General features: G+C 44.0%; 2 protein-coding genes and 1 non-coding gene across 3 annotated transcripts; 1 reads left to right on the top strand and 2 right to left on the bottom strand.

The window, feature by feature from the left end:
- Positions 1–32,047: 32,047 nt before the first annotated feature.
- TRNAG-CCC lies at positions 32,048–32,120 on the bottom strand. Its single transcript has one exon. It is a non-coding gene; the product is annotated as a tRNA-Gly (tRNA).
- Positions 32,121–79,492: 47,372 nt separating this feature from the next.
- On the top strand, positions 79,493–93,173 carry MRPS22 (mitochondrial ribosomal protein S22). The gene is made up of 8 exons (XM_027544917.1): positions 79,493–79,687; positions 83,734–83,897; positions 84,967–85,131; positions 87,424–87,567; positions 87,871–87,954; positions 89,168–89,313; positions 91,726–91,834; positions 92,797–93,173. The coding sequence occupies exons 1-8, from the start codon at positions 79,513–79,515 to the stop codon at positions 92,890–92,892; spliced, it is 1,083 nt and encodes a 360-aa protein (XP_027400718.1). The 5' UTR covers positions 79,493–79,512; the 3' UTR covers positions 92,893–93,173.
- Positions 93,174–93,476: 303 nt separating this feature from the next.
- Positions 93,477–126,437, bottom strand: COPB2 (coatomer protein complex subunit beta 2). The gene is made up of 22 exons (XM_027544907.1): positions 126,310–126,437; positions 120,952–121,089; positions 115,385–115,471; positions 115,055–115,181; positions 113,700–113,848; positions 111,741–111,887; positions 110,700–110,799; positions 109,899–110,041; positions 109,455–109,654; positions 108,012–108,122; positions 105,927–106,015; positions 105,728–105,834; positions 104,300–104,443; positions 103,295–103,425; positions 102,830–103,037; positions 98,332–98,442; positions 97,125–97,339; positions 94,813–94,905; positions 94,547–94,727; positions 94,293–94,361; positions 94,079–94,150; positions 93,477–93,841 (listed from the first exon to the last, which is right to left on the bottom strand). Exons 1-22 carry the CDS (start codon positions 126,310–126,312, stop codon positions 93,746–93,748), a joined length of 2,721 nt encoding a protein of 906 aa, XP_027400708.1. The 5' UTR covers positions 126,313–126,437; the 3' UTR covers positions 93,477–93,745.
- Positions 126,438–139,443: the final 13,006 nt, after the last annotated feature.

Below are 139,443 nucleotides of genomic sequence, written 5' to 3'. Positions count from 1 at the left end.
CATGTGTAAAATAGATAACCAATGGTATTTGCTATATGACTCAGGGAACTCAAACTGGGGCTCTGTGACAGCTTAAAGGGGTGGGAGGGAGGGGACACATGTATATCTATGGCTGACTTATGTTGTTGTATGGCAGAGGCCAACACAATATTGTGAAACAATTTTCTTCAATTAAAAATAAATCATATAGAACAGACTTTTGGACTCTGTGGGAGAAGGTGAGAGTGGGATGATGTGAGAGAATAGCACTGAAACATGTATATTACCATATGTGAAATAGGTCACCAGTTCAAGTTCAGTGCATGAAACAGGGCACTCAAAGCTGATGCACTGGGACAACCCAGAGGGATGGGATGGGGAGGGAGATGGGAGGGGGGTTCAAGATGGGGGACACGTGTATACCCATGGCTGATTCATGTCAATGTATGGCAAAAACCACTACAATATTGTAAAGTAATTAGCCTCCAATTAAAGTAAATTAATTGAAAAAAAGCAGTGAAAGTCCCCCTAAATAAATAAACAAATAAATCAGATTGTAAATCTTTAAGGAAGAAAAAATTTAAGATTCTTCCTAATATGTTACATAGTAAGTGTGATCTGTGATATTCCAAGGGATGGGGATCAACTGTTTTAAGTCATTAATACATTAGCAGTAGTTTATTCATTCATTTCTATCAAGGGGAGGGAAAGAGCAACAATGAGAATTAAGTATCGGGGAGAGTTACTGAAAAGAAGAAAGAGAAGGGAAAGTGGTATTTTAGAAAAATATTTGCCAGCAGCCCAAATTTGCTTAAATCCATCTTTGAGACAGGGAATGTTTTATATTTTACCCAAAATGTCTGTGGAGGTCTCATTTCTGAAGCAGTGATGCCTTTTTTTTTTTTTTTTTTTGGCTGCTCTGTGGCTTGAGAGATCTTAGTTCCCCAACCAGGAATCAAACTTGTGCCCACTGCAGTGGAAGCATGGAGTCCTAACCACTGGACTGCCCGGGAGTCCCAATGATGCCTTAAATGTCCTGAACAACTTTTCAGATGAAAACAACAATATATCAGATAAAATGTTTTTAAAATTATACTACTGAGCTGGCAAGAAAGTAAGGAATCAGAGATTGAAACTGAATGAAGAGTGTGGACATAGGCATGGGGCACAGTGCTGGCTTTTGTTTCAGGATCTTAAGGCTCCCTGTTGATGCTGAGTGGGGAATGGGAGAATATAGGTAAATCCTAGGGCCTGCCCAAGTGGGCAGTTTAAAGAATCTCCATGTGGAGCGGGGCCCCAAAGGCTATACCATCAGTATAAGAGTAACCAGGAAATGAACTTCACTCCATAGAAGTGAGAGCAAGGACAACCTGGCCCTGTGCAGGTAGGAGAAAATACCCCTTTCTGGTAATTAAAAGCTGACTCTCACAACACATTCATGTGTAATCTGAAATCTTGAAGTAGAGAATCTAGTTTAAAATGGTCCTATGTTAATGCTTCCCACAAGTGACCAGCAAAAACAAAGACTGGTTCTCTCTGTAGGAGGCCAAATTCAGCCCAGGTTCAAAAATTTCTTGGTAGATTATAGTTCCCAGGAACATTTCAGTTCAAGTCAAGAAGTCCCAGAATCATACCAGGAAACAGGCACCCTGAATAGGAATCAGCAGGTACAGCAGACTGCAAAAGCAGACCTTCAAGGACTAAAGATACTAAAATGAGCAGATGTGAGAAATAACTATGCCTAATGAGTTTTAGGAGTGCAGGAGACACGGGTTCGATCCCTGGGTTGGGAAGATCCTCTAGAGAAGGAAATGGCAACCCACTCCCGTACTCTTGCTTGGAGAATCCCATGGAAGGAGGAGCCTGGTGGGCTACAGTCTATGGGGTCGCAAAGAGTCAGACACGACTGAGCGACTTCACTCACTCACTCACTCAGTGTGTTTTAAGCTATAAAAGAAAGGTTTGGAATATTACCACAGCACAGTTTTTTTGTTTGTTTTTGTTTTTTATTTATTTTTCCAATCACACTGTGCAGCACATGGGTCTTAGTCCCCCAACCAGGGATTGAACCCAGGCCCTTGGCAGTGAGAGTACAGAGTCTTAATCCCTGAACCATCAGGGAATTCCAAAGACATTATTTTTAGTGCAGATTTATAAAATATCAGAAAGAATTTCTAGGAAAAAATACGATAATCGAAGTGGAAAATTCAGTGGATGAATTTACAATAGACACAGAAGTAGACACAATAAAATTAGATACAGCTGAAGAGAAAATGAATGCACTGATAAGATAATTCTTAAGAAACAATCTAGTATGCAATCCAGACACAGAAATGGACAAGAGGAAAGCAAAGTTAAGAGACATAAAGTATAGGTGTGAAGAGCTCACATATTTCCATGGAGTTCCAAAAGGAGATAATTGTAGAAATAATAGGGCAATGGCAGTCTTCAAAGAAATAATGGCTGACATGTTCCAAGAATTGCTAAAAGACACCAAAACTCAGATCTAAGAAACACAAGAAATTTCAAACAAGTAATAATTCACAACCACATGTATTTTGGTAAAACTGCAGAACATCAAAGACGTTACTTTTAAGTATATATACATTTGTTATTGTTCCTATTGTTATATACTTATGTTAATGCACTCTTTTGTATAGATATTTCACAATAAAGGATTACCAGTGCCTTTGAGCTTCTGAAAACAAGCGATGTGACTAAACTGAGGTGGCTAAAAGATGTCTCTGAATTCAGTTTTGGAGCATCGAGGGCAGTGTAGTGTATGGCTGCTGCTAAGTCACTTCATTCGTGTCCGACTCTTCACGACCCCATAGATGGCAGCCCACCAGGCTCTTCCATCAATGGGATTTTTCAGGCAAGAGTACTGGAGTAGGTTGCCATTGCCTTCTCCAGCATATGACCCTAAATATTGGCTAAAACATAAGAAACTACTGGGTATTTTACAAGTTTTGCTCGACAAAAATGGCCATCTCTTACATTCCTGTTAGTGAATGCTCACCTTCTTGCTGACACATTACTGACTGGCTTTTCAGTGGGAAAATTACATACCTAAAGGCCAGTGTGCCCATGGACTCCAGTTCCCCCACCCCCACTTGTATTGTGACAGACAAATCACTGGAGGTCTCTGAGCTTCTGATTTTTCATCTGATTACAGGGCTCACAAGCCCTACCTACGCCCAGAGTGGATGATATTAGAGCAGGTGTGACTGGCAAGTGTGAACTGGTGAGGAAGTTCTTTCCACCTTGTGCTGCCCACTTCCGGGTCTCTCCACAGCTCCAGTGGGTTTGGGTGAGAATGTAACTCTTTATTTCCTCCTGTTTGGGGCCGGGTCCTAACTTGGGTGATGTCAGGCTCTCAGAGATGGCTCAGCTGTGCACCCACTGTGGGTAGCAGCCTGGAGGGGCATAGATCCCACTGCCGCCTGCCTGGCACCCCCTTTTTGCCACCCTGGAGGCTCATGGCCTCTGGTCCTGAGCCCCCAGGAGGCTGCTTCTAACAACCTGGTTGTGTGCCCCCAGGGCACCTCCCGCCTTGGTGGCCTGGAAACCAGGTGCTTCTAGACTCCTGTCTCCCTTCTGTCTCTTGCAAAGAAAAATTCCTGGCCTAAAGTAGCCCATTTCATCTGGAGGACAATGGCATTTTTTACAGAAAAATGGATGGAGAGTGCTCAGGGCCTAGTTGGAGGGCGTGTGAGAGGCCATATTCTCTTGGGAATGAGTCCATCTGGCTTGGCTCTGTCGGTGGGACAAGCACAACAGTAGTAGTGACAGCCTTGCTCGTCCTCTGCTGAGCCCTCTACAGTGCTAGGTGCTGCGCTGGGTGCAGTTAGCTCTCCCAGCAGTCCTAGGAGGGGGCATGGTTAGTATTCCCGTTTAGAGCTGCTACACTGAAGCTGAAGAGGGGTAAGAATCCACCCAGGTCAACGTAAGGAGCCAAGTGGGGATTTGAATTGAAATTCCACACTTTCTTCGCTGGTGGTCGGGAGGGCGTTTATTTTACAATGAATGAAAGGAAAACGACAGTGTAGCATTTTACCAATTTGAGGATACCCATGTCATTTTAACATCTCTGAAATCATGATGTATCCTGTAATCTGTAGTTCATTATGGTTTAATTGGGAGCATTTTTTGGTTTTTATTTTCTTGGTGAATAAAAATGGTGCATTTAATCATCAATGATACCTTAGATTCAATGTAACTAATATATACATTTTTTTTCTTTTCATAAAAGTGGGATTGTTGAGTAACCTGTTTATTTCCCCCAATCTTGAGATGTGATTGACATACAAGATTGTAATAGTTTAAGGTATATAGCATAATCATTTGGTGTATATATGACAAAATGATCACCATAATAAGTTTAGTTAGTATCCTTTACCTCACATAGTTATAGACTGTTTTCTTATAATGAGAACTTTTCCTATATACTCTCAACAACCTTCAACTATAAATATAGTGTTGTTAACCATAGTCACCATGCTGTTCATTACATTCCTAGAATTTAATCTCATTATTGGAAGTTTGTACCTTTGGGCATATTTATCCATTTCCCTCCAACCCCTGCCTCTGTCTTCTTTTTCTATGAGTTCAATTTTTTATTTTTTAGATTATGCATATAAATGAAATCACACAGTATTTGTTCTTCTCTGAGGTACTTCACTTAGCATATTTCCCTCCAGGTCCATCTGTGTTGTCACAGGACTTCTTCCTTTATGTGGCTGAGTAATACTCCACTGTGTGTTTACTGCATTGTCTTTATCCAGTCATCTGTTGATGGACGCTTAGGTTGCTTCGGTGTCTTGCCTATTATAAATAATGCTGTAGAGAACGCTGCAGAAATCTCTTTGGGATAGTGATTTTGTTGTCTTTGATATATACCTAAAAGAAGAATTGCTGGATTATATGGTAGTTCTACTTTAAATTTTTTTGAGGAAACTTCACACTTTTCCATTGGGACCACATTTGTATATCTTCTTTGGAAAAATGCCTTTTCACTTCCTTTGGTCATTTTTAATTATAATTGAATGTTTTGTTTTTGTGTTTTTTATTTAAAATTTTTTTCATCTATTTTTTTGCTCTTGAATTGTATAAGGTTCTTTTATATTAGCCTCTTATAGATGGTTTCCTTTGCTCTGCAGAAGCTTTTTAGCTTGATGTAGTGCCACTTGTTTAATTTTGCTTCTATTGCCATTTCTTTTGGTGTCAGATCCAAAAAATCATTACCAAGACCAATATCCAGGACCTTACGCCTTTTTTCTTTTGTGAGTTTTGTGGTTTAGACCTTACATTCAAGTCTTTAAACCATTTGGAGTTGATTTTTGCATGTCATATAAGATGGTGTCCAGTTTTATTCTTTTGCATGTGGCTATCCTGTGTTCCCAGAACCACTTATTGCAGAGGCTGTCCTTTCCCCAGTCTACATTCCTGGCTCCTTTGTTGTAAATAAACTGACAATATATGGATGGTTTTATTTCTCAGTTCATTATTCTGTTTCATTGATCTATTTGTCTGTTTTTATGCCAATGCCATACTATTTTGATTCCTGTAGCTTTGTAATGCAGTTTGAAATCAGGAAAGGTCATTCCTCCAACTTTGGTCATCTTTCTCAAGATTGCTTTGGCTGTTTGGGGTCTTTGAGGTTCCATACAAATTTTAGGATTGTTCTGTTTCTGTGAAAAATGCCATTGGAAATTTGATAGGGATTGCATTTAATCTGTAGATTGTTTGGAGTAGTATGGAAATTTTAACTATTAATTCTTCCATTCCATGAGCATGCAATATTTTTGCATTTATTTGTATCTTTAGTTTATTTCATCACTGCCTTATAATTTTCATGGAACATACCTTTTACTTCCTTGGTTAAATTTATTCCTAGGTATTTGATTATTTTAAGCAATTCTAAGTTAGTTTGTTTTCTTAATTGATCAGATCAGATCAAATCAGTTGCTCAGTCGTGTCCGACTCTTTGCAACCCCATGAATCGCAGCACGCCAGGCCTCCCTGTCCATCACCAACTCCTGGAGTTCACTCAGACTCATGTCCATCGAGTCAGTGATGCCATCCAGCCATCTCATCCTCTGTCGTCCCTGTCTCCTCTTGCCCCAAATCCCTCCCAGCATCAGAGTCTTTTCCAATGAGTCAACTCTTCACATGAGGTGGCCAAAGTACTGGAGTTTCAGCTTTAGCATCGTTCCTTCCAAAGAAATCCAGGGCTGATCTCCTTTAGAATGGACTGGTTGGATCTCCTTGATTGATAGTTCATTGTTAATGTGTCAAAGTACAAGTGATTTTTGTATATTCATTTTGTATCTTGCAATGTTAATGAATTCATGTATTCTTAATATTTCTAACAGATTGCATCTTTATAGAGTTTTCTATATATGTCATCTGCAAATAGAGACAGTTTTACTTCTTCCTTTCCAATTTGGATGTCTTTTATTTATTTACTTTTCTTGCCTGATTACTCTTGCTAGAAATTCCTGACTAGAGTGAATAAATCTGGTGAGAGTGGACATCTGTGTCTGGTTCCTGATCTTAAAGGAAAAGCTCTTGGCTTTAATACGATGTTAGCTGTGGGCTTGTCATACCTGGCACTTATTAAGTTGTGATATTTTCCCTCTGTACCCAGTTTGGTGAGAGTGTTTTTTAATCATGAATAGATGTTGAATTTGTCAGGTGCTTTCTCTGCATCTGTTGAGATGGCTGTATGATTTTCAGCCTTCATTTTTTCTATGTGGTATATCACATTGATTGATTTGCAGATGTGGCCTATCCTTGCAGCCTTGGAATGCATCCCATTTGATCGTGGTGTATGATCCTTTTAGTGTGTTGTTAAATTCCGTTTGCTAGTGTTTTTATTGAGGATTTTTACATCTATCTTTCTCAGGGATATTGGCCTGTAATTCTTTTTTCTTGTAGTGTCCTTGTCTGGTTTTGGTATCAGGGAAATGTTGGCCTCGTAAAATAAGTTTGGAAATATTCCCTCCTCCTCTATTTTTTTGGAAGAGTTTGAGAAGGATTGGTATTAATTGTTCTTTAAATGGTAGAATTCAGCAGTGAAGCCATCTGGTCCTAGACTTTTGTTTGTTGGAAGGTTTTTGATTATTGATTTAATCTCTTACTAGTAATTGGTCTGTCCAGATTTTCTATTTCTTCATGATTCTGTCTTGGTAGTTTGTATGTTTCTAGGAATTTATCAGTTTCTTCTACATTGTTCAATTTGTGGCTTATAATTGTTTATAGTAGTCTCTTATGATCCTCTGTTTTGGGTATGTGTCAGTTGCAATGTCTCCTCTTAAAGTTTTGATTTTATTTGAGTCCTCTCTTATTTTTTTCTTGGTGAGTCAATTAAAGGTCTGTTTTGCATTTTTTCACAAAATTAGCTCTCAGTTTCATTGATCTTTTGTGTTGCTTTTTGCATCTCCATTTTATTTATTTCTGCTCTTATCTTTGTTATGTCCTTCCTTTTCCGAAGTTTAATCAAATCTCTACTTAATTTTAACCACTGCTCAGTCCTACCTTTCTGGCCAGGGAGTGAAGGGATACTTATTTGTCAAAGACATATTTATCTTTAAGAAAAATCAGAAAGACTTTTGTTAAAATTGAGTTATCTGTGTTGATTTATAAACCTTAGAGAATACCAGAGAGTATGAGAAGGTCATAGAAACACTCCCTTTGCTTCACTGTAGGGGGCACAGCTGGGGGCCCAGTCCTGGAAGGTTGGAGGACAGGACAGGGTCCACCAGTGTGAGACATGAGAGGATGCCCACAGATGTCCAGAGTCCTGTGCATGATGGGTTGTCTGAGTGTGGTCTTCCGCCAGGCTGTTGCAGAGGAGGATGTGGTTTGGAGTAGACTGGCAGCCAGAAACAAGCATGGCTTTGAGAGGTGAGGGTTAGCAGGGTGATGAGGGGAAAGGGGAGAGAGGTGGGGCAGGGGACGCGGAAAGATGCCAGAGGTGGTACGAGGGAGCATCTGTGATTTTGCTGGGCCCCACATGGGTGAGAGCAGGGCGGGCAGATCTGGAGATATCCTGAGTCAGAACAAGAAGGACATGGAGTGACCACATGTACTTGGTGAGCTGAGACCGGTGGCACCAGCAGTCACAGCATGGCCAGAGGCCAGTGAACAAGGACTAGATAAGGAACCTCCAGGGCCAGTAGCAGCCTTCAAGAGAGGCAGCTGGTGGGTGGAGCTTTCACACACACCCCTCCCCCACTGCCCCCGAGGACAGAGAAGGAAGAGAGGGAGAGGACTGCTAGGCTGACCAAGAATTGGAGCTAGAAAGTCCCACAGAGACTGAGTCTCCTGTGAAATGGCTGGATGACTGCTTACCAGCAATGAACTCAGGGGTCAAGAGCCAAATTAGATTGTAAGACCAAGAAAGGCACCACTTTGTCCCCTAGGGTCTGGGTGTGTAAATCCACACTTTCCTCTGCAATATGTTTAGTTTAGCTCTACTCTGTAGCAGGTCTCCTCCTGCTACAGGTGGGAAGTGAGGTACAGGGGGTGACATTGCCTCTCCAAGGCCACAGCTGGGCTGGGGCTTCAGCTCCCATCTGTCTGACTCCCCAAGTCCCCATCTGATCTCTAGGTCTCACTGTCTGTGGCCTGCTGTTTGGGGATGCTGGGGTGATATATCAGCTGCATCCCCAACATACAGATCCCAACATACGAACCCAGATAAGCACCCCTAGCCACGCAGGAGGCCTGATTGCCCAGCTGCTCAGCACCACGCCCTGTGGACAGAGCTGGAATTCATGTCTCCAAAGGAAGCCGGTCTGCCCAGGTCCTGTCCTCTGCTCTTAGCACAGCACTGAGCAGTGATCGGAGGATATTTCTAGAGTCTGCCCCAAGGCCAGGCCCCCTGCACAGAGCACCAGAATGACCTGTCATCTGAAGGCCTGAAAACGTGGTGGAGAAATCGTGATGAGTCCATCACGGAAGATGATGCAAATCCCCCGGCCTTTGGTGCAGACATCTCCAGCCGAAAGATACCACCTCCAGATGTGGTACCCTCTAAAAATAGCAGGTGGAGTCATCTCCCCTGGCTAATTGTTCTAAGTGGGCCCTCAGCACCATCTGGAAGTGGGTCTTGTCAGTGTACCAGGACGTCACCCCAATTATCTGCACGCCGGCTCTTCACCGCCAGCCCCACAACAGAGGGGCGGCAGCTGTCTCCACTCACCCCACCCCTCACCCCACGGCAGCCTCCGACATGCCCCATGGGCCCTGCCAGAGGAAGCCATTCACCCTGGAGGAAGATCCTGGGAGCCTCCTGGAGGCAAGATCCTGGCAGAACATGGCAGTTGCCCTCTCTGGGCCTGCAGGAAGACAGCCAGAATGGGTGAGGATAGGGGCCATCTCTCTTTTCTTCACTGGGGGAGATTCAGGCCAGGTCATGCCACTGGCAGATGCTGGCATGCTGAGTGTGCGGCATCCGCTCTGGATGGCTTTCCTGCCAGGAGCTCTGGCAGCCAGGACAGGAGATGTGCCTGTGGGCCCGCCTCTCCCCTGGGTTGTGGGCCTCTTAAGGGAAGTGCCTGGTACAGGCAGGTGTGGGACAGGCTCTCAGCTTGGCTTCTCGACTCAGTTGATCCAGGACTTTGGATGGGGCCTCTGAGCCAATTTACTGGTCTCCCTCCTCTGTCCACTGGTCAGTTCTGAGGAGTGAGAGATAGCAGAGTCCTCAGAAGGCGCCTGATTCATGATAAAGTGCCGGCTAGGCTCCTCTGTCCATGGGATTTCCCAGGCAAGAGTACTGGAGTGGGTTGCCATTTCCAACTCCAGGGGGTCTTCCTGACCCAGGGACTGAACCTCGTCTCCTGCATTGGCAGGTGATTCTGTACCACTGAGCCCCCTGGGAAGCCCTGAGGCACTTGTGGATATGTGTAAGTACAGAGAAAAGCCCTGGAAGGCGCTGCAGCGTCTGATGACAGCGGTTACCCCTGGAGGGGGCGAGGACTTGGCCGGGTGTGTGTCGTATGCTTTGTGCTGGGCTGTACAGTTTGTAGTTTGTTTTAAATAATGTTGGTTCACACTCTCATGGCAAAAAGCACACTCCCACTCCCACCTCAGGACCCCTGGCCCCTACTCCCATCTCGGCTTATCTGAACCCTGGGTGTCTCTCTGTCTAAGCTGGGCTCCCATTCCAGCTTCCCAGCTTGCCGGTAGGGCAGACCTGGGCAGGACACCTCCCTGAACCTGCTTTCTCACTTGAAAGTGGGAACAGTGGTGGTGATAAGCTCTCCTCACTGGCTCACCTTGGACGTGATAGTCACGCGTGGGCTTTGCGAGCAGCCAGAGGTCCAGGGCTTCCATGTAGCTGCCAAGGACAGTGCCAGCCCTGTCAATGCGTAGGCTGCAGGATGAGCCAGCGCCTGAGGAAGCTGCTCTGTTGCCACTCAACCATAGCAAAGGCTAGTGGGAGCACTGAGGCTCCATTCCCAGCTGCTCTCTGACCAAGCCACGTTGGGCCCCACGCAGCCTTTGTGTGAAAGGGGACAGCAGCGCCTACCTTGGCAACAGGGTCCCAGGGTTAAGCACAATAACCTGTGCACACAAAGTTATCAGCCCATGGTTGGGCCCCACTCCCTCCCCACTGATACTTGGGGGGCAGCCCTGTTTCTTGTGGTGGCCCCACCAAGCCCAGAGTCCTTGTCAGCCCCTGGCATGCCCCCAGCCGTAGCCAAGCATGTTAGATTTCGGTGTGTGTGCGGGCAGTTAACACTAGAATGGTCCCCCACCCTACCAGCTGTGCCCTGCTCTGGTGTAGGATGGAACTCACAGGCCTTCACCCCACTCACGTGCTCCTGAGGGGCACCCCTGTAACAGAAGAACATAGATGGGGCCTGGGCTATGGACATAGCCACAGCAGCGCAGGGCATTGTGGCACACTGGGGAAGGACAGATGCCTGAAACCCGGGAGGGCAGTGGGTGGAGCAGGCGGCTCCATGCCATCTAAAGGGCAGCGCCTGCCCTGGACACCTGGGTCCACCTGGACTCTGTTCTACTCCCACCTGGCTGTGTTTCCTCCACCAAGTTGCTCCTGGGTCCAGGCAAGTGTCAGTCCAGCTCTGAGCACATGTTTCTGTTGAGTGGGGATGCAGGAGATCAGGCCAGAACAAATGCAGTTCAGACTCAGATGGGGGTTGGGTGGGAGTGGGATCGGCGGGGTCCAGGCTCCCCCTCAGGTTGCCTTGCAGAAGGGTGTCCAGCGTGGCCTGGACTGCTGAAAGGGCTCCTGCAGGAAGGGGTGCAGAACAAGCCCAGCCCACCTCCCCCCGCCCCACCTCACCTCCCCCGGAGCTCTGGGCAGCTTCCCCCAACACACATTTTCTGGCCGATTTGTTTCTTGGTTTATCTTTGACCTCCACTGCAAACCAGGCTCCCTCTGACAAGGCTTTGAAGTCAAGTGCCTGAGTCTCCCCCTCCAGGGCTGGGCCAGGCCCAGCTGGACACAGGCTGAGTGTGGGGTAGAGGTTGGGGTGCACGTGGCTGGAGGCAGGAGCAGGCAAGGCCCCAGCATATGGGCGGTAGAGGTCATGGTGGGTGGCGCAAGGCTGGTGCTTGCAGGATAGGAGCAGGTATGGTGACCACAGTGCTGGGATCAAGTGCAGGGCCCAGTGATGAGTGTTTGTGGGCAAAGCCATAAAACGCTGACACAAGGCAGGTGTCGGACCTGCTGCCCAAGTGGCATGTACATCTTCACCAGGGCTTCTTAACCTTGAGCAGTCATCAGATCACCTGGAGGGCTCATTAAAATATCACTGGGCCCCATCCTAAGCATCTAAATTATAGGTCTGTGGTGGGACCCATAATTTGCATTTCTGACTAGTTCCCACGCGATGCCATTGGTCTGGGGCTTACACTTTAAAACCACTGCCTGAAGTCCTTTTGCTCTCCACCCTCTGGGGCACAGGAAGAGCTGGGCTGCGTACACTAAAGGAAGTGAAGGGGGCTCACACTGATCCAATCAGGGTTGAATCTAGGAGTACTATAGTGACATCTGAGCTTTTACTGGGTCCCAGTCACTTTACCTACATTAATTTACTGAAATTTAAATTTTGGCCTACTGCATGGCTTGCGGGATCAGTTCCCCAACCAGGGACTGAACTCTGGCCGGAGTTTGAACCTTGGCCCCTTGCAGTGAAAACCCTGAGTCCTAACCTCTAGGCTACCAGGGAACTCTCTCTTATTGAAATCTTACAAGGACTTTGCCGAATGGGATTATCACTCCCATTTTAAAGAAGGATACACTGAGACAGGGTGGTGGTCACACCCTGGCCAGTAGCAGAACTAGGACTTGAATGCAGGCAGTCTGGCCCCGGAGGCTGTGTGCTGGGCTACCATACTCCCGGACGCCTCAGGATACTCAAGTAAGTGGCCAGCAACCATGGGATTAGTTCAGAGCCTGTTCATGGAAGGGTCAAGATAGACCTGGGCATGCCCGGGGCAGGGCCACCTCTGCCCCCTGATGCTGCTGATCCAGGCCAGGGCCTCCCAAAAGCCAGCTGAACTATAGGAGGAGAGGGTGAGAGGTGAGGAGCCAAGAGGTCCTGGTTACCATCCTAACTGCTGCAGGCCTGCTGGGCTATGCTGACAGCCTCTGCCACTCTCTCGGCAGCCTTTGCTTTTGTGAAATGAGGAGCTGGAGAGGCTTCGTCCTGCTCTGGGACCTAAAGGGGCTGCACTAGCCACCTTGGGCTGGGCAGGCCTCTTGACACCTAGGTCTCTTCCTGAAGCCCATGTCTACTCCACCCATGCTCAGAGGCACAGGCCTTAGAAGGAAATAGTGATGGCTGATCCCTGTGGATATATGGTAGAAACCAATACAATATTGTAATTATCCTTCAATTAAAATAAATGAATTTTTTTAAAAAAAGAAGGAAGTGGAGGCTGAGGCTTGGTCTCGACTTTCATAGAATGCATGGCTGGGCCCTGTAGGGTGGAGGGGCGGTGTGCCCCTGAGGGAACACCCCTCTGAGGAGCAGGACTGAGCCCCTGTGTTGGCTCAGTTCAATCCGATAGCATCAAGAGCACTAAGATGTTGGCTTAGCTCCTTCCAATTTTTTTTTTTCCTTTCAAAGCTGTTTCTGAACCTCCTTAGCCTATATTTTATTTTTCAGTTGAAAGAGTTCCTCCTGCCTCCTCCAATCTACTTGGCTGTATAATTCCTGGGCTGAACATATTCTCAGTGATCTGAACATGTATATGTGTTTCTGTGACGGTGGGCACATGTGGGTGACTGTGTGCTGTCACGTGTGTGCCCGGGTGTACCCAGGCCCTGGAACACACGCATGGGCGCCTGAGCGTGTGCTGCTGGGCCCCGCTTCCTGAATGGGCGCTGACCCTTAACTGTGAACAGATGGGCCTTGTGGGGTCAGGCGGGGATCGCAGCTGTTTGCCAGAAGGCGGCCAGCTCTGGGGGCCCAGAATGGAGCCTGGAGCACCTTGACCCAGCAGAGGAACACCTTACCCTGGGTGCTGCCTCTCCCAGCCGTGCTCCTGAGCAGCCTGTGGGGGAGACAAGGCCGCCAAGCTGTTTATCAGGCCCTTTGAAACGGTCGGCGGCTGGCGGCCAGGCCAGCGGGGGAAGCAGTGCCTTCTGGGCCTGACTTGGCGGTGACCCGGCCCCTCGCTCCTCGTGTTCCTCTCTGGCTAGTCAGCATCCTAGCCCAAAGAAGCAGTTGCCTGAGAAAGGAGGTCTCCTCTTCCCCATTCACTCCCAATCTTATTGGGGCAGGAACAACCCCTGGAAGGTGGTAAGGGGGGAGGAGGAGAAGGGCAGACAGGGGCCTCTGCATCCCTGGGCAGATGTGGGAGAGAGGAAAAGATGGTCTTCCAGAGGCCTGGCTTTGTCTGCTCCCCTCTGTGGTTATAGAGTAGCCCTGACCTCCCTCTTAGCCCAAGAAAGACTCCTAAGACAAGTCAGTAAATGACAGAGGACAGGAGAACACCCACTAGAACATCCCCTGTGTGAGCCCACCCTTCCATGCCCACCCCCTAGCAGAGTCCATGACACATAAGGCCTGTAGGCCCTTAAAAAAAATGTATGTTGACTATTTAATGAGTATTGTTGAGTGAAGAGGGAAAAGAGCTGGAAGCTTGGGAGGTATGGGTTGGTGGAGAAAAAGAAGATGAAGAAGCAGCAGCCAGAGAAATGCCAAAGGGAGAAAAGGAGAGCCTAGCTGGCTGTGAGGTTCTACTGGGAGCTCAGTGATGGAGAGGGGGAGAGAGAAGAGAGCAAGGAGGCAGCCAGCCCTTGAGCAAAGAGGACCGGGCTGGTGGAGGGGTGGTGGATTTGCAAGTTCCCCAGCTACAAATGGGCACCTCGGAAACCCAGGCCAGCCCCACCGCCACCCCAGTGGGAGCGTCATCAAGGTCATCGCCTGGCCAGCAGGCTTTATCTCCACTTTCCTCTCCTGTGGGTATGGTGGGAATTACAAGGCCGGTCTGGAAGTCTGGATTCTTTGTTGAGGCGGGGCGGGGTGGGGCGGGGAGGGGCGGGGAGCAGGGAGGTGGAGGGTGGGGGAGGTGAGGGAAGGTACAGGTTCCTCCTCCGTGGTTTCAGAGAAATAAGTCAAACTTGGCAGGGCAGTGGGGAGTGGGGTGGAGGGGTCATCTGGATGTGAAGGCCAAGCCTGCTCTTAGAAAGGCAGGGCTGTCCTGAGCAAAGTGTCCCTTCATTATGTCACCCTGTCATTGTCACCCCATGTTTGCCTTGCGGAGTCCTCTCCTGCTACAGAAACTGCATCTGAGAGAGGCTGAGAGGTTCTTGGTGGGGGGAGGGACATAGACGAAGAAGGAAGGGACCCAGATGTGTCTAATGGCAGAGCCCTGGGGTCAGGGCAGGGCAGGAAGGCTTCTTGGAGGAGGTGAAATGTAATCAGACGTCAGGGACAGTAAATTGCATTATCTGTAGGAAGCGGCTGGAGAGAAGAAACTCTGTGTGTTTAGTGAAGAGGGATGTACTGTCTTGGGCTACCACGCCTGCCACCCTGCATTAGGCCGTCCTCAGGGCCCCCTGCATGGAGCAGGGGAAATTAGAGCATAATCAGTGCAATTTCAAGGCAGCAGCCCCTTCCAGCAGCCAGCGGCCATGCCTGTTAACCAGCCCACAGCCCCACTGGCCTGATACCACAAGCAAATGGCTCCTAATGGGGACCAGACCTCCTCCCACCTGCCTGCCTGTGTGTCTGCATGCCTGTATGTGGGGCTCAGAGCCTTGCCACTGGACCCCTGTCCTGCTTGCAGTCCCTGGGCCCCTGCTGGGTAGGCTGTGGGGGGCGGTGTGGGGTGCTGGGGGAGGGGTGGGAGCCCTACAGGGGGCCTCTACTCCACGGAAGCAGGGCAGCACCCCCTGTGGGGTGGGCATAGCAGGAGCCTGGTGCAGCCCTAGGCAGCTACAGCCAGGCCATCAGGCTGTTCCAAGCCCCACATCTTGTTCTCCCTACCAGAGGGCCTGGGAATTCTTTGTCTGCTCTTTTGTCCAGGGGAGCCAGGGAAGCTGGGTGCTGGGACTGTTGGAGAGTCTGCAGGGTGTGTTGCTCCCCTTCAATTCTTCCTTTCAAACCCCATTCCCCTAGCCTTGACATGGGCCCTTATCACCACTCACCTAGGATTCTAGGACTCACTCCTCACCATCTTCTTGCTTCTAATCACCCCACCTCCCTGCCCCCCTCCACCTTGCTGCTGCTGCTGGGAGATTTTCTTTTCTTTTTAAAAATATTTATTTCTTTGGCTGCGCCTGATATTAGTGGCAGCACATGGAATCTTCGATCTGCATTGTGGTACGCAGGATCTTTTAGTTCATGGCACGTGGGATCTTTAATTGTTGCATGTGGGATCTAGTTCCCTGACCAAAGATTGAACTCGGGCCCGCTGCACGGGGAGCACAGAGTCTTAGCCACTGCGTCACCAAGGAAGTTCCATGGAAGATTTTCTACATCACATCCAATGGCATGCCTTCCCTGCTTTACAATCTTCAGTGACTCCTTGCTGCCTTCAGGGTGAATGACAAAGTTCTGAACTGAGAGGGCCCCCTCTGGGTCGCAGTCCTGCCCACTTCACAAGCCCCTTCTCTTGAATGAACTAGGGGAAGACGAGAAAGATGTTCACCTCTGGAACAAAATTTAAGAGAGCATCCATAAGCCCAATAATCAAGATAAATAATGTTTTAGTGCCATCTTTTTTAGAATCAAAATTGATGCAAAAAAATCCATGATAAATGAAATTTTGAACAAAGACATGGACAGGGCCAGGATTAGAGGGGAGTAAGGGAAATCGTACAAGGGCAGGGTTGGATCCTATCTATTTAGTCTTCACTTGCCTCACCCGAGTGCTGGCCACGTGTCCGGATGTGCCCACCTCATCCTGCATCAGCCAACTGAGCCCAGGGAGCCGCTTACAATCCTCCAAGCGCCCCAGGCCTTTGCAGTGCTGTTCCCTCTTCTCAGAAGTCTCTTCTTCTTCTGTCTCTGTTCTCACCTGGATCCTAAAACTCAGCTGCGGCAGCCCGTCTCTTATCCCCAGGCCAGGTCAGGAGGCTTTTGTGGTCTGCAGCTCTCCCCTTTCCATCTCCACTTCCAGTCACTGTTACCTTGGTTCCTTTAGAGTAGAATCCTGACTCAGTTCATCTCCATTTCTTTAAAGCCCACCATGGGGCCTGACACAGATGGGCTTCCATCATCTTTGGCTGGCTGACTGATAAACTGAATGGACAAATTAAAGAGTAACAGGGCTATGGGTCCTATTCTCTTTCAACTAACATTTTAGTGACCAAAGCAGACAAACCCCTTGAGGTTCCTCTGACTCAGATGGGTCCACATGCTACCAGCATCAGAGAGTAAATATTGTAACACTGTGGTCCAGTGAAGAGATTCCAGCAATCTCTGAAACTCTTGGCAATGGAATTTGATCTATACTTTTAAAGACACTGTATGTGTGTGTGCACGTGCGTGCGTGCACGTCTATGTGCGTGAATAAAGCTCTTCAACTTTCTCTAAAAGATAACATAGGAAGAGGGAGGTTGTGCAGGCCAGGCCTCTCCAAATAAGGCGAAACCCAAACTCTCCTTTATTTTTAGCAGTGCTTTTCCCAACTGCAAGAAGGCATAATTCCGTGAACCAGCCTTGCAAAAATCCACCAACTTCCAGAAAAGTTTCAACAACCCATGAAGGTTCCCATGTGTGTGAAAACCCGATGACCCTTTTAGGGAAGGGCCCCCAGACAAAGCCTGAAACCTGAGCTGGGGCCCAGTTGCCTCTTCTCCAGGACAAGTCCCCAGCCAGACTGGACAGCTCGGCCCCAGAGCAAGGCCAACCTGCACAGTCTACCGGTCCTCAGCCTCCTGGAGAAACTCAGCTCAAAATGTCCCTGATACTCAGTGCAGTGGCCATCAGCACATCCTCAAAAAGTCACATCCCCTGGAAAATCTGACTAAACAGTAAGAAAAATAGCGACAGTCAGCTAACTTCATAGAGACTCACTGAGAGCCGAGCCCAAAGCAGATGAACTGGAAGAAGAGACGTTTAAAGTCCCTCACCATCATCGTCTTCCTCTCTCTAAGCTGAGTCAGGTTCCTTTTAACCTACGCAGCAGCCACCGTAGACTGGATGGCAGGAGGCAGATGCCTGGGCCCTCCGCTCCTCAAGTCAGGAGCTCTCAGTGTCCGTCAACTCATCTGGAAAATGGGGATAACATCAGGATGAGCTAATCAAGGCAAAAGCCAGAAAGCCCGCTGCCTCACCATTTCTGTTTCCAATAGGATTTTTATGGCCTCCAAGATGGTGTCTCCTTGTAATCTTTCTCGGCAACAGGCTCATTTTTCTCCTCAAATTCCTCTGCGTTTGGCTCAGGACAATCTGTTTTTCCTACATTTGTCAAGTTGCTCGAAATTCCTAATGCTCATTCATGTTCTTTCCAAGGATTAGCAGAGCACCCCTTGCTCATCTTTCATCACACTCCCTCCGCACGCAGGGTAGAAATTATATGTGAGTAGAGGCCTGGCTATCGATGCCCATAAAATGGAGATTTTGGCGAGACTTGCTTGCATGGGTCAGAGCGGGAATGAGGCCGAAAATCGGGCTTGAACATCTTTAATGATGTGCAGAAAGAGAGGGGCCTCGGCCCGCGCAGGCAGATGTGCACAGCTGTTGGTGGAGAAGCCCCTAATACCGCGACCAGCATGGAGTAACGGATACCCTCAAATGCTTCCTAGTGGAGTTAAGAATTTTTTGTTGATCGTGCCTTTGAACTAAGGTCATTTAAGTATACAACAGATGTTCCTCTGAGGGAAACAGACTTATAAAGTCAGGAACACAGAAGGGACCTAATGGTTTACAGGGGGTGGCGCATTAAGTTCATAGCAGTTTAACTCCTTTCAATGTTAAACAAAACAATGATGCAATTTTATGCACAATAAAAAACTGTCAAAACAATCATCCTGGCCAGTGGAGGTCCTTTCAGTCATTCTTCTTCTAAAGATAAACCGAGGGCACAAGTGACGGGTAGTTCTGACTTGTCCGTGTGGTTGAAGCAGTGGTATGGCCTAGGCAGTTCAAGGCTGAATCACCAGGATGGTGGAAGACTGAAGCTCGGGAGCAGAGGGAGGGAGCAGGTGGAAAGTAAGAAGGAAATGCATGGTCTGGGTGGCTTACCAGCCAGGTTAGGTTTCAACAGGTGAAATTGGCAGACACCTGGTAAGTGAGATGGGTAGAGAGCTGGGCAAATCCCACCACCCAATAAGCCCCTCCACCATCTGCCTCCTCATGTCCCATTCAGCATTGAGACCTGTATCAGACCATAACCTTTTTTTGAGTGTCAGGCACTTTGGTTGGGGGTCAGCACTGCCCCATTCAGAGTCCCCTGTGGAAATGTGGTTCTCGGTGGGAGGAATCCTGGAACAGGGCATAAGAGGTCTGGATTTGAAATCAGGGGGTTCAGAGTCTGAATCCATGCCCCTGGCATTTGTTAGATATATGATCTTGGATAAGTCATATAACCTTTATTTCACCATTTGTAAAATGAAGGTGGTCATACATCATGAGATTATTAGCAGACTTGAGTGGAAGGATGGGTGAAAATCCCCAGGAATGTTCTTGGCACAGAGTTAAGTGTTTTGCCTCCTTTCTTCAGGGAAGTACAAAGCAGCATTCCTGTCATCAGGGAGCTTATGGTCTAGATAAGCAAACTTCACGTGCACAAAAGACAAGTGATTCTCCAGGCATTAACCAAGCGGTGGCTTAGAAAAGCCATGAATGGTTAGGTGCTCCAGAAGCCGATCAGAGGTGGGTTGCTTGGGCCTTCTGATCACAGATGGGTCCCTGGCCTTGAGTTGGGGCTAGAGGACTTTGGAAAGGCAAAGAGAATGTGTTCCCATCAGGCAGACCCTAGAGGGCAGAGCTACACTGGATCTATTGAAGGCATGTTGGAGGCCCACCAAGGGGCAGCCAGGCCAGCAGGTGACTGGTGGGAATCAAGGTTGCCAGGGAGGTGGGGTACAGATTGCACAGGGCCTTCAGTACCAAGCTTAGCTTTTATGGAGCTGCAGGGACTACTGTAACTCTTTGAACTAATGAACACTGATAACTTTCTTTTCCAAGATTTGTCCTGTCTGTGAATGAGTAAAGCCTAGCACACTCCCACCTCCTGTCCCCTAGCAGACATTGCTAGTCAATCTCAGCTGGGAGGCAACCTGGAAGCTGTTATAATATTCTGTGTATGTGGGGATGAAGGTGTGTTCACGGTGGGTTCGTCCAGTCATTTGAGAGTGTGTATCTCTCTGCTTTTTGTTGTAAGGCAGATGGGAAGAAAGGGCTCACTGTGAGTGTACGGTGATCATCTTTGCTGCTCCTGGGATCAGATCCCAGGTCTGGAACCTTCTAGCCAGTTTCCTGGCTGGCCTGTATTCACTGTCCCAAGCAGTCTCTGGCGCCCCCTGTTGGATCCCAGATAAGAGTGCCGCTATGGCTGGAGTGCTGCTGTGACCCACGGGGAGCAGAGAGGGGCTGGACTGGCAGGCCAGCCAGGCTCTCTGGGCCTGAGGCTCTGCAGTGAGCAGTGAGCTGTGGTTTCCCATCTGCACCCTCTTTGGCAGCCATGCACGTCTCAAATGCATGAGTGTTTGGGCAGGAGCTCGGCAGGCGTGGCTCACTCTGAAAGGGGGATGGAATTCTCCTTAACTGACAAACCATGTAAATCTTTCAGGACTTTCTAAAGTTACCAAGGTGCCAGAAATAGAAGGCAAGTCTGCTTCACATTGTTGTAATTTCCTTCTTGATTTGCATGTAGAGTGCCTTTTGATCCATGGAGACAGACGCTCCCGGAGCCAACTCCTGCCTCTGTAGGAAGGGAGAAGCGTGAAGGCCACTGGAGGGTAGAGGCCACTCTCTAGCTGGCCAGGGCTCCTGGCGTCTGGGAGGGCCCCCCTTCACCCTAATGGCCACTGGAAGGGCAGGACGGGTTTGTTCTGCCTACCCGGAGCAGCCAGAGCAGTCGGGAGAAGAGGGAACGTCTGGTTTCATGCCTTCCTGATATGCATGTGGAGCCTTGTTCCACCATGCCTCCACCTTACAGTCAGTGTCACTCCCCCGGGACAGCCTCCTCTGTGGTCTCCCTGCCTCGTTTCTGGTCTCCTCTCTCTCCCTGCAATGTTCCCTACAGAGCCAGGGTGATCTTTTGGAGACAGTGCCAGTGAGAGCAGACAGGTTTGGCAACTCTTCTAACGGGTGTGCACACGTCAACCCGGTGGAGGGGGGTGGGGGTAGCATCACGCCCATTTTACAGATAAGGAAATAGACTCACAGAATGCTTGATAGCTCAGTGGAGACTACGAAGCTTCCAGTGGCAGAGCCAGACCAGATCCAGCTTTTCTGGATCTCAGTCCCTGCGGTTACCCACATTGCCACATTGGCTCTACTGATGCCACAACTCTGCTTAAAACTGATCGTCATCCAGCCCGGCATTTTGCATGATGTACTCTGCATATAAGTTAAATAAGCAGGGTGACAATATACAGCCTTGATATACTCCTTTCCCTATTTAGAACCAGTCTGTTGTTCCATGTCCAGTTCTAACTGTTGCTTCTTGACCTGCATACAGATTTCTCAGGGGCAGGTAAGGTGGTCTGGTATTCCCATCTCTTTAAGAATTTTCCAGTTTGTTGTGTCACTGACCACACAGTAAAAGGCTTTAGTGTAGTCAATGAGGCAGAAGTAAATGTTTTTTTCTGGAATTCTCTTGCTTTTTTTATGATCCAGTGGATGTTAGAAATTTGATCTCTGGTTCCTCTGCCTTTTCTAAATCCAGCTTGTCTGGAAGTTCTCAGTTAATACACTGATGAAGCCTGGCTTAGAGAATTTTGAGTGTTACTTTGCTAGCATGTGAAATTAGTTCAATTGTGTGGTAGTTTGATCATTCTTCAGCGCAGAATTTCTTTGGGGTTGGAATGAAAACGGACCTTTTCCAGTCCTGTGGCCACAAATGTGCTGGCATATTGAGTGCAGCACTTTCACAGCATCATATTTTAGGATTTGAAGTATCTCAGCTGGAATTCCATCACCTCCACTAGCTTTATTTGTTGTGATGCTTCCTAAAGTCCACTTGACCGAATTCCAGGATGTCTGGCTCTAGGTGAGTGATCACACCATCATGGGTATCTGGGTCATTAAGAGCTTGGTTTGTATAGTTCTTCTGCATATTCTTGCCACCTCTTCTTAATATCTTCTGCTTCTATTAGGTCCATACCATTTCTGGGACATATTGGGTCAGCCAAAAAGTTCATTCACGTTTTTCTGATACGTTGTATAGAGAAATCTGAGCAAATTTTTTGACCAACCCATACTTAAAATGGGGAAGTGTTTGCTTCCTCATTTGGCTTGTGACTTGTGACTTGAAATTCACATTTGACTTGTGTGCATGGGTGCCGCTAAGTCTGGCAGCTCTGGCTTGTTCTCTTCTGTTCTTGCACTTGCTAAGCATCTGCACTTTGAGGCCTCTGCTGCCCTTTCCCCTCTCTCTGAAGCGTACTTCCCCGCTCCACCTGGCTGGCTCCTCCTCGTGCTTTCACAATGAAGCTTGGGTATCACCTCCTCAGGAGGCCTTCCCTGACCCCCAGTCTAAAGCAGGCTCCCTGTTATTCTCCCTCGGAGCATCCTCCTTGGCCCTGCGTTTGGAATTAGACATACAGCCTCCATCAAGCCTTTGTCGGCACTAAGCTGAGAGCTGCCCCAGGGAAGGGACTGATGGTCAGCATCAGCAGCAGCCAGGCCCTTACTATATTATGTCAATACACATCCACGCGTTTACCCATGCTGGTCTCTCCTCCTGGAGGCCCTCTCTCTTCCCTAACCCTCTTCTTCGTTTAACTCCTACAGTCCTTTCTGTTTGCTTAATGCACTGTTGTACAGGAGCTTATTGGCTGAGGTTGCACTGTGTGAGTTCTGAGTTCTTGCCCTCACGGAGCTCCGGTGCGTGAAGGAAACACGTGGGAACAGGGAGCTCAGTGCAGAGTGCCACATGCATGGTTGGTGCCAGAAGAGAGTGCCCCCCCAAAGACTCCTGCACCTGCTGCCCTCACTCTTTCCCTGAGAAGAGCAGTCCTCCGGGCCCCATCCCCGGAGAGCTTTGTATAGACTTTGACCACAGGGAGTCTTGCAGCGACTCCCTGCCCCGTGACTGCTCGAGGGGAGGGCCCTGCTGCCCCTCTCCGCATCCCTAGGTCCTCTCACGCGGCCCGAATCACTGTGCCTGTGTTTATACCTTGGAATGCTATGCGCTGCAAGCAGCACAGTCTGACTCACATACTTTAGTCAGTAGGAAACGTCTTGTTTCCCACGGCAGGAAGGCTAGAGGCAGGGGGGACAGGTCCCGCAGCTCAGTGATGGTATCAGGGGCTCAGGTCTCCTGTCCCTCTGCTCTGCTGTCCTCCGTACAGGTGCCAGGGTGAGGGCCGTTCCCTGAATTCACAAGGTGCTCCCCGGTAGCACTTGTGTGTGTGTTCCAGTCTGTTTTCACCCTGCAGGAGGGTGAGAGAGTCAGTTCCCCAACCATACCACATGTGTCCCTATCTTCAGTCTCATGGGGACAGTGGCCCCCATGGACAGGTGCCAGGCACAAGTGGCCGATTCTTATTAGCTTAGGGCAGAGGTTTCCAGGGCTTCTCTGGTGGTTCAGACAGTAAAGAATCTGTCTACAATGCGCGAGACCTGGGTTCGATCCCTGGGTTGGGAAGATCCCCTCGAGGAGGGCATGGCAACCCACTCCAGTATTCTTGCCTGGAGAATCCCCATGGACAGAGGAGCCTGGTGGGCTACAGTCCATGGGGTTGCAGAGTCGGACATGACTGAGTGACTAAGCACAGCAGAGCACAGAGGTTTCCAGACTTTCTCAATTATAGCACCTGTAGTGCCTCAGTAGTTTTCCGTGGCATCTTCAACCAACCAACCAAACAAACAAAACAATAAATAGGGACTTGCCTGGCGGTCCAGTGGTTAAGACTCCGAGCTTCCATTGCAGCCGTCATGGGTGTGAACCCTGGTGGGAGAGCTAAGATCCCACATGCCATGGGTTTGGCCAAAAATTTTTTTTAAAAATTAAGAAATACCAAACAGTTTTCCTTATTAATTAGGTATGAACAATTTAATAAGTATTTATGGCCTAGCAACTCAGTAGCCATTTGAAAAGTAAACTGAAAAAAAGTCTTTTTATGTCATTTCTAATTAACTGCAACTATTTTTGTTGTTTTTTTCAAACTTTAAACTTTTTGTTTTGTATTCAGCCAATTAACAGTGTTGTGGTAGTTTTCAGGTGAACAGTGAAGGGATTCATCCATATATATACGTGAATCCATTCTCCCCTGAACCCCTTTCCCATCCAGGCTGCCACATAATATTGAACAGAATTCCATGTGCCGTACAGTAGGTCCTTTTGGCTAATTAACCACAACTATTTACTAGTAAGTTGTGTGTGCCTGATGGGCACTGCATACCTTCTCAATCTAGGCGTTAGATTGGACCCCACATCCTGTTTTCCTATTTATATAGATTTCTTGTGGTACTTTTTATGATGGCAATCACTGAGAACCGGGCTTTACAAGGTATGGTGTTATTGCTGTGAAAACTGTGAAGTGCCTTGAGCTAGCAGTTCTCATGATTCTCTCAGACATCACTGCATTTCCCTTAAAAATATCAGTTATCACTTGGTGCTGGAGTGAATTCACTGCTCCTCCTTTAGGGGCCTTGGTGCATGGTTTGGGAACCACTGGCTTAGACTAATGATCGTGCCTTGATGGAGCCAGACATGAGGGAGATGGAGACTTGACCAAAACCAGGGTTCTCTTAGCAAAGAGAAAGAGAGAGAGAGAGAGTGGCACCTCCCTAGGTAACAGGGCCCATTGAAGTGGACATTAATGGCTGTTGCCTAAATGTTGAGTTTCCAGCCAGCGAGAAAGAAGATACCTCCTAGCAGCTACTTTCTGATGTTCCCCACTAAGAAACAGAGTTTGCCACAGAAACTTAATTCCTGTGACATAGAATCATTTCACTTGATTTATGCTGCCAACTTGAACACATCCACTGCTTCCAGGGTTCTTGTTCCCTTTTGTGACAGGCTGGTGAAGCCACAAGCCCTGCTCAGGAAAAGGAGGCGTGGGAGACTTGTGTTCACATGTTGTTTGACCCCTGATTCACTTTGTCCCGTCAGGCACCTTTTCTGACTGCTCTCAACCTCAGTTTCCCATTGGAATCTGTAAAATGCGGAGGGTCACTCCCACCCACGCTCCCCCATGAGGACATCCTGTCCTGGAAGCAGCATTCCTGTTGCTGCTGAGCAGGACACCCATTGGCTCAAACCATGACGCCTTCCCCTGAGAGCATGAGCCACCCTGATCCAGCCACCCAGTCACCCGGAAGGCCCTGGCTGCGCCCCGTGGCTGGATGCTGGGCTTGTGGCTGGACCCTGGCGATAAAGCACGTTTCTGATCCTGGCTCTTTCTCTCCATCCCCAGCCCACAGAGAGGATTCTGTTCCCATCTCGCTGCCACCTTCCACCACCTAGGTTTAAGGATCTAGCTTCCAACTCGCTGAAGCCCCCGGGAGATGCCTGCAGGCCACGTCAGCCAGGTTCTTCCCAAGCCCCCAGGTACAGTTCCTCTCATCTGCTCGACCAGGCTTATCAGAGCCTGGTGTCCTTGTTCCCCAGAGAGTGAGTTCAGTCTCTTTCCGGAGATTATGTTCCCAAGCCTCCTGGCGGCCTAGGCCTTGATAACCACCTGGTGTAGCGGCCTTCAACTCCCCTCCCAGGGAAGCATCGTGTTTCAGAGCCCAAGGGGCGCAGCGCAGCCAGACCTCTGGTCAGACCAAGATGGGGATGACAGCTGCTAGGTTACCATGCTGCTGTGGGCTGGGAGCACTGACCCTCTCCTGACTGCTCATATCAACCACAGAGGACCCCTCTGGTTGTGTTCATGTCTGCAAATGCAATAGCATCAAACCTTTTCTGTTGTATTTCCTCTCTGCCAGGCACTGTTCTTATTTTCCCAATATGAAATTTTTCAGTATATAATTACGTTCAACCATCATAATACCTTGAGAGGTAATTTAATTTCCTTCCCTCCCATTTTACAGAATATAGGATCGAGGCTTTTACTAAATAATTTACCTAAGAGCATGCCGCTGGCAAGTGGTGAAAGCTGGGACATGAGCCAAGGCCAATGGACAGCCCAGTCAGGACTCTTGACTCCTGTACTTCCAGCCTGTGCCCCTGGCCGGGGGCCTTGGGGATGATCCAGTTCAGGTGCCCTTTGTGACCTGTGAAAACCCGAGGCCTGAGTTCCCAGCTCACCGGTGACAGAGGGGTTCTGGAACTGCTATTCTAATCTCCTGGGCCAAGAACGCTTTCCAAACATGTTTCAGTTCAGTTTAGTCACTCAGTTGTGTCTGACTCTTTGCAACCCCATGAATTGCAACACGCCAGGCCTCCCTGTCCATCACCAACTCCCGGAGTTTACCCAAACTCACGTCCATCGAGTTGGTGATGCCATCCAGCCACCTCATCCTCTGTCGTCCCCTTCTCCTCTTGCCCCCAATCCCTCCCAGCATCAGGGTCTTTTCCAATGAGTCAACTCTTTGCATGAGGTAGCCAAAGTATTGGAGTTTCAGCTTAAACATCAGTCCTTCCAATGAACACCCAGGACTGATCTCCTTTAGGATGGACTGGTTGGATTTCCTTGCAGTCCAAGGGACTCTCAATAGTCTTCCCAACACCACAGTTCAAAAGTATCAATTCTTTGGTGCTCAGCTTTCTTTATAGTCCAACTCTCACACCCATACATGACCACTGGAAAAACCATAGCCTTGACTAGATGGACCTTTGTTGACAAAGTAATATCTCTGCTTTTGAATATGCTATCTAGGTTGGTCATAACTTTCCTTCCAAGGAGTAAGCATCTTTTAATTTCATGTCTTCAATCACCATCTGCAGTGATTTTGGAGCCCCCAAAAATAAAGTCTGACACTGTTTCCGCTGTTTCCTCATCTATTTCCCATGAAGTGATGGGGACCAGATGCCATGATCTTAGTTTTCTGAAATTTGAGCTTTAAGCCAACTTTTTCACACTCCTCTTTCACTTTCATCAAGAGGCTCTTTAGTTCTTCACTTTCTGCCATAAGGGTGGTGTCATCTACACATCTGAGGTTATTGATATTTCTCCTGGAAATCTTGATTCCAGCTTGTGCTTCTTCCAGCATTTCAATCATCTTGTACTCTGCATAGAAGTTAAATAAGCAGGGTGACAATATACAGCCTTGATGTACTCCTTTTCCTATTTGGAACCAGTCTGTTGTTCCATGTCCAGTTCTAACTGTTGCTTCCTGACCTGCATACAGGTTTCTCAAGAGGCAGGTCAGGCGGTCTGGTATTCCCATCTCTTTCAGAATTTTCCACAGTTTATTGTGATCCACACAGTCAAAGGCTTTTGCATAGTCAATAAAGCACAGTTTTTTTTTTATGTGGGGGGAAGGTGGCCTTTGGGGGTATGGGAGAAAGGAGGCTATTTAGGGTTTAGACATCCCAGAATTGATAGTGGAGGCAAGATGACGGGTTCAGAGCAGCAAGGTCTGTGGTCGGGGGTCCTGGGTCACTGGCACCAGGCACAGTGTGTTGAAGGCTCTGCTTATCAAGTGTAAACTGAGAGGCGATTGGGCGACTGAGACCAAGAGCCCTAAAAATATCCTCACACCTTGCCCAACAGTGCCACTTCTAGGAATCTATCCCAGGGAAACATTTTGGAATGCAGGCAGAGCTTTCCATGTCATTGCTTTTGCAATACCACAAACCGAGTGAACAAAGCTTACATGAGGGGAATGTCCATACACACCCTGGTCAGCCCAGTGAGGGAAGACCATGCAGCCTCTAAAAATGGTGTTTACAAAGAGAGTTTGGTGAGATGAGGGAAATCTTGCTGATATAAGGTGAAGCCCAAGGGTGCAGGAAAGGGGAACTAGGTATAGAAGAGCAGAATGAGAAATACTTAGGATTTCAATTGTGTTTTTAAAAAAGAACAGGGGGGTTAAAGACTGGAAGGGAAAATCCCATAATGGTGTTTGCCTCTCTCTGCACTTTTCTGATTACATAATTTTCTACAGATTTAGCTCTACTTGTATAGTTGATTAAAAAAAAAAAAGCAATGAATCAACCAGCCGCAACAGTGAACAGAAGTGAACATTCTGGGGTTGGTGCCTGTCCAGGCTGGGAGGATGGGGCAGCCCCAAGCCCTCTCTACTCTCACAGGCCCAGGGAGGGGAGGAGTAAGGAGCAGTCATGGGTGCCCAGGCACTGAACTGACCTGGAAGACTCTGCCCTGGTGTGGGGGCATGGGGCTGTGCTTCAGCCCACCCTCACTGGAGAGAGCTATGTGTGTAGAGGAGTAGGGGTGTAGAGTGCTACTTTTCTGGTGGGTACTTTTGCACATAGCCAGCCGAGCCCACTTTGCCAGTTACTCAGGGAGGGCCTAGACCCTCCAGGCCTCCGAGTTGACTCCCAAGGAAGGAGCAGGCCCACCAAAAGCATGTCTCTGCTGGCCAAGAGTTATCCTTCTCCTTGTCCCTTCTGCAAAGCCAGATAAAGTCCGTGTCACCCAGAAAGTGCTGTGCTGAATAGGTGGGAGAAAGCAAAGCCACCAGGCTAGAAGTGGTCTGAGTTCAGGTCTGGGGTTGTGATCCATTGGGATGGCTGGAGAGTTGGGAGAAGCCTCCTGCATGCATGGTCCAGGATGCTTGGCCGGGTCCAGAGCACCAGGCTTTGGCAGGTCCATCAAATCCAGGCTATATCCCCAACACAGACACCCACCTCTTGGGGGGCTGAGGGTCCCACTACTTGCACCCCAGGCAGGCTGCTGGCTTAGGGAGTGAGTGGACAGAAGTTGCACACAGGAGACTGTGATCCCCAGCTGGGCGGGCTCCAGAGGGGCTGGACTGCATCAGCAATGATGGTAGCACCTTTCTGTTGAGTGCTTATCTTGTCATCGTGGGTCCTTTCCCAAGAACCACTCAGATGTACACACAGATGTTGGTAGGATGGGCAGTTGGAGCCCACTTGGGACCTGCCCCAGCCCTTGGCCTGCCCCCTGGGGAAATTTACCATGAGCAGTGGGGCAAGGCAGAGAGGAGAGCCCCAGGTGCAGAGCAAGACCCCAAGAGTCAGTGGAGAAGCAATAGCCACCATGTGGCGGGGGTGGGGGTGGGGTTGATGGTGGGCTCCATGGGGTGGAAACCTGACCTCTGCATGGTCCTCTTCTGGTGCAGTGATTCCCTGTTCAGCTCACTCCCGAGCCCCCTTCCCGCTTACCCACAGACACGTGGGGCAGAGTTGTACCCCTGGCACTAGCTGGGCAGATGTGCACACAGGCCTGTCTGTCACCCTGCTCACCCTGGCTGCCTTGGTGCCCACCCCCCGGGAGCAGTCTCAGGTTTCCTTGGCTGGATCTCATCGCCACTTCTGCCTCTCCATGGTGGCTGGACCGGCCTCGCTAAGCTATGCTTGGCATGTGTGTGGTCACAGGGGACAGTTATGGAGTTACTTGGCTCTGGTTGCTTTGGTTTTGTGTTTTGTTTGTTTGTTACTGTTTCTTCATAATGCTTAGATCACAGGGAGATGTGGTTATGCAGAAACAGTAAGGAATGTTGGCTGTGAAAGGCATGAAGACTCTTGGGGCAACACAGACTCTCAGTGCAGTGTATTTTGGTCCTTCCACATCTTTTATAACAGTGCAACTGCTACTTATTGAGTGCTCCCTGTGTGCACGGCCCCTTCAATGGCCCTACAAAATAGATATTAATATTTTTCATTCATTCCACAACTCTTGAATGAGTTACTACCATGTGCCAGGCATTCATTTTTTTTAGATTTATTTATTTTTGACTGTGCTGCATCTTTGCTGCTTTGCTCAGGCTTTCTCTAGTTGCCAAAGGCTGCGTCTACTCTTCGTTGTGGTGTGTGGGCTTCTCATTGGTGGCTTCTCTCGTTGCATGGGCTCAGCAGTTGTGGCACATGGGCTTAGTTGCTCCAACGCGTGTGAAATCTTCCTGGGCCAGGGATTGAACCCACATCTGCATTGCCAGGATTCTTATCCACTGCACCACCAGGGAAGTTTGTAAAATATTTATTTATTCATTTAGACTGTGCTGGGTCTCAGTTGTCACACCCAGGATCTTCCACCTTTGGGATTTTCAACACGTGGGACTTTTCTTTTATAGTTGTGGCTTGTAATCTCTTAGTTTCGGCATGTGTACATAGTTCTCTGACCAGGATCGGACCCGGGCCCCCTGCATTGGGAGCGCAGAGTATCAGCCACTGGACCACCAGGGAAGTCCCATGCCAGGCTTTCTTATTGCCCCTGTTCTAAGTTGCAGCAATGGAGGCTTAGAGAGGTTAAGAACTTACCTTAGGACTCAAAGCAAGGAGTGATGAGAGGGGATGGAGGACGGGTAGAAGTGGATCCAGATCCCACTTCTTAGGGAAGACTGTTGTGTGTGTCATGCCAACAAGTTTGGGGGTTACTAAGATCATGGCATCTGGTCCCATCACTTCATGGGAAATAGATGGGGAAACAGTGTCAGAATTTATTTTTTTGGGCTCCAAAATCACTGTAGATGGTGATTGCAGCCATGAAATTAAAAGACGCTTACTCCTTGGAAGGAAAGTTATGACCAACCTAGATAGCATATTCAAAAGCAGAGACGCTACTTTGCCAACAAAGGTCCGTCTAGTCAAGGCTATGGTTTTTCCAGTGGTCATGTATGGATGTGAAAGTTGGACTGTGAAGAAGGCTGAGCGCCGAAGAATTGATGCTTTTGAACTGTGGTGTTGGAGAAGACTATTGAGAGTCCCATGGACTGCAAGGAGATCCAACCAGTCCATTCTGAAGGCGATCAGCCCTGGGATTTCTTTGGAAGGAATGATGCTAAAGCTGAAACTCTAATACTTTGGCCACCTCATGCGAAGAGTTGACTCATTGGAAAAGACTCTGATGCTGGGAGGGATTGGGGGCAGGAGGAAAAGGGAACGACAGAGGATGAGATGGCTAGATGGCATCACGGACTTGATGGACATGAGTTTGAGTAAACTCCGGGAGTTGGTGATGGAAAGGGAGGCCTGGCGTGCTGCAATTCATGGGGTCGCAAAGAGTCGGACACGACTGAGTGACTGAACTGAACTGAACTGAGAGTGGGGCCCTCAGAAACATGGCTTAGAATGTGTGTAGTGTGTGTGTGTGTGTGTGTGTGAGCATGCGATGATTAGTTGAGAGGAGGCCTGGGTCTGGAAGGGACAGGAACCCTGGCTCTATCAGATGATCCTAGTTCATTTTACAGATGCCCCAGACTTTCATTCAACAAAGCAAATGCAAAAGGGAGAGCTGAGAACATTAGAGCAGCTGAGGCTAAATTTGGGATGTTGGAATTTGTGTTACCAGATTTGACTTTCTTAAAAGCTCCCTCTAAAGCTCAGATTAATCCCTGCCCCCTCCCCGCAGTTCAGTCCAGGGTTCTAGTGGACACTTTCCATGTGCTTGGGGCTGGGCTGGCTGTTCCTGTTGGGGAGAGAGCAGGGCAGGTGTGGTCCCTGCACTGAGGGAGATAAGGTTCAGGCAGAGGTGACAAGATCAGCACCTGTTTCTATATGTTGTGAGCTGGGGTACTCACAGGTAACTCCCAGAGAAGGTGGCACCTGAGTAGGTAGGGACTGGAAGCCCTTCCTCTCCCACCGGGGAAATAACCCCTGGCCCGGCTTTCTCGTGGAATGTTTGTGCTCCTCCAGTTCCTACTTAGGGCATTTAAGAGGTGGTCTCACATAGTGGTCATATCACTAAGAGATCAGCCTCCAGATCAGAGAGCTTGGGTTTGTAGCCCTGGCTTGGCCACCCCTCAGTGCTATGGCCTTAGGCATGTTGTTTAAGGTCGGCCTCTGACTCTTCTCAGCTGTTGAAAGGAAAGGATGAGCGTTTCTGTTTCTTTCACTGTCGTGAGGTCAAAGTGAGATGCAACCCTCACAATCTCCAGTGTCCCTCTGGCTCAGATTCTGTGCAGTCATGTGCAAGCAAGCTCGGTCCAAGAGCCGAAAGTCACTGTGAAAAGTATCTCAGTCTCCACTCTCTCTCTTCAAGAATGTCACAGGAGATCTGTTCCATAGCTCACCAGAAAGGTCCTCAAAGTTGCTTTCCTCTTCCCCTCAACCCTCCCAGTAGCCTGCTCCTCCCTCACCAAAGGCTTTTCTGTTCTTTCCCACTGGTTACCATCATAGTATGGCGGGTGGAGGGAGTCTCTGATGACCATGCGTGAGTCACATTTGCCCTATTACAGAAACAGTGCTTGCAAAGCACTAGAGCCTGGCCTTATTTTAAATATCAAATATTTTATTTGTTCCAGGTTTCTGATGGGTTAAGAATATGTCCAAGTATATGTGTATGTATATTTTTTTATATTTATTTATTTGGCTATGCTGCATCTTAATTGCCCCATATGAACTCTTAGTTGTGGCATGTGGGATCTAGTTCCCTGACCAGGGATCAGACCTGGGCCCTCTGCATTGGGAGTGCAGAGTCTTAGCCACTGGACCATCAGGGAAGTCCCCTAAGAAAATATTTTTTAACCAGCTCACACGATGGAACTGCTGGGTGATTGTTGGGAGGGATCTTGCCTACATTCCCTAGTCACCTACAGCCCAAAAAACAAAGATCTGGCCAAATCTTTCCCCAGAGGCGTTACACTAGGGAACCTTGATCCCATATTTGTTTCAATATGCCTCTTAAGGAAAATAGCATCAGAAGTATCATTGATGAGAGCTGTGGTGTGGTATCAACCTTCCCGCAGAAAGCAAGACAGCAGGTTTAGTTATGATACAGTGATTGTAATTATAGAGTTAGGATTTCAAAGAAAACAAGGTGTTGTTGTTGTTGAGATGCCAAGTCATGTCTGACTCTTTGCGACTCCAATAACTGTAGCCCTCCAGGCTGCTCTGTCTATGGGATTTTCCAGGCAAGAATACTGGTCGGCTGCCATTTCCTTCTTCAGAGCCTGACCTTTTAAGGTCTCAGTGTGTTCTGTTATTAGTAAGAAAAGCTGAGGAAGCACACAGTAATAAAAATTCAAGCTCAATAATGTTGCCCTTCTGTTTGAAATTCTTCTGTGCTTCTGATCTCACTTAAGAGTAAAATCCAAAGTTCACCGTGGCCTGTATTATAGAACTTTGTATAATTGTCTAACTCCCCTCCTTTAACTCATGCTGTGTCCTATATCACTTATTCTATTATTCAATTTTTTTCTTCAACATAGCAAACTTATTCCTGCTTCAGGACCTGTGTACTTCACACTTTTCCTTTGCCTCTTTGAATAGCTTCATCTTGTTCCTTTAGATCTTACTATGAATGTTACTTTCTAAAGTAGTCAACCCCACTCCACTTCCTCTGTCACCATCAGAATACTGGTTACCTCTAGGAAGATGAGAACAGAGAGTGCCTAGAAAGGTGAATAAGAGAGAAAAACAAAAATTCAAGTTCAGAAAATACAATCAACTTGTACAAGTAACACTTTTTATCCTAAGAATATTAAGTAACAGAGACAGTTATCAAAACCTTGAAGACCTTGCAAAGGAAATTTTCTCCTAGTATTTTAGTTTTATAGACCTGCTTCCTGAAACCCTGTCTGTGGATCAGCAAGGAAATCACATCCCTTCCACCCCCGGCAGCCTCACCAATCCTCTTCTCCATGGCCCTGTTCCCTGAAGCCACAGTGACTGAGACTCTAGGACAAGTCTGAGAACTCGGAACTGGGAAGGGATTTCATGGCCTCTTAGCTTCCAGAATGAAAGAAGGGGCTGTGACTTGCCCTGAGGCTTGTCAGAGTTGGTTGGCATCTTAACTGAGCGTTGCGTGAGGACAGAGAAGAGATGTGAAGTGCAGAACAAGAGTCATTCATTCATTCCTTTCACTCATTCATTTACTCACCAGGCCTTCATTTAGCACCTGCTGGACACTGATTACTGCAAATTGTATTTTCCAAACATGGCCACACCTCAGTGTTTATCCTACCCCACGAGCTTTCCCTACAGTGTGACTATTTCTCCTTCCACCAAGAAGTGTTTATTCCCCTTGACTCTGGATACATATGTGAGGCCATATTCATCAACAGAATAGTGATGCTATATGGCTTCCAATTTTAGGTCATAGAAATGATATAGTTTCTTCCTGTCTGTCTCTGTCTCCCTCTCCTGGGATGCTGGTCCTTGGCACTTAGACATCATATTGAGAGAAAGCCCAAGCTACATGGAAGCGCCCAGCTGGTTCTCACCAGCCATGGTGAATGATCTTTTGACAGTTCCAGACCCAAGCTGAGGCCCCAAATTCTGTGGACAAGATGTCCTTGTTGTGCTAAATTTCTCACTTCTGGAAACCTGCAAACTGACCCATAACCGTTGTTTTGAGTCACTAAGTTTGGGGATAGTTTGTTATGTAGCACTAGATAGCTAATACATAGTTCCTGACCCTGCAGAGAGGAAGCTGACCCCAGAGAGGAAGAGCTCTCAGGGTCTCTGGAGAGACCTCCAAGTAACCAGACAATGAGTCTGCTGTTAGATAAGGCTGGACAGAGGGAAGCATGGAGGAACTACCTTGGGGACAGCGAGGGTGGGAGTTCAGAGGAGCATTGTGGAAGAGATGATACTTTATCTTGGTCTGGAAGGGCAAGTAAGAGTTCTCTAGGGGGAGGATGGAAGGTAGGGAAGAGTGTTGGGAGTGGGCCCTCCAGGGAGAGCCTGGACTAGGGCCCGAGTCCCTGGGACATGGATGTTGGGGAGTTGCCTGGCTTTGCTCACTTGGCACGTGAGCGACAGATCCCTCTAGGAACTGGCCATCGTGTAGGGCCTCACACCTGGCAGAGCCCCTGGCATGTGCCCTGGACAAATGAAATCAAGACTGAAGACTCTGAAACCCTGTTGGCAGCCTTGTTCTGGGCTCAGGCAGGGTGTGAGGCCATGGCCCCACAGACAGTCGTGAGTGTTTCCAGAAAGCACCCTTCCTCTGGGGGCTGATCCAGCCTCTGAAGGGACTGGAAACCAGCAGTGGTGAGGAAGGTCGGCAGCCACAGCCAGTGCAGTTGGCCAGTCCTGGGAAGCCCCCAGTTGGCCCCCTACTCAGAGGGAAAGAGTGTTTTTAATGTGAATCACAGCGGCGTCAGTGCCTGTAGGTTGAGGCTGAATTGCTGGGGCAGAGGGACCAGCATGTGACTCCCTTCACATGCCCTCTTTGTGGGCAGGTCATACTGTGTGAACCTCCCTTCTCTGAACATAGCTTCTCCCTGTTGTACTTGGGTCTTGACCTGGGTTCCTCCTTACACTGGCAATGGCCTTCCTGCCATTTTCACCTAATCCCTGGCTTTCCAGTTGGCATGAGTGGTAAAGAACCTGCCTGCCAATGCAGGAGACATAAGAGACGTGGGCTCGACCCCTGGATTGGGAAGATCCCTTGGAGAAGGGCATGGCAACCCACTCCAGTATTCTTGCCTAGAGAATTCCATGGACAGAGAAGCCTGGCAGGCTACAGTCCACGGAATCGTGAAGAGTCAGACATGATTGAAGTGATTTAGCATGCATTCTCTGGGAAGAACTCAGAGACACCCTGATCTCCTCCAGACTCCACAGCCCCCTCCATCACAGCCCTGACAGGAGATGATGCTCTGGCCTGTTTACCCATGTGCCTCCCCGGCTAGGCTTAGAACAGGGGGATATCAGGGTCGCAGAGCTGGTGCGTCTCTGTGTATGGGTGTCCTGCCTTGTGGTTTAAGTCTGCATCTGCAGGTCTATATGCCTGTGTCTGACCGTGACTGAGCACCCGTGTGTGTCTCATCCTGGCTGTGTCCATCTGTCTTTTGTGACTGCGTGCCTGTGCATTGCCTGTCTGTGTGGGATGCTCCTTCTGGGCTGAGAGCAGGGGGTGGAGAGAGTCACCCCCCCGTCACGAAACATGCAGCTATGTCTGTCACCTGCCAGCCTCCAGGACAGCTAGCCCAGCCCAGCAGGATGCTCTGGGCCCTCCCTCCCAAGTTCCACGTTGTGGCACAGTCACGGCTGGTGGCACTGCCCTCCCTCCAGCTGTGGCCCCCCTGCCTGGGCGGTCTGCGTGTGGATGTGGCCAGCATCTTGGGTCTCCTCACTGCTCAGTAAGGAATGGATTATAATTGCCAGGCAGGCTGCATCTGCAACTAACTTGAGGGAATAATTGTTGAGCAAGTTGAAAGAAAAAAAAAACTATAGCAAGAACTTCAATCCAGCCAGTCATCCGTGTCATTAAATTAGGCTAATCTAAATCCTCAGAGCCTAATTTAGCAGCCTCCAAAGTCGACCGAAGGCTTACCCTACAAGGCTCTCTGCGGTTGCCATCGCAAAGTCTCTGCAGAGGTGAGCTTTGGGAGAATGGTGGCCAGTGACCTTGCAGCTGAGGCCACGCGGAGCCCGTGATGGACACCAGCCACCCCTCGGGGACCGGGCTGTGCAGGAGGGGGCTGAGCTGAGAGGCAGGCCCATGTGCTGCCCTTACTTGGCATCAGTCACCCAGCCGCCCCCCATCACCTGTCCTCACCCAGCTCCCAGAGGCTGTTAGATACACTGACCCAGGGGAAGCCTGAATTTCCTCCAAGTTGCCTTCCTGTTGCTCCTCCAAGCCATGTCTTGTTGACACCAGCCAGCAGATAAATGGAAGAAAGAATGAGAGATGACTCTGTGTTATAAAAGCAACTTTTGTGAGGACTATAAATTCTTGCGCCCATTCAGATGCTTAGTGACTCATTAATTCAACCCTCCCTCCCCTCCTGCATTTGTTCTTTTCTTAGATTCCTCATTCCTGCAGTCTCTCTTTGATTTATTCATTCATCCTCTGGCCCCTTCTTTTTTCCTCCCTCCCTCTCATCCCTTGCTTTGGGGAATTGCCTGGGAGATGCTCATCCCAGTGGCTGCCCGGAAATGAGGAAGATCTTGGGACCCACTGCCCTGTTCAATACCCAAGCCACCCTAGACTGGTTCCTCTCCCTTTCTCCTTGCCTCTGGCTCCCCCACTGGAGCACTGTTTCCTCTCTGCGTCCCTCTCTGCTCCAGAGAGGGCGTGGGAGCTGATGGTGGCCTGGTGGGCAGGCCTTTGCCAGGGGCACTCAGGAGGAAAGGCGCTGAACTGACCTGATAAATGAACCAACAGGGGTGTGTGGCCCGGCCCCCCTCCCTCTTTGATCAAAACCCTCCGAACCCCTGATGACATCCCATGGCGTATTCTTCTATTAATCAGAAAAGCCTTGACAGATGTAAGCAATTTGTCTTTGGAAAGAACCAGAGGCGGGCAAGGGGAGGGAGCCTGCTCCAACCCCATCCGCATGGAGAAGATGCTGAGGGGGCGTCTCGAAATGGGGGCTGAATTCATGCATACTAAGGAGGCTGGAGAAAGGAGACCCAGGCAGATCAGAAAGAGAAGCGTTTTCATTTCAAAGCATATTTTCTTCCTTGATTGAATAGGACCCCCCCACTACCACCCCCAAACCACGGATGCTGGAATGAGGCTGGGATCCAGGGGTTAATCCCACCCAGACCCCTTCAGGGCTCAGATGCTTGAAGCCACAGGGACTTGGCGGGTGGGGTTCAGGTGTAGATTCTCTGACAAAACAGCAGTCAGCGCTCTCAGAATGCCCTGTGGCCGCGTCAGTTCTTGCCTCCTGACAGTGGTGAAGCTCAGCTTAAGACCACCACCAAACATCTCATGAACCCGCCCTGTGGCAGGTCTGGAGTGGCCATCAGATGCAGAGAGGAAATAATGTCTACTTGCCAACCCCCCAGTCTAGACCACCAGGCAGATAAACAACTCAGGAAGGAGTGGGCAAGGGAGGGGGTGTACCAGGTCAGTGTGGATACAGAGAGGGGTCACCAACTCAGCAAGAGGAGACATTTCCCAAAGGAGGAGACAGGATCCAGGTCTTTGAGGATGAGTTGATGTGCTCACATGAGAAGGGTCTTCCCTTCTTTGTTGGTTTGGAGAACTTCTATTCATCCATCAAAGCCCAAACTGGGCCTCCTCCTCCATTAGCTTCTTTTCTTCACTAATTTTTGAGATCAGTGCCTGGTTCATCTCTGTGTCCCAGGACCTAGCCCAGGGCCTGACACAGAGTAGCAGCAAATGGAGTAAAAACACTCCCCTCTGGTGCAAAGAGTCAGACATGACTGAGCAACTGAACTGAACTGGTGTTTGTGGAAAGGAGTTACAGATGGTGGGAACAGCATCAGCAAAGGCATGGGGTATGTAGAGAACTACAGCCTGTGTTTGTATCACCAGGGTTCTGTCTAAATGGGGAAACTAAAAACAGAACTGCATTTCTTGGTATTTCACTGGGATATCTGGCACTATACAAAGGCAGCCTAAAGATCTGATTGTAACGAAAGAATAGATACGGTCTTATCCTTATTGTGGTTTAAAAAAAAAAAAAAAAAGTGCTCCATGAGTTTAGATGCTTCCAGCACAGATTTTAAAACTTGCTCTTGCAAATTTCAGAGACGAGAGCTACAGCCAATGTTTTGATCATTTTCCTCCTTCCCCTTCCAATAAACACCTAACATACTTTGCCAAGCTTTCTGTGGTTGGGATTTACAGATCTGTGACTCACCCGAGTGAGCCAGGGAACATGAAAAGATGTCGCTGGGGAGAAATATGCAGGGAAGGATGGGAGAGGTCAGCGCCTCCACCAAGCAGGACAGACTCCCACAGCTTTTCCTAATAAACAAGTTTCCAGGGCCCTTTGAATTCTTCCGGAGAGGAGTAGAACGTTAGCGTTCACATGGAGGGGAGGCACACCACGGACAGTGACCACGTGGGGCCCGATCCTCAGAGCGGGGGTTAAATCCCGGGCGGGAAGCAGAACCGGGAGCTGGGCTGGTACTGGAGTGGTGGCTACTGAAAACCATCACTGAGCACCTGCTGTTTGCCTGTCCCATCAAGGAGGTGAATTGCTTTGTCTAAGGTCAGGTGGCCAGTAAGTGGGGAGCTGGGATCCTGACCAGGTTTGTGGGTCTCAGGGTCCGTTGTTCCGGATTCCCCTGTGATGTGGGTAGTGTTGGGCCTTTCAGTAGGACTGTGCCCTGCGGCCTGGGACCTTGTCACACTCCCAGATGTGCTCACTGAAACCAAGGCCTCAGACCAGTTTCAAAGGAGTTTGGGGTAAGAGGATTTTAAACAGGATTCCCTCCGGGCTTAGAACATCCTCTGAAAGCCCTTCAACCCGCAGGACAAACCCTTTGCCAAACAGGACTGTGTGTGTAAATTCCATTTCCCATACCTGCATGGTACTAGCTTCTGACCTCTTTGCAAGCGGTGTCAGTATCTAGGCCCTCCACACAGCCCTTGTTGGCTCCTCTGGCCTTCATTTATTTCCTGTTCTTGGAGGGCCTGATTCTGATAGTAAAAAGCTGTTCTGCTCGTTGATTGCTCGCCATATGCCTGCTGTGTGCTCGGTATTTTATACACATTATCTGGATTGAGTCTTGCAGCCCTGCTCAGAGGTGGGTCCTCGTGTCTTCAGAGCTCAGAGGCGGCGGTGGTGGAAACTCAGGGAGGGTGAATAACGTGCTGGAGGCCACATGACTAGGAAGTGAAATGGATATGATCTGAACCCTCCTGTGTATGGCAAGGAGCCAGTATCCCTCACCTCTACGCTGTTCTGAGCTAAGCCACCCACACGGCCAGCTCTCATTCTCCTGGCGTGAGGGGACTGGCCTCTTCATCTCCGGATGCCACTTAAATACATTTCCCCCTGTGTGTTTGAGGCATCTTAGTGTGGGCAGTCCCCAGCCCATGGGTTCCAGAAGGTCACTCCGTGCACGAGAGAGCCAGTGGTCATGTGCATCTGTGTACATGTACGAGAGCATGTGTGCATGTGGCTGTATGCCCATGCTGGTGGGGAGAGACGGGAGACGAGAGCAGGGAGGCAAGTCAGAGGAGCTGAGGGTGCTGGGCACAACAGAACTCTGGGTGACGAGACAGGCCGAGTGTTCCCAGAGTGCCCTGCTGTTCCCCACAAGGGACAAAGAGCAAGCAGGGGCATCCCAGCAGGGTGCAGAGGGCCTGGAGGTCTGGGGACAGCAATGCCTCCATGAGAGAGATGTGCGTGTGTGCTCTTTCACCAAGTCATGTCCATGGGATTCTCCATGAACACAAATACTGGAGTGGGTTGCCATTTCTTCCTCCAGGCGATTTTTCCAACCTAGGGATCAAACCCATGTCTCCTGCATTGGCAGGCAGATTCTTTACCATTGAGCCACCTGCAAAGCCGAGAGAGAGAGTGTCTTCTGTGATATACCTGTCATGACTGCTTGCAGCCTGGCACAGCCTTGCTCATAGGGAGAAAAGGACAAGGACCTGCCTCAGTGATATGGTGTGAAGAGATACAGTAATAACTGCCATTAGCTGAGTTCTTACTCTGTGCTGTATGTGTGATGTGTGTGAACATTTGTAATCCTCAGACCTTTGGGAGAGATACAGCAGAAGTGAGGAAACCAGCCTAGAGAGGTGAAGAAGCTTGCCAAGGCCACACAGCAGAGAGATGAATATGGAAGCATGAATCAGGACAAGGGTGGGTCTGCCTCCCAAGGATTGGAGGTGCAGCCCTCCTGAGTGACGCAAGGTCAACTGATTGAAAGCCTAGAGGAGACTTCCCTGGCGGTCCAGTGGCTAGAATTCCACCCTCCCAATACAAGGGGCCTAGGTTTGATCCCTGGTTAAGAAACTAGATTCCTCATGCTGCAGCTAAAGGAAAAAAAAGCCCAGGGGATTGATTTTAAAGGGCCATGAGGAGGTCTTTTTACTCAAAATCAAAGGATCAGGCCTTAGCTACAAGGCATTAGGGCCACTGCAGTGCAAACCTGTGGCTGCCAGGGCTAAGCTGGGAGGGACATCCAGAGTCTCTGATGGAGGAGGGCTTGTGTTTTCCCATGATTGTCATAGAGTCCATGTCAGCGATGTTGACAGAATGTCAGAGACCTTTGGATCTGAGTCTTGGAGGTTTAGGTAGAGACTCATCAGGGAGACCCCAGGGCAAGGGCATGTTCTCAGCAAACTCATCCTGCCTCTGAGTCATTGAGCATGCCAACCAAGGATTACCACCCTTCAGGGCTAAGCTTCAGGCCCTCCTCCTCCAGGAAGTTTTTCTTGTCTAGTTCAGCCATGTTGATCACACCCTCAGGGCAAATACGCAAATGGTGGACGGTCTCCTTTGCCTCCTCTAGAGGAATTTGGAGTTGTTCACAAGCTCCCACTGAGATATGTGGGCGGTTGGGGGTGGGGGGGCAGCCAGAGGGTTGCCATGGTGAGGGTCAAAGTGACCCCAGAGGAGAGACCACGATGGGAAGGTTGAGCTGGGGCCACACGTGGCTGAGACACAGGCTCACAGCATCACTGAGAACTGGACCAGGGGCTGAGGTAGGGAATCCCAGCAGGCACTGATGATGCTGAAGGAAAAACCATGAGTTCTGAGCCCGAAGCACCATCAGAAGAAGACAGCAGTACATAGAGGGAACAATTCCGGGCCTTATGTCTCTCTTTCCTGAGGACCCTCCCTCCACTAAAGGAGGACACAAGCTTTCTCCTACTCTTAGAAGCTGATTTAGGAAGAAAAAGAGAGATAAAGACTATATACTGAGAGACTGTGATTCCTCTCATTGTTAAACTCAGTCACCTATGTTTCCCTCCACTATCCTGCTAGAGGAAATCTATTACAGAAAATATAAAAGTCTCACTTTGGGGTTATAGGCAGTGTGTACCATGTAAACACAAAGCAAGATTATCTCATGTTTGGTCATAAATGTATGCTTCAGGCATAGTATCTCACATATAAAGTTGCTTTTCTTCTCTCAGAGAACTCACCGTTTATTATTTTTAATCATTTTATCATTTTAAATGCCCAGAAGTAGGTCTCTGAGGACAGGTATCCCCCACATCCTTCTCCCTTCAAGTGGGAGAAGGGTGTGCTATGCTCCCTGTTCTCCCATTCTGATTACTGTATGTTCTCCAGCGTGCTTCCTTTCTTCAGTGGCAGAGAGTGGAGGGAGGGCAAGGATGGGTTGCCTCATAGAGGCATAGGGATGTGCCTCATAGAGAGGGTGTGCGGCCACTGGAGTACACACTGCGGCAAGGACTGCCAGATTAGAGCTCCGTAGATGGCCTAAAGCGATATTTGCTATCTTATCTTTTGGCTGAAGTAACAACTTAACTTCAGAAAAGGCAATGGCACCCCACTCCAGGACTCTTGCCTGGAAAATCCCATGGACAGAGGAGCCTGGTAGGCTGCAGTCCATGGGGTCGCTGAGAGTTGGACACGACTGAGTGACTTCCCTTTCACTTTTCACTTTCATGCATTGGAGAAGGAAATGGCAACCCACTCCAGTGTTCTTGCCTTGAGAATCCCAGGGACAAGGGAGTCTGGTAGGCTGCCGTCTATGGGGTTGCACAGAGTCGGACACTACTGAAGCGACTTAGCAGAGCAGCAACAACTTAAGGGTGACCTAGAAAATGTTGATACTTAACAGGAAGACTGAAGAAACAGGTATTCAAAGTCGTTTCAGTAGCTTTAAGATGTCATCAAGCAAGAAGGCTCTGTCTAGCTTTCTATTTCCTTGTCCTCAGCACGTTATTAACATTTTTGTCCCCATATGCATGTTGCCTCACAGTCACAAGATCACTGCTACAACTCCAGACATCACATTCTCATTCAACTTTATTTAAGTCTAGCTCATGTGCCTCTCTTTTCTGGTAAGGAAACTTCTTCCAGAAGCTTGACCAGAGATGGCTTTATGTGCCCACTCCTCAGACCGATTTCTGCATCCACTTTTCTTAAGATTAGGACATCTATTGTCAGCTAATCAGGGATCTATTAGCAGGGAGAAAGGTTGGGCCGGGAAACCAGCAGTATTTGCTAGTGGTTCAAGTGAGATGAAACAAGGAGAGGGAGCCAGAAAAGGAAGCTTCACATAGCAAATGCTCAGTGACAACAAAGAGGGTTTAGAGTGGGTCCGTGCTAACTGCAGTTAGATGGTGGTGGTGGTGGTGATTATGGGGTAGAGATGAAACTCCAAGTTGTGGAACACTCACTATGTGTCACACTTGATCCTTACCAAGTGGTCCATGCTTAATCTTGAAACAGTCCCATTTATTTACAATGAATTGAGGCTCATTCCCATGTGTTGTCAGATGGAGGAACTGAGGTCACTTTTACAGCACTCTGGGTGCTGATGTGGGTAGTTGGGAGCATTTCAAAACAGCTACTGTATATAGATTTCCTTATTCCATTTTCCATCACATACCCATGGGATATTTAATAAGTCTCCCCTGTTAGACTCATCAAACGACCTTGCATTCTAGGATATGGTAGAGAACAAGAGAGATGGGGTCCCTGCTCTCGTGGAGCTACATTCTAGTAGGAAGTCTGTGAGATCATTCAGAAAGCAATCAGTAGGAAAGATATCATGGCCTTTGCATTGAGTTGGAGCTACCAGGAGTGCCTGGGGAGAGAGCTTTGTGTATAGGGGTTGGTCTTTTGTTCACTCGCTAAGTCATGTCTGACTCTTTGCAACCCTGTGGACTGCTGCACACCAGGCTTCCCTGTCCGTCACTATCTCCTGGAGTTTGGTCAAACTCATGTCCATTGAGTCAGTGATGCCATCCAACCATCTCATCCTCTGTCGCCCCCTTCTCCTCCTCCCCTCAGTCTTTCCCAGCATCACCGTCTTTTCTAATGAGTCGGCTCTCTGCATTAGGTGGCCAAAGTATTGGAGCTTCAGCTTCAGCATCAGTATTCATCATAATGAATATTCAGGACTGATTTCCTTTAGGGTTGACTGGTTTGATCTCCTTGCAGACCAAGGGACGCTCAAGAGTTCTCTAACACCATAGTTCAAACTCATCAGTTCTTTAGTGCTCAGCCTTCTTTATGGTCCACCTCTCACATCTATACATGACTATTGGAAAAACCATAGCTTCGACTATTTGGACCTTTGTTGATAAAGTGATGTCTCTGCCTTTTTAATATGCTGTCTAGATTTGTCACAGCTTTATTCCAAGGATCAAGCATCTTTTAATTTTGTGGCTGCAGTCAAGTCACTCTCCGCAGTGATTTTGGAGCCCAAGAAAATAAAATCTGACACTGTTTCCACTTTTTCTCATCTATTTGCCATGAAGTGATGGGACCATGATCTTAGTTTTTGAATGTTGTGTTTTAGGCCAGCCTTTCACTCTCCTCTTTCACCCTCATCAAGAGGCTTTAAGAGCACTTTCTGCCATTAAAGTGATATCATCTGCATATCTGAGGTTCTTAATATTTCTTCTGGCAATCTTGATTCCAACCTGTGGTTCATCTGGCCCAGCATTTCACATGATGTACTCTGCATATAAGTTAAATAAGCAGGGTGACAGTATAACTGGAGGAGATGGCATTTGGGGCTGAAACTTTAATGATGAGATGGCATAGCCTTATGATGATCTGGAGAAAGAGAATTCCAGACAATAGAGCTGGCCCCAGGGGTTGTAGTTTGCATTTGAAAAAATTAAAGAAAATCACCCTGGCCAGAACCCACCTGGGCAGGGACTGGAGTGTCTTGGAGAAGAGTCTGGATTTTTTTCTTGGGTGAAATGAGATGCAGGAGAGCATCTTTGGGAGGAAGATGCATGGTCTGACGTATGCTTTTAGCTGGGTACCACTGTGCACAGAACTCCCCTTTTCTGTGGTGACATGGGCCCTCCTGGTTCTGTGGGCATTGATCATGACTCTCCAGGAGGACTGCAGGTTCTTGGAGATAAGAACTGAACCTGCCTCCTCCTGCAGCCGCCCGAAGTCATTGGGAGTGAACCAGCAACAGAGATGCCAAGTGTCAGGAACAGTAGGCCTTGAGAGTTCTGTCTTCACCTGGAGGGACCCGAGGAGCAGTGATCTTAGGTAGAAAGGGGAACACAAGGCAACTGCTCCTAGGATGCTGGGTCCATTTCACACAAGAAACAGGCTTATGGGAGGACATCTTGCCTCCCTTGGGGATGTTTCTCCAGGTTGGTGGGGGTTCCTCTCCACCCAGCCTCCCGAATCTAGCCTGGGAGCAGCCCTGGGTCTCATTAGGAGAAAGCTGTCAGATGATCTCAGCGTCCGGAGGGTCGTTGCTCCGATGAGCTCTGATAGGTAGCAGACGTGTGTGCCGGGGGTGACCCGGCGAGCAGCTACCCCCCAGGCCCCCACCCGCCAGCCAGGGGGCTTCCCCCGCCCCCGCAAGGTGCTCTCAGAACTCGGCTCTGACTGCACGAAACATGAGGCCGTCCCCCTTAATCAGAGCTGACTTGTGGGAAAATTAAACACAGAAGGACACGCCAGCTCCAGGGAAGGTTCCTTCCTTGCCTTCCTGGAGGCCCGGCCTTGCTCTGAGCGCCGTCATGGGAGCAGCTGACCCTGCTGTCAGCCGGAGAGCCGTGACCCCAAGGTGGCATTGCCTCTCAATGATGTGTTCCTATTGACAGGAACAGGGGGACTAATAACAGAAAAAGAAGGGGGTGAAATCTCTTTGTCTGCAATATTTTGCCTGCTGTCCAAGTCCTTGTGGCTGGATATCATTGATTTTCAGAAGTACAGAGTTGAAATCTCATTAAGTTTTTCCAGGTGTGTCAGTAACAAGTTATCTAAGTCCTTCCAAAGCCATTAGAAGAAATGCAAGTTCTGCTTAAGGCAGATGATGAAGGAGAATCGGGGGACCAGCTCAAAGGGACTGGCCATGGGGACAGTTTCAGGAGGTTGAACCCTGGGACGGGGAGACTAAGAAAGGCTGGGACCCGATTCCAGTGTTGCTGTTTGGACTGGAAGACAGGCCCAGAATCTTCTCTCTTGAGCCACTTTGAACTTGCACACAGGCAACAGGGCCAGGGGTCTTCTTCATGCATCCTGATTTGTCCAGAGAGCCCTTTGAAGGCTGTATGCGGTGGGCTTCCTCTCCACTTAAAAAGACCCCTTCTCTTGAGGATTTAAAGCATATGCTTGGCCGAGGCTGTCAGAATGCATCATAGAGATGGTCCCAAACCAACTGCTGAGCACCCCCCGGTCCTGATCAAAGTGGAGGCGGCAGACGTCCCCTGCCTGTGGGTGCTGGAGCGGAAAGGGGGAGGAGCCAGCCAGGGCTGCAGGCTTACAGCCCCTAGTTGTGGTGGGGAGAGGAACGGCCAGGAGCTGCTGACCAGGTAGGCACCTGGATGGGCCCTCTGCTCAAGGTGTCTGAGATGGGTCAGTGACTCTTGTCCAGAACTGGACCACAGCAGCTTAGGCTGGGCCAGGGAATTCATCTGGTCTGTGGCTGGCAGGGCTGAATGGTGTGGAACCGTGGACAAGGGGGCAACTGCAGGGCTAGGTGAGAAATTGGAAAGCATTTATACCTGGTGTTTAGACCCAGGAGGTGGGCAGAGGACCAACAGAGGCCCTGGAAGTCCTAAATCTGAAGGTAGCTCTAATTACCACAGTGCCCTTGCGTGAGCATCAGCCATACACCTGGCGCTGCACCAGCTGTGACACCTGGCCTCCCACCAGGCCACACATACCAGTGTCCCCTAGTGTGACACATCACAAGGAGGAGCAGAGACGCTGAGTGCCGTGCCCACCTTCATGCGGCCAGCTTGCAGCAGAGTTAGGATTTGAGGCCAAGGCTGTTGCGCCCAAAGTTGGGGCCCCTCACTTGAGTCTTCACAGATCAGACCACATGTGGGTTCATTAGAGAGATGTGGTGGTGTCAGAGGGCCTGAGAGCTTGGGGTTCGGGGCTCGCAGTGGAGGCTGGCTCAGAGGCCGCCATATGTGCAGCTCAGCAGCTGCACGGCTGTGTGGATCAGAAGGGAAGGGGTGGAGCAAGTGGGTGGCGGGGGTGGGGGGCTGTCCTGCCAGTGACCACCCAGGCTGGATCTGCCTGCAGATGCCTGGTAGAGCAGCCCATACTCCCCATCTTACAGCTCTTCCGTCCACCTTAGATTCTAGGGTGCGACCCCACCCTCTGGAAACTTCTGAGAATAAAGGACTCACAGAGGTGGAGGGAGTGGTGGCTTGCTTGCAGCTGTTACAACAGAGAGGCTAGTCTCAGGAGAAAACTGCAAATAAAGATTTCATCAGGGCCCCTAACAGCCTTGCCTCAGGAAGACTTCAGCTGAAGAGGGTGCCGTGTCTTGGGGAGCTAGGTTGCCCAGCTCTGTGCTTTCTGCTTTTCTGGCTCCCCACTCCCATCAGTAGTGGCCTTGCACTCCAGCAGCGACTGCTGGTTCCTTGTCTGTGTCCTCCACAGGCCCAGACACAGGCCTTGTGTCCCTTAAGGTCTGGGTCCCAACCCCAGAGGCCCCTCCTCCAAGTATCTAGATCTTTATAACCCCAAAGTCTCATCTTTGTTTCCCCAGCCCTGGGGGTTATTACCAATATTGAGCATTTTTTTCATGTGCTTCTTTGCCATTCCTATATTTTCCTTGCAGTGTCTGTCGAAATCCACTGCCTATTTTTAGAAATTGGATTGCTTTCTTGTTATTGAGTTGCAGGAGTTCTTTACACATCCCTGCTGTTACTACTTCTGTGATATCTCAGTATTTCCTTTTGCCTTTTCAGTTCTGCAGTTCCTGGTTAACAATGCTTATGTTAAATTGGCTCTGTCAAAAAGATGTTTTTCATCTCTCTCTCTTTTTTTTTTTTTTTGGCCACTTTATTTATTTTTTTAATTGAAGGATAATTACTTCACAGAGTTTTGTTGTTTTCCGTCAAACATCAATAAAAATCAGCCATAGGTACACCCATGTCCCTCCCTCCTGAGCCTCCCTCCCATCTCCCTCCCCATCACACCCTTCTAGATTGTCAAAGAGCCCCTGTTTGGGTTCCCTGAGTCATACAGGCACAGTCCCATTGGCTGTCTATTTGACATATGGTAATATAAGTTTCCATGTTACTCTCTCCATACATCTCACCCTCTCCCTCGTCCCCTCCACTGTGTCCTTAAGTTTGTTCTCTGTGTCTGTTTCTCCATTGCGGTCCTGAAAACAATTTTATCAGTACCATCTTTCTAGATTCCATAAATATGAGTCAGTATATGATATTTCTATTTCCCTTTCTGACGTACTTCACTCTGTATAATAGGCTCTAGGTTCGTCCACTTCATTAGAATTGACTCAAACATGTTCCTTTTTTATGACTGAGTACTATTCCATTGTATATATGTACCACAGCTTCTTTATTCATTCATCTTGCTTCCATGTTCTGGCTATTGTAAACAGTGCTGCAATGAACACTGGGATACATGTGTCTTTTTCAATTTTGGTTTCCTCAGGGTATATGCCGAGTAGTGGGATTGCTGGATGGACATGCCCACTCGTACTTCAGTGTCTGCATCTGCCCACTGGAGACAATGACCCCACACGCAGGTGGTCATGAGGGTTTAGGAAGGAGATGCCTGTGAAGGGTGTCGTGGACCAAAGCCTACCGCCCAAGGAGGACTTGGTCTGGGTGCTGCAGCCTTGGCACCTGAGGGCCCCCAGTGTAGCACTTTGTGTCTGTTTTAAGCTGAAGGAAGAAGCAGAGTGCTCTCTTGGGTTCCTCTCATCTGACAAGGAGGCCGTTTTTCCAGCCAGGCAGTCCTGTGAGAACTGATGGGATGAGAGACCTGGGCATGTGTGTCTCCACCTTGGAGTAGAGCACGGCTGAGAGAAACCCACCTTCTTACCCAGGCCAAAGTCATGTTTAAGAAGAGACTCAACGAAAAATCAAAAACTTCTGACCTTCAAATGCATTGATAAGAGGCCAGAAAGCAAACTAGATGGGGAGCAACAAACTCACTAATAAGTATACAAAAAAAGAAATGAGCAAGAGATTTGAATAGATACCTCACAAAAGAAGATATCTAAATAGCCAGCAGGCACATGGAAAGATGCTGTATATCATTAGTCATAGAGAAATTAAAATTCAATCACAGTGAGATATCACTGCACCCCCTCCCCACCACCTGGTTAGGAAGCCTAAAGTTAAAAAGACTGACCATACCAAGTGTTGGTGAGGCTGTGGAACAACTGGAATGCTCCTGCTTTGCTGGTGGTCTGCAAAAAGATACAGCCACTTTAGCAGACGGTTTGACAGTTTCTTATAAAGTTTAACAACACTTACAAAATGATCCAGCAATCCTACTCACAGGGATTTACCTGAGAGAAATGAAATTATCTGTCTCTCATGTATGCAAATGTTCATAGAAGCTTTATTCACAATAGTAAAAATCTAAAAACAACCTCCTCTGAAGAAGGGCATGGCAATCCACTCCACATTCTTGCCTGGAGAATCCCATGGACAGAGGAGCCTGGTAGGCTACAGTCCATAGGTTGCACAGAGTTGGACACAACTGAAGCAACTTAGTGTACACACAATAACAACCTCAGATCAGTTCAGTTCAGTCGCTCACTCATGCCCGACTCTTTGCGGCCCCATGAATTGCAGCATGTCAGGCCTCCCTGTCCATCACCAACTCTTGGAGTTCACTCAAACTCATGTGCGTCGAGTCGGTGATGCCATCCAGCCATCTCATCCTCTGTCGTCCCCTTCTCCTCCTGCCCCCAATCCCTCCCAGCATCAGGGTCTTTTCCAATGAGTCAACTCTTCTCATGAGGTGGCCAAAGTATTGGAGTTTCAGTCTCAGCATCAGTCCTTCCAATGAATACCCAGGACTGATCTCCTTTAGGATGGACTGGTTGGATTTCCTTGCAGTCCAAAGGACTCTTAAGAGTCTTCTCCAACACCACAGTTCAAAAGCATCAATTCTTCGGCACTCAGCTTTCTTCACAGTCCAACTCTCATATCCATACATGACCACTGGAAAAACCATAGCCTTGACTAGACAGACCTTTGTTGGCAGAGTAATATTTCTGCTTTTTAATATGCTATCTAGGTTGGTCATAACTTTCCTTCCAAGGAGTAAGTGTCTTTTAATTTCATGACTGCAGCCACCATCTGCAGTGATTTAGGAGCCCCCCAAAATAAAGTCTGACACTGTTTCCCCATCTATTTGCCATGAAGTGATGGGATCAGATGCCATGATCTTAGTTTTCTGAATGTTGAGCTTTAAGCCAACTTTTTCACTCTCCTCTTTCACTTTCATCAAGATGCTTTTTAATTCCTCTTCACTTTCTGCCATAAGTGTGGTGTCATCTGCATATCTGAGGTTATTGATATTTCTCCCGGAAATCTTGATTCCAGCTTGTGCTTCTTCCAGCCCAGCATTTCTCACGATATACTCTGCATATAAGTTAAATAAGCAGGGTGACAATATACAGCCTTGACGTACTCCTTTTCCTATTTGGAACCAGTCTGTTGTTCCATGTCCAGTTCTAACTGTTGCTTCCTGACCTGCATATAGGTTTCTCAAGAGGCAGGTCAGGTGGTCTGGTATTCCCATCTCTTTCAGAATTTTCCACAGTTTATTGTGATCCACACAGTCAAAGGCTTTGGCATAGTCAATAAAGCAGAAATAGATGTTTTTCTGGAACTCTCTTTCTTTTTCCTCAGTGGCCATCAACAGGTGAAGGAATAAATTGTGCCATATTAGTACATGGGATACCAATCAGGAATGACACTGACGAACAGCTGGTATACACGGTAACATGGATAAATCTCAAAATAATGCAGAGGGAAAGAAATCAGACACAGGAAATTACACAGTGTATTCTTCCATTTATGAATCTCTAAAAAAGATGAATCTAATTTTTGAAATGATAGAAGGCAGATCATCAATTGCTTAGAGCCAAAGTGGAAGTGAGCATCACTGGGAACAGGCACAGAGTACTTTAAAGTGATGATAATGTTCTGTATGTTGATCATGGCCACGGTTACATGGGTATATAAATGGATATACATTATTATCACAATGTATTACTTAGCATGGATGAGATAATTTTATTGTGTCTCAATTATACCTTTAGAAAGCTGATTTTAAAGATATCACTCAGACTCGAAACAGAGTCTTCCCAAGATCTACATATGAGGCAGAGACCCATCACCAGAGTCCCCAAGTAGAGCTCCTCACACCCCTGTACTGGATATCTCTGGGTACTGTCTTCCCCATCCAGGAGGCTGACTAGAATGAGCTGCATGGACATACCCTTGCCAGTTGTCTTCCTATTAGATTTGGCCAATGCCAGGCACCAGCAGAAGATTGAAAGGAGGAGGAAGGTTAGTGGGAGTATTTATTTCTTTGGCAGATCCTGTAGGGTTGCTGCATGCTATGGGTACCTTTGGACTTAGGTCACAGGTTCCTCAAGGCAGTCTTGTCTGGACTATTCTCCCTTCCAAGTTCTGGTGACCATTCAATACTCCCACTTTCAGAGTCTGCACTGTCTCTGTGGTGGCCCTACACCTGTGCATGATGTTTGATGTTCGAATGGTCTGTTGGAATGGTCCATTCAAATCATCTTAATTTGAGTGTTCCATATCTTGCCTGCTGGGATCTTGACTAATAGAACACAAGATTTTTTTAGTAAAAACAAAACAGAGGCTCTGACACCGGCTAGAGTCTGGGGAGCAGGTGAAGGTGGTGGAAGCAGAACCAGGGGGCCCTAAATTTCCGATTAATGTGTGATCTCATGCCACCACCCATTGGAGTTGGTTCCCAGTCTTCTTCCAAAGTCTTGGCTCAGGCTTGGAGCCAAACTCCTTCCTTGGTTCCTTAATGGGGCTGCTACTGCTACTGCTAAGTCACTTCAGTCGTGTCCGACTCTGTGCGACCCCATAGACGGCAGCCCACCAAGCTCCTCCGTCCCTGGGATTCTCCAGGCAAGAACACTGGAGTGGGTTGCCATTTCCTTCTCCAATGCATGAGAGTGAAAAGTGAAAGTGAAGTCGCTCAGTCGTATCCAAATCTTAGTGACCCCATGAACTGCAGCCTACCAGGCTCCTCCATCCATGGGATTTTCCAGGCAAGAGTACTTGAGTGGGGTGCCATTGCCTTCTCTGTTAATGGGGCTAGTGGTTTTTAAATTAGTAAAAGGGACATTAGCAGGAAAACAGGCAGACACAAGAGGCCTGACTATGGCAGTTGACACAGAGCAGGTTGGTGGAGCCCAAAACAGCCATCACCTGTGTGCTACTCAGTATGGCGGCAGTGGTTCCCAGCTGCCAGTCATGGCTTCCACTTAACAGCTGCTACTTGGGCCCTTGAAGTTAGTCTGGCCATCTGTGTTGTTGTTGTTCAGTTGCTAAGTTGTGTCCAACTCTTTGTGACCCCACGGACTGCAGCACACCAGGCTTCTCTGTCCTTCACTATCTCCCAGAGTTTGCTCACATTGGTGATGCTGTCTAACCATCTCATCCTCTAACCATCTCATCCTCTGCTGCCCTCTTCTCCTTTTACCTTCAATCTTTCCCAGTATCAGGATCTTCTTCAATGACCTAGCCTTCTTACCTACGTTATTTCATCTTTTTCTCTGCCAACACTATAACTAAATCACCTCTTTTTCTATTTTTTATACAGGATGAAACTGAATTTCAACAAAATCAAGTAGCTTGCCCAAGGTCATCACACTTATAACTGGCAAGCGCAGATTCAAACCCAGGTCTGAGTCTGAATTCCAGTACACTTTACTGCTGCCTTCCTCACTAATCTTGGGTTGTAAACATTCAGACCTTGTCTGGGGGAATCCAAGCACCACAAAGATCTACTTCCTCACAGCCCCCCAAATGCCTTGATGAAGCCCAGGAAACCCAGACCCTCCTGAGCAGAGAGAAGGCAGCTGGTTGGCCATCTGTCCACCAGGGCCCCGTTTCCCCTGCTGTACCCCACAGTGCAGTGGGGCCTGGAGAACCCACCTCATTGGGCAGGGCGCTCATCCTCAGCATGGGGAGCCCCTCTGTGTACTGGTTTTTTGGAGGAGTGTTGAGGACACATGTCAGACTGCCTAGGTCTTCGAAATGCTTTCCAAAGGGTATCCCAGCAACAGTACTGGTCCCTGGCCTCCTGTTTCACCTGGACAACAAGACTGACCTCATCTCATGGGCCTCCCCACTCATCCTGCGAGTGCCCAACTGCATGCTCTGGAATTATTCTTGGCTTGTATAAACCATTGTTGTAGTGTTAGTCACTCAGTCGTGTCTGACTCTCTGCGACCCCATGGACTGTAGCCTGCCAGGCTCCTCTGTCCATGAAATTGTCCAGTCTAGCCTACTGGAGTGGGTTGCCATTTCCTACTCCAGGGTATCTCCCTGACCTGGGAATTGGACCTAAGTCTTCTGTGGCTGCCCTTGTGGCTCAGACGGTAGAGTCTGCCTGCAATGTGGGAGACCCAGGTTCTATCCCTCGGTCGGGAAGATCCCCTGGAGAAGGAAATGGCAACCCACTCCAGTACTCTTGCCTGGAATATCCCATGGATGGGGGAGCCTTGCAATCTACAGCCCCTGGGGTTGCAAAGAGTCGGACATAACTGAGCAACTTCACTTTACTTCTGCATTGCAGGCAGATTGTTTACAGGAAGTGCTTCTTTTAAAGGTATAAACCATTACGTAGAGTTTATGAACATGTTAGTCACTTAGTATCCCAAAGAAAAGCAATGCTAAAGAATGTTCAAACTACCACACAATTGTATTCTTCTCACAAGCTAGCAAAGTAATGCTCAAAATTCTCCAAGCCAGGCTTCAATAGTACGTGAACGGTGAACTTCCAGATGTTCAAGCTGGATTTAGAAAAGCCAGAGGAGCCAGAGATGAAATTTCCAACATCCGCTGGATCATCAAAAAAGCAAGAGTTCCAGAAAAATATCTGCTTCTGCTTTATTGACTATGTCAAAGCATTTGACTGTGTGGATCACAACAAACTGGAAAATTCTTAAAAAGATGGGAATACCAGACCACCTGACCAGACTCCTGAGAAATCTGTATGCAGGTCAAGAAGCAACAGTTAGAACTGTATATGGAACAATAGACTGGTTCCAAATAGGAAAAGGAGAATGTCAAGGCTGTATATTGTCACCCTGCTTATTTAACTTATATGCAGAGTACATCATGCAAAATGTCGGGCTGGGTTAAGCACAAACTGGAATCAAGATTGCCAGGAGAAATATCAATCACCTCAGATATGTAGATGACACCACCCTTACGGCAGAAAGTGAAGAAGAACTAAAGAACCTCTTGATGAAAGTGAAAGAGGAAAGTGAAAAAGTTGGCTTAAAGCTCAACATTCAGAAAACTAAGATCATGGCATCTGGTCCCATCACTTCATGGCATATAGATGGGGAAACAATGGAAACAGTGACAGACTATTTTTCGGGGCTCCAAAATCCCTGCAGATGGTGACTGCAGCCATGAAACTAAAAGACACTTGCTCCTTTGAAGAAAACCTATGACCAACCGAGACAGCATAGTAAAAAGGAGTGACAGTACTTTGCCAACAAAGGTCCATCTAGTCAAAGCTATGGTTTTTCCAATAGTCATGTATGGGTGTGAGAGTTGAACTATAAAGAAAGCTGAGCGCCAAAGAATTGATGCTTTTGAACTGTGGTGTTGGAGAAGACTTTTGAGACTCTCTTGGACTGCAAGGAGATCCAACCAGTCAATCCTAAAGGAAATCAGTCCTAAATATTCATTGGAAGGACTAATGCTGAAGCTGAAATTCCAATACTTTGGCCACCTGATGTGAAAAACCGATTCACTGGAAAAGATCCTGATGCTGGGAAAGATAGAAGGCAGGAGGAGAAAGGGACGACAGAGGATAAGGTGGTTCAATGGCAGCACTAAGTCCATGGACATGAGTTTGAGTAAACTCCAGGAGTTGGTGATAGACAGGGAAACCTGGCGTGCTGTGGTCCATGGAGTTGCAAAGAGTCGGACACGACTGAGTGACTGAACTGAACTGAGTGTCTGACTCTTTGTGAGCCCATGGGCTATAGCCCATCAGGCTCCTCTGTTCATGGGATTTCCCAGGCAAGAATACTGGGGTGGGTTGCCATGTCCTCCTCCAGGGGATCTTCCCGATCCAGGGATCAAACTCACATCTCTTAAGTCTCCTGTGTTGGCAGACATGTTCTTTACCACTAGTGCCACCTGGGTTATATATAAAATGACCACCCTTGTACATTTCCAGGATTTTAGAATCCTAGGTGAGCCCCCTTTTCCCCCACCGCCACCCTGGTCCCCTGGATCAGGGTGTCTCCAGAGCAGAAAGGTGAGATTTGGGCAGGATAATTCTATGGGGATGTGTGTATGGGGGGACGGGCTGTCCTGCACATCCTATGTTTAGCAGCATCTCTGACTGGTAGCACAGTCCCCCGTCCCGCACAAAGTTCAAATACTTCTCTGGGCAGGTGAGGGCAAATTCACCCCAGTGCAAAAGCTCTGCCCTGGAGGAAGCTACCATTCTGACTAGTGATAGTCACAGCTTCGGTGTGTAGGGTTGTAACACCCATGTGTGCAGCCTTGAAACAACATGGTTTTGTTTTGCTTGTGCTAAAATCTGGTTGAAATGGAATCATGCGTATCCCGTTTTATGTCTGTGTCTGTGAGGTTCGTTCCTGCTACTGCATGAGGTTGTTATCTCCTGTGCATTTTCATAGCTGTGCAGCCTTCCATCATGTGACCCTGCCACACGTGACTAGTGCTGATGGCGCTGGTGGGTGTTTGGATCTCAGGCTATGGTGCACTGTGCAGCCAGGAGAGGCCTGATGCAGCCGTCTTGGTGCACAGACCTGGGAGTGGAATTTCTCCTGCAGTCCTGGGAATGGGCATTTCCAGTGGTTTTTGCATAGTTTTAAACTAGCCTCTCACTGGCAAGGTGTGAGCATTCCTATTGCTCCCCACCTTTACTAGCATTTGTGATGGCCAACTTTAACAGTTTTGTCAACTGATCGAGGCATATGTAGCTTCTCTATTATTCTGCACACCCATGGGTCTGTGCACCGTTGGGAGCCTCACCATCCTCCTGACACTATCCTGAGGGACCCAAGCCTCCCTCCATCCTGGTTCTTCCCACATGCATTGCATCTGCCTCATTTCCGTCCCTCTCTCTTGCTGGGGCCTGGAGGTCCCGCCACAGCAGTGACGTGTCCTTCGCCTCCGTGTGTGCCCCAGTCCCACCAGAAGTTTGTGTGTTGGGTGAATGAGTGAACAGTTCTGGAGGATAGTCCATGTGTGTGGAGATGCTGCAGCCCAGTGGGGGTAAGCACGGGCCAGGGCTCCTAACCCTTCACCCTGCCCTTTCTAGTGGATACTTGGCCCCAACTTCAGGAGACTTGAGAGACTCTGGTTTGATCCCTGGGTCAGGAAGATCCCCTGGAGGAGGAAATGGCAACCCACTCCAGTATTCTTGCCTGGAGAATCCCATGGACAGAGGAGCCTAGTGGGCTACCATTCATAGGGTTGCAGAGTCAGACATGACTGAAATGACTTGGCACAGCACAGCACTTGGGGCTGAGAGAACAGAAACAGGAGACCCCGAATCCTCCTTCTTGTCATCATCCTTTACTGACCCCCATTCCAGATATACTTTGTCCTGAAAGCCACTTGGGTCCCACAGGGAAGCGGCAGAGAGCCCCATCTCCACCTCGGGCACCTGCCCTGCTTCCCTAAGGTGACTGAATTTCTGAAAGGGGAGGGAAGGGAATAGTCTTGGTGGTGTGACCGAGGCAGTGTCCCCTGAGTTTGTCTGTTTCTCTGCTGCATGTGTGGGACAACAATGGTGACCAGGTTCCCATCATAAGTGAGGGTGTCCAGTGCAGTGTGGGGAAGGCAGACAGATGGGCACTGGGGATACAGAAGCCGGCAAAGCTGATGGCCTGGACTCCTTGAGAGTGTGAAGACTGATAAGGGGAGGTGAGTGAGAGCCTTGCCTCAAATGGAACACTTGGGGGGCTGCCAGTAGGCCAGCCTGGCATGGTGGAGGGCAGAGTGAACAGGTGGAAGTGGCAACTAGCCTGCTGTGTGCCCCTGGGGGCCTGGCTCCACCCTAGGTGCTTTGCTGTCATCGTCTTCTTTTCCTGTCTTAAAGATGAGCTCGGGCTAGCAGCTTCCCATTGTATCGATGAGGACTCTGAAGCTGAGACAGAAGCACCCTGCCCACAGTCTCTACTTCCACAGCAGAGCACACGCTCCAGCCAGGGCTGTAGAATGGACCCAGGAGCCTCTCACTGCATCACACACTCCATGAAAGTCACACTAAGTCACTTCAGTCGTGTCCGACTCTGTGCGACTCCAGAGACGGCAGCCCACCAGGCTTCCCCGTCCCTGGGGTTCTCCAGGCAAGAACACTGGAGTGGGTTGAAAGTCAAAGTCACAGCAAACCCAAGGTAGATTGAGCCCAGTGGGCAGGACTCAGAGCAGAAAATGACTTCAGCCTCCACGAACCCAAGGAGCCTCTCCAGTGGGTGGGGACGAAGGAGACACGAGAGCAGAGGACAGCAGGGGTTAGAAGGGCAGGAGAGCCCTTTAGAGAACAAGAGATTCCACTGCAGTGGGGGTAGCTGTGGTTGCAGGAAGGAGGCCTTAGGAATTTCAAGATAAAAGGCCATTTTGGTTACCAAAGTTAACTGTCCACCCTCTTTTCAGAATACCTCCCAGCATGTACTTTCAAAGCATTTACAGTTCGAAGCACTTTCACCCAGGTTGACCCCAGTAAAGTCTCCCAAGGGACTAGAGTTGCCAAATAAAATACAGGAACGTTTGAATTTCAGGTACACATCAAATAATTTGTTTAGTGTTAGTATGTCTCAGGTATTGCATGGGACATGCTTGTACTGAAAGATTATATGTTCATTATCTGAAATTCACATTGATCTGGGTATCCTTGATTTGCATTTGCTAAACCTGGCAGCCCTACTGAGGTGGCCTGAGCAGGTATCACACCCACTTTATTCACAAAAGAAAGCAGCACAGAGAAGTTGTGTGGGGCACGGCTAGCACTGGCACCATTCACCCTGATTCCAAACCCAGGCCTTTCCCCTCCATACAGCTGCCACCTCAGGGAGCTAACTGCCAAGTGGAGTCGCAACCTGACATCTGGGGCATGTGTCAAACCACAACAGAGCCCGTCTCCCCTTTCATCAAGTGCGGAGGGGGGTGCTGCTGGAGCCCTTGGAGGGAGGGACAGCTCTCACTTCAAAGGCCTCCTCATGGAGAACTCCAGCCACCACCTTCCAGGTTTGCTTTTGGCTTCATTTCTTGGACTCACTTGGCTCCAGGGACTGAGGTTTTACTTCTCTGCAGTGAGAAGATACTGCTGCTTTTTTCCACTGGAAAACATAAATACTACCTTCACTAAATGGTGCATTGCACTTTTCCAAATTATTTTACATCTACTGATTAATCCCCACGATGACCCCATGAAGTGCCTTTGTGTGCTGTCGTCCCCATATTACAGACGGGAAAATTGAGCACAGGGCTTGTAGGGGGCTGTCCCGTGCACACAGAGGCTTCTCTGCCTCGTTTCTGGTCTTGCCTGCCTCCCTTGGGGAGGGAAAGTCACATGACACAGGGAGTTGCTCCCAGAGCTCAGAACCTAAATCTCAGTAAGCCAGAACCCACCTAACCAACTCTTCCATCATCCTGAGTCTGCCACCTTCCTCTGTCTTCTCCATGAAGGAGACAGGCCCAGGATGCACAGAAAGAAACTCAGATTTGAGGTTTCCTCCAGGGAGGTAGCTCTCAAATACATCCTCAGGCCAGCCCAGCCCCTCCTCCTGTGGTCAGAGTTGCTGAGGTTCAGAGTTAACATTCAAGGGACATTTTACCCAAAGCCATCAACAGTGATGGGAATGCTGGTCTTTCAGAAAAATTGTCAGCCACGGGCTGGGAAAGGCAAGCGATTTCAGGTGCCTCCTTTGGCTCCCCAGGGGAAGAGCCCACTGCCCCAGACCTCTGGCCAGCCAAGGTCTCGTGGCCAGCAGTTCCAAGGCTCAGCGATAAGGCTGCTGCAGAGGAGATACCAAGGAAGGCCGTCCCGCCACACTGCGCAGGACGGGCCAGTGGCTGCAGTGCCTTCTTCTGGTAGGTGGCAGAAGAGGTGACACCCAGGGGTGTTGGCACATCACGTGGCCCTGTGGTTTGTATGGCTTTCCCTCAGGGCAGAAATAGCCCAATTTCATCAAGTGTATGTGTGTGTGGTGTGTGTGTGTTGGGGTGCACTGTCATGGGTTCCATAACCAGCCTGTCTCCTGAGACAACCCAGACAGGCCTCAGCTGGGCTCCCTGCCTTGCTGGGACGTGGGGCTGAAGCCTTAGAGATACTGTCCGTGAGTCAGTGCAGATGGGAACATGTGCGTGAACAGCCCTGGGTCATCTGTCAAGGGCTGCCTAGCGCATCCCGGCCAGTCCTGCCCCCCAGAGACAGAGAAGCCCAGCAAGCCTCAACTCTCAAGCTCGTTTCCGTAGTCAGGAAAGGTTAGAGGAGGGACAGTGTTTCCAAAATCACAATTAAGAAAAGAGTAAAAGCCCACCGATCACCATAGCCTCCAGGCCGCCTTCCCATCCCTCACTCCACTGCTGTCAGACGGCTCTTTCCAAGGGCTGCCCTTCATGGGTTGATGTTCTCTGATGGTTCAGATTCAGCAGCCAGGCACTCAGGCCCCATCTCAGGCTCTGTCCTCCCCTTCCAGCCTATGGACCAGGCCCCACTCACCATACACATTGCAATCCCCCTGCTCCTGGGGACTCACCCCCAGCCCCTTCATCCTGACTGCCTGGCTCAAGACCCACCTCTCCCTTCCACCCTCCTGTGGCCTCCCCGGCCCTCAGCTGCCCTCACCAGCCATTTTGTTCACGTCTCAGTGCTGTCCAAATTCATTACTGTTTTGTGATAACCACATCACATAGGTGTCCGGAGTTTCCCAGCAGACGGAGCAGTCCAGGAGACACACTCATTCCTCACTGCAGCCCTCCAGCACAGGGTTTCCTCTCCCCATTCTGCACAGGAGCCTCAGAGGAGTCGTCATGCTGACTGATTGTAAATGACCCGCTTTGCAGAGGTTGCACTTGCTGCCAGGGCTGATGTTCCCCAACCCCCACTCTCTCTGTTAACCCACACTGAAAGCTCCACAGCCAAGCCTTGTGGGTGGAAGCAGGGTTCCTTGATGCCAGGTGGGAGGAGGTGGCCCTCTGGCTCCTCAGAACAGACCCTTTTAGAAACGCAAGTCTCCCCAAAGACAGGGTTGCAGAAATTAATCACCAAGCCTCCAGAATTAGAAAGAGGGTTCTTATGCCTGGATGTGGCCTTTGGGCATTTAGGAAGTAGACGTGCCTCTGGCTTTTCCAGAACCGCTGCTCCTGTCTGCTCCCACTGTCTCCTCCATCCTCAGAGACCTCATGTCTCTCCGGGAAGGAGGGAGGGTGGCAGAGTCTCTGCCCGCAGGACCGGTGGAAAAGGAACAAAGAAGCTGCATGAAAAAGGAAGACGTGAGCTGTATCATTCCGAGAGAAGCGAAACAGGGAGAGGGGCCGCCCTGGCTTCCCAGAGGACCAGGTGGGAAAGGATTCCTCCAGGGCTGTGCCGCCTGGGAAGACCAATCGCCCGGGGCCTGGATCCCGACAGCAGTCCCACAGCGCCACCTAGTGTCTTCCCGGGATAACGTGCATCCCGTCATCCTCCAGAGCTGGGCCCTGGACCGGAACCCAGAGCACCTCCTACCGGCCAGATGAAAATCTGGTTATCCACAAACGAATGAAGAGCACTAGAAATGGCATGTATGGGTATGTGTGTATATATCTATATATTCTTACTGCTTAAATATATTTAAAAGATAATTGTTGGGAGTGAAAAATGGTATAGACACTCTAAGAGAGTTTGGTAGTTTGTTATTAAACTAAATATATTCTCACCACACTATCCAGCAATCATGTTCCTAGGTATTTACCTAAGTAGTTGAAGTTTATGTCCACACAAAAATGTGGATATGAATGTTAATATGGGAATCCTTGATTGGAAGCAATTAAGATGTCTTTAGGGCTTCCCTCGGAGAAGGCGATGGCACCCCACTCCAGTACTCTTGCCTGGAAAATCCCATAGATGGAGGAGCCTGGTGGGCTGCAGTCCATGGGGTTGCGGAGAGTCGGACATGACTGAGCGACTTCACTTTCACTTTTCACTTTCATGCATTAGAGAAGGAAATGGCAACCCACTCCAGTGTTCTTGCCTGGAGAATCCCAGGGACGGGGGAGCCTGGTGGGCTGCCATCTATGGGGTCCCACAGAGTCGGACACGACTGAGGTGACTTAGCAGCAGCAGCAGCAGCAGCAGCAGCAGGGCTTCCCCGGTGGCTTAGAGGGTAAAGTGACTTCATTTCACTAAGATGTCTTTAAATAGGTGAATGGATAAACAAAACTATGGTGCATCCAGGCAATAGAATTTTTTCAGTGGCAAGAAATGAGCTATCAAACCACAGAAAGACATGGAGGGATGTTAAATGAATGTTGCTAAGTGAAAGAAGCCAGTCTAAAAAAGCTCTATACTTTATGATTCCGACTATGGGACACTGTGAAAAACGCATTGTGTGTTAAGGGTTAGGGGGAGGAGGAGGAGAGGTGGATCAGTGAAACTATCCTAAATGATGCTGTCATGGTGGGTGTGTAACATGCATTTGTCAAAACCCGTAGAATTTTCAATTCAAAGTGTGAGCCTTAAACTATGAGCATTACTTTTAAAAAATGTATCAAGATTGGTTCATTAATGGTAACATATGCAAAATGTTAATAATAGGGGAAACTGGTGGTGGGAGTCCAGAGAGGGTATATGGGAATTCTGTACTTTTTAGTACAGTTTTTCTATAAACCTAAAAATGCTTTCAAAACTAAAGTATTAAAATATAAAGAAAAATAGTAACCATGCATTATATGGAAAATATATATAGATATATACATAAAATATATGCTGCTGCTGCTAAGTCGCTTCAGTCGTGTCCGACTCTGTGTGACCCCATAGACGGCAGCCCACCAGGCTCCCCAGGCCTTGGGATTCTCCAGGCGAGAACACTGGAGTGGGTTGCCATAATAGCATAAATACTGGAGGGGAGAAAACAAATAATTCTGAGGTAACATCACACGAATGTGCTGTGTAATAGATTTATACTATCCTAAAACGATTACTAAAATAAAAATATGATAAGCCAACAAGGTATATAAAGTGGATCATTAAAAAATTATTACTTTGGAAAAAAGCAGAAAAGAAAGATCATGAACAGTTTAGACAAATAAAACCTAACAGATTTCTGGTTCAGTGTGTAAGGGGTTTGGAAGTCATTACTCTATCCTAATAATTAAAAGGCCGAACAAACTGAAAATCAACAGATCTTCTTAGGTATGTCAGAGAAGTGAGGTTACAGGGCAAACTGCTACCCCCAAATTGGAGAGACAGGTGGATACATACATAGAATCACAACTTCTGTAGGAACCAGCACAGAAGTCAGAAAAATGGCTGGAGGTTCAGTGTGGACAAGCATGAGGGTTAAAAACTCTAGGTGGACAGAATCATAGGGTGACCTTCAGACTTCTGTGAGTTTTACCTCCAGAAGTTGGACCAGGTTCTTGTTACGAGTCCAAGCTCATACTGCTCGCCATGAATCAAGAGACGGGGTGTTGGGACAAGGAATAGTGAGTTTTTCAGGAAACCCAGCAGATTGACAAGGTGGTAGACTCGTGCCCCACTGAACCATCTTACCTGAGTTAGAATTCAGGTTTGCTTTGTACTAAAATGGGAGGGGTGTGGCTGGTTGTTGCAGACTCCTTGATGTCAGCCAGACTCAGAGAGGGTGTGACAATCCTTTGTTCTTGCAGATGTCCACGTAGATCTGTTCATGGTGTTCATGTAAATTTCCAACAAGAAAAATGTTATCCTCAGACCTGCAACTTTTTATCTCTGTATGAATGAGAAGTGTTATTCTTTTAAAGGTCAATCCTGGAGGGTGGAGCCTTGAGAAGGGACTATCCTATGTGTTTCAGGCTATAATCAACCTTCCTTTACAAAGGTGCAGAAACGGCAGACTAAGCCCAGGCAAGACAGCACAAAGGTAGGTGCTAATGAAATAGATCTGATATGGAGTCAGAGTTGTTCTCTGTTACATTTTCACAATAAATATCAGAGAAAAATCCCCACCTGCTTCCTTCAGGGGTATGGGGAAAGTAACCATTTTGAAATCTACCAGAACACTGTGTTCTTTAGTTTTTCACATTTAATTTATTTGTTTCTTTATGGTTGCACTGGGTCTTCATTCCTGTATTTGGCCTTTCTGTGGCCTTTCTATGGTAAGTGGGAGCTACTCTCTGGTTGCAGTGCATGAGCTTCTCATTGTGGTGGCTTCTTTTGTTGCTGGGCACGGATTCTAGGGCATATGGGCTATGATTGTTGTGATGCATGGGCTTAGTTACCCTTGGCCCCCTGCATTGGCAGACATATTCTTAACCACTGAACCACTAGGGAATCCCATTGTTTTCATTATGAGGCCTGAGCTCAAGAGAAACTATTTTGTCAGAACCTAACCACATTCTAAAGGAGATCAGTCCTGGATGTTCTTTGGAAGGAATGATGCTAAAGCTGAAACTCCAGTACTTTGGCCACCTCATGCGAAGAGTTGACTCATTGGAAAAGACTCTGATGCTGGGAGGGATTGGGGGCAGGAGGAGAAGAGGATGACAGAGGATGAGATGGCTGGATGGCATCACCGACTCGATGCACATGAGTTTGAGTGAATTCCAGGAGTTGGTGATGGACAGGGAGGCCTGGCGTGCTGTAATTCATGGGGTCACAAAGAGTCGGACACAACTGAGCAACTGAACTGAACTGAACCTGCTAGGGTTTTATCAGAGCCTAGATGATCTGGGGGAGGGAAAATACGGAACTCTGCTTCCTGCTAGCCATCCTGCCACACCTAACAGTGTAGAGGAGAAACTGCTAAGTACATGTAAAGTTCACAGAGGCACAGGCTCACTTAGAGACCAATCCCTAATCACAGGACTCTAGAACACTTCCTCTCCCTCCACACCTCACCACCACAGTACTAAAGGCCTATTTACAACAATTCATTTTACTCAGTGTATTATGTCTATCAAGAAAAAATGACAAAACATGCTAAAGAGGAAAAAAGTTTGATGAGCCAATACATGCATCAGAACCAGAATCAGATAGAGCAGAAATGTTGGAACTATTAGAAGAGGAATTTAAAACAACAATGATTAACACATTGAGGTCTCTGATAGATAAGTAGGCAGCATGAAAGAATAAATTGGCAATGTAGGGAGAGAGATGGAAATTCTAAAAAAAAGTCAAAAAGAAATACCAGAGATCAAAAATCTGTGACAAAAATGAAGAATACCTTTGATGACTAAGTAGACTGGATTTATCATGGCTGAGGAAAGAGTCTCTACCCTTGAGAATATGTCAATAGAAACTTGCAGAATGGAAAAGTAAGGAGAAAAGGGAGACTGAAAAAAAAAAAAAAAACAGACTATCACAGAACTATGGAGAAACTACAAGTCATGTAATGTACGTGTCACAGGAATACCAGAAGGACAAGAAAAAGAAAGGAGTACAAGAAATATGTGAAACAATAACGACTGAGCGTTTCTCCCAAATTAATGTCACACCAAACCACAGATCCAAGAAGCTCATAAAACACCCAGCAGGATAAATTCCAACAATTAACACTGAAGTGTTTCATACACAAACTGCAGAAACTGAATACAAAGTCTTGAATGAAGCCAGAGGAAAAACACCTTACCAATGGAAAAGCAAAGATAAGAATTACAGCAGACTTCTCCTCAGAAACCATGCAAACAAACAAACAGTGCAGTGACATATTTGTGTTAAGAGGAAAAGAAAAATGCAAAAATCTAGAATTTTGTATCCTCAAAAATTATCCTTCAAAAATGAAGGCAAATAAGGACTTTTTCAGAAAAACAAAAATTGAGGGAATTTGTTGCCAGTAGACTTACCTTGCAAGAAATGTTAAAAGAAGTTCTTTAGAGAAGTAAAATGAATTAAGTCAGAAGCTTCAGTTCAGTTCAGTTCAGTCCCTCAGTCATGTCTGACTCTTTGCGACCCCGTGAATCGCAGCACACCAGGCTTCCCTGTCTATCACCAACTCCCGGAGTTCACTCAAACTCACGTCCATTGAGTCGGTGATGCCATCCAGCCATTTCATCCTCTGTTGTCCCCTTCTCCTCCTGCCCCCAATCCCTCCCAGTATCAGAGTCTTTTCCAATGAGTCAACTCTTCGCATGAGGTGGCCAAAGTACTGGAGTTTCAGCTTTAGCATCATTCCTTCCAAAGAACACCCAAGTCTGATCTTTAGAATGGACTGGTTGGATCTCCTTGCAGTCCAAGGGACTCTCAAGAGTCTTCTCCAACACCACACTTCAAAAGCATCAATTCTTCGGCACTCAGCTTTCTTCACAGTCCAACTCTCACATCCATACATGACCACAGGAAAAACCATAGCCTTGACTAGACGGACCTTTGTTGGCAAAGTAATATCTCTGCTTTTGAATATGCTATCTAGGTTGGTCATAACTTTCCTTCCAAGGAGTAAGCGTCTTTTAATTTCATGGCTGCAATCACCATCTGCAGTGATTTTGGAGCCCCCCAAAATAAAGTCTGACGCTGTTTCCACTGTTTCCCCATCTATTTCCCATGAAGTGATGGGACCAGATGCCATGATCTTCGTTTTCTGAATGTTGAGCTTTAAGCCAACTTTTTCACTCTCCTCTTTCACTTTCATCAAGTGGCTTTTTAGTTCCTCTTCACTTTCTGCCATAAGGGTGGTGTCATCTGCATATCTGAGGTTATTGGTATTTCTCCCGGCAATCTTGATAGATCTGCATAAAGAAAGGAAGAGCATTGGAGAAAGAGTAAGTGAAGGTAAAAGAAAATCTTTCCTTTTTCTTATTCTTAATTGATCTAACAGATGACAGTTTGTTCAAAATAAAGCAACAATATAGTAGATTAATGTATAAGTGAAGTGAATGATGGCTGTGATACAAAGGATGGGAAGAAATACCTTTGTTACTATAATGTACTCACACTACCCATGAAGTTGTGTGGTGTTATTTTAAAGTGGATTTAGATTAGTTGTAACTATATATTGCAAACTCTAAGGCAGCCACTATGAAAAGAAATATAACTTGTACCCTTAGAAAGAAAATGGAAACACATAATGTTCAATTAAAATCATTAAAGGCAGAAAAAGACTGGAAGGCAAAAATAGGAACAAAGAACAAGGGCAACAAATAGAAAATAGTAAAAAATGTGGTTGGTATTAATCCAGCATTATCAATAAATGCTTTAAATGGCAATGGTTTAAATATACTAAATGAAGACAGAGATGGTCAGAGTAGATTAAAAAGCAAGACACAACTACATGTAGCCTATAAGAAACCCCTCTTTATATTGTATATAAAGACACATATAGATTAAAAGTATGGAGAAAGATACACTTTGCTGCTGCTGCTGCTGCTGCTGCTGCTGCATTGCTTCAGTCATGTCCGACTCTTTGTGACTCTATGGACTGTAGCCCACCAGGTTCCTCTGTCCATGGGATTCTCCAGGCGAGGATGCTTAAGTGGGTTGCTGTACCCTCCTGCAGGGGATCTTCCCGACTCAGGGAATGAACTCATGTCTCTTATGTCACCTGCATTAGCAGGCAGGTTCTTTACAACTAGTGCCACCTGGGAACCCCACACCTTGTTAACACTAATCAAAAGACAGTGAGAATAGTTATATTTCAGACAGAGCAGAATTTAGAGCAAGAAAAGTTATCAGGGATAAAAAAGGGTATGGCATATGATAAAGGGGCCAGTTCTCCAAGAAGTCATGATAATCCTTAGTGTGTGTGTGTCAAAACGTGTGAAACAAAACATAGAACTGCAAGAAAAAAATAGGATGAATCCACTGTTATAGTTGGAGAATTCAGTACCCCTTTAACAAAATGGACAGATCCAGTAAGGACATAGTTGTACTCAAAAGCACCATCCGTCAACTGGCTATAGTTGACATCTGTTGACTACTTCCTCCAACAATAGTAGGATACACATTCTTCTCAAGCTCACATGGAACATTCACCAAAATAGATCACATTCTGGGCCATAGAACACACCTTAACACACTTAAAAGAATAGAAATCATACAATGCCTACTCTCAGGTCACCATGGAATTGAACTAGAAGTTAAAAACAAAAAGATAATCAAATGTACACTGCATATTTACTAAGATGGACTGTATTCTGGGACAAAATACAAGTCTCAATAAATTTAAAAAGTTTCAAGTCATACAAAATATATTCTATGACCATAATAGAATTAAATTAGAAATTAATAACAGGCAAATATCTGGAAAAATACCAAATATAGAGCAGCCAAGTAACATACTAGTAAATAACCCATGATTAAAGAAGAAGTTTTAAAAAGAAAAATTTTAAGTTATTTTGATTTGAATTATAAAGAAAACAACATATAAAAATTTACGGGATGTTGACAAAGCAATTCTTAAGAGGAAACTTATAGCATGAAATGCTTATATTGGAGAAAAAGAAAGATCTCAAAACAACCTCAGTTTCCACCTTAAGAAACTAGAAAAAGAAGCAGAATAAAGAGAGTAAACAGAAAATCAACACAGAAATCAATATAAAACAGAAGAACAATAGCAAAACAAAACAAGAACCAAAAACTGGATCTTTGAGAAATCAAAGTTGATAAACTTCTGGTTAGACTGATTAGAAATAAAAGAGAATATACAAATTACTAATATCAGGAATAAGAGAAGGAATATCATTATAGAATATATAGATAATAAAAGTTTACCAGTAATACTGTGGACAGTATTTACTAATAAATTTGAAAACTGACATGAAATGGACCAATTCCTTGAAAGATACAAACTAGCAAAGCTCACTCAAAAAAAATAAATATAAAAGCTACCTGAATAACCCTATATCTACTAAAGAAATTAAAATTTTGTTTAAAAAACCTTCCCTCACTGTAAACTCCAGGCCCAGATGGCTTAATTGGTGAATTCTACCAAACATTTAAAGGAGAAACGATACAAATTCTACACAAACACTTCCAGAAAAATGAAGAGACTAAAAGGTTTCTTCATTGTGAGATGTATGGATGGCATCACTGACTCAATGGACATGAGTTTGAATAAACTCCAGGAGTTGGTGATAGACAGGGAGGCCTGGCGTGCTGCAGTCCATGGGGTCTCAAAGAGTCAGACACAACTGAGCAACTGAACTGAACTGAAAAGGTTTCTCAACTCATTCTAGGCAGCTAGCATTACTCTCACACTAATACTAAAATCAGACAAACACTTCAAGAAAAGGTAACAATGGACTCCTATCTTCATGAACATAAACTAAAAATTGTTAAAGTTTTATTAAATCAATCCAACAATATTTATGGAAGTATGGTACATTCTTATCAAATGGGTTTATTCCAGGAATACAGGGTTGGTTTAACATACAAAAATCAATCAGTGTAATTCACTGTATTAAACTATATAAATAAAGTCCCATGATCATCTCAACAGGTTTGAAAAAAATTTATAGGAGTCCAGTATTCATTCCTGAAATAAATTTCCAGCTGCCTGGAAATAGAAGAGAATTTCTACAAACTGACAAAGGACATATATGAAAAACTACTGCTACCATCACACTTAATATAAAAGATAGAATGCTTCCCCTCAAAGATCAATGGAATGAGATAAGGATGTTAGCTCTCGCTACTGATATTTGACATCGTAGTAGTGGTTCTAGCAAGTGCAATCAAGTAAGAAAAGGGAAAAATGGCCTCCAGATTGTAAAAGAAGAATTAAAGCTATCTTTATTTACAGACAATGTAAAGCACCTGATGGAATTTACAGACAACCTAGTAGAACTAAAAAAGTGAGTTGAGCAGGTTTTCAGGATATTATATACAAAAATCAATAGTATCTCTATAGACTAGCAACACTGACAAATCAAAATGAAAATAACATTTATAAATAACATCAAATATATAAACCCTAAGGATATGTCTAATGCTATATTTTAGCAATCCTTATGCTATATTTTAAAAATTAACCCAAAATGGGCCATAGACCTAAACATGAAATATAAAACTATGAACCTTCTAAAAGAAAACATTGTGACCTTGGGTTAGTCAAAGCATAACCCATAAAAGAACACAGTGATAAATTTAAAATTTCTCTTTACAAGATATTGTTAAAGGCAAGCCACAAAGTGGGAGAAAATATTTGCAAACATTTTAAATATAGGACTCGTATCAAGAATATATAAGAATTCCTGAAATTCAGTAAGGAAACAAATAACCCAACTTTAAAAATAGGCATAAGATTTGAATAGACAAATTATCAAAAAAGATACATGAATAGCAAATATGCACATTAACATACAGACACTACTATATATGGGCTTCCCAGGTGACTCAGTGGTAAAGAATCCACCTGCTAATACAGGAGATGCAGGTTTGATCCCTGGGTTGGGAAGATCCCCTGGAGAAGGAAATGGCAACCCACTCCAGTATTCTTGCCTGGGAAATCCCATGGAAAAAGGAGTCTGGCTGGTTACAGTCCATGGGGTCACAAAGAGTCAGACATGACTTAGCAACTATACAACAACTACTACTATATATAAGATAATCAACAAGGTACTACTGCATAGCACAGCGAACTCTATCCAATATTCTACATAAGAGTTCATAGGCATTTTATTTGTAATAATCAGAGAAAAACACCCCCAAAGTTCCTCAACAGGTGAATGGATAGCAAATTGTGGTACATCCATATAATGGAATATTATTCAACAATAAAAAGGAATATGCTGACATGATAACATGTATGAAGCTTAAAATAATTATGCTGAATGCAAAAATCCAAAAAAAGAATTCGTGCTTATGATTATAATCTGGAGCTTATAGAACTCTAAAAAATGCAAACCAGTCTGTAGAGAAAGAAATCTTGGTTGCCTGGGGGAAGGTGTTGTACAGGAAGAATGGGAGGAAGAAATGGGCTGATGGACATGTTCATTATCTTGAATGTGGTGATGGTTATGTGGCATGTACATACATAGGTGAAAACTTATCAGATCATAAGCTTATTTGTGTGTAGTTTCAGTTCAGTTCAGTCACTCAGTCGTGTCCGACTCTTTGTGACCCCATGAATCACAGCACGCCAGGCCTCCCTGTCTATCACCAACTCCTGGAGTTCACTCAAACTCATGTCCATTGAGTCAGTGATGCCATCCAGCCATCTCATCCTCTGTCATCCCCTTCTCCTCCTGCCCCCAATCCCTCCCAGCCTCAGGGTCTTTTCCAATGAGTCGACTCTTCACATGAAGTGGCCAAAGTATTGGAGTTTCAGCTTAAACATCAGTCCTTCCAATGAACACCCAGGACTGATCTCCTTTAGGATGGACTGATTGGATCTCCTTGCAGTCCAAGGGACTCTCAAGAGTCTTCTCCAACACCACAGTTCAAAAGCATCAATTCTTTGGTGCTCAGATTTCTTCAGAGTCCAACTCTCACATCCATACATGATCAATGGAAAAACCATAGCCTTGACTAGACGGACCTTTGTTGGCAAAGTAATATCTCTGCTTTTGAATATGCTATCTAGGTTGGTCATAACTTTCCTTCCAAGGAGTAAGCGTCTTTTAATTTCATGGCTGCAATCACCATCTGCGGTGGTTTTGGAGCCCCCAAAAATAAAGTCTGACACTGTTTCCACTGTTTCCCCATCTATTTCCCATGAAGTGATGGGACCAGATGCCATGATCTTCGTTTTCTGAATGTTGAGCTTTAAGCCAACTTTTTCACTTTCCTCTTTCACTTTCATCAAGTGGCTTTTTAGTTCCTCTTCACTGTCTGCCATAAGTGTGGTGTCATCTGCATATCTGAAGTGATTGATATTTCTCCCAGAAATCTTGATTCCAGCTTGTGCTTCTTCCAACCCAGCCTTTCTCATGATGTACTCTGCATAGAAGTTAAATAAGCAGGGTGACAATATACAGCCTTGATGTACTCCTTTTCCTATTGGGAACCAGTCTGTTGTTTCATGTCCAGTTCTAACTGTTGCTTCCTGACCTGCATACAGGTTTCTCAAGAGGCAGGTCAGGTGGTCTGGTATTCCCATCTCTTTGAGAATTTTCCACAGTTTGTTGTGATCCACACAGTCAAAGGCTTTGGCATAGTCAATAAAGCAGAACTAGATGTTTTTCTGGAACTCTCTTGCTTTTTCCATGATCCAGCAGATGTTGGCAATTTGATCTCTGGTTTCTCTGCCTTTTCTAAAACCAGCTTGAACATCTGGAAGTTCATGGTTCAGGTACTGTTGAAGCCTGGCTTGGAGAATTTTGAGCATTACTTTACTAGCGTGTGAGATGACTGCAATTGTGTGGTAGTTTGAGCATTCTTTGGCATTGCCTTTCTTTGGGATTGGAATAAAAACTGACCTTTTCCAGTCCTGTGGCCACTGCTAAGTTTTTCAAATTTGCTGGCATATTGAGTGTAGCACTTTCACAGCATCATCTTTCAGGATTTGAAATAGCTCAACTGTGTGTAGTTTATTGTACACCAATTATTCCTGAATAAGCCTATTTAATTGTTTATTTTTTAAAAACAACAGGGCACGTGTATACCTGTGGCAGATTCATGTTGATATATGGCAAAACCAATACAATATTGTAAAGTTAAAAATAAAAAATAAAAACAAAACAAAGAAATTACAGAGATAATAATAAGGGGAATAGTGAAAAATAGCTACATTAATTTTTTAATTTATTATTATTTTTTTGGCCACACCATGTGGCTTGTGGAATGTTAGTTCCCTGACCAGGGATTGAACCCAGGTCCATGGCAATGAAAGCACCAAGTCCTAACCACTGGACTGCCAGGGAATCTCTATATTAAAAATTTTAATAATAATTTAAACAGTATTTGCATTGTCAAAGGTAATATTTTGAAAACTTTGACTTTTAATTTTATTGAATAGTGAATTGCTATCTTTTCTTCGTATTTACAAAACATTTAAAATTTTAGATTTATGAACACCAATTAGAATGACTGTTTGAGTGAATATTTTGGCTTATATATTATGTATTTTCTTCCAATTATCTTTGAGTACAGAGCTGCTCTAGTGTGTTCTTCATTTATGAATCATATCAAGTAAATTTTCATGCACAAACATTCCTAAAAACAAAACAAAACAACAGGGCAAGTCCACTGGAAATTGTTAAGGTCAAAGATATGTGTATTCTTTTCTCATATGTTCCATGGAACCCTATGCCAGGCCTGGGTGTGCAGAAAGCCGTTGACAATCACTTAATTACCTTCATCTCTGCAACATGTACCAGCACAGAAAAAAAAACTCATTGAATGGGGATTGTTACTTGTGCCACTTGGCTGAGTGGAAATTGTGATTTACTGACGTAGCCAAAGTCACGGTGGATGAGGGGAATTGGTGTGGTCACTCATTTCTCTGGACTTCTAGTTCAAGTCCGTTCATTTACATCTGAAATGTTTGCAGCCCTGGGTGGGTTTTAAAGAGACAAAACACATGCCACACAGCCAGGGAACAAAATGGCAAGAGGCAAGAATGATGATGATGGTGGAGGAGATGATAGTCATAGCAGTAATATTATCTACCACTTGCTGGGCACTGACTATGTGCCAGGGCTGTATTGTTCCATGGCTGTTAACCCTCTCCCTGGGCCTATGAGGAAGCTGTTCTCCTCCCAGCTTGGAGAGGAGGAAGCCAAGGTGGTGAATAGCAAGGGCTCATATAGCTAGTAAATTGTAGGGTTAGAATTTGAACCCATATCTGTCTGATTCCAAATCTCTAATCGTTAAACTGCCCCATTCCAGGCCAGCATAGGTGTTTGAACCCATGTATGAATTCCAGTTGAGCTGTTTAAAATCCTAAAAGATGATGCTGTGAAAGTGCTGCACTCAATATGCTAGCAAATTTGGAGAACTCAGCAGTGGCCGCAGGACTGGAAAAGGTCAGTTTTCATTCCAATCCCAAAGAAAGGCAATGCCAAAGAATGTTCAAACTACCACACCTTGCAGTCATCTCACATGCTAGCAAGGCAATGCTCAAAATTCTCCACGCCAGGCTTCAACAGTACGTGAACTTTCAGATGTTCAAGCTGGGTTTAGAAAAGCCAGAGGAACCAGAGATCAAATTGCCAACATCCATTGGATCATCAAAAAAGCAAGAGAGTTCCAGGAAAAAAACATCTACTTTTGCTTTATTAACTATTCCAAAGCCTTTCACTATGTGGATCACAACAAACTATGGAAAATTCTTAAAGAGATGGGAATACCAGACCAACTGACCTGACGCCTGAGAAATCTGTATGCAGGTCAAGAAGCAACAGTTACAACCAGACATGGAACAACAGACTGGTTCCAAACTGGGAAAGGAATACGTCACGGCTGTATATTGTCACCCTGCTTATTTGACTTATATGCAGAGTACGTCATGTGAAATGCTGGGCTGGATGAAGTACAAGCTGGAATCAAAATTTCCAGGAGAAATATCAATAACTTCAGATACACAGAGGACACCACCCTTATGGCAAAAAGTGAAGAGGAACTAAAGAGCCTCTTGATGAAAGAGAAAGAGGAGAGTGAAAAAGTTGGCTTAAAACACAACATTCAGAAAACTAAGATCATGGCATCCAGCCCCATCACTTCATGGCAAATAGATGGGAAAACAATGGAAACAGTGACAGACTTTACTGGGGGGGGGGGAACCTCCAAAATCACTGCAGATGATGACTGCAGCCATGAAAGTAAAAGACACTTGCTCCTTGGAAGAAAAGCTATGACCAACCTAGATAGCGTATTAAAAAGCAGAGGCATTACTTTGCCAACAAAGGTCTGTCTAGTCAAAGCTATGGTTTTTCCAGTAGTCATGTATGGATGTGAGAGTTGTACTATAAAGAAAGCTGAGCGCCAAAAAAATGATGCTTTTGAACTGTGGTGTTGGAGAAGACTCTTGAGAGTCTCTTGGACTGCAAGGAGATCCAACCAGTCAATCCTAAAGGAAATCAGTTGTAAATATTCATTGGAAGGACTGATGCTGAAGTTGAAACTCCAATACTTTGTCCACCTGATGTGAAGAACTGATTCATTGGAAAAGACCCCGGTGCTGGGAAAGATTGAAGGCAGGAGAAGGGGATGACGGACGATGACGTGGTTGGATGGCATCACCGACTCGAGGGACATGAGTTTGAGTAAGCTCCAGGAGTTGGTGATGGACAGGGAAGCCTGGTGTGCTACAGTCAATGGGGTTGGAAAAAGTTGGACAGGGCTGAGCAACTGAACTGAACTGAACCGAATGTGCATCAGTGCATACACAAGACCACCCAAATGCACGCACGTTCAAAATAACATATACATACATGCATGTATACACATATTTGAACACGCACTTTCACACCAATTGGCCACCCTGACATACACATATGCACAAACACATGCCCCCTGAAGACAGACAAACATGCACATAAACATTTGTGTGACACATATAGCCAAACACACACACACACTGCATGTGCACATACACACAGGCACACACTAAGGCCGTCCTAAGACCATACATTCTGCCCTATCTGGCTTTCCATTAGTAGCAGCCAATGCTTCTCCCATTCTGGGCCCCAAGCATCTTGAGGACACTGCAGTCCTGAGTCTGAAGTGAAATAATGCTCAGGTCCTGATCTGGGAACTGCATGCAAGTCAGGACAATCAGATGCATCACATTTTCCCATGAAAGAAATCTCTGATGGGCTTATTAACCTTTGAAAATATCAGCTCTCAGTCCGAAAGACTTCCTGAGTCCAGATCGAACTGAAAAATAACCTTGTGACAGACCACCCGGTTCTGAGCTGATGGGAATTACTTTCAACCCAGGCCAGCATATCCCTCAGACAAAATGTTCCACATACCAAACCTGACAGCAGCCAGCTCTCGCGAGTAGGAGAGCCAAGTGTCTGCTATCATAGATCATATCCACTGTGGCTGTGACAGGCGGTGATCCTCTGGGCCTGCATCATGATGGGGCTCCAGAATGGCAGGAAGGAGCTGGCCTAAGTGCCTTTGATATCCATGTCCTTGTGCCATAGGACAGAGAGTCTGCCTGTCATCACAGACAGATGTAGCCTTGGCTTTGGGCAATCATTTTCTGTTTTGAGTGTTCAGTTTGGGGTATAATTGTAGTTCAGTAGGTGCTGTCGGAAGAAAAGAGACAGAGTGTCATGTGGAAAATTGAGGATCAACAGATAATTCCAGGGTTGGAAGAACTGACTCATCCACCCCATCATCTTGTGGGGGAGGACAGTCTCCCCGCCTGCTCTCTTTTGGGCCATGTCAGTCTTTATTATTTCTGCAACTGTCAGTGTTTTTTCCTCACCCTACTAAACACACGTGAAGCAGAGCTTTTCTATTGTAACGGCTGCCAGGGACCACAAAGTTTATAGCCTTGTCTCTAAATCGGGTGGCCCTAGGCAAGACCCTTAACTCTGCAGAATCTCAGCTTATGTATAGAAGATGGGAATATCAGTATCTGCCTTGTCTACTTCATCAGTCTGCTATGAGGACACACAGGACTAATGAGAAATCTGTGCTCTGAGTGAGTGGGAAGGTGGTCTGAGTGAGTGCTCTGAGTGAGTGGGAAGGTGCTTTGTCAGGTCTGATAACATCCTTACCATTGCTTATGGTTCTTCTGCTCAGGTACAGCCTTGCACAGGCTTCCAGGCACATCTTAAGTATTTTCCGTTTTCCTCCGGAACTAGCAGAAATAGTTTCCTGGCTTCCAGATCTTGATTCCTTTCTAGCACTGCTTCAGACCCTCCCACTACTTGGTGGACTGGGTGGATTCAAGTTCTAGCATCAGAGCCTTGTGCACAGCCCCCACCAGCTCCTCAGACTTTTCACTCCTGCAGCTCCCAATACAACCCTGCCTTTTCTCAGCCAATGACTTTGCTTTCCACTGCTCAGAGAAGAGAGGCTGAGAATCAGGAAGGCCCTCTGATTCTCCACTCAAAACCTATCCACACTCCACCATCTTTACCTCCCTGCCTCCTGGTACAAAGGCCCCATCCCATCAATGGCCATTGTCCCCACTTAGACCTTATTTGCTGCAGCTTCTTTGGGAACCTCCCATCATCATGTACCTCTTCTCACTTTACTCTTTTCCTTGCTAATGGTTCCTTCTCAGTGCACAGAGGGGCTTTGGCCTTGGAATTTGTGTGTGGGGGAAACTTTTGGAGATTTGGACCTTGAACAGGAGCAGGGGAAAACATTCTGGGTGAGGATAAAAATGGGGGCACATGTGGCCCTTAGGGACAACTTCAAAGATAGGGTTTTGAAGATTATGTGTAAGTTGCAAGGGTGTTGCTGAAGATTGAAAGGGTTCTTGGATTGTCCAAACTGTTACCCTTCTCCCTCAGTCTCTGTCATCCATCTCTCTGACATCTATCCTCACACCCTTATCTTGAAGAATTCTAAAAGACCAGGGCAAAATCCTAGTCCCTTTAGAGAAATAATGAAAAGTTCAGACCTTGTAAAATCACAATTGAATAATTGAAACATCACTACATTTTTGCTTGACAAATAATAGGACTCATTCTTGCTCCACAGAGCTGGTGATCCCTCTCCCATATTTTACCTGATGAATCCTACTGCTAGATGCAGCCACGTTGTCTTGGAACTGTCAGAGGATCAACTTCCCGTTTCCAGGTAAACAGAGCCCCATCAGGGCAATCCACTTCTCTCACCAGGAACTTAAATTTGGTGGGAAGCATGTAGAGTCATCCCTCAAGATCCACAGAGGGCTGGTTCTGGGACTCTCTCAGACACCAAAATACAAGGATGCTCTAGTCTCTTACATAAAATGGCATACTGTTTGCTTATAATATACACACACTCTCACAGTTTAAATCATCTCTATATTACTTACAATACCCAATACAATGTAAATCCTATATTGTTGTTGTTGTGTATTGTGCTAAGTTGTGTCCAACTCTTTGTGACCCCATGGACTGCAGCACACCAGGCTTCCCTGTCCTTCACTATCTTCCAGAGTTTGCTCAAATTCATGTCCACTGAATTGGTAGTGCCATCCAACCGTCTCATCTTCTGTCACCCCCTTCTCCTTCTGCCCTCAATCTTTTCCAGCATCAGAGTCTTTTCCAATGAGTTGACTCTTCGCATCAGGTGGCCAAAGTATTGGGGTTTCAGCTTCAGCATCAGTCCTTCCAATGAATATTCAGGGTTGATTTCCTGTGGAATTGACTGGTTGGATCTCCTTGCTGTCCAAAGCTATATAAATAGTTGTAAATACAATGTAAATGATATGTAAATATTTGCTGACATATGGCAGATTCAAGCTTTGCTTTATGGAACTTTTAAAAACGTTGTTTCTTTTAATATTTTCGACATACAGTTGGTTGAACCTGTGGATTTGTAATTCAGAGGGCCAACTGAGTTGGAATCAAGTAATTCTGACATCCTGAAGCAGTTTCTCTTAAGTTCTTGCCTTTGGGGACGTTGGAGCCTCCATCCTTCAAGTCTTTCTTGAGGCTTGGCTGTTCGGCTTTCTCTTTAACTCTGTGAGATATTAAGCATCCTTCCCATCACTTCTGTCTCTGTTTTGTAAGAAAGATTTCTGTCACTTGTAACCAGAGAATCTTAACTGATAACCATATAATGCTGTAAAGCTTTCCCTGTGAAGATCTTCAGAAAGCCACCACCTTGCTGCCACATGACCTTCTTGCTTCTTGCGTCCCCTTTGGAAAAACTAGGCATTAGATCCTGAATGTACTTTGTCCTCAGAGTCTGTAAGAAAAGTACTATCATCATACCCAGTTTTCAGGTGAGAGACTGAGGCTCTGAAAGATGTGGGCATCTGCCCAAGGTTACAGCTGAAATTAAGAATCTTGGTAATCCATCAGTAATTTAGTGTAGCCCAAGAAAAGGAGGTTAATACAGGAAGGTGGGAGCATCTCTGGGCAAGATAGCACACCCCTCCCTTCCTCTCTTTCTCAAGCACCCTAGTTTGCCATTTATGTTCCTGATCCCTTTTCCTGCCTTTCTCTGTAGACTGGCATTCTCTCTGCTTGTTGATTAGTGAGCATATTGCTGGAAAAGTCTGCTCCAAACCTTTCTGAACAGTTACCCATTTTAAGCTTCTGCCATCAACTATGTTTCCGAGTTTGAAATATTGAGATAAAATCTGCTTGGTGCCTGCACAGCTGGGGTCAGCTGAAAATGTTCTTCCTCCTGAAAGGATATTTATTTCCCAGTTCCTGTAACCTATGAATGTTATATGGAAACAGGATCTTTGCAAAAATGATTAAGCATTTGAAGATGGAGAGATTATCCTGGATTATCTGGGTGGGCCCTAAATGCAATCATATGTATAACCTTACAGAGTGAGGTAAAATTCAGTTGGACACAGAACAGAAGGTGCAGTGAAGCAGAGATTATAGTGATGCAGCCATAAACCAAGGAGTGTTTGCAGTCACAAGAATCTGGGAGACAGGTTTTCCCTTGGAGCCTCTGAAAGGGGCACAGCTCTGCTAATACTTTGACCTAGCTGAGTGATACTGATTTTAGATGACTGGTATCCAGAACTGTGAGAGGATTTCTGTTGTTATAAGTAACCAAATTTGTCATAATTTGCTACAGAAGCTATAGGGAACTAATGCAACATCCAACGAGTCATTTCTCCTGCATTAGGTGTCCACTCATTGTCCAATCAGTTTTATCTAGGAGGATGTTAATAAGACAAACACAACCACAGAAGCCTATCTTCTGGGAAAGTAGGTGGTATATTCTCAGAGAAAGGACACGGCTGGGAGACACTTGTGTGCATCCCACTAGCACTCCCTGACACCTTTTATCTTGTAGGTGTGAGAGGAAGTGTTGGGACATATTGGGCAGCAGTCATGCCTGAATGCAGCACCAAGCCTAGGGCTCTCTCTTTCCCTGCCCAAATAGGGTATGAGTTCATAAACAGAGCTCTTAACTGGGCAATGATGAGGTCAGGTTAGAAGATGAGTTTATTTGTCTAGCGAATTCAAATAGTCGTTTACTTAATGCCTCTTTTTAGTCAGATGTTGGGAATAAGTTAGCACGGGCACCAGGCTAGGGGAGGATAAAACCTGCACATCCTGGACAACTGGGAAGAACATAACAGGATCCTCTAATCGTTCATTTAGTCATTTATTCAACAAATGTTTCCTGTGTGCATATGTACCAGGCTGGGTGATCTTATAACACAATATATAATGTCATTGATTTCATGGCATGAGAAAAATAAGCAAGCAGATAAATGAGCAAAATAATTGAGCACAAATTGAGAAAAGAGCTGCAAAAGAGACTTAAGATTCTGAGACAGAAAAAGGTGTGTGAGTTGAAGGGGAATGATAGGTGCCATGGCAATCGGGGTCTGGAATCAGGTGTTATTTGGCAACCCATTCCAGTGTTCTTGCCTGGAGAATCCCAGCGGCGGGGAAGTCTGGTGGGCTGCCGTCTATGGGGTCGCACAGAGTCGGACACGACTGAAGCGACTTAGCAGTAGCAGTAGCAGCAGTGGGGCGGGGTGGGGGCGGGGGTTGGGGGCGTGAGACTTTTGAATGGAAAAGTAGGATGCTGAGGCAGTTGGATTTAAACCTGGGGCTGGGAGAAAAGGTTTGGGCAGGAAGTGGGAATTTGTTATTTAGAGCCATGGAAACGAAGGCAAGGTCCAGAAAAAAGGTCATATAAACACCTTTTACGTGTGAACGAGCTGTGTACAAGAAACAATCTATTGTTTTATAAACAAGTTTATTGTTTTATAAATAGGAATTGCGTCGCTTCCTCCTTCTCCTTCATCCAGACTACATTTCCCAGGGTGCCGCGCGAACCGCGTGAGACCCAGAATCTTTCTCAGCCGTTTCCGGCGTAAGTGGCCCGGATAATGATGGCGACCCTCAGAGTGTCTTTATCGCTGTGGAATCTCCATGCAGGTTCTCGGGGTGCCGGGCGAGTCTATTTCCGGGCCCGCGCTCGGCCGCGGCCCGGCGACCTGTTCCAGCCTCTGCCCGGGGTCTGCGGGGCGGGAACGCCATGCCGTGGGCTCTGTTCCGAGGCCGGTGAGTGACCTGCTAGGCGTCCCCTGGAGCGTTCTTCTGGGAGATCTAGAGCCTTTCAGATGACGAGACCCACGCGGGGGCCCCAGTTCTTCCCTTGGCGCGCCCTTAGACCCAGGCGGCTGTATCCTGTCGGACGTCACCCGCGTTTGTTGATTCGTTCCCTTGCCTAAGCAGCACTGCTTGAGCTCCGCTCTTCGTAGAGCACCAAGCTAAGTTTAGGGGTTAAGGGGGACTAAGACTGACATCGGTTTTTGCTTGAGGGAAGTCGTGGTCCAGTGGGAAGAGGCAGTGCAGTGTGACCTGGACTGTGATTGGGGATGGAGAGGAGTGAGTGAATAATAGTCGCTCAGTCGTGTCCGACTATATCCGCCCGAATGGACTGTAGCCTGCCAGGCTCCTATGTCCGTGGAATTATCCAGGCAAGGATACTGGAGTGGGTTGCCATTTCCTTCTCCAATGGAGAGAAGAGTGGCGCTTAAACTAGGCTGGAAGGGCAGGGGAGGTTTCCTAGAAAATGTGACCACAGTTGAAACTTGGTTAATCGTGTTGAGAAAACCAAGAAACATTTCAAGTGCAGGAAACAGCGTAAGCAAAAGTCCAGAAATGAGACTGAACCCAGGTAGTTTGGGAACCCATTGTGGAGGCAGGAGAAATGAGATGGGAGAGGGAGTGGAATTAAATATCTGTTTTGGATGCATTACATTTGAAATTTGAAATGCCTTTGAAATTCCAGTGGAGTTGTCAGATATGCAGTTACATATAAGGTGAGAAACATTGGAGTAAAAATGTTAACAGAAGCTGGGGGAATGGGTGAGGTGGTCTGAGGTGAGAGGTGGTGCTGAGCGCTATTGTGTGTCAGTCACTGTAAGAGACCTTGGGTGCCAGAGACCAGTACAAGACAGGGCTGTTGCCTTGGGAGAGCACAAAGTCTACTGGGGACACAGTTTCAATTATTAGTTGGCTGTATATACATGAGTTTATTTCTGCACTCTATTCTCTTGGTCTGTGTGTCTTTTTTTATGCCAGGACCATACTGTTTTGATTTCATGTTAATGGCTTGAAGTCTGGAAGTGTGATGCCTCCTGCTTTGTTCTTCTTAGGATTGGTTTGGCAATCACATGGTCTCTTGTGATTTCGATTCCATAAAGATTTGTCAATTGTTTTTTTCCACTTCTGTAAAAAATGCTGTTGAACTCTCAGTAGGGGTTGCATTGAATCTGTAGATAGCTTTGGGTAGTATGGACATTTTAATGATATTAATTCTCTAATCCATGAACACAGAGTACCTGCCCACTTATTATACGTTTGATTTCTTTCATCAACGTTTTGTGGTTTTCAGCAACGCAATCTTTCACCTCCTTGGTTAAATTTAGTACTAAGTATTATAATGTTTTTGATACTTTATTACTTTTTCAGGTAATTTGTTGTTAGTGTATAGAAATGGTATTGGTTTTGGGATATTCATTTTGTATCTTGCAACTTTGCTGAATTTGTTGATCTCATAGTTTATTGATGGAGTCTTTAGGATTTTTATAGATAACATCATTTTGTCTGCAGAGAGAGACAATTTTACTCCATTTCAATTCTGATGCCTTTTATTTCTTTTTCTTGGCTGAGTACTCAGACTAGAACTTCCAGTACTGGGTTGTATAAGGAGTGGTGAGAGTGGGCAACCCTGTCTTGTTTCTGTTCTTAGAGAAAAGACTTTCAACCTTTCCTGATTGAGTATGTTAGCAGTGTGTTTGTCATTTATGGTCTTTATTGTGTTGAGGTGTGTTCCTTTTTACCTGATTTGTTAGAAATTTAAAATCATTAATTTTGTCACGTGCTTGTTTGCATCTATCAAAGAAATCTTTTTCCTTCTTTCTATGAATATGTTTCATAATGATTGGTTTGAGTATGTTGAGCCGTATTTGCATCCCAAATCTTCTTTGATCATGGTGAACGATCTTTTTAACGTTCTGCTGAATCAGTTTGCTAGTATTTTATTGAGAATTTTTGCATCTGTATTCATCAGGGATATTGGCCTGTAGATTTCTGTTAGTATCCTTTATTGATTTCAGTATCAGGATAATGCTGGCCTTATAAAATGAGTTTGGGAGTGCTTCCTGCTCTTCAGTTTTTTGGAAGAGTTTGAGAAGGATTGGCATTAATTTGTCTTTAAATGTTTGATAAGTCTCCTGTGAAACCATCTGGTCCTGAGCCTGTTTTCACTGGAGGATTTTTTATTATGGATTCAGTCTTCTTGGTAGTAATTGGTCTGCTTTGATTTTCTATTACTTCCTGATTTAGTCTTGGTAGATTGTATGTTTCTAAGAATTTTTCCACTTCTTCTAGGTTGTCCAATTTGCTGGCATATTGTTACTCATAGTAGCCCTTTATGATCCTTTGTAATTTTGTAGTATCAGTTGTAATGTCTTTTTTAGTTATAATTTTGTTAGTTTGGGTCCTCTTTTTCCCTTGGTCTAGCTAAAAGTTTGTCAGTTTTGTTTATGTTTTCAAAGAACCACCTCTTTATTTTGTTACTCTTTTCTGTTGTTTGGATTACATATTTAATAAATGACTGTGATTGATCTGTGGAGAATGGTCAGAATGGAGGCAAGGAGACAGGTTAGAAGGCTGAGGCAAGAGATAGGATGGCCTTGACTAGGGTAGTGGCAGTGGGAAATAGAGAGTTAAAGAATGATTTATAAGATGTAACAGGCAATTGATTTGTGTCAGTGTCCTCTTGTAAAAATGGGACTAATCATAGTATTTACGGGGTTGTTATGAGGATTAAATGTACCAAGTATGTAAAAGTATTAGTCAGTACTGGCACATAGTAAATATCTAACAGATGTTAGCTGTTAACATTACCATTTTTATTATTGATGCTGTTGGCTAGATGTGGAGGGTAGTGGGGAAGTCAAGAATGACTGTAGGTTTCTGGCCCACGTGACCTATTGGATGGTGCTAAGGATAGGAGGAAAAGCAGGTTTGTGATAGAAGAGAAGTTACGAGTTCTGCTTTGGCAGTATGACGTACATGCGAGATGTCCGTTGGGTAGTTGGATGGAAGATGATCTGGCTGGAGATTCAGCTTTTAGAGTTTCTAGGTAGTTAATAGTTACAGAAGGTTAGGAGATAATCCATCAAGAATGTGAGAAGGGAGAGAAAAATGTAGTTCAGAATCCTGTGGGACACCAGCATTTATAGGGCCAGCAGAGGACGAGGTGGTTGGGACGAATGGCTTCCCCCACTCCAATGGCAGTGGAGGCTGGGCAAAGGGATAGGCATACTAGGGCGGGCAGAGCTGAGATCTGCGTCTCCGCTCCTGTCCAGCTTTCTTCCATAACATCACATGGCCTTTTCAGTATCGTGTCCAGTGATCCAGGCCTCTCTTTCCTATGGAACCCCTCAGCCTAGAATTTCCTTCCCTTTTTTTCTCTGCCCTATTCAGGGTCCCCGGGAAGCATTCTTTGACTCTACCATGCCTTTCTCTGCTCCCAGGCTAAGTTTAGTTTCAGTCTCTGTTATCATACAACCCCCTGTACCTCCCTTGTATGTAGCACTTACTCTGAGGAACATGATGGTAAATTGAAATTGATCTAGGTTCTAGAATCAGATAAACTTTGGTTTAAATCCTGGGTATATCATTTAATAGCTAATTGTCTTTGGCAAGCCTCCAGTATCCTCATATACAAAACTGGGATATCAGTACATACTTTGTGGCTTGGTGTAAGCCTTCCTGAAAATGTGTGTAACTCCTGTCAAGTAGGAAACAATTCTTTGGTTGGCAGTAACCGTTATTGTCATTAATATTGCATTAACTACTTTTATCCTGTTGCTTCCTTCACTAGACTTTGAGTGCCTTTTTGGCAGAAACTGTATCTTGATCATCGTGAATGCCCAGTAAATTTTAAATGAATGAATGAGTCTTGTAGGTATTAGCATTGTGCATACTGAGGTAGACATGGTGTTAATCATTTTTATCATTGACTTTTTCCATTTAGATGTCTTGTTGTCTTGTCATTTTTGCCATCTTATTTACTAAAATTTATTTAACAGAATCTGGTAGCCCAAAGATCAAGAAACCTACTTTTATGGATGAGGAAGTCCAAAGCATACTCATCAAGATGACAGGCTTGGATTTACTGAAGATTTTTAAGCCAGCAGTACAAGAAACGAAACCACCAACTTACAAGCTAATGACCCAGGCACAGTTGGAAGAGGTATGTGAATGTAGGAATATTGGTAGAATATCTTTCTTTAAAAGATTAAACAAAATTTTCAGGGTCCCTCCAGATTTGAGGGGGAGTTCCAGGCACAGAACTGAGAAAAGAAACTTGTGCAGTCTGGCAGAGAGGAGTAGGGAAGATTGCCAGAATTAGACAGACTGCACATATGGGTCAGGTCTGGCTATCAGGCGGAACCACCTCTGCTCCAAAACCAGCCTAGCATCCTTCCTCTGTTCTCCTTGCTCCAGCCTCCTTCCTGCAGAAACATTGGTTGTGAGCTGCTTTAAGGCTGAGGCTTGGTGAGATTGTGAGATCCTTCTGAACAGTATTCTGTTCCAGGCAGGTGTCCTCCTGCAGTCATGGGTATTGAGTGCTTTGTGGAAAACCCTTTCATGTATGAATATGTGAAATATTGTTGCTTTTCTTTCAACTCAAAAATCATTGAGAGCCATAGCAGAGTTCAAATACCCCAAAGTATATAGCACATGAAGAGTGAAAGGCCCCTTTCATCTCTCAGAGAACCACTGTTAGCAGTATGGCATGGAGCACTGTGCTCAGTGGTTAAGGGCATGGGCTCTGGAGTTAAATTGCCTGGGTTCAAATTGTAGTGCTGCAGCTTGTTAGCAATTTACTTAACATTTGTGTGCCTCTATTTTCTTTCTCATAAAATGACCTCTATAAATAGTAACGCTTGGCTCATATGGGTAGTTGTGGCATTAAAGGAGCCAGATGCACTCAGAGTATTTGAGCAACATCTGGAACATAGTAAGCACCCAGTAAGTGAAATCCTCTGTCCTGTTTTGGGTGGCTCTTGTGGCCTGGCTCTGTCTCAGAGCCTCCCTTTTCTGTTTTTGAGAGTGGTTGAGCCTGTGACGGATGTTCTCATCACAGAGACAAAGGCCAGGGCCCAGGAGCCCAAGTTTGGCTTTTCACTCACTTATTTGTACCTACAGGTTCTGTCTGAAGTCTTTAGCACTTTTCTTTATTAGTATCTGCTTTTGTCAGATGATCCTTTTGGTCTGTAACTTTGTGGCTTTCCCTAAGATATATTTTATTTCATTAGGCTACAAGACAGGCGATTGAGGCAGCTAAAGTCAGATTAAAAATGCCACCAGTTCTGGAAGAGCGAACACCAATAAATGATGTGTTAGCTGAAGATAAGATTTTGGAAGGAACCGAAACAGCCAAATATGTGTTTACTGATATATCGTACAGCATACCACATCGGGTAAGTATATGTCTAATCACAAAATGATTCTGCCCAAGCTAGATTGACTTCAAAAAGCTCAAGCTTTTTGAGAAGATGGAATGCTTGCTGATGCTCCCAAAGCTCAGACTTCTCAAAGGATTTTCACTTTTCAGAATTTGCAGTAAAAATACCCCACTTGCCCAGATAATTTTTAGGTACCACTTCATCTGCTGTAGTTTTTATTGTCTAGCTCCTCTTCACTTGATTGGCAGTTCCAAAAGAACACTCTAGCACTTATAGAATAAAATACATTAGTTTTGTGTTTGAGCCTTTTCAAGTAATGAGTGAAAAGAGTAATTTGCATTTTAGCCCACAAACTGCAGTAGAATATTTAATAGTGATAGGGTTGAAAAAAGGGCCACCCCATGCTAATCTTTTTATCATATTGATTATGGTTAGAAGACGCGATGTGAGCAGTGTCCATGTCTGTATGTCAGTCACCTGTATATCTGACATAATGAATGGGATCAGAGTTTCATTTTATTAGAATTTTTGCTTTGAAGTATTTTAATATACGTTTGCAGTGCTGTGAAGGCTGGTTATGGGAGCATTCTATAACCTGAAAGGGAGAAAGGAACTTGGAATTCAAATTGCCAAAATCCGTTTGAGGAACAATTGTGTTACTTTACCATCTATTTTATTTTTTTCTGTTTGCAGTGCTTGATGAAAGGTTTAATTATATTATGCTTAAAACACATTCAGAGACTTATTAAAGTTCTGAAGAGTTGAGAGTCACTACCATCTGGTTAAACATTAATCAGATGTGTAGCATTTATCAGCTGTGTGCAAAACTCTGTGTAAGTCCTTCTGGGTTTTGTAAAGAATTATAATCCAGTTCCTGACCTTTTCTAGTTCTGAAACAAAGTTAACAGTATCTATGAGGTGTCAAGAATGCTGCCTGTGCTAAATTAGATTGCCAGTTGAGTGGTACAGACAGTGAGTGGAATTCACCCAGTAGGTGAAGGAAGCATCGTTTGGCCTGGGATGATCTTTAATTTTGCCCTCAACACCTTGGTTGCGGTCACCGTACTTGTTTATCCAAACATTCATCAGAGCAATAGTTCTTTAATTTTTCTTCTGAGATGAGCTCTCGGAGCTTATTTGTCGCAGAAATGCTACAGTTTAAAATTTTAGATGTTAAGTTGAAACTCTGTAGTTTGAAACCTATGCTTTAGCTGGATCATCTTGCTAGAGTAGCTGTAGAAATTCTCTCTGTGGGGTGGGGTGGGGTGGGCTCCCCTAGTTTTCCCTCGGCGTTGGAACTACCCGACAACCTGGATGAATCTTGAGTCCGAGACGTCTGTTGTACGTGCTGAGCCCCAGAGTCAAAGACTTTCCAATGCTTTTCTCTTCACTCCCTTTCTCTTTTGAACGTGTATAATCAAGTCAAAATTAGACAATGCTTTTCCCTGGCCATTCCAATTTATAGAAGAAACCCTTAGGAGAACAGGAATGTTATTTGTGTAAGGAGTCCATGTAAATACATAAATAAAACAAGAATTTCCTTAGGAAAAAAAAAAAAAAAGAGACCAGAGGCAGGTGCACCAGTCTCTCTGACACATTTGTCTCTTGCCAGAATGAGGACTCGCAGAGGTGTGGAAGTAAGATTCCACATTCTTGGGTTTGTTCCATTTATCCTTGTCACTTTAAATATGGACCATAAAATAGTCAAGTCTTATCTGGGTGAGACTTTAGGATAAGAAAACAATTTAAAAAGGTTTATAGCACTTCTTTTTTCTGAAATGGATTTAGATGAATCTCAAATCAACTTTTTTTAGTTGAATCATTTTATGCATTCAACTCACTTTACCACTGTAGTTCATATTTAGTAAATACTTTCATTAGATTTTTGATCGTCAGAGGCACTGCAGTGATTAGTGAACTGAACTGAACTGAAAGTTTCTTAGTTGTGTCTGACTCTTTGCGACCCCATGGACTATACAGTTCATGGAATTCTCTAGGACAGAATACTGGAGTGGGTAGCCTATCCCTTCTCCGGGGGATCTTCTCAACCCAGGAATCAAACCGGGGTCTCCTGCATTGCAGGCGGATTCTTTACCAACTGAGCTATCAGGGATGATTAGTGAAGGAAGTATCAAATCTCACCAAATCTGAGGTTTAAAATTATTATTGAAATCATACACGATTGCATTTTGTTTGCCCGTTGCATTTTATATTGTTGATTGCAAACTATTCTTATAATGGTGCTTAGTGGGACACTGGAACTAAAAATCAGCCCTCACAAACTCATCCTTGTGTTTTCTATTTCAGGAGCGTTTTATTGTTGTCAGAGAACCAAGTGGCACGCTACGCAAAGCCTCTTGGGAAGAACGGGACCGCATGATTCAAATTTATTTCCCCAAAGAAGGCCGTAGAGTTTTAACACCAGTAATTTTTAGGGAAGAAAATCTTCAGGTAAGATGACTTTGGGGTCATAGAGGCGGTGGTGATTTCTTTGTTGAACCTGTTGGCTCTGGTGCTGCTGGGTATTTTGCTTTGATAAACACAGGCATTTCTAATGATAAGTAGGGTCATTGTCTTGTAGTTGGGTTAGCTGGGATTTGAATCCAGGTGTGACATGTGGTTTGTGTGTGGTTTCTGCCTCCCTCGTGCTGGGCACAGATGTGGCCTGTGTGTGGAGGGGCAGGGCTGTCATGGTGTCTGGACAGGTGTTGCACTTTCTTCTCATTTAATTCCAACTCTGCTATGTGGGTTTAGACCATGTACAGTCAGGACCGGCATGTTGATGTCCTCAATCTCTGCGTTGCCCAGTTTGAGCCAGATTCTGCTGACTATATCAAAGTGAGTATATTTTATAGTATCTAAAGTATGGGTGTCAGTATGGTTATGAGTAAGATTTTTTAGTCCAACACAATGAGTTAGGTTATAAGCTTCAATACAGGGGGAGGAAAAGGGAAATGCCTGAACACCTGTCCAGTGCTGGATGTACACAAAATAGATATTTTCATCCTTTCAACAACCCTTTAAGGATGAGAGAACTTAAGTTTAGAGAGTCAAGTAACTCGCTGAAAGTTGCACAGCTAATAAGTGATAGAGTTAGTACCCAAACTTGATGGCAGAGATTTTTTCTTCAGTTTATTGTACAGGAAAGTTATTTACTAAAGTTTGCCAAAATGCAGTGTATGTGCCTTATGTTGCAATTTAATAATCATATAGTACCTTCTGTGTGTAAGGTGTTACTGTGGAGGTGATGACATGAACTAGGATAGGGAACCTTGTCGAAGCTTGCAGTCCAGGAAAGATTGTGGGGAAGTATAATCACCACCATAGGTCTAAGATGTTGGGTGCTAAGAGAAGGCTGCAACATGCTCTCAGGGAAGGCCTAAGAGGGCTTTAGGAGGATAGGGAACATTGTGGCAAGTGGATGGAGAAGTATTTCAGGTAGAAAGGAAAGTACGAACAATAGGCAGGACACAAAAGTAGACTTGAGAAATGGCCAGTCATCTGTTTTGCTTGTACATGTGGTGAATACCTAGGGAAGTGGTTCAAGATTAAGCTAGAAAGGTAGATGGGGCCATATCACAGGTAACCTCAGATGCTAGGCTGACGAATCTGGACTTCAGTCAGCAGCCTTTTTAATATAGGAATGCCCTCATCAGAGTCCTCATTTAAGATCAGTCTGGAAGAACTAAAGGAACATTAATTAGTAAGATGGAGTGGGATAGTTGACTGGGTAGGGGAAAGGAGAAGTGGAAGTCCGTTATTTCCAGTGGTCCATATATATAATAGGTGCTTCATATATAGTGCATGGCTGCTGAAGAGTAATTGATCTGGTTATAAATGTCTGGCAGACTTGTTCCAGGTTCCACACACTGCCAGTGGCGAGCTGTCCTTAATCATACCTGCTAGTTAATGACTGATGGTGGATGCAGGATCAGGAGACCTGGTTTACTAATACTTTCTTAGACAGCTCGCATGCTAGTGGATGTATATCCAGTAATGTTGGCTCACTTTTACTTTTGTATTTCTGAAAAATTGCATTTTGTATGGATAGGTTCATCATCAGACCTATGAAGATATAGATAAATATGGAAAGTATGACCTTTTACGTTCAACAAGACACTTTGGTGGAATGGCCTGGTATTTTGTAAATAAGAAAAAGATTGATGGTTTATTGATTGACCAGATTCAGAGAGATTTGTAAGTATGATCTTAGTAAGTAAAGAAATTCTCACTATCATTACAGTAAACCTGTATTTCGGTTCAGTTCAGTCGCTCAGTTGTGTCCGACTCTTTGCAACCCCATGAACCGCAACATGTCAGGCCTCCCTGTCCATCACCAACTCCGAGTCCACCCAAGCCCACGTCCATTGAGTCGGTGATGCCATCCAACCATCTCATCCTCTTTCGTCTCCTTCTCCTCCTGCCCTCAATCTTTCCCAGCATCAGGGTCTTTTCCAATGAGTCAGCTCTTCACATCAGGTGGCCAAAGTATTGGAGTTTCAGCTTCAGCATCAGTCCTTCCAATGAACACCCAGGACTGATCTCCTTTAGGATGGAGTGGTTGGATCTCCTTGCAGTCCACATCCCACATAAGCAGGAGGCTGCTGGTGATCATGAGCATGTTCAAAAATTACTTGCCTTTAGGTGCATTAGCTGTGAATGAATTTAAAGCTGCTCAGCTGTAAATGTTCTGAAATTATTTAACATTTTTTGCAAGAAATTAGAGCAACACAGAATGTATTTCGCTGAAAATTATTTATCAAGGTGTACTCATAAGTTATTATAGAAATACTTATCACATGTAAGCTTTACATCTGAAGCAATTCATTTGCATGCTGCTGCTGCTGCTAAGTCGCTTCAGTTGTGTCTGACTGTGTGTGATCCCACAGACGGCAGCCCACTAGGCTCCTCTGTCCCTGGGATTCTCCAGGCAAGAACACTGGAGTGGGTTGCCATTTCCTTCTCCAATGCATGAAAGTGAAAAGTGAAAGTCAAATCGCTCAGTCGTGCCCGACTCTTAAGCGACCCCATGAACTGCAGCCCACCAGGCTCCTCTGTCCATGGGAGTTTCCAGGCAAGAGTACTGGAGTGGGTTGCCATATTTGCATACTGGGAGGGAATTTTGAGTACTTAACCTTTCCTGCTCTGTGTAAGTAAAACTTCCTGTGGGAATTCTCAGCAGGACAGTTTGCTGCAAATCCCAGGTTAAACAGTAGAGGGTGCATATCCTTGGCAAATGGAGCCCATGCCAGAATTCTGCACAGATTTCAAACTTAAGTTCCACTGTTGGTCTTGAATTGAGGTGCTTTAAAACATTTTTTTACATGAGGATTTACTTGCTTTTAATTTCAAATACAGGCTGGGTTTGAAGCTAAATCGTTCTGTGAAACAGGTATTATACAGTAGCATGAACATAAAGAAGCCCTGCTGTGACCAAGATATAGAAACCCAGTTAAGCTCTTTATGGACTCACATGCTTAGCTTTTAAGAGAATGACTGTTATCTTTTGTTGCCACATTTGTTGAACTATTAGAGTACAACAAACACAGTAGATAATGAACATTAAACAAATATTTTTCCTCTGGAAAGTTTGGTTTCTCAGCTCTGGTTTTCTCAGTTTCACCAAGAGATGACCTTTAGGGTGAACAGGCTTTGGGATGAGCCCAGAGCATTTCTCTAAGGTCACCGTGGCTTAAGAAACTCTTTACCCCACTCTCACTCCACTCTAGAAGGGCTTTGAGGTGGCAAATGGTAGGAAGGTGTTGACTGTGTGAGAGGATAGAGGTTATTTAGTTTGGGGAAGGCAAAGTTTTAATGTTGATAAAAACAGCCTATAGATTTCTCAAAAGGTTAAGTACAAACTGGAAGAATTGAGCTCTTGTTCTGGCTTCATCATGGGTAGTTGTGTGACAAGAGACAGACAAGACAGATTGCTGAGGAAGAACCTGAATTCTCTTCTATCTAGAGTGCATAATTTCAAATTTGCTTCTCTAGGATGCTGGTTTTTAACTAATGGGATCCTGTGAATTGACAGGTGGCTTGGGAGTCTTTCCTTGGACTTCTAGATGCCTCTCAGAAGCATTTATCCACTAATTCAGAGTCTCAGTGAAAATTCCTCAGCAGATGTCACTGCTAGTTTGCACCTGAAGGCAAGTGGACTGAGCATCCCCATGTCCACCAGCCTCTGGCTTATGTGGGATGAGGGTACAGACCCACCCTCTCTATTACTATCTGCTGGTGATGTGGGCCAGCCTGGAAATCACCCACTGTTAGAACACTGTTTCTATGAGAAATGATGCTCTGCTTTCAGAAAGGATACAGCCACATTTTTAATATATTCACTTTCATTATCTGGGTACCTGTCTGTATTGACTCTTGTCCTGTGAAACCTAAACTAGCCAATATTCCTGAAAATGGTTTGAAAATATGAAACTGAAAGCTGTAAAAGTTTTTTTTCCCCCTGGCCCAAAGGAAGTTTGAAATGTAAAGTTGAGCATATACTTTTATAGGACTGTGAAGCCGAAGAAGAAAACTATAAACTAAAGTTAAATATGTAAAAAGAAAATGAAAACAACAAACCCTTTATAACAGTAAACCCTTTCCCTCCAGAGTTGATGATGCCGCCAGCTTGGTCCAGCTCTATCACATCCTCCATCCTGATGGCCAGTCAGCTCAAGAGGCCAAAGAGCAGGCTGCTGAGGGATTACAGTTAATTAAGGTAAAGGGACTTCTTTCACATTCATTATCATGTAGTGATTGAGTGAAGAAATCATAGGGTTCAATCCCTGGGTCAGGAAGATCCCCTGGAGAAGGGAATGGTAACCCGCTCCAGTATTCTTACTTGGAGAATCCCATGGACAGAGGAGACTAGAGGGCTACACCCCGTGGGGGTTGCAAAGAGTAGTACACAACTGAGTGACCAACACACACACAGATTCGTGGTCTTAAACCAGAGTGATTAGAGCCCCGTATTTCTTCAGCCTGGACAATAGAAACAGCTGCCACCGGAGTCCAAGGAGTTCAGATAGTGGGGCGGCAGCTCCTGTGCTCTTTAGAGCACATGTCGCCCAGTTTGGTCACATTCCTGTCCAGAAGCAGGGAGGATAGTGCGTTCTCATTTTGGAACTGTATCGCTCTCAAAACTATGGGATTACACAGATTTCTCTGTAAATGTTGAGATGGTTTTTTTTCAGGATGCGGGGAAACCATTGTATGATTTTCATCTTTTCTGATGCTCACAATAGACATGTTATTTGTGGATCTGGCTTCTCTCCTAATATTACTTTATGCTACTGCAAAGCAGTTATAAGGCTTACTGAGGATAAAAACAACCAGTGATGACATTATAGGTGGAGTAGGAAAAGCCCATTCTTTAAAGTGAAAAATCATCTTGCTAACTTCCATCCTCTGGATTTCTCTTGAACCTAATGCTTCTTATTTTGATCCAGCAGTGTAGGTTTTCTTAATTTTTTTCTGAAAAATGACAATCATGTTTGGAAACTTCTGGTGTTTGGAATTAGGTTGCTTTAACTGTGATACTGTTTTTCTGTCCATGTAGTATGCTTATTGTTTGGTAATCAGAAAAATATTGTGAAATGTGGAGGGTTTTTAAACTGGGACTTCACTAGGAACTTTATCAATAGTATATTCTCTATTTTAAAACTTTTTTTTTTTAAACAGGTCTTTGCAAAAACAGAAGCACAGAAGGGAGCATATATAGAATTAACACTGCAAGCTTACCAAGAAGCATTCATTAGCAGTTCTGCAGCTTCCTAAAAATATTTTTTAAATAAACTTCATTTTACTAAATTCTAGCTGGTTTTCTGTCAATACTGAAAAAAAATGTCAAAATTAAGAGTTCCTTATAAAATTGTTTTTTAGACTCTAAATAGTGCCTCTATCAGAAATACAAAGAAAAAACTATTTACTCCACTCACTTTCCGAAGCTATGAGAGGATAACTGAAGTATATTTAAATGCCTGGTTATGAATTTCTCTAATCATGTCAGATGAGTACAGTGTAAAAAGAAAGAATAAAAGTACTATGTCTCTGTGTTACCAAATGGGTCAGTTGGTAATTTAAACAGAGCCCAGCTTAATGTGGTCAGGGGAGTTGACTCTAGCAATAGGTACTACCAGACAAAGTCAGAGGAAGGCATAAGAAAGTTATACAGAATGAGGGGAATAATGCAGTGAGGTCTAGCACCGATACTCAAGTCTAAGAAAAATATGAATGATGCTATTTGAAAATAGTTATTCAAAGAGAAGAGAACATGGGCTGATACCTAGAAGAGGTGTAGTTTTGGCTCAGCCAAACTGGAATCCTGTTTTCATTTTGCAAAAAGGAAACTCTGAAGTATCTTCATTATTTCAGAAGATTTTATGAGATACGGTCCAATGACAGTATGAAAAAAATCAAAGCCCACAGCTGTTTTAGTTAAGCGAACAGTGATTTAGATGCTGCACAGAAACTCCTCCGAAGATGAGGGCATTGTGCTCCTAGTGGGCAACAGCGTCTACATATAAAAAATGTAAGGAGTTTCTCAGAGTCCAAAGCATGGTGGTCAGGGTGACGATCGATACCTGTCCATAATGATCATCTGTTTAGTTGAGTAAACGGGAAATATTATTTAGTCGTCCAAAATATCTTCATCTAGGTTGATATCTGTTGTGTCAATATCTTCTATTTCCAAATTATCCAAATCTACTTCCAACTCAAGTAAACTCTGCAAACAAAAGGAAGAGGGTGAGTTCTGTAGTACTGTGTTAACGAAGAGTTACCTGTGATTCATGATCCAAAGAGAACTAAACCAACAGTCAGAAAGGGGTATCTTTCCATTTCAAAGCCTCTGCTCTGAAACTGATTACATCACTTAAAACACAGGCCTGCACAGCTAGCACACGTTCACGTGGAAAGAGGGTGAGGCTGGGGTCCAGCGGGAAGCTGGGTATGATGTCAATACCTTTTCTTCTTTGTTGGCTGTCTGGGAGGTCACGATAACAGGAGTAGGAGAAGCAGGTTTCCCATCAAGTTCCTGAAAATCCACAAAACAAAGGAATTTGTTCAGGAATTCGAAGTTTTTGCCAAAGGGAAGACTGATCGGGATTAGGAAGTGGGAGATGGTACTTAAAATCAACAAATCTCAACCAGACTATCTTGTGTAGCAGTCTACTGACCTGCTGAGCTGCAGATCTTGAGGGTTGAAAGCCTTTTGCCTCTTCCATAACATTTCTTTCTTCATTTGGCTATCAGGGAATGAAGCAATGATGGAATGAAATATTCTGAAAGCATAATTCATCTATGAACTTAGCCCAAATCCCAAATACTAGCTCTCAATCAAATCAGAACGTATGTAGTACAGTTTAAAACCTTAAGCTGTGAATGCCCTTCTACTTGCAGTTACGCAAAATCAGGCGCCCCAGGCACTCACGGTGACAAGTGGGTACTGTTTGGCCGGCCATAGGTCGGCATGCGTTTCCTTCACCCATTCTTCTACAACAAAGGCTTCCTTTAATCCAGGGAAAAGGTTTTCATATTCTGTTGGATCAGCAAGGGATTCTGCTGCTTTCTGATTGACTTTTGAGAGGTTTTCTCTCCAGAGTTTCACCACCCTGTTACAGATATGGAACCAAAGGGAGATTGGTAAGGACTCTGTTTTTATCTGAAATATTTCCTCCCAAAATGAAAAGTCTGTACCTTGAAACCTGACTGGGTAGGTAAGTCCGTGCCAGGAAGGCAGCTTCTGGCAGTCGTCCAGTTCTAATCAAAAGCTCCAGGCAAGCATCAAGCCTACAGATTAAAGACAGGCACTGTTACCACGAATAAACGCCGTAATAATGGCACTTAGCACATTAGAGAAATGTGAATTTAGTGCTGCAAAGTCAGCATTCCCTCTCCAGCTCCCACATGTATACCTCTTTTCTGTCACTGAGCCATTAACTTATCACCTGTGAGTTACATAATGGACTCCAGGAGTGTGAGAAATAAGATAGCTTTTGTGACCATTTTCAATCTGCTTAACTGTCCTAGGCAGACTAAAGGGGCTTTTTAAGACAAGGTAGCTGATACGAACACATTTAAGGGCTTCAGGAGATACAGAGGAGAAACTCGTTTCTCAAGTATATTACTGAGGGCAGCATCTCTAAGATGAACAGTGCTAGACAATGCAGTGGTGCCCAGTAGGAAAATATCCAAGTGTCCATTCTCTTTATTTCAGTTTTTTCCTGTGTAAGTTTGATAAAGTGGATACTGTGTTTTAGAATTAAGAATTTTTTTTTAATTTTAAAAAGGTAATACTTGGATATTACAAAGTAATATGCCACATATTACATAATATCCTCAGCACCAAAGACACAAACGTTAATATTCTGCAAAAAACACGTGACTACTAAATACAATAAAAACATACCAAGTGGCATAAAAACATTAAAAACAACTAACAATTTAAGAGTTTAGGTCTGATTATGCCACCAAATAACTCTCTTCAGAATTTTTGGGGTTTTTGAATAATTGATAAGAAAAGTAGAACCAGACTTCCCTGGTGGGCCAATGGTTAAGAATCTGCCTGCCAATGCAGGGGGGACGTGTTGCAGGGCAGCTGAGCCCATGTGCCACAACTATTGAAGCCCCCATGCTCTAGAGTCCCTGCTCCCCGGTGAGAGAAGCCATCACAGTGAGAAGCTAGTGCACCACAACTATAGTGGTCCTCACGCACTGCAGCTGGAGAAAGCCCCTGCTCAGCGAAAGACCCAGTGCAGCCAAAAAACAGTGGACCTATTCTTGTTAAGTTGCTCGGTCGTGTCGGATTCTTTTGCGACCCCATGGGCTGAAGCCCACCAGGTTCCTCTGTCCATGGGATTTACCAGGCAAAAATACTGGAGTGGGTTGCCATTTCCTTCTCCAGGGGATCTTCCCAACCCAGGAATCTAACCCATGTCTCCAGCATTGGCAAGCAGATTGTTTACCACTGAGCCACCAGGGAAGCCCAGACCTTTTCTCACAGGTATATAAATGTATGCATGCTGCTGCTGCTACTGCTGCTAAGTCGTGTCAGTCGTGTCCGACTCTGTGCGACCCCAGAGACGGCAGCTCATCAGGCTCCCCCGTCCCTGGGATTCTCCAGGCAAGAACACTGGAGTGGGTTGCCATTTCCTTCTCCAATGCATGAAAGTGAAAAGTGAAAGTGAAGTCGCTCAGTTGTCCAACTCTTAGCGACCCCATGGACTGTAGCCCACCAGGCTCCTCCGTCCATGGGATTTTCCAGGCAAGAGTACTGGAGTAGGGTGTCATCAGATCTTTTCATTAGTTGACCATTATGAAATAAAATGCAAAAGTATTCATTAATTTTGCCTTACAGACTTTCTGAACCTCACAGTTCATCATAAAAACTTTGGTATAAAATACATACACATTCAAAGTTTTTATGATGAACTGTGAGGTTCAGAAAGTCTGTAAGGCAAAATTAATGAATACTTTTGCATTTTATTTCATAATGGTCAACTAATGAAAAGATCTGATATGTACTAACTGCTACACTTTTGAAAATATATGACATTTTAATGCTTTAAATGCAAATCTAAAAGTAACTAGCTAGTAACTAGTAACTAGCATCCTGATCCCCCTTTTGGATTTTTTGTTGTAAACAGATCAGAATTATTCAATTTGGGCAAAATCACCTGCCATTCAGGTACCAAATGACAGCCTCTTGCTGTCATTAAATAAAATACCTTAGCCAGGAAGTGGCAGGGCTATTGAGAAAGGGGTTTAACATTTCTCTTCTCTGAAGCTCAACTCTGCTCAAACATTTAGACAAACTGTGGTAAAAGCATCCTTTGCTGAAGCAGCCCTGTCCCCCTGCCTGCTCCTACCAGCAATACCCCCTGGCCAGGCATCAGTGCACTCTCCAGGGCTTCCTCTTCACGTTGCTCTCGAAAGACCACCCTCAAAAGTCAGTGCAGACAGTGCTTCTCATTACTCTGCCTGCCTTTAGACCGTGGGTTAATACTTACTTGCCCTGTAAAAAGTAGCTCATGAATGCCACATTATTCTTGCCGTCTCTCTCTGCGCCCTCTGCTAGCTTGTTCACCATACTAGCATTACCAGAGGCAGTGGCCAAAAGCAGCAGACCCCCATAGTCCTGTGCATGATGCAGGCACTCCTGGGCTAGGCCAAACTGGCATTTACTAATGGCAAGTTCAGCAAGCTGTTTCCACTTCTGTTCTGACTGTAAGAAAGAGTTTCCACATTAAAATATCTTTTAAATCAACATCTGAATTTCCAATACCAACATTATTCTGTTAATCTGAGCATTACTGTGCTGACAATTTTATATTTTCTATAATTATAAAATACATGTTTTATGTATACTGAGCTGTGCTTGTTAAGTTGGTTCTGTCAATCAAAATAAGAACGGAATGACAAAATATGTAATTAGGAAATGGAAATTATTCACATACACAAAATTAATTCAAACACAAATCAATTTTAATGCTGTATGAATAATTAGCCCATTATATTTTTATCTTGTAATTATATAGTGAAACTAAAACTAATAAGTTTTCAGGTGATTAGATTGTAATTTAAGGAATGATTTATAACCCTTTTTTAAAAAAGAATAGAAAAAAAGATTTTATGTCCTTAAATATTTAATAATAAATATTATTCCTGTCATTTGGTAGTGTCTCAGAAATCAAATAAAATGCTGCTCATTTGGATAATCTTAACATAGCTAAAATTTCTTTAGTACATCTGAAATGAATTCACCTGTAAAAGCTAGACTGAACCATAACTGGAGCCCTCAATATACGATCCATAAAAATGTCATTAAATTGTCTCAAAATGTCAGAACCCTTCTTTAAAACTAACATCTTCCTCACTAGTTTGGGATATTGACACATTACTGCTTGTCTGCATTATTTGAGAGTTCCAGATTCCTTTATCTACTATCTTCCAGCTATTCTTCTCTTCCAAAATAGATCCCATGTTAAGATTAAAAAAACAAAAAACTTTAGCTTAAATTAGAATGCTAAGAATATATTAATAAGAATATAGAATTAATCATTTTTAAAAAGACCAAAGAGAGGCAATAACCTCACCAAAATTAGTTACTAATTTGCATTTCAGAAAAGTTAAATAACACAACTTACACTAAACACATACAAATATCTCCTGACCTTTCTTTCCATCAGTTACAAAAAATGATAAATTAGTACATACCTCTGCTTCCACTGCTAACTGGTATGCAATTTTTAGTTCTCCAAGCTGAAGAGCAAGTTCAAAGCGATGCTCAGGGTCTGTGGAAACTGTAAGAGCTTGCTGCTTGAAGCCCTGAACAGATAAGATATGTGTGTGTGTTTATGTACAGCAAAACCTGTGTGTGTAGTCTACATATACAGTGCACACACATGGCAAATAATCCATTTTCCCCTCAAAACTAAATACGCTGCCGACATTGGAAGCCCTGTTACTTAAACAAAAGTAACAATAACAACAACTACTCTTCAATAAGAAGACAGAAAAATTAAGGAGCCATTAAATCAACTGGTAAGAACATACAGGAAAGACAAAATTCAGTTGCACGCCTGTTTTCTAAGCATGGAAGCTGACCAATGCTTGATAAACTCAAGTAAAACAACAACTAGTAAAATTTAGAAGTATAAAAGTAAATATCAAAAATGATTCTAGAAAGTTGACTGGACAAGAACCATTTAAAAAAGAAAAGGCACAGTAGTTTACACCTAGCTGTCTGTAATTGCCCAAGCTGGGCCTTAGAGATCTAGTCCTGGGCCTCAAAGAAAGGAAAATCAAATGTAAAACTTTACGATTTTCAATCATCCGCAGGTCATTTAGCAAACATTTTGCCTTCAGGTCCAGACACTGCCTGGGTGTTACCTATGCCTTTACTGTTGGTCTCATGTCCAGTTTACTCTTCAGCAAGTATTCCAGAGGGCAGAAGTCTAAAACCTCCTTCCCATGCTCCAGTCAGCCATCAGAAACAAGCTTTTAAGCCAACTACTATAATCACTATATTAGCTTCTCCCACAACACGGTGCTGATGGGGTCTGCCCTATGGGCAAGTTCTTCAGCTCCAGGGGATTGGTATAATGAGACAAAAAGTTCAAGCTGCAGAAGACTTCCTCAGACTGAAGGTGAATGCTGTTAAGTCAGGATGCAGAAATTGGACAGTTCTGTCTCACTAAATAGTCAGCATGGCTGTATCACTGTGTTCAAAATAAGTTCCCAGACTATACAAGCTGCCCCTCCCTCCACTCACCCCTGAGGTACAAGGTAACAAGAAATTCTGAATAATCTGCATTACTCCTTTTCTCCCCTAGCACTAATGCAGACAACATACAATCCAAGAGTGGAGGATAGATAATCCATAGTACTAGTCATATATAGGTGAGGGCGAAGCAAATGAAATGAGGTGGACTATATATGTTTACTTTTGTTTTCCACCAATCTCCACTGAAATGACACTACAGGGATTCTTCTTTAAAGCACAAACTCCCAAGGACACATAAAAAGGCAGAGGAGAAATCAGTCTTAATAACAACACTTTGTGAAGCTTGAAAGCTGGTGAAGGAGTTAAACTTACTGAAATAAACATTCAGTTAAAACACCAGAGAAGACTAAACCAGGAGTCAAGACAGCATAGAAATAACTCAATTCACACCTCAGCTGTGTCTCGTGAAGGGCAGTGTTAAAGCCAGCAAAGAAATCAAACTGCCTAGGTCTATATAAGAAGCAGTTAGACACCCCAGGTCCTCACGCCTCCCCACATCCTCTCAACACACATGGAAGACGAGGCTTGATGTCTACAGAAGGTAAACTAGAGGGTCTCCAGCCTGAGGGATACCTACACACCCAGAAGGAATACCGAGTGGCAAAAGGAAAACAGGAGATTATGAGAATGGATACTTAACTAAATGTTTGAAATACTAAATACTGAGACACCAAGCTGTACTCTACCCACCGCACCCCCACCCCCACCCCCAGAATGATGGTGACTGGGGAGCTTCTCTGTAAACTAACCAAAGGGGCTAGACTTAAAAATACTAAAATGTCAATGAGGGTCATATGCCAGCCTGGGCAGTGCTTGGTACAATATTAAGTGCTCATTAAATTTACTAAATGAACAAATTCATTACATGAAGAAACTGACATTGAGGTTTCCCAATCAATTGGCCCAGCCACATCACATATTTTAAGTTCATACTCAATAAGTTCACCCATGAACTCAGATCTTTTGACCTGCTTCTTAGACCTCCACTCTTAAAGGAGTGCTCAAAGATCATCAGATACCTGAGGAAAATCTTTAAAAGGAAAGACAGAAATCAAACCAATAATAGCAGGACCAGTAACAGTAATCTGAAGAAAGCATACCAATAAGGGAAAAGGAAAACTCCAACTATCACTTATACCCTAACAGAGGGTATGAAGAGAAACTCTGATCAATAAACAAGATTTTAAAAGTCCAAGAATAACAAAATGAGAAAACCAGTGCCAAGAAGTCCAACATCTGAACAACAGTTCCACAGAGAGGATATGGAAAACATAGGAAGGAAATCAACAGAAACATGATTCAACAAAATCTCTCAAAAATGAAGGAATGCGCTTCCAATTAAGACAGCTCATCTAATACCTAGCAGAATGAATGATGACTGACTCCTAAGCCAGGGCCCACCATCATGATAACATTACAGAACAACAGGAGCAAGATCCAAAAAGCTTCCAAAGAGAAAAAACAGATCAGGCACCAAGACTCAGGAATATAAATGGTTTAGACTTCAACAATAACTAGAAACCAGAAGACAAAATAGAATTTTTTTTTTTATAATTCTGAGAGAAAACTATCTCCAACTTAGAATTCTATATCCAGTTAAGTGGCCAAATATGTTCTAGGGTAGAACAATGGCACTTTCAGATATTCAAGGTCACAAAAACATTTACTTCCTATCAATAAAAAACCCTTTTCTCAGAAAACCACTGAAGGACATACTCCAGCAAAATGAGGGAGTAAACCAGGAAAGAAGATAGGGGATATAGGAAACAATGGCTCAAGACGAAGGGAGGCCCCAACATGATGGGGAGGGGATACTCATGATGAGTGAAAAAGTCAGCTGAGCCTGAAGGAGACTGAACACACTGAAAGGAGATAGCAAGGAAGTCTGGAGAAGCAGCAGAGTAGGAAGAATAACCCTAAACACATAGAGAAATAAGCAACGTTAATAAAAGAATCAGTTATTAACTCAGGGAAAACAACTGAAAAAAGGGGAAGCTATAATATGGCTCAGCTGTCAACAGGGTTTAAATAGTCATAATAATATAAACAATGGATACTGATCTAATCAAAATTATGATGTAACGATTTAAGTGGCATGTAGGTTGTTGAAGCAGGGGGAGTGAAAGAAAGATAAATTCTTCATTTTCTACAGAGTGGGAGGTCCCAAAAAATACCTAAAACTGAGAAACAGCAATATAATAAGCATGTTGCTACTAAGTCATGTCAGTCGTGTCCGACTCTGTGTGACCCCATAGACGGCAGCCCACCAGGTGAAGTCGCTCAGTCGTGTCTGACTCTTAGCGACCCCATGGTCTGCAGCCTACCAGGCTCCTCCGTCCATGGGATTTTCCAGGCAAGAGTACTGGAGTGGGGTGCCATTGCCTTCTCCATAATAAGCATGTTAGACATGTGGAAATAAATGCCAATAGTCAGCTAAAAGAATTAAGTGATTACCACTAGGGAGCGTAAATGAGAGAAGGGAGAGGGCTGTGTTCTCCTAAGCCTTCCAAAGCTTTTGTGCACATAACTTGGATTTTAAAGCAGCACTTTTCACAAGAGTCAGAAACAACTGAAATGTCCACCGACAGAGGACTAGATAAAGATGTGGTACATACATACAATGGTATACTACACAGCCATAAATAGAATGAAATAATGCCAGTGGATCTAGAGATTATCATACTAAGTGAAGTAAGTCAGAAAGACAAAGACAAATATCACATAGTATCACTTATATGTGGCATTTAAAATATGGCACAAAACCTATTTAAGAAACAGAAACAGATTCATAGACATAGAGAACAGATTTGTGGTTGCCAAGGAGGGGAGACGGACAGAGATGGACTAGGAGGGGGTTGGCAGGTGCAAACCATTTTGTATAGAATGGATAGACAACACCCTACTGTACAGCACAGAGAACTATACTCAATATTCTGCGATAAGCCACAACAGAAAAGATTATAAAAAAAGAATGTATATTTGTGTATAACTGAGTCATATACAGCAGACAGGCACAACACTGTAAATCAACTATGTTTCAAGAATAAACAAACTCTGATTATAAAAATGCTACTTTAAGGAAAACGCTCATCACTAATGATAAATTTTATGTGTATTTTACAGAAAGAGAGAAGCTAGCTAGGATAGAGAAAAATACAGCATAGAAATGAAAATACTCATAGAATGGAAAAGAAGTCTAGAGAAAGGGAAGACTAATAAATCACCTTCAACATATAAAGGGGATATGAAGGACAATGAGAAAGGAGAAGGAAGCATATTAATAAGTGACCTAAATTTATAAGAGAAAGTCCACTGCCATAAGGAAACAATTACAGTGACAATAAAGAAAGAAAGTTCAAACTCATACAAACATTCTTTCAAATTGCTGGCTTTAAAAACACACATAAATAAACAAACAACCCCCCTTACCTGCTTTTCCAAGAAGTGTGCAACTCTGGTCCTCTGCTCTTTCGGGATGGTCGGGAGGACCTTATCGGCCATGCTGAAGTCCCTCCGCATGACGGCTGTCTGGTACTCCAGCACTGAAACCAGCAGGGAGTAGCTAACGATGTTCAGTTCCTTATCCCCCAGATAAAGCCTGTTGTCTTTAGGAATATAGCCCAGGAGATACATTGTCCTGTAAGAGAAATGGAAACTAATTTAGAATTAAGCCCAGATCAGTACATACTCTCTCCCTCCCTTCTTCCCTCTGCTTCTTGCTCAAAATCTTTTCATTTGATTGATGCAGTTTTAGTTAGCAAATTGCCACCTATTAAAACCATAACACTGAAAAACCAGGCCTATCATTGTTACAAGCCAGCAACTGGTTTTATTTTTAAAGTATACTTTTAAATTTAGGATATTAAAAACAAAAGCAAAACGATAGTCAGCTACCTGTCCAAGTGGGCAATGGTGACTATTTCTCCTCCAACATAATAATTTAATCTGTTCACAGAACTTGTGTAAATGAAGCAATCGCCTACCCACAGCCCTGTTTTCACAATTTCCTGAATTTCACCAAGAACCTACAGAAAGAAAATGAAGCCTGTTATTATCTTATTCAACAACAAATAACAAACTTTCAATAACAAAAAACTGAATGTAATTAGGGGTGATGGATAGAAAAAGAGATGCAAAGAAAGAATCCTATTTCAAGAAAGAAAATCTTTCTTGGAATGTCTATCTTCTTTCTTCATTTAAGAACAGATTCCTGAATGAGCATCTATAAAGTCTTACCGTTGAGTTAAAGCTATAATCTAAGAAAGTGCTGATTGAAATTCCTAACATACATGAGACTGGCATAATAAGTATTTCACAAAATCTTCTAAGACACCTCTACCATGGACGATTTATCTTTATATTTGGAAGTTCATTTAATTTATTTTTTTAAAGATAATTATAGACTCTCTTAATTTATTTTTTAAATGGAGGAAAATTGCTTTACAATATTGTATTGGTTTTTGCAGTACAACAAAGTGAATCAGCCATAATTAATATATATATCTTCTCCCTCTTGAGCTTCCATCCCTTCCCCACCAAGTTCCACCCCTCTAAGTCATCAGAGAGTACCAGGATAGGCTCCCTCTGCTTGAAAACCCATTGTAAATAACTCTAACTAAACTGTCTTAGGACCGTAACAACTTCTAACCTCCTTACTGAAAAACTGTCAAAGCTGGTCTAAAGATTTCCTATAATCAAAGCACAAATCTCTTTTAACAAATACTTTCAGACCCTGATCTTTGAGCCAAGACTTTAATTTCCACATTTTACCATAACTCCTTAAGTGTTTATTAAGTTTTCCCAAACCTAATTTACAATAAAATGTTACACTGAGTGAAGTTCAGCTGTAAGTACATAATTCGTTTAAAAACAAAGCTAAAGTTTCACTGATGCAATTACCTCAAAACCATCTTCAATGCCATCTTCAGTAACTCCTTCATGTGTTTCCTGTGCAGCCAAGACTTTTTCTGACAGATATTTAAGGATAAAAAATGACTCCTCAGTTGCAATACAGACTAGCTCTCCAGAGTCAGACCAGAAAATCTGTGACATGACAAACAAAAACACAGATAAATGATTTTGGAGTCTATCTGAATGTGACAAACTGCATATGCTGTTTCCTGCAAGATTTATCTTCTTACATTAGAATAAAAAGTAAGCACTTAATCTGATACACACACACACACACATACACACACACACTTGGGAGGTTGGACAGGGCGCTGCTATTTTATTTACAGAAATGGAAAGCCCTAGGGAGGCAGGAAGGAGCGCTGGCAGTAAGTGCTGGCAGTAAGTGAGATTCAGAGGAGTACAGACTATTTCTAGCTGCTCTACAACAGTGTCTCTCCCTCCCCCCACCCCCATTATGACCCCCACACCAAACCTTTTTTAGGCATTTTTTTCCCACTTTCCTTTATGAAGTTTTAATATCACAGATACTACACATCTGAAAGTGAAAGTTGCTCAGTCGTGTCCGACTCTTTGCGGCCCCATGGACAGTAGCCTACCAGGCTCCTCTGTCCCTGGAATTCTCCAGGCAAGAATACTGAAGTGGGTAGCCGTTCCCTTCTCCAGGGGATCTTTCCAACTCAGGGATCAAACTCAGGTCTCCTACGTTGCAGGCAGATTCTTTACCAACTGAGCCACCCAGAACGCCCACTATCCATCTATACATTATGTAATACATAAACATACACATAGTATACAAACACATAACATGTATGAACATATGAACATCTATGTTTTATAGATAAAATAGAGTACTTTTTCTCATCAATTGGTTTCAGGAACCAATGTCTGCCCCCTTGAGGATGATGCCTCCCTTGCTGAGACAATGCAGACACTAGCAATCAGAACCAGGACCCTGGGAGATATCTGTCTCCAGAGATAACTTCCTGACAATGAAAGCTCTCAAAGAAGCAGGCAGATCTAAAGGTAGAAAACCATCACTGGTGAACGGCCACCTAAAGTTTAAACAGCCGTTATCAGATAACGTAGGCAAAGGCTTTCTGAACTGAGTGGGAGACTTGCAGGTCTTGCCACGTGAAGAACTCATTGACTTTTCCTCTTCAAAGCATTAAAGCCATTTAAAATACGACTAGCACTTGGCATTTGTACAACTCTTTATACTTTTCAAAAAGCCCAACATCTACTACCTTATCTAAATACCCCAATCCTCCTTTTAAAAGCAATCCCGAGGTAAATGGCCCCATGTCCATCACAATGGGACAGGGACAGCAGGGTACCAGGGTATTTCTTGGCCTCAGGGACCCAGAGTTTGTCACAAAGAGGTACATTCCAAAAACAGCAAAGACGGAAGCTCACGTGTTTGGGTTGAATTTCAATTCTGCGTATGAGTTCCGTATTTTCCCAGTCATAGAAAGCTAAACCATTTACAGACCTGACTCCCAGTAAGAAGCCTCCATAGATACCTACAAAGAACAACAAAATATTTTCAGATCTTTAGATGTTTTTGAGGCATTACAAAGTTTCTAAAATTGTATCATATATAAACAGCACTTACTTTCAGCTCCAAAGTCTGGTTTAAATGATTTTTTTTCCTTAAAGTTCTTAAATATCTTTACAACACTGTTGCTCTCTCTTATTGCATACCTAGGGGGAAAAGGAAAGCAATTATAGCCTATTACATATATACTACACTGTAATTCCACCAAATATTACAAGTATCTTCAAATGTATTTAAGTAGTGAATTACACAAAAATATAAAATTAATATCTGAAGATTCACTAATATATTTTTTTCCTAAGAGATCAGTGAACTGCTTACAGTTGGACAAATAATGAACAGGCTTCACAATGTCTATTACACAAATTACTAGGGCTTACAAACCATTTTAAAAGATCCAAATGTCCTTCAACAGGTGAATGAGTAAACCAACTGTGGTCTATGCATACAATGGAATACTACTCTGCCAAAAAGGGAACCAGTTATTGATCCATGCAACCGTAAGTTGCTGTTTAGTCGCTCAGTCGTGTTTGACTCTTTGCAACCCCAGACTGTAGCCTGCCAGGCTCCTCTGTCCGTGGGATTCCACAGGCAAAAATATTGGAGTGGGTAGCCATTTCCTTCTCCAGGGGATATTCCCAGATAAGAGATCAAACCCGCACATATCCTGCATCGCAGGCAGATTCGTTATCACTGAGCAATCCGGGAAGCCCATGTAATAACATGGATGCAGCTCAAATACATTATGCTGAGCAAAACAAGCCAGACGACAAGTATATACCGCACAACTCCACTGATGAAATCCTAAAGAAGACAAATCTAATCTAGTGGGGAACAAGGGTGGGGTGCTGCCTATAAGAGAAACAAGGGGATTGTTTTTGAGGTGACAGAAATGTTGACTGTGCTGGTGGTTACAGGTTACATCCATGTGTCCAAATTCGCTGAAAGATACACTTAAAACAGTGCCTTTTATTTTGTATAAATTATTCCTCAATAAAAAGTAACTTAAAAAAACAAAAACTTTTATAAGTGGCTCACTAGGTCAGTCATGCTTAGCAACAACTTATAAATTGTGTATACTCTGGCTTCTCTCTTGAAAGGGGGCTATGGCTGGATATTCAAGAGTATTATGAGAAAGGGATGGAATAAGTACTTTGCTCCAATAGGAAAGATGCTGAACAGGGAGGGCCTGGGCTGGATAAACCTGAAAAGAGGGAACTATCAAAACAGAGGGAGACGTGTGCTGAGAGAGGTATGGCAAGTCACAAACCATAACCGTGCTCAAGGTAACAAAGTACTTTTTAGTATATGGAACTGTGCATAAATGAGTTTATTTAGGAAACTGATGAAAAGATCTTACCTCTCAGGGACCTTTTTGTTAAAAACTAAAAAGCATGCATCTTACTGAGCAATGCTGAGGCCTAAGTTGCCCACTGTTGGCAGAAGAGGCAACACAAAATATGGAGAAAACAAAACCAAGAAAACTATGAAGATGTAACTCAGTGTGTAGTCTGGAAAAAACCAAAACCCCCATGTTTATTACATGCACCAAACAGGAATCAAAAAGGAACCAGTCAGTAAATATCTAGTATAATATTGAGAGGTAGATTTTTTTCTGTTTTTAATGAGACAATTTTATGAACATTTTGAATTCAGACAGAATTTAAGAATGGGAGATAAGTAACATCATCATTTCTGTGATGTTTTATCACAGATTCATTAAGTTTTTATCATGATTACATTAGAATCTAGTATCTCTCCAAGTGGTTCAGATGAGGGCAGCAGCAGCAGCTCAGGATGCAGGTTCTGAGTGGGGAGGTGGGACCTGCCAAGGTCTTTATCTGAGGGACTACTCTGCCTTCAGCCCTGCCTTGGGCTCCACCAAGGAAAAATAGGTGTTGGGTCCCCAGTTTATTATTGGGTCAGATTGAGTGAGCCAGCTCAAAACCGAGTATAAAATGTTAAATGCAGCTCATGCTGCACATTTGCCCCTGACTAATCCTCCAACACAGGTCTGGTGAGAACTGGTCTTCAACATGGAGAAGCACAGCCTACTGAGCCTTGCAGACCTCTTCAATACAGCTGCATACAGAATGCCCACTGGTTATCAGGGGCAGCTGATATGACACAGACAAAACTTACTCTGAAGAGTCGTGGGCCCACGCGAACTCCTGGGCAGACCCAAAGCTCTTGTTCCTCAGTGCCATTGCCGTGTAGATGATGTACTCGCCGTCACCACACACCACAACAAACCTACAAGTTAGAAAAGCCAGGGTGGGGAGAAGTACAGAGGACCAATGACATGCAGAAGTTAAGAAACAATGATTTATCTTGTTTCTAATATGGTGAAATATTTCTAATAACAAATGTTATTTCAGTTGACTGTAACAAATGAACCTAATATCTTTTAAAGTTACATATTTCTTGGAATACAGAGCTAGACAAAAATACTACACCCAACAAATCAAAAGCAGATTATGAAGATGGGGTTACTGCTGAAAATATTATTGCAATGGCCTCTCTTACAAACAAAGGGTCAGGAAGATAAGAAAGGCTGGAGACGTATAGGAGAGGACTCCAATAATTCAACTAGCATTTGTTGAGTACTCAGATACCTGGCATTTTGCTCATTACATCTACACAATAAGAAGGCATGACCTTCTTGCAAGGCTACCATCACTTTAAAGCTGATCATTCAAATAAATGAAAATATCTTACCCCACTTTTCAATGACTGTTAAATTTATGATATTTGTAATAAACAGGGTATTTTTAACATTTGATTGGAAAAAAAGAATGTTGCATGGTCAAAACTTTCTCAACAGACATATTGGCTGTTATTTGACTGCCAAAGGTGAAATGTAAAACTTAAGCAAAAATTGTTTTATGATATTAAGGGGAAAATATGTAATGTGTTCTTATTCTTCATAAGAAAACTTTATTGCAAGTAATTATGGAGACCATTTACTGAACAAGGCAGCATACTTGGTTTATATACTTGGTCTTTTTTAATACTCAGGACAGCATTATAAAATGCTCAGATCTACTTTAAAATAATTTTTAAAGCTTACACGTTTAAACTCATTGTATGAGAAACAAGATGTTCAGTGCTTTACAAATCTTAAGGGAGAAACAAAGCTGATGGTACAAATTACAGAGAAGAAGCAGAATTATTACCTTTCCCAAAACTTTTTCAAAAGACAAAGACCTCACAACTCTTCTTAAGAGCAATGAGTCAGCAAATATGTAGAGAGCACCTACTAAGTCTTGGGTAAAACAGGATTCTTGCCCTTGAAGGAGCATAAGGACATGTCATAAGGACGCATACCAACACATATGAAGTAGAGTCAACACAAAACTATTCCACTGTTCAAAACTGTGTAGTGGGAAAGGCCAGGAAGGCAATTATGCTTCACTGTGCATGAAGATAAGATCAACAGGCCTGGCTGCCTGCCACTGTGTTGAGGACTGTGAGGTCAGGGCAAAAGCTCCATGAGGAATGCGCATCACAGGCAGGGCTGCGAGACAAGCTGTGGATATGCAAACACACACAGAGGTCCAGAGGGAGATTCTGGTGGTGGCTTACCGCCCGTTAGGATTGTGCTGAATAGTCTGAGGGTATATTTCACAACTGCCCATATCTTTTACTGCCAGTGGCAGTCTTTCTCCATCTTTAATTTCAGCATCTCCCATTGCTTTTAGGTTGGCCTGCTGGACTTCTGAATGTTTGGCCCAGATTATCTTTCCATTGGCATCCATGGACATGGCAGGTTCCTCCCGACCAAGCTGGAGGAATGACAAATGACTTTTAGCCACAAAAAGGAGAACAAATGAAACTACAACAAAATAAACATTTTCTATTTTCATTTAATGGAGGGCTCCTTTCTTCCACTTAACTCTCCTCGCCAGTACCTAATCTCTTTTAAGTACATAGCTCAATGACAGAGTGCCAGTTTAACAAAGCTGGTGACTTAGAAGAAAACTGCTCCCCCTGTATACCCTATTCAGAGACGGTGCAATGAGAGATTACCTTAACAATGATGCTCCCTTCATCATAGCCCAAAGCAACGTTATTGGACCCTCGCAGGCTGGCCACACACCATACTCTCTCCATTCCATAATTCAAAGTACTCTCAAGGCGATAGGTGCTTGAATGCCAAATACGCACAGTTCCTGAAAAAACAATGTGAATCAGCCATTTGACTTGAATACCCAAAAGTGAACTGTCAGGTGGACCAGCCACGTCAAGTCTTTATATTCAAACACAACACACTTCCTGGAAGCTTCATTTTTGATCTGTAGTCTGTGACTTTATAGAGCAACATAAACATATAATAGAAAGTACATAACAAGCTAAAACAAAGAAATGTCATTTTTATGTGTGAAATAATGACAGGATTCCTGGGTACAGTGCCTACTACATGCCAGATGCTTTCTATGTTATTTCTCCACATCCTTGCACTATGATCCTATGAAGCAGGTATATCTATTCCCATTTCATAATGTATCTAAATCACACATCTATGAAGTGGCAGAGCCTGAATCTGATCCCAGGATTTCAGACTCCAAAGCACAGGCTTTTTCCGTCTTCCCCTAGCACTTCTAGGTGTCCTCTTATGTACCTATCAGAGTCAAAACACATCAGAATCATGATGATGATAATGATAGTAACAATGTCCTTGTACTCTACTATAGCTTAAGTAATCTACTCTATTAAAAAATAGCAAAATCTTTTGAAACCTCCAATGAAAGTGTAGGGCACTAAGCTGGCTTACGTATCCACTCAGCAATGAATGATAAGCATAGGAATAAATATACATTTCTAACTTACCATCTTCTGAACCTGTGATGATAATGGGCAGCTCAGGATGAAAACTGGCACAAGACACATTTTGGGCATGTCCCTCCAGTGTCTGTACACAAGTTTTATTCTATAGTCAATACACAGAAAACACTCTTATTAGTGGAAAACAATAACTCATCCTTAATTTTCCCCGAGCACAGATACACAATCAATGATAATGGTCATAAAAATCTAAACAATATTCAATACAGAGATTTTTGAAAGAGAATCATCTTATTGTGTACATGTTTTCTCATTATTTGATAGTACAGGCAAAAGTAACTATCATATTTAAAGAAGAAAACATACACACACACACACCCTGAAAGAGATGGTTTTCATCTAAGTATCAGTGCCCCCATTTCCTAAGATGTCTTTAATGTTTTTATCCTGCATTTAAACACAGATTTGAGTATCTCACGATAAGTGGTTTTCTAGGCCTCATTTTATTAACTATTCGTGGTTATTTTGATGTGCTAAGTCGCTTCAGTCATGTCTGACTCTGTGCGACCCCATAGATGGCAGCCCACAAGGCTCCCCTGTCCCTGGGATTCTCCAGGCAAGAACACTGGAGTGGGTGAGAAACAAAAAAATTAAAATTTAAAATCTTGGAGATAAAAAGTGTAGAAACAAGAGTTCATAATCAGGTTTACAAGAGTTTATGTGGCAAAATGATAGCACTATTGTGATGTATGACATTGGTCACTAGTGTGCTAGTTTTGAAATACAAATGGAAGTCTGCCAATGAGGATACTAAAGGATATAAGAATTCATTTTAATTAAAACCTTGAAATTTCTCATTTCTAGTAGTAAATGAAAAATGAACATGATGGCATTTTATTTTTAAACTCTTAATAAGCATTTGTTGTTATTTTCATGGGGAATTCTGAGACCACAGTTTAGGTGCAATTCCTGATGCCTTATTATTATGCTCAAAACAGAGTTCAACAACCCAAGTTTGAACTGTCCTGTAAGAAACAGTGAGACGTACATCTAACATAAGGCAAGTAAGCTATGAAAAAACTGTACCTGATAGTCCCATATTTTCACAAGACGGTCATCTGCTCCTGAGATGAGGTATGGCTTGTCACCACCACTGTAGTAATCAATGCAATTCACACCTTTCTCATGTCCCTCCAGAGTGAAGTTTGGGGACGATGAGCCCAGCTGCCACACCTTCAGAGAGCAACAGCATCTGCCAGTCAACATGGGGCCTTCATTTCAGAAGGCAGCTCCACCACACCCCTGACAGGTCACAGAAATGCCAAAGCCCAGCAGAGAAGCTGAAGAATGCTCAGTTTTTCACCCACGTGTTTGGGTTCTTTCTCACTTTACTTGAATTTCCAGAGGGCAGAATCACTATGGCATTCTCTGAAATGCCAAATTCCAGGCTTTATCCTTAGAGATTATGATTCAGTGGAACTACAATGAAATTCAGGAATCTAGATTTTCAACAGACACCCCAGGTGTCTTGACTTTGAGAAACACTACTGTAAGGGTAGGAAATGATGTTATGAGAGAGTTATTAGTAACACAAAGCTAATGAAAATGGACTTAGTGAGATGTATTAAAAGGAAAAAAATTACTGCTTTAATCAAAAAATTTCAAGTATGAAAAAGCAGTCAAATATTACTACAGCACTGCTATTGAGCTTTATCTTTACAAATATTTATTTTGTATGACCACTACATGCGAGGCCCCGTGGGGAATACAAAGATATGTAAACAAACTTTACTAGGGCCAAAGGTAAGACAATTTTGTCCTCAAGTTATATCGAATTTAGTGAAGAAAGTTTGAAACTAATTTCAAAGTTTTTAACCTATGTCAAAAACAAGGATAATTTAGTAAAAGAAAAATGATAATAAAGTAATTCAAAGCCCTAAGATATTCAACATGTACTATTTAATAATAAGTTGTCAAACAGAAGACAACAGTTTATATAAGGTAAAGGAAAACTAATAAAAATGTTACATAGATGTAAGCCTGTTCATGTAAGCGAAGTTAAATCTATGCATATGGAAATATTTTAAATACTACAGTGGGAAAAGGAATATATGTGCACTCACTGCAACATGCATCTAATACAGACAGGGCACTGTGCTGCTTGCCAATGTGTGTCTGCTTGTGGGAGAAGGGTAACATACGGTTCCTGCCCCAAACATCAACATTTCAGGAATAAAGATTTCCCATTATTATTCAGCAGGAAGGCCATAAGAGGCCAAAAAGAATGGAAGGAATGGGATGAGAATGGCTCTGTCTAGGGGTGAAACGGATGTCTGAAGGGAGCTTCTCAGAGTAAATAACTGCTAAGCCTTGAAAGATGAGTAATTCTCCAGAGGAAAGAAATCAAAAAGGGAGAATAAAGAATACTGTAGGCAGAGGGACCAGCTGAATGAGGTAAGGTTCCGTGAACATTCATGGCTTCTTGAGAAAATGGTGAGGAGACCAGGTTTACAGGACATGACTCCTAACATTAGCTAAGGTTGGTCTTGCAAACCCTTGTATTCCACACCAAGGCATCTGGACTTTACCCTTAGATTGGGAACTGACAAGACGGAACCCATGTTTTAGAAAGATAACTGGCAGTGGTATGGAGAAATAGAGTAAGAAAAAGAGAATGGAGGCAAATGAAATAGATTAATAATCAGCAGAAGGAAACAGCAAATACACTAACAAAGAGGAAAACAGTGACCTAGAGAAGACACAGGCATTTTCTTATTCTGGGTTTGCAGAGGTTTAAAACTCTTACAATATACTGCTTCCACATGGAGAAACACCCCTCCATTAAGAGCACTGAGTTGCCACACCATTTTTCTAAACAGAATATGCCCTTCTGAATCAAAATAAGAAGTCCTATTTTGCTTCAAAATGAGCTTTTGAGGGAAACTTCTAAGATAGGAATAACTTTCTGGGAAGACAGCAGTAAAATACCTAACACAATTATATCTCACCAACAAGCATAACTGACACAAACAATGGGCATCTTACCTTGATTGTCCTGTCCAAAGAAGCACTAGCAAACTGGTTGTTATCTTTAGGGTTGATCACAATCTGCATTACATAATGGGTGTGTCCTTCAAACACTTGTGAGCAAGACCATTTTTTATCCCAGTCCCAGAGTTTAATAAGCATGTCATCTACACCAAAAGAAAGTCTCCACTTAGTTGCAATATCTATTTCTTTCATTCAGAACTAAGGTGCAGAATCTCTGTGCCTTTTTAAGGAAGAAAATCTAACACAAATCATATATTCCATGACTTACAGACACCGAATCAGAATTGAACAGATTTTTTCAAAATGCTTATTCTAAGAATAATTTTAACTTTCTGAAGAATGGAGATAAAAGAGATTACTAATAGCAAATATACAATTTTCATGGAAAAAATTTAAAATAGACTCAATGGGTTTTACAGAATGATAAAAGAGTAACAAGTTTAATTAGAGTCTAAGTATGACTGAATAATGATGACAATGACTATTTCAGAAACAAGCATTTCTCTTTTAATCAGTTCAGTTGCTTAGTCATGTCTGACTCTTTTCAACCCCATGGACTGCAGCACGCCAGGCTTCAACTGGTTAAAAAAAGTTCTGAAATACTTCTCAATTTCTAACTTAAAAATGTTTCAAAGAGCTATTACCAATTTAGTGCAACTTGTTTTACTGCTACTGCTAAATCACTTCAGTTGTGTCTGACTCTGTGTGACCCCATAGACAGCAGCCCACCAGGCTCCCCCGTCCCTGGGATTCTCCAGGCAAGAACACTGGAGTGGGTTGCCATTTCCTTCTCCAATGCATGAAAGTGAAAAGTGAAAGTGAAGTCGCTCAGTCGTGTCCGACTCTTAGCAACCCCATGGACTGCAGCCTACCAGGCTCCTCCATCCATGGGATTTTCCAAGCAAGAGTACTGGAGTGGGGTGCCATTGCCTTCTCCGGCAACTTGTTTTAACTGCCTTCCAAAAAGCTCCACTGCTTTATACATAATACCAAGGTGCAAACTAGTCTGAATATAAAGATAAAACTGACTAGAGTATATGGCAATCTGCCAAAAACTCACTCACTCAGCAGGTAAATTAGCTTTCTGTTCAGCAGATGTTCCACATCTAGACCTTCAGGTCTTCCCTGACAGGAATCAGAGCAACTGCTACACAAATCCTAAGTAGAGCTGACATTCATTAAAATACAAAAGCAAGCAGCACTGATAGCATGTTAATGGATTTAAATAGTTTAAAGGCTGCTTGAAATCAGAACTCTACTTGTAACAGCAGTAAATGAATTGCATGTCTCACTAAATGAAAATGAATTACTCAAAGAGACCTACATGACCAATAGGGGTCATCTCTTACCACTGCTGGTTAGAATGAAAGGCTGGGTTGGATGAACAGCAATACAGCGAATGTAGTCTGAATGTGCCTCAAACATATGAACTCTCTCCAGAGTGTTGTAATTGAATACTCTAATCTGCATGTCATCCTAGAAATGAAAATTTAAAAACCATCATTACTCTTATGAAGTAAACTGCACAAAAAAATATACTATAGGCTCAAGGTATAAAGTTCAGGCTTCAAAACACTGCACTAATTAACAAAAGAAAGCAAGAATCAAAATTCTGCAACTCATTTAGGTAATCACTGACCAATTCAGAAATGGGATTAGAAATTCATATGCTTACTTACCGCTCCTGTTACAACCCAATTCTTCCTTGCAACAAACTTTGCAGCTCGGACAGGAAGATCACATACTTCAAATGTTTTCACCAGTGTCTTAAAAATGTAACAAGAACATACCACTTTGAGTTATGAAAAAACAACTGAAAAATCTTTTCTGTTATATTTAAAACATCCAATTATTTAGATCACTTCTAATCTTAAAAATATTCTCTAGCTAAAATATAAAAGCAGTTGAATGGAAAACATTGACCAACCATCTTTTCTTAAACAGATTCAAACCTAAAATACTTATAAAAGAAAAAAGAAAGCAAATATCCACAAGATGAATCTCCCCATCCTCTGTGCTCCAGTCCTTCCCTACTTCTCTAGCCCCATCCTTAGCTACTCTCAGCCTTACCTTTGCTCCCATTCTCTCCACCTGAAAACCCACCCAAAGAACCTTATACTCCACTTTTACAACATAGCACTTTCATAATTACATGCTTAATGTCAGTCTTTCCTGCTAAGCCCCCTGAGGGTGGGAATCTTGTTCACCACTGTATACCTAGAGCCTAAGAACAGCGGATGAAAAACAACCCATGTGTAATAAGTATTTATTGAATGAATTAGCTCTTAGTTTTGTTCTTTTAAAAATTAAACCCATAAATTCATAAAATAAACTTATAAACAATATACAATTCTTTTGTATACTTCAGCAATATACTTCCATACAGAAGCTGTTTCTTTTTAGTGATGAACTAAGTGATTTCTAATTCCTCACAGTGATTAAGATGTCCTTTAAAGCTGCTCAGAATAGAATTATATACACAGGATAGAAAGCTGCTCAGAAAAGAATGATACACACAGGATAAAGGTGGAAAACTAGAAGACCGTGCCAGAAAGAACAACAACGAATGCATTTCTTTGTCCTCCCACTTTGATACTTTGTTCTCTAAAATTCTGAAAGTCAAACTATCCCTTTTAAAAAATTATTTCATTCTTTTTTTATATATACAATTTATTTTTTGGCTGTTCTGGGTCTTCCTGCTGCACAAGTTTTTCTCTAGCTGTGGAGACTGGGGGCTCTTCTCTCGTTGTTGTGCATGGGCCTCTCATTGCAGTGGCCTTTCTTAAAGCACAGCACAGGCGCAAGGGTGCACAGGCTTCAGCAGTTGTGGCACATGGGCTCATGTAGCTGTTCCTAGGCTCTGAGGCACAGAATCAATAGCTGTGGTGCACGGGCTTAGCTGCTCTGCGGTATGTGGTACGCTTCTGGTTTGGGTATCGAATCCATGTCTCCTGCATTGACAGGTGGATTCTTTACCACTGAGCCACCAGGGAAGCCCCAAACTATCACTTTTCTGTATCTGTTTCTGTACTAGAGAATAGTGAAAAGAGCATATTATGATTGATTAACCAGGTGTACCAAATTTAAAAATAGGAATTGGTTCGTAAGAACTGTTGAGCCCAATCTGGCTTCTTGAGCAAGACCTCAAAGATTCTTCAGAAAAGACTGAATAAGTGAGGACATGAGCTGCAACCTGCACAATCATTACCAGCTGACTGTGATACAGACACACGTTGAGCAGGCAGAACATGCAACCTACAAGATGACATGGTAACGCACAAAAGCTCTTAGTTCAGTTCAGTTCAGTCGCTCAGTTGTGTCCGACTCTTTGCGACCCCATGAACCGGAGCACACCAGGCCTCTCTGTCCATCACCAACTCCCGGAGTTTACCCAAACTCATGTCCACTAAGTTGGTGATGCCATCCAACCATCTCATCCTCTGTCATCCCCTTCTCCTCCTGCCCCTAATCCCTCCCAGCATCAGGGTCTTTTCAAATGAGTCAACTCTTCGCATCAGGTAGCCAAAGTATTGGAGTTTCAGCTTCAACATCAGTCCTTCCAGTGAACACCCAGGACTGATCTCCTTTAGGATGGACTGGTTGGATCTCCGTGCAGTCCACGAGACTCTCAAGAGTCTTCTCCAACACCACAGTTCAAAAGCATCAATTCTTCGGCGCTCAGCCTTCTTCACAGTCTGACTCTCACATCCATACATGACCACTGGAAAAACCATAGCCTTGACTAGACGGACCTTTGTTGGCAAAGTAATGTCTCTGCTTTTTAATATGCTGTCTAGGTTGGTCGTAACTTTCCTTCCAAGGAGTAAGCGTCTTTTAATTTCATGGCTGCAGTCACCATCTGCAGTGATTTTGGAGCCCCCCAAAATAAAGTCTGACACTGTTTCCCCATCTATTTCCCATGAAGTGATGGGACCGGATGCCATGATCTTCGTTTCCTGAATGTTGAGCTTTAAGCCAACTTTTTCACTCTCCTCTTTCACTTTCATCAAGAGGCTCTTTAGTTCTTCACTTTCTGCCATAGGGTGGTGTCATCTGCATATCTGAGGTTATTGATATTTCTCCCAGCAATCTTGATTCCAGCTTGTGCTTCTTCCAGCCCAGCGTTTCTCATGATGTACTCTGCATGGAAGTTAAATAAGCAGGGTGACAATATACAGCCTTGACGTACTCCTGTTCCTATTTGGAACCAGTCTGTTGTTCCATGTCCAATTCTAACTGTTGCTTCTGACCTGCATATAGGTTTCTCAAGAGGTAGGTCAGGTGGTCTGGTATTCCCATCTCTTTCAGAATTTTCCACAGTTTATTGTGATCCACACAGTCAAAGGCTGTGGTATAGTCAGTAAAGGCGAAATAGATGTTTTTCTGGAACTCTCTTGCTTTTTCGATGACCCAGAAGATGTTGGCAATTTGATCTCTGGTTCCTCTGCCTTTTCTAAAACCAGCTTGAACATCTGGAAGTTCACTGCTGAAGCCTGGCTTGGAGAATTTTGAGCATTACTTTACTAGCGTGTGAGATGAGTGCAATTGTGCAATAATTTGAGCATTCTTTGGCATTGCCTTTCTTTGGGACTGGAATGAAAACTGACCTTTTCCAGTCCTGTGGCCACTGCTGAGTTTTCCAAATTTGCTGACATACTGAGTGCAGCACTTTCACAGCATCATCTTTTAGGAGTTGAAATAGCTCAACTGGAATTCCATCACCTCCACTAGCTTTGTCATATTGATGCTTCCTAAGGCCCACTTGACTTCACTTTCCAGGATGTCTGGCTCTAGTTAAGTGATCACACCATTGTGATTATCTGGGTTGTGAAGTTCTTTTTTTGTATAGTTCTTCTGTGTATTCTTGCCACCTCTTCTTAATATCCTCTGCTTCTGTTAGGTCTATACCATGTCTGTCCTTTATTGAGCCCATCTTTGCATGAATGTTCCCTTGGTATCTCTAATTTTTTGAAGAGATCGGTAGTCTTTCCCATTCTGTTGTTTTTATTTCTTTGCATTGATCGCTGAGGAAGGCTTTCTTATCTCTCCTTGCTATTCTTTGGAACTCTGCATTCAGATACGTATATCTTTCCTATTCTCCTTTGCTTGTCACTTCTCTTCTTTTCACAGCTATTTGTAAGGCCTCTTAAGGAGGCAACAAACTCAGGGATCTGCTGAGCAGTAAAAAATAAAGCAGCCACAGCACTAACAGTCATGGTTCAGGTCTACATTAAAAGCTGTGGCTGATACAAATGACCTAAGGGATGGTCTTCCTACTCCAGAAACTAAACAAGATAAAAAGGATGAAATACTACACACTCAACATATAAATCACCAATGAGAAGTAAGTAAATAAAGAAATACTTGTATGGTGCCTGACAGGTTTCATACACAATTTAATCTAATTTGATTTAATCATTCTGACAATCCTGTGAAGTAAGAAAGGCAACATATCATTTTCATTTAGGTAAGTAAATCAAGCCTCAACATGGTTAAGTCTTCCCCACATCATTTAATTAGCAGGATGGCTTCAAATTCTAACATACTGATTTTTTAACTGCTGCACCCATCACCGCAAAGAGTATATAATTCCTCATTTGAAATTCAAGAACATTTGAATTTACTCCCTAAAACCTTTTCGGCTCTTTCAAGCATGTTGCTCTCCATATACATGAGTGCCAAGTAACTTCTGTTGGTGATAAAGGAAGAAAAGCAGGGACATCCAAAACAAATCAACCATTCAATAAGACTTACTGAGTATCTACTGCGAGCCTGACTGTCAGGTGCCCACTTGAAATAACAATGGGAATTAACACTAGGAAAAGCCCTGTCCTCACAGAACCTTATTTTCTTGAAGGAAAGAAGGAAATTTTAAAAATTACCAATGAGATGAATTATGAAGGGGGAAGCAGATGGTCCTGCAGAAGGGCACAGAAGGGTACAAACACAAAGATGAAGCAAAGTAGATGACCTGAATCAAGCAGTTACATTATAGTAAAAGTAAGCGAAGTACACCTGGGCTTTAGAGCATACCATAGTGAGAGGAAGGAGAGCGAGCGATGGTAAAATGGAGCTGACAGAGGGAACCCCTAAGAAGCATGGCGGGGGTGGGGGAGGCACCAATATATCTGTTAAGCACAAAATCAGAAAGATTTTAAACATTTGGATAGAATAGATCCCCTACCCCACCAAAAGCAGTTAGCAAGCATCCTTTCCACAGCAAGGCAAAAGGAATTCACAAGATTTGAAACTGCAGAGGACAGAAATTCTGAATTAGTGATATACTGATAGGAAAGTTTATTATTCAGTAGTTCAACACATAGTTACTGAGCACTTATTGTATGTCAGGTAACGTCATAGACACTGGGATACAGCAGAAAACAAAATGTTAATGTGAATAAAATATCACTGGTGGGGTCCTAGTTGAATGTGCAGTCCTTACTGTTTCATTAGAATGATATAAGCTGTTAAGTTTACTTTTGAACTTGGTTCCTCCTAAGGCCTATTTTTGCCATCTTAAACCCCTCAAATGTGAATTTTATCTGGATTTTAAAAACTTAACCTTGGATGTTGGGGATAATTACTGTATAAATAGACACAAAACTGTATAGTATAGTGCTGACTATATGTTCTATACGTTGAAAGAAAAAGATTAAGGATGGCCAAAAAAGACTGGAAAAGATAAACTAAGTTGAAAAATATATTACTTACTCAGAGGAAAGCATTTAAGACAGATAATCTGTAAAGACATATTTCCACATGTAATGAAAAGCTGACTGCAAACATCTCTGATATTGTCTATAATCTGTATGGCTGCCTGAAAGTTATCTGCACCATGCATTATATTAAGCATGTGGGGGAAAATTAGTAAAAGTAAAAATCCCATTTTTAAGATTTTTAGAATACTCACTGAATGGCAAATTAAGCACCATTAAATACTATTATCTAGAGCAAGTGATCTTATATTGGTCAGTTTCTTCAAAGAAGAGCTAATACTACCTACATGAGAACTTAATACTTCAATATTGGATACAATGAGCCCAGAACAGTTTCTACCACAAGCTCTATCTTCATAAATGTTAGCTTATCTTTATTAAAAATACTTTGTACCAATTTATTTGGAAAAGCAGTATATATATATATATATATATATACACACACATACACACACTACCATTATATTTATTTTCTTTCATTATAAACAGTCTAAGACAGTATTTCTAATAAAGTCCTTAAAAATTTCTACCTGTGTTTCATGATTCCAAACGCACACGCTACCATTGTAAAGACTGGCCAACATCCATGGCTCTGTAGGATGCAAATCCACACTCTTAACTCGATCGGATCGAGCAGTAAGTTTTCTCTTGATATCAAGTCGCAGAGGCTAAGGAGAAACATGAAAAACAAGCAAACAAAATGTTATATTGCCATGTCAAATGAAACATGTTTGCGATCTTGAGTAAAAACAGACCGTGAGTCCGGGTGAACTCCGGGAGTTGGTGATGGACAGGGAGGCCTGGCGTGCTGCGATTCATGGGGTCACAGAGAGTCGGACACGACTGAGCGACTGAACTGAATTGAACTGAACATGCATACAAAACAATTCAGTTTTTACTTTGCGAAACTGTAGCCACAGTTTAAAGTCTAAAGCACCTACTTATTCACTCATACATACAAAAAATACGACTATTTAAAAAACTTTAACTCATAGCAGCACTTGTCAAACTTTTTGGTTTACAGACACCTTTACAGTATTAATTTTTGAGGACACTAAAAAGCTTCTGTTTATGTGAAGGGTGAAAGGTGAAAGGCTCAGTTGTGTCCAACTCTTTTACAACCCCGTGGACTGTAGCCCGCCAGGCTCCTCTGTCCATGGAATTCGCCAGGCAAGAATACTGGAGTGGGTTGCCATTCCCTTCTCCAAAGGATCTTCCCAATTTAGGGATCGAACCCGAGTCTCCTGTATTGCAGGCAGATTCTTTACCGTTTGAGCCACCTTATTTATGTAGATTATATTTATTAATATTTATCATGTTAAAAATTAAAACTAAGACAACTTCAAAATATTCATGTATTAATTCATTTTCAAAAACAAACTAAACCTATTCACGTTAACTTAAACAAAATAACTACAGCTTTGAAAGAAATTCAGTGATAAGAGTAGCAATGTTTACAGTTCTGCAGAACTCTTTAAATTCTGACTTAACAAGACAGTTCATTTCTCGTATCTACTTTGGCCCTCAATATGTTGTGATATGTTGTTCTGGTTGATACATGAGAAAAAAAAAAAAAAAACTGGCTCATAGATACAGAGAACAACAGATTGGTAGCTGCCAGAGGTGGAGTGTAGAAGAGGGAGAAATAGGTAGAGGGGGTCAAAAGGTACAAACTTCCAGTTATAAAGTAAATCATGGAGATGTATTGTACAGCAAAGCAGTTAATACAGTGTTGTGTATTTGACAGGTGCTAAGAGAGTAGATCTTAAATGTTCTCATTACAAGAAAAAAACACAAAAACAAACAATTTTATAACTATGTATGGTGACAAATGTTAACTGGACTTATTGTGGTGATTGTTTTACTATATATAAATATCAAATCATTGTATTAGACACCTAAAACTAACATAATAATATGTCAATTATACCTTTACTATTTTTTTAAATTGAGTTCTTCAGAGAATCGTAGATGTATTTTGGCAATAGTGTTATTATAGTAAATGCTAGACAATGTAATGTGGGATCAATAAGGGCCATGTCCATGAAGGGCTCTGGAGTCAAATGGGAATGTTTATAATATTTTAATGGATTTAAGTTATAATAACCAAATGGAAATTAGAAGAATTTTGAACCAAAGCTAAAATACTCTCTTGTCATAAATACTAAGAGTTTAAAACAGCATTTTTCAACCTGGATTTGTCATCTGAACCACAGAAAAAAAAATGATCTAAATAACTATTTTCTCAGTTCTTCCAAGGATGGCTTTTTAGGAGAAAAGTTAATTCATTATACACACTGATGGCTTATGGCAGTAGTCTCAGTTCTCTCTTGGAAGCAGATATGAGGAAGACTGATTTAAAACCTGTTTCTCCTTCAGCAGGTTTTAAACACAGCCTAAGAGTTTACTTGGCAAGTTTAGTTACCATCAAATTTTTATTTTTGCTATCTTCTGTGATGTTCATGAATGGGAGAGAAATTTAACATTACTTTTCTACACAAATGAAGCCTGCTAAATGATTTCAGCAGAGGTAATTTCCTGAGACATAGCAAACACCTCACAAAGCTCTTATTTATTGTTTTGGACATCTATTAAATCTGGGTCACTGACTACTTCAAACCTGGTTCTCACTTCTATAAATGCCTCCCCTACTTCTGGCAACAACCTCCACCCCTTACTTTCCTTTAAAAGATCTAAGTTCTCTGGCTCTTCACAATCGCCACAAAAATGTCTTCTCCATCTCAAACTTTCTACTTTCAAACCATTATTTTCACATTCCTTCCTGAAGCAGGACTTTTTCACTTCATCTATTTCTGGATCTTGCCCCATTAATTACCTTCACAAATATTAACTTTTTTTCTGGTCTCTCCATAGTTAGCAAACATGATGTGTCTATTATATGCCAGGAATCATGGTGGGAGTTTAACATAAGCCAGCATATCTCATACTTTTTCTCCAGCCAATGAGGAAATTGTACACTTTTAAACTATGCACATTTTACCATTAAAAAATGTTTTAAATGATTGATTACTGAGTAAAAGTGAAGGTGGCCCAAGGTACAAAGCAATACCAGTATAACAACATGCCCCTAGTGCACAATCTCAAGAGCCAAGGGCTCTTGCTGCATTTCTCCCAATATTTTAGTGCCTACTTTGAATGAGACATCGTACTAGGGACTGTGGAATACCAAGACGAGTAAGGTACTCATAAAAGTGACTGAAAGTGGCTCAGTCATGTCTGACTCTTTGCGACCCCATGGACTATTCAGCCCATGGAACTCTCCAAGCCAGAATACTGGAGTGGGTAGCCTTTCCCTTCTCCAGACAATCTTCCCAACCCAGGGATCAAACCCAGGTCTCCAGCATTGCAGGTGGCTTCTTTACCAACTGAACCACAAGGGAAGCCCAAGAATACTGGAGTGGGTGAAAATGAAAGTGAAGTTACTCGGTTGTGTCTGACTCTTTGCAACCCTAAGGACTGTAGCCCACCAGGCTTCTCCATCCATGGAATTTTCCACTGGAGTGGGTAGCCTTTCCCTTACTCCAGGGGATCTTCCCAATTGAGGAATCGAACCGGGGTCTCCTGCATTGCAGGCTGATTCTTTACCAACTGAGCTATCAGGAAAGATACTCATATTACAGCCTTAACTCTAAACATCTCCTTGTATCTCCCCAAGGCCGAAGGCATTTAGGACTTAGCTTAAACGTCACTGCCATCATATAATCTTTTGGATTACCCTACTAGAAGTATCCTTTCCTGCAGGATCCTACAGAATTTAACGTTTAATATTTGTGCACATGTCTCTTTTTGGTTTCTAGAGTAGATGCTCCTTAAGAGCTCATTCATGTCCAATATTCAGCACTTTATATATTTGGGTATGGGAGGCTTCTGTGCTGGCTCAGCACTTAAGAATCTGCCTGCCAATACAGGAGACATGGGTTCAGTCCCTGAACTGAGAAGATCCCGTGGAGAAGGAAATGGCAATTAACTCCAGAATTCTTGCCTGGAAAATCCCATGGACAGAGGAGCCTCGGTGTGTCCATGGGGTCACGTGACTGAGCGATTAAACAACAACAAAAGAGGTTTAAGAACAGATAGGATAATCAAGATCTAAAGAATCATGATGCACTCAAGCTTCAGTTCCACTGCTCATCTCAAATGCATGACAGTGGCCAAGTTTACTTAACTTCCCTCAGGTTTGATGTATATAAAACTATTGACTATTATCTATCCCTTAGTGTAATGAGAATTAAATTCAGTATTAAGCAGTAAGAACAGTGCCTTGCCTATTTTAACCACTCCATGAACATTTATAACTCACTCTCCCACCTGCTATGAGAATTAGGAAGCAAATGTTTAGCAAAATCCATGGCACACAGTAAACGCTCTATGGTAAATGAGTGAACAAATTTACATTTAAAATCTTTTGTAAAAGATTTTAAATGTGTTAAAGAATGAAATATTTAATTATAAAAATACTCTTAAAAATCGCAAAAGAAAACTAAATTAGGCAGATGCAAGGGGCTGTTTCCAAAAATGTCCATTTTGAAAACCACAGCACACTCCAGAGCAGGTCCTTGGTAATACAAGGTAGGAGGACTCAAGTTTTGTTCTGGGGCTCTTATCTGGGGACCCAAGAAGGCTCATGAATGAGTATTGGTGGGTGAGAGTATCTGTGAGTGAGCCCATTAAATTTGTATGCAATGCTGTGTTTATGCATTTTTATGGAAATATTCATAATGTTCACAAGTTTCCCCAGGGAATCAACTTCTGTTGCAGTTAAAACTCTGCAGCAATTAGCCTTAAACTTTTTTCCCCCCTTTTAACTGCAAGGTGAGGGACCTGGACTTATTAATCCCTAAGGTCTTCAAGCTCCAAAATCTCTGAACCTGTGTTGCCTAACAAGTTAAAAAAAAAAAAAGGGCAAGAAAATGTTTAAATACAAAATACACAATCTCTTGCATGCTTTTGGAAAGAAATTCTCACACTATCGCACTGTTTTTCTTACTATTATAACTTAAATGCAAAAATATTTTAGCGCATATTTGGGGGTGATAATAAAAAAACGGTGTGATGATCTGTCATTTGTCAAAAATGCTGTATGACTGTCATTCTTCAGTTCAGTCACTCAGTCGTGTCCGACTCTTTGCAACCCCATGGACTGCAGCACGCCAGGCCTCCCTGTTCATCGCCAACTCCCGTTTACTCAAACTCATGTCCATTGAGTTAGTGATGCCATCCAACCATCTCATCCTCTGTCGCTCTCTTCTCCTGCCTTCAATCTTTCCCAGCATCAGGATCTTTTCAGGGTTATTCTTCAGTCACTATATTTGCAAATGCAGACAAGCAGGCCAACCAGTTTTATAAAATACGTCCCAACTCTTCGCTTCTCCCTTGACACTTAAGCTGGGATTCCAAAGCATCTGAAATTCCACTTTTGACTCTATAGGATCCATTCACATTTCGAAAGGTGGGGGGGATGGGGGCGCCTCCCTGTTTAAGTTCGTAGTTTGCGGCATACTATACCAAAATAAGCAGAAGAGTGCAAAATCAGCTGTCACCGTTTTAAAGGCACAATGAGGTAGTTTCATCAAAACCTACAGAATTCAACATTTTCGGCTTCCTATATTTCCCTACACTGCAGACCGCAGAAGCTCTAGCAAACGTCTTAAGCACCGAAATCAGGGATCGTCCAGGCACTGTCTTCCCAAACGACCTGCCGCCTCTTCCCTTCCAGAATTCAAACTGGACCAGGACCCCTCAAGGCCTGAGGCGGTGGCTGCAGCAGGAACCCAGGCCGCGGACAACTGCGGGTCCCAGGCCAGGAGCCCCAAGAATTGGCCTTGGCCACATGGGGCCCCACTGCCTCCTGCAAGGCCTGGACTTACCATGGCTCCGTCGGTCCGAGCCCGGGCGCCCTCACTCGCTACAGACCAAGAAGTCTTGGAGAAACCCACCGACCCGCTGACCAGGCGACTGACTGACGTGGAACTTCCGGGCGGAGTTCTCGCGATAGTAAAGACCAGAGCGAGCGCCTGCGCAAAGTCGGCGCAGGGCTGGTTTCCTAAGCCCCGCCCCAGTTTCCTAGGCAACAGGGCCTCCAGACTGCCCTAAGCGGACCTGGCGCCTCCGGAGAAAGCGGGGTGTGGCCTCTAGAATCCTTTGCAGTGCCTTGGGGCAGCTCATAGTGGAGTAGAAACAAACTGAGAGTTAAAAAAAAAAAAAAAAAACAAGAAAAAGCGAAATGCTACTTTCGAGTGCTAACGGCCGGAGAAACTCCCCCACAGTGGAGTTGTGTCACAGGAGCTGAGAAGTTCTGTCAGAGGGAGAGGGCGGAGGAGAGAAGGGAAGATGAAGCGAGGCTCTCAGCCCACTTTTACCTTGGTCTGCCTGAGAATGAGGCCCATGTAGTCCTTTCCCGGCCCTGCTCGGGGCACCGATTTCTGTTGGAAAGATGTGGGCGGCTTTCAGGGCTGAGCTTCATACTTCTGAGATCGAAGGGCAGCGAAGAGTCTTCAGCTTTGGAGCTCCCCAGAGACCTGGCTGCGATTCATGGGGTCGCGAAGAGTCGGACACAACTGAGCGACTGAACTGACTGAGGAGATAGGAGTATCATCAGGGCCTGCAGGATCTCCTTTTGTTGAGCATCGACCTCATTGTTCATTCATTTATAATTATATATCAATCTTCGGCTATGTGCCAGAATACTTTCCTCTCATCTTCACATCAAATCTGAATTACCTCCATATTACTGATGAGGAAGTCAGTTCAGTCAGTTCAGTTGCCCTGTCCTGTCTCTGATCCCATGGATGGCAGCACACCAGGCTTACCTGTCCATCACCTACTCCCGGAGCTTGCTCAAACTCATGTCCATCAAGTCGGTGATGCCGTCCAACCGTCTCATCCTCTGTTGTCCCCTTCTCCTCCTGCCTTCTATCTTTTCCAGCATCAGGGTCTTTTCCAATGAGTCAGCTCTTCACATCAGGTGGCCAAAATATTGGAGTTTCAGCCTCAGCATGCGTCCTTCCAATGAATATTCAGGACTGATTTCTTTTAGGATTGACTGGTTTGATCTTACAGTCCAAGGGACTCTCAAGAGTCTTCTCCAATAGCACAGTTCAAAAGCATCAGTTTTTTGGTGCTCAGTTTTCTTTATGGTCCACCCTCCATCCATACATAACTACTAGAAAAACCATAGCTTTTACTCTATGGACCTTTGTTGGCAAAGTAATGTCTCTGCTTTTTAATCTAGGTTGGTCATAGCTTGTCTTCCAAGGAGCACGCGTCTTTGAATTTCAGGAAACCAATGAGGAAACTAAAGTTCAAAGAAGTGTCCCAGCCAAGGCCACACAGTAAATCGTAGAGTTAGGATTTGGTATGTCCTCAAAGTCCTGTGCTCTTTCTCCTCCACTGAAATACATCTTCATTAAGGTAGTTGAACTCTAGCATAAGGACCTGAGCCGTAGGGATTGCAAAATGAACTGCTAGAGCATTTGCCTACCACCACCTTCTGAGTTCCCACTTTTTAAAATAAATTTAGTTTTTAATTTTCTAAACACAGTGGGCCAAATAACTTTGACCTTTTGCTACATGTAAATGTGTAGCAAAGGCCTGAAAGTAGCCTTGAAGCTTTTGTAGACTTTTAAATTATCAGAAAGGAAAAGAGTTTGTGTGTGTGTGTGTGTGTGTGTGTGTGTAGAAAGTAATATTCAGAGGGAGACATATAGACTCTGCATCAAGTAATTTGGCTTTTAGCAGGAGCTTTATTGCTAATGTAATTTCTTTGTGGGTCTTAGTGTTCCTCACCTTAAAAAAAAAAAATGTTTGTACATCACTAGGCACCCAAGAGTTTACCTAGTTGGTATTGATGAGAGGCTTAGCCCCAAGTATCATACTCACTTGGACTATATATTTTCCATTAAGTTCTGTAGTTGTGCATTATACATTATTTCATGTAATGTACATACTGAATTTGTACTATATCCAAAGCACTATACTAGATGCTGCCTGAAGATTATACCTCTTGGATTTGGGTTGAAAGAAATTTCATTTTAAAGGAATAAGATTCTCAAATATGAACCAATACATAAAATTACATTATGTGTGTGTGTATCCCTGTATGTTCAATTGTGGGTTTAAAAGTAAAGAGTAAAACCATTTACTCTTTGGTTTAGAGAAGACTAGAAGGTTAGAAAATAACTCTGGGGAAGAAAATAAATAGGAACAAGCTTAGCAAATTGATAAATGGTTTCCCAAAGATTGGACACAATTGGATTTCTGGGGTGACTTTTCAACTCTTCCTTTTTCCAAGTGGAAGCTCACTTGTGCTTCTATTAATACCCTACATACATCCTTTCCTCCCTTTTCTGTTCCCACCCCTTCATTAAAAGTTGAGGAAGTGAGAATAATTCCTTGAGGAAAAATCTAGTTGGTATTTTTAAAATATATACATGTCTCATCACTTAGCAAAGTGGTGAGTAGAAGAATAAGAGCCTAGTTTCTCCCTTCAAAGGGAGTACAATTTAAGAAACTTCTGTGGAAGTCCAGCAGTTAAGACTCTGCACTTTCAATGCAGGGGTGAAGAGTTTGAATTCTGATCAGGGAACTGAGATATCCTGCATGCTGTGTGGCCAAACTAAAAGGGATTACAAATTTATAAGAAGTATGAGTGAAAATACTCAGCATAAAATATCCAACTGGGGAGATAATTTTTATAAAGGAGGCAGAATTTGAGCTGGACTTTTGGACCACAAAAAGTCTAGTTTGCTTGAAGAATGGTATTCTTTAGAAGTGCATGAAGCAGATGGCTAGAAAGAAAGGATGGTGCTAAAATCCGAAAATTTACTGAAATAGGAATTGGACTTTGATTCAGTAAGCAGTTGGTAACAATTAAGCCAGAAAATTAACATGTTTATGTATGTACTCTGTAAGATTTATCTTTCATTGTTGTGTATGAAGAAATGGATTGGAACAGTGAGACAAGTTTGGAGGAAGTGGGTATGGAAATAACAGTAATATTGAATAAATTTCATTGAGTGCTTACTTTTTTAATTGAAATATGCACTTTGCATGCTACAATTTATATAGTAATACTAACATATAGTCATTATTTTCTTCAATTTGTAGCTTCACAGGCAGATTCTTTACTGTCTGAGCCATCAGGGAAGCCCAATAGATGAGACTGAAGTGGGTTAGCATGCCCTCCAGAGGATCTTCCCGGCCCAGGGATTGAACCCATTCTCTTATGTCTGGCAGGCAGTTCTTTACCACTAATGCTACCTGGGTAGCCCCCAATACATGAGACGATGAAGCCCAAATGGGTTAAATAATAAGCTCTGTGCCACACTGCTCAAGAGCTGGTGACATACTTGAGATCTGAACCCAAGTTTATTTCCAAAATGACTGCTTTTTCTACTGGACTATGAGTTTTTTCTTTTTCACTAAGAAGTTAGAATCAACAAGATACACAAATGATTTGACTTTGTTTTGAAGTTAAGGGATTGGGAGATATTCTAATGCTAATATTTTGAATCTCGTGAACCAAGAGGAATATCTTTACTTAGAGGAAGAAGTGGAGCCAGAAAATGATACAGAAAAGGCACAATTAGAATAAGACAGCAAGAAAAACTGTATGCTACAGAAGGAAAGGGAGATAGAATATAATAGGGTGACTTATAATCATTCAATTCATTGACAGTAGTCTAGATGGCTTTAGAGAATTTAAGGAAACTTGGTTTTGGGGGGGAAAAACTATTGTCAGTATCCATGGGGTCGCTAAGAGTCAGACACAACTGAGCGACTTCACTTTCACTTTCATGCATTGGAGAAGGAAATGGCAACCCACTCCAGTGTTCTTGCCTGGAGAATCACAGGGACGGGGGAGCCTGGTGGGCTGCCGTCTATGGGGTCGCACAGAGTCGGACACGACTGAAGCGACTTAGCAGCAGCAGCAGTAGCAGCAGCAGCAGTAGCCTTAAAAAAATTTTTTTTTCAGTCAAGTAATGCTAGAGGGAATAGGTTTGCAAAGGATTAAGAAATGATTGAATGATAAAGCAGTGAAAGTAGTGAGTATAAAATATTTTACTAAAAGTTTAGTCATGAAAAGACAAATGTTGATGTCTCACTGAAAGTGGATTGATTGTTCCTGTATTTGGGGTGTAGTTGACATTAATTACCTCGTGATAACTACTCCACTTGGATAGAGTAAACCTTTACAGTATTGAGTAGGAGCTAGCAAGACAAATGTCAAAAGGGTATATATAGGGCATTTTAAGTGGAAGGACTTGAGAGTTCGATTTTTCCAGAGAACTAAAAGTAGTTAAGCATGCTTGGGCCAAAGAGTAAGAAGGGAGAGGATTGAGAAATGGGACAGGAAGATAGATGAAGCTCAGATCCTGAAAGTCCCTGACTGCCAGGGTAAGAAGTCAGGACTTTACCTTGAAGGCTCTAGGGAACCATTGAAGAATGTCAAGTAGGGTAATCTTCATGCTCTATTACTGATTCATCATTGCATATCGGTTACTTTCCCTATTAAAGGAAATGTTAAGGTTCTCAGGTGGATTTCTTCAGGAAGTGAATGAGTCTTGACCACATAATCACATACTAACCAGCAGGAGACTAAATTGAGTTGGAGAACCACTGACTTGTCTTCTAAGAAGAATGAAACTTATGGTTGCCTGACACTAGAGGCAAAGTTTTGACTGATTGCAAAAGCATTGTTCGACTACAATATGCTGTACACTTAGTATGATTACCTTTCAAAATTTTAAAACTTGTTAAATTTACTCCATGCGAGCTTGTTGGGGGATTTGGGGTAGATGGAATGATTTCTTTTGTTTACCTGAAAGCATAAATATCCAGATCATTAGTCATGTTTTGATTTTGATACAAGTATAGCTTTACCTTTTTAAAAATTGCATTAGCCTCATATCTTTTAGATTTCCCTGGTGGCTCAGATGGTAAAGCGTCTGCCTGCAATGTGGAAGACCCAGGTTTGATCCTTGGGTTGGGAAGATCCCTTGGAGAAGGAAATGGCAATCCACTCCAGTACTCTTGTCTGGAAAATCCCATGGATGAAGGAGCCTGGTAGGCTACAGTCCATGGGGTCGCAAAGAGTTGGACACGACCAAGCGAGTTCACTTTCAAATCTTTTTAATAAACATATTTAGAGGAGGCAGAGTTTAAAGTGAGATTTGAATGAATAAAGGGGGTGATTTCATAGGTGGGAATTGCTAGACATTGAAAATATGGCAGCAGAGTTTTGGGAGTTTGTCATTTAGTGACCTGTACAGCTGTCCACACATTAGACTTTCTATCAGTTCTTCATATGTGGGGTGCTAAGACTATCCATGGTTGAGGCAGGTTCTGGAGACTCTTTTTGGCTCAGGGTGGTCTTGTGGAATGAACTCTCTGGGTCTCAATTTTGTTACCTACAAAATACATTTATTTTGGAAAAATGAACTCTAAACTCCCTTTCTATTTAGTTTCTTTAGAATTTTAAGTCTGTGATTCTATATTCTTTTCAAATGAAATGGGTGAAGGGAGTGGGTGCAGGATATATTAATAGACTTTTTTTTTACTTCATTCGGGTGCCAGTGAAGTAGCTCTTTCTGCATATTTTATAGCATGCATTGCTCTTTTTTTTTTTTTTCAGGAAGTCACCTTAAGTCAGCAAATTTTTGTTGAAGCTTTATTATCCTTGGAACAATGCTGTATACGCTTGAGGATCCCCAGGGAATATGCTTTGACAACCGATGTTTAACTTTCTTTCCAGAGGAAAGATTTTACAAAGTTTTATATAAGCAAATTGATCAGTTTAGAACAATTATGTTTCCTTAAGAATTAGGTCCTTGTAAATGATAGTTCTGCTTATAAATAAATGAATAATAATGACAGATAGCCTGAATATCAGGCATATAGCAGTTACCTTTAAGTTAATTGAAAAAAAATTTAATGTAAAGGTGAAATATCTGGAGTGACAAGGCACTGCACAGTAAAATTTCCATCAAATTGCCTTATTCCACTTTCTTCTAAAGAATTTGTCAGCTCAAGTTGATCTAAGGGCATTACTTGATTTGAATTCAAATGTAGTTCAAGCCCCAAGGTTTAAAAATGGAGTCCTTGGGCTCTGAGCTCACGATATGTTTTTGTACCTGAAGATGATAATCCAAATCACGTTGAGCCGCACTGTTTCAGGACTTTGCATTTGATGTCAAAGCAACTTCACATGGATAGTGCTTGATCCGTTCACTAAAATCCAAATAGAAGAAGAAAGTGTTTTCTTTGCTAAATATGGCCATACTTTGGTGCCTCTGACATTGACAATAAATACAGATATAACTTTATCCTGAAAAGATTTACATATAAAGTGAATGTTAATTGAATCATATATATATATATCCATACATATATACAGATGTATGTACATATAGAGGTAAAGTCAATATCTGAGGGAGTTAGAAAAAATTACAGGTGTTTTTGGTTATTTATATTTTCTAACTTTTATGAATGTAAGCTGTATAGTAAAGAAAATAAATTACTTTATGCAAATGTAAATGTAGCAAAGGAGCTTGTCATATGAAGGAACCTTAGTTTCAATCTGACTATAAAGCAAATAAATACATCTTATTTTCTGCATAAATCCCGCTTTTCATTTTATAAAGTCCATTTGAGTTGCAACTCAACTTTTGAGTTGCAAAATGGTATAGTCATATCCAGGCAGTTGCCAAAGCAGAATATGCAATACCTGTCTGAGGGTTTTGAGAAAGGTTTTTTTGCTAAGGTGTATTCCTCATAGAATACAGGGAAGCAGCTTTGTTGAAACGTTTGAAGTTGTGGGCAGGGGTGGAGCAAGGTGAGGCAGTGATCAGGGAGGAGAGGAAGAATGAGACCCACTAAGGAGCCTGGTGGAAGGGCTAGAAGGGTTATATTTAGCAGGTATGTATTAGGATGCCAACAAATGTATTAATATACCAATTATTAGATAGCTGCTACCTTGAATGTCTCTATCATCTTAGCTGAAGCTGATCAAGTGTCTCCCCTGGGTTTTTCCCTATTGTAGCCACTAAAGGAGTAACAACATACTCCCCTGAACTTATGCAATAGCCAGCAGCTAGTCTGGTATTAGGCATCTCTTCTAATTGATGAGTGCTGATGCCTTAGTATTTTGAGTATCAACTCTGCCTGTAAGATAAGGATAATGAGCTGGTCCTTGCTGCATCTATTTGAGGAATCAATGAAAGGAGAAAGCAGGTATTTTAAATTATAAGGTAAGCCTGGTTGGTCTTTGGCAACTTCAGCCTCTCAAGTATCCTCTCCTCCCTTTCCCACCAACTCTGTGTGCCATTACAGGGCCTTGTTCTATGACTTTCTCAAACAAAACTCATCACCTAGCCCATCATATTAAAGTGCAATCAACCAACATGGGTTTTTCAGGCCCTTCTCAGAGTGTCAAGAACTTTATGGGGGACCACATTCTAGGGAAAGAGATCAAATTCATTTTTTTCTTTTCTTCCCAAATTCATTCATTTGTGGTTTTGTATAGAATTATAGGTTTAGCACTAATTTTCTCTGAGCACATTAAAGCTCTATCAGTCTTCCCTCTTGCTGTTAAAAGTCCATTGTCAGTTCCTTCTTTGAAGATAATCTTTTTTTCCTCTGATTGTTTTAAGGTTTTCTCTATGTCTTGATTTTATGAAGTTTTAGTATGAGCTGTTTAGGAATGGGTTTTATTTTGCTGGAATCTACTGAGTCTCTTAAATCTGAGAATAGGTCTCTTTTATCAGTCCTGAAAACTTCTTGACCCCATCTGCTTTTCGCTCTTTTATATCTTCTAGCATGCCAATGTTTGCACCAACCTTGTACCACATTTCCCATGGCTTCTACACACTTCTTTAGCCAGTGTGAATTTTTTCCATTTTCTTCTCTCAGTCCTGCATTCTGTATAAGGTCTTCTGACCCCACCTTCCCGTTCTTCATTTCTCCCTCATAGTGTCACCATGTTGTAAATGTGATCATTGAGTTTAAAATTTCAATTATTATCTTTATTTTTAGTTTGGTTCTTTTTTTCAGATATAGTATGTAATTTTTCATAGTCTCTGAATAGTTATTTTCATGGTTATTATTTATTTCCATGAACATGGAAGCCTGGGTTTATTTCTTCTCTCTGTTGTTTTGCTGGTTCTTGTTTCCTTGATGCTTAGTCATCTCTGATTGGATAACTAGTCACTGCCTTTAAATTGTTGTTGTTTAGTCGCTAAGTTGTGTTAAACTCTTTTGTAATCCCATGGACTCTAGCCCACCAAGCTCTTCTGTCCATGTGATTTTTCCAGGCAAGAATAGTTGGAGCGGGTTTCCATTTCCTTCTCTAGGGGATCTTTTCAACTCACGGATTGAAACCTCATCTCCAGTATTGGCAGGCAGGTTCTTTACCCGTGAGCCACCAGGCAAGCCCATCTTTAAATTATTTAGGGGGATATCTGAAGCCTGGTTTAGATGCGTGCCCTTCAGAGAGGCTTTATTTGGTTTTGCCACGCACCTGATAGCAACTGAGATCTATTCACACCAAATTCATGACTTAAATGCCTCTGTCCCACCCAGGTCAAGTGTACCCACAGTACAAATCCACAACAGGGTATTCTGTGGCTACCCCTTCTTAAAGACATTTAGTTCCTTTTCTTTTGAATTCTTTTGCCTTGCTTATAGCCATGGTAGGGTTTCCTGCAGTCCCCTGAGGTTGATGGGTAGGAGGAGGCAGCTTTATATCTGGTTTATCCTCAGTCTGTATGTATATTGATTTGGGGAAAGTGAGACTTCAGTTTCGGTGAGTCTCAGGCTTTGACATGTGCCCATCTAGCTCCTACTGGTCACAGCAGTAATAGCAGATGATCTTAGGAGTTCTGATTATCCCATAGTCTTCCTTCCTACCATTTTGATAGAGGTTTTCATTCAGATATTGACCCAAGGTTGTTTTCATTTGTTTTTTTAATTGGAGGATAATTGCTTAACAATGATATGTTGGTTTCTGCCATGTAACAACGTGGATCAGCCATAAGTATACACATATCCCCTCCCTGTTGGTCCTGCCTCCCACTGCCCCCCACCATCCCACCCCTGTTGGTCGTCACAGAGCACCTGTGTTTGAGTTGCCACTAGCTATTTCACACATGGCTGTGGTAGTGTATACACGCCAATGCTACTCTCTCAATTTGTCCCATCCTCTCTTTCCCCCACTGTGCGCACACGTCTGTTCTCTACATCTGTGTCTCTATTCCTGCCCTCCAAATAGGTTCATCAGTACCATTTTTCTAGATTCCATATGTAGGCATTAATATATGATATTTGTTCTTTTCTCATCAAGAGTTTTTATCTGAGTATACCAGCTTGATATTAACAGAAACCAGAAGCCTTGAGCGATTTTATAATTGGGTCTTAACGAAGGCATTTTGAGTATGAAAAACAATAATGCTGGGTTTAATTTAAAAAATTAAAATGAAAAAACAAAACAAAGGAAAACTCCACAGCACTGCAAAAGCCCAATGTAGAGGCAGAGGTTTATAACAACAGCAAAAAAAACTGTGACTGAGAAAAAAAAAAAGTTCAGGAGCTTAATTAGATTTCATAGTGCCAATAAAATCAACAACTACAATAGAGGGGGGAATAAAAAGAAAAGAAAAAAAGAAAAAAATCCAAAAGAATCTATAGAACAAATCAAAACATAAGAATAATACATGTTTTTCTTGAGTCACTGCTGTCAGAGTCCTTTCCCATGCTGGGAGTCACAGTCCACCTCACCTCCCTAGGATGCCCTCAAACACTGTGCTGCTCTCTGGACCTGCTGTGGGGGCAGCTCAGATTCTAATCTGGTCCTACTTCTGTGTGTTCTTGCCTCCAATGTCCGCAGCTATCAGAACTAGTGCGTTTTCTTTTGTGGGAGCTCTCAATGACCTTTTGTATATTACATAGACAAAGAATCTGCCTAGTTGATCGTGTGGGTTTAATTTGCAGCTTGTACAGCTAGTGGGAAGGTTTTAGGTCTTCTTCCTTAGCCACACTGCCCCTGGGTTTCATTGTGATTTTATTTCCACCTCTGCATGTGGGTCGTCTACTGGGGTTTGCTCCTGAGGCTGACCTGGAGGATTTGGGTTTGCCCCTGTGAGGGCCAGGTGTGGAGGTGGTGCAGCTGCTTGGGTCACAGGGTTCTGGCAGCACCAGGTACTCAGGGGAGTTGGCAGCTAGGGCAGCAGGAAATACAGTGCTCTAGAAGGGTATGGCAACAAGTATTGGCCAATACACTCCAGTATTCTTGCCTGGAGAACCCCACTCCCTGACAGAGAAGCCTGGCAGACCACGGTCTATGGGGTTGCAAAGAGTTGGACACTACCAAAGCAACCCTGTGTGCATAGATGTGAGACTTTTCTTTGCCTGTGGCAGCCCTGCCACAGTGATAGCTGAGTGTGAAGGTGGCCCAGGTGCTTGGCTTGCAGGGATCCTGGTGGTGTCCAGTGTACAGCGACACGGACTGTCTCCGCCGCAGGAGTTATGGCCCTATAAGAGTCTTTTTTCGAGCCTCTTGTACCTGGCGATCAGAAGGTCTCTTTGGCCAGTCTTTCTCCTAGCTCCTCCCATTCAGGCACTTAGAGGGATACCTTGCCTGAGGTCCTTCTCTGCTGTTTGATGCAGCAGGCACATAGAGGGGCCTCCTTGGCTGGGATCCTATTCTGTAGATTGGCGCATCAGGCACTTAAAGGGGCACCCTGGGTGGGGTCCTACTCTGTAGTTCAGTGCATCAGGCCAGCCTCTCTGTTGTTCAGCTGCAGATAATGGCAAGTGGGGAGAAAGCGGCTATGGTATTGGCTCCACCCTCTAAGCGTGACTCAGCAGTATCTCCTTGTTTCCATGGCTGCCTGGCTTTCCTCCACTGGCATTTCCCACCACAATCTCCTCCCTCACACCCCCTTGATCCATCTCTCTGCAGTCAACAGCAGCCCTCACCCTGGGATTGCTTCACAATCCCTCAACTCCAGCTTCCAGCCACTGCGCCTTCTAGGGCAACTGCATCCCTGTCTGGGGTATGTATGTCTGGTTCTCATTCCATATAGGCTGTCACGGCTCAACTGTTTCACTCTTAGCCTTAAATGTTTCTCCTCCGACTCAGACAATTGCTCCATGTGGGGATCGGATCCCTGCTTCAGTTCCTCCACCTGCTGAGGGCAGGTCCAGTCCTACTAACACTCCTGTTTTTCCCACTAGTTCCTTCATCCTACCAAGTTTTGCGTGGGTCTATATATTCTTTTTCACTGGTCAGGTACTCCTGTCTGCTTTCAGCTGGTGTTCTGCATGCACTTTTTTGTTTGAAGGTGTATTCCTGATGTATCTGTGGAGAGAGATGTACTCCATGTCCACCTACTCTTCCACCATCTTGTTCTCCTCCCACATTGATTTTTGACAGTTCAGTTTAGTTCAGTTGCTCAGTCGTGTCCGACTCTTTGCGACCCCATGAATCGCAGCACGCCAGGCCTCCCTGTCCATCACCAACTCCTAGAGTTCACTCAAACTCACGTCCATGGAGTCGGTGATGCCATCCAACCATCTCATCCTCTGTCGTCCCCTTGTCCTCCTGCCCCCAATCCCTCCCAGCATCAGAGTCTTTTCCAATGAGTCAACTCTTCGCATGAGGTGGCCAAAGTTTCAGCTTTAGCATCATTCCTTCCAAAGAACACCCAGGGCTGAGCTCCTTTAGAATGGACTGGTTGGATCTCCTTGCAGTCCAAGGGACTCTCAAGAGTCTTCTCCGACACCACAGTTCAAATGTATCAATTCCTTGGCGCCCAGCTTTCTTCACAGTCCAACTCTCACATCCATACATGACCACTGGAAAAACCATAGCCTTGACTAGACGGACCTTTGTTGGCACAGTAATAGCCATAGCGAATTTGGTGAGGCAAGTTGTTATTGTTGTGTAGTCGCTAAGTCATGTCTGACTCTTTTGCGACCCCATGGACTGTAGCACACCAAGTTCCTCTGTCCGTGGGATTTCCCAAGCAAGAATACTGGAGTTCATTGCCATTTCCTTCTACAGGGAATCTTCCCGACCCAGGAATAGAACCTATATCTTCTGCACTGCAGCAGGTTCTTTACCCCTGAGCCACCAGGGAAGCCCAGGGTAGCAAGTAGTCATTCCAAATTAGCCCTGGGTTTGGTCATCATTTATGGAAATAATGCTCTTTTCTCTCCTCAACATATGGGTGGCAAGAAAACAGTCTGAGTCAATCATCAAACCAAGCCTGACCCTTGGTTCTGTGTGACTCAGCTGGTTTCTTGGCTTGTTTCTTATTTCATTGAAAGCCAGGTCAGACTGTCCAGGTGGAATGTTCAAAAACCCAAAGCCTTAATGTGAACATTTTCTTTAAGGTCAGGGTAATTTACAATCTGTCCAGAGAAGCTTTTAGAGATTTAGCATGTGATGTTGAACGTGACCGTAATCCACAATGCCCTCTCATGGCCCTTCCTTCCTATCAGAAATTGATTCTGGCATGGTTCGTTCAGATGGAAAGTGACTCTGTCAGCAATTACTGTTTCTTTTTTCACACACTGGGGTTCCCCCCCACCAAAGTATTAAAGCCTCTTTAATGCTCCTTTAGGAAAGGTTAAATACAATTATCACCAACATCTGGAGTCTTATATCTGCCTGCTATTTCTACTGTGCTTTACTCCTTGGACAGTTAGCCATCCAATAGAGTAGAAGAGATTTCCCTCCAATCCTGAGCTTGACTACTCTCTGTGCCAAGTGACCCCGAAGGAAAGCATAACCAAACAAGGCCCTTAGCTCTGGCCATGGTTTACAGCATATGTTTTCTTTTCTCCCTCCCTCTGTGGGTCTTCCTTGCACTTCAGGAACATATGACACTGCCACAAAACTGTTTGTGACCACTTACATCTTGACTCTAGACAGGTCCAGAGAACACACTGACCCCTTTCAATAGATGAGCTGAAGCTGACAAAGAGGGCAGTCAATTCATCTT

Source organism: Bos indicus x Bos taurus, chromosome 1, assembly GCF_003369695.1.
Source record: "Bos indicus x Bos taurus breed Angus x Brahman F1 hybrid chromosome 1, Bos_hybrid_MaternalHap_v2.0, whole genome shotgun sequence".
Classification (NCBI taxonomy): domain Eukaryota; kingdom Metazoa; phylum Chordata; class Mammalia; order Artiodactyla; family Bovidae; genus Bos; species Bos indicus x Bos taurus.
This window is presented reverse-complemented; position numbering and strand designations above follow the sequence as displayed.

Bases quoted from the DNA above. Each gene is read 5' to 3' on its own strand.
- MRPS22 (XM_027544917.1), top strand. From the start codon at position 79,513: ATGATGGCGACCCTCAGAGTGTCTTTATCGCTGTGGAATCTCCATGCA. The intron at 87,568-87,870 runs GTAAGATGACTT...ATGTGGGTTTAG, and splicing joins TTAGGGAAGAAAATCTTCAG to ACCATGTACAGTCAGGACCG. The intron at 87,955-89,167 runs GTGAGTATATTT...TTGTATGGATAG, and splicing joins ATTCTGCTGACTATATCAAA to GTTCATCATCAGACCTATGA.
- COPB2 (XM_027544907.1), bottom strand. The intron at 110,042-110,699 runs GTAAGTTAGAAA...TTGTTTTTTCAG, and splicing joins CATCACAGGTTCAGAAGATG to GAACTGTGCGTATTTGGCAT. The intron at 94,906-97,124 runs GTAAGTATTAAC...TTTAATCTGTAG, and splicing joins AGCTACTTTTTACAGGGCAA to GCTTGATGCTTGCCTGGAGC.